We start from the raw sequence: 119,040 nt of genomic DNA on the forward strand, positions 1-119,040 counted from the left end.
TTACCAAACAAATGACTAGAACCTCCACACTGCTTTGTCAGCTATGTTCAAAGGCTTTAAATAACTTCAGAATGAGTGGATCACTGGCGATGAAGCATCTTTCACATCTACAATTCATTGTGATGACGTTTGCAGTCTTATCCTTTGAGAAATATGGAAGTAGTTCCGCCAACAAACTTTTTATCAATATAGACAAAATTGCAAGCAACCAACACAGCTATTCATATAGCCCTTCTGGAGTTAAATAAAAACTTGATTTTTCATAGATTAGCCTAACAAATAAGTTAGTGGGACATCTACTGCAGATCAAATGGTTTGATTGCAATACATCTGCAAAAAAATATAGAGGCCAGGGCCCTGTCTTATAAAAGATCTTACCACATCTCATTTCTGACAGAAAAGTCATTCAGTTTGATCCTAAAAATAACAGATTGAAGATTGAAAAGAATTGATGGAATTGCTGAAATTTATGTGCTAAAGAAGTTTATGCTTAGAGATTATAAATCTTTCAAAAGTATTTCATAGAAAATCATAATTTCAGCCTTGTTCTGGGAAAAACTGGGCTTAATGCATGTGTGCTAAGTGCCATCCCAGATTAGTCTGTGCAGCCAAACAGACATATCAGGGACACAACTTTTCTCTTAGACTTGATATTTGTTTAGAAGAGACTTCCTTTAATAAACAAATTAAAAAAAAAAGCAGAACGTGTTGTCTGCACAGGCTAATCTGGGACGACACTAAGCACATGCATTAAGCTCCATTTTGCCACAGCAAGGCTAATTTCAATTTTGTCATAAGATCTCTAATAAAATAGGCTCCAGTACTACATGGTTCGATCCTAAAATGTTGTGTTCAAGGAGCAAATGGCAATAATAGTGACTGTTTAAATAAGTTTAAATTACTAGCAATTTTGACAATGTGTTACCTGGTGGTGACAACTGTTGAGCCAGTCGGGAACTTGAACCTTTCACTAACAGAGTCGGTGCTCTATCGAGCGAGTTAAAATGTCTGCTTACATATCTTATTTAGTACTGATAAACAGATTTCCAGCTTTATAATTCAAATATATAATTCTAAATATAACAAATCTGTTATGAAGAATATTTTATTTTCACCTTAAAATCGAGCATATAAAAGTGTAGCCCATTGCAAACACATTATTTTGTCATTAAACTATGACACAAATGCCCAAGAAAGTCAATACAAATAAGAACAAATAAAATCTTGAGAAAAAAAACAGCTCCATATTAAAACGAATCTTAAAATATTAATTTTGGTGAAGTTTGGATAAAGTTGAACAGGTTTTTTTAGAAACTGCTTTAAACGTACATTCAAAATTATTATAGCAGAAATATAACATTGTTATTATAACATTAAAGTTATATGATAAAACATTTTCATAAAGTTTTGGATTAAAAACTTAAAGGCCTAAAGTGAAAAAAGGCTAAAATTTTACAAGTGCAAATTGTCTGAGGCAATTCCGATGATAATTCAGTATATATGTTGTTGATGACCCCAAAGTTGTCAAAGTATGGACGGACCGCAATTAGTTAGCCAACATATCTCTGTGTTGTCAATGGATGTTTGGACAAAAACAAATTAATAGCATATAGTTTAAGCTAAGATAGTGTACGGCTAAGATAGTGTACGGCTAAGATAGTGTCTATGCTACATACATGGATATACAACATGGTAAGCAACCTCTTCCAATTTATTTAAAGATATTTATTCATCTAAGAGATATTCATACCAAGAATCACAAAGACCCTAGGTAGCTGACCAGAGGCCCGTAGGCACTGAACTGTTTTGATAATTTTTTGTGATGTTTGAAAAACAGATGTGGCTTCTGACTGTGGGTTTTCCCCAAACCCATTTTTGAACTCTGCTGAGATGCCATTATATAGGCAAAATGTTCTGCTCAAGTTTCATGCTGATTGGGCAAAATGTGTTCATAATTAAAGTTAAATTTTGCTGAAGTGTAAAAATCATTTTCTTCAATAAGTGATCCAAATAGATTGGGGGAAAAGACAATTTCTGTTTTAACTTTTTAAGTGTTTCACTCAAGACATTTAGGGAAAACTGACCAACCCCTTGTGGCCATGTGTTTATATGTACCAAAACCATTTTCAAACTTTAACAAGATATCATTAAAAAAACGTGTTCAGAGCAAGCTTGGACAAACAAATAAAACTGCTTAAGTGTTCACTAGGTTTTAATTTTAGCCATAAAAGGAACTTCCCAGCCACCTCCAGACAATGTTTGTTTATGGACTTTGCATACATATACCATACATGCAATTACTGGCTTGTTACAAAGGCATACTTTTTGTGAATGGGATGAAAAATAGTATTAAACAACCCAAACTCAAAGCCCTTAAATACCATGTACCAAACATGCAAATGCTGTCATTTTTATAGGCTGAATTTTACTAAAAAATTACTGAAACGTTTCGAGAGAATAAACAAAAGCTATCAGAGGACAGCGCGCTCGACTATTGGAGTGCTTGACAGTACATGTATAAAGTAAGCCATCATGGTGAAATTGTTCATATTTAACAAGGTCAAGGTAATATAGTCACATTCTAAGTGGAAGAGGGCCATAATTGAGACATATTAATCGCTTGTGTTTTAAAGAAGTTGTACTTTCTAGACGATTCTGAGTTCAGGTATATTTTCCACAATCTCTTGAACATTTGTAAAGACATAAAGTTACTAAGACAAAAAAAGGGTCATAATTACGTTAAAGTGCACTCCAGAGTTATTCAACTTGCCCTGTACAGTCCCCTTACGATAGTTAGCAAGTGTTGCAAGTATGAAAGCAATAGCTTTGATACTTTAGGAATGAAGTGAACTTAAACACACAACCAAATTTTCTAAGTATAAAAAGGGAACATAATTCTTACAAAATGCTTGATACAGTTGTCTGCTCTTGTTTATAGATTGTGGTCATGTTGGTTAAGAAGTATGCAAAATATAAAAGAAAAAATTGACAAGGTACATAGAAAATATTTGAGGTGGTTAAAAGGGCCATAATTATTACAAAATGTTTGTTACAGTTGTCTGCTCCTGTTTATAGATTGGGATCATGTTGGTAAAGAAGTATGCAAAATATGAAAGCAATATGTAAAGGGATAAAGAAAATATTTGAGGTGGTACGCAAACTTTAACATAGATTTATCAATAATATGCATATTCTAAGTGAAAAAAGCGCCATAATTAATACAAAATGCGTGATACAGTAGTCTGCTCTTGTTTATAGGTTGGAGTCATGTTAGTAAAGAAGTATGCAGAATATAAAAGCAATATGTCAAGGGACAATGAAAATATTTGAGGTGGTACGCAAACATTCCAACGCTCACGGTAGCGGGAACACCGGGGTGAGTAGGATAGCTCCACTATATATATATATATATATATATATATATATATATATATATATATATATATATATATATATATATATATATATATCGAGCTAAAAACTGCAGAGCCCTTACATGTATATACTATTCATGCAAATACTAATCATAAGCCCACCTCTAGTTTTTGACCTCACATGAACCGGTTTCTCACTAGACCGAAATATGATTGGGACATTATGTTGTGAATATTGAAAATAGATGTGACCTCTACAGTGTAAAACAAGGTAAACAAGGCTAATATGGTTCCCTACCTGCTCCACCATTGTCAGAAATTCCACCATTTTCACTTTTTTTTTTGATTGCCATAGCAACCACAATTTTTGACATTGGAACAAAATGAAATGACGTGCATAATGTCCATATTGCCATCTATCCATGTTGCAAGTTTCATGAAAAAATATTAAGAACTTTTAAAGTTATCTCAGGATCCAGAAAACCACCATTTTCAGCAGTATTTCTAGTCTATTTGTTGCCATAGCAACCTGAATTTTTGACGTAGGAACAAAAGGAAATGACGTGCATAATGTCCATATTGCAATCTATCCATATTTCAAGTTTCATGAAAAAAGATTAAGAACTTTTAAAGTTATCGCAGGATCCAGAAAAGTGTGACAGACAGACTCACAGACAGAAAGACACACAGAGCGCAAACCATAAGTCCCCTCCGGTGTAAGGGACAATAAGACAGATGAAAAACAATGTACAAAAAGGGAATCAAGCAAGCTCACCATAAGCATGTTGTGTACAGGTGAGCTAACAACATGATTACAATAGATTATTACCAAACCAAACAAAAAACTGCAGATTAAGATGCTATTGCATGTAATAATATAACTTTCCTTTAAACAATACAAGTACAGAAAATATTAACAATTTAACAAGTGAACATTCAGAAATACATTTTTATGTCAAATGGTTATAAATTATAATATTCAATAATGCAATAACAACCACATAAAATAAACCTCTAATAACCAGAACATCTCATTGGATAATTCATCTATCAACACATTGTTATTGCTCACTTTCTCTAGGTTTTTTTTTTCAATCACGGCAACTAAAGTAACACAGGTGAGAAAATTTCACAATCTAGTTTCACATAAGATTTACAAACACTGCATTCTGGTGTCAGCACGTTCACTTTTTCTTCTTATTTCCCTTCCCACTCTTCTTGTTTGGTTGAGACTGTTGCTGCTTGGGGGCCTCTGGTTTTGAAGCATTTTTTTCCGCCTTCTCTTTCGCTTGTCTCTCTTTTGTCAGTTCCTTGTACTTCTCATACAGCTCTTTGTCTTCGGCCTCGGACGGATTGGCTGCCGCATAAACTGCACTCTTGATCTTCTTGGTTACTTCAGGTGTGTGTATATGACTGTGTGAATAAGATACTGTTTGTATTAAATGTATCTGCCAACCATAGATTTTATTTTAAACTTTTTTGAAAAAAAAAATCTGTCTCCCGATCACTTGTCAAATGTTAAAAAATGCTGAAAATAGTAGGATGCAAATAACATATCTGTCAAAAATTCACTATCAGTAATTGGCCTGTAAAACTAGAAATCTTACCAGCTACACACTTTATTATTAATATTAAGCCTCATTTTGGGAAAACGGGAGTTAATGCATGTGTATAAAGTGTCATCCGAGATAAGATTGTGCAGTCCACAAAGCCTCAAATCAAGGACAACTCTTTCTGTCCACCATGGATTTTTGTATCAAAGAGACATCCCATACATGAACAATTCCATAACAGCGGAAAGTGTCATCTCTGATTAGCCTGTGCGTACTGTACGTGCTATCTGGGACCACTCTTTACGCACATGCCTTAAGCCCGTTTTTCCCAGACCAAGGTTCAAGAAAAGCTTATAAACCCAGTTTCATTCACCTTGTCTACAAATTTGATAAAACATACAATATCTGTAATAAAACTCAATATCTTGAATCAAACTCTAATAAATTATTCTCAGGTACACAATTTTGCTTGAACATCATTTCATGGAATGTGACGATGTATTAAACTTTGCCACTTAACAAAGACTACTATTACCTCATGCACAGACTATACAGCTTATCTATGAGTTTCCCTCTTCTGACAACTTTCTCCACAACTTCCGGGGTCAGCTTGCTGGCCCAGTCCTCATTTTCTACTGCCCATGACTTGAATGACCTCGGCGTGAACTCAAATTCTTCTTTCAGCAGTTCAAGTTCCACCTTGGTCAGCGTCACCTTCTCGAACATCAACTGCGGGGAAAAATACAACACATGCCATTGTCAAGTTGTTCACAAGGGAAACATGTTGATTATGCATCATTTGTGGACATTAAAAATATATGTTTCGCTGAATGCTTATAAAACATATAAACACAGTGAAATTTTATATTGATAATATAAAGATGTACTTTTTCATTTGTTACACGTCAAACATCGTATTATAATTGATTTAATTTGTTACAAGTTATTTTATAATCTATCAATATATGAAATGTTCTGGCTAAGACAAGAATTTGCAAGCCGATTCATGGCCAAATTTGACCTTTGACTTCGAATGTTTACCTTGACCTTTAAGAAAGGGGTACAGTCATTACACACAACGGTTCTTTATCATAATTGTTCACATTTATAACAATGTATTTCTAAATCCATGAAAATATGGCAAAGTTATGGCTTATACTGATATTTTCATGCACTTTTATGGCAAAATTTGACCTTTTAGTGTAAGCTTGATCTGTGATGTTTGAAGACAGATGTTACACTGCGACACAATGTCTTATGATGGCGGACATTTGTGCCAAAATATCTCAAAATCCATTAATATATGGAAAAGTTATGGCGAAGACAGGAATTTTAGCACGGACTTATTTACAGACATTGTCCACTGCTTTATGCTTCCTTCTCAAAATATTTCATCTTAATATTTCATATCCCCATAATCAGTGTGCCCAGTCCCTTACTGCAATGTCCCATATTGGAGATCCATCCAACAACACGTCATATTCCCGCAGCAAACCGTGAGACGTCTCTTTCACGTTGTGCAGAACCTGTAAATAGCAAATGTTTTTAAATTGAAACAAAATTGCAATTAGTTTAGTTTAGTTGTATATGAAAAAATACATTACGCTTAAAATTTAATCAGAGCCTGTATATGTGTTGTGCAAATAATGAATAATTAAACACATCAGTGTCGGGAAACAACACTTAATTTGTTGGCTTGTATGAGTCAACAGTATAAGCCTTTTTGAATGTCTGCATTAGTCTCCCAGATTAGCATGTGCAGTCTGCACTGGGACTGGACTTCAACTTTTATTGATTTTTTTTAAAAGAAAGTCTCTTCTCAAGAAAATCCAGTCTCCAAAGTGTCCTTCCTGATTAGCCTGTGTGGATTGCACAGGCTAATCAGGGAGTTTACTTTACATACATGCATTAAGCTCGGTTTTCACAGAACCCGGCTAATATTTCTGTTATCAGCTGATTTCCTCACTTTCAATGCCAAACTTGTTTAACAAGTAGTGCTTAACTTTGTTAGATCTATCTTAAACAAGAGCTTGTCACAGTAGTGCCAAATCCCCGCCGAAATGTGTTTGCTTGTATGACAACATTTGTTTGAGAGAGTAGAATAATATTTGTAAAAACAAATAAAGGGAGATAATTCATTATGCTCCGGACAAAAAATTACTTTGAAGTTAAATAAAGGGATATAATTCAAACACTAAGGTAGATAGAGTTATGGTTCTTAGTCACTGCACTTCTCCTTCTTGCCATCTGTTTAAGTTTGAAGTTTCAAGTAAATCCCTTCAGTAGATTTAGAGTTATGCTTCGGACAAAAATTTACTTTAAAATTATATAAAAGGGGAGATAGTTAAAAAACTAAGGTAGATAGAGTTATGGTTCTTGGTCACTGCACTTCTCCTAGTTGCCATATGTTTATATTTCAAGTTTCAAGTAAATCCGAAAAAATTTTGGCAGTGATAATAAAGAGTTTAGGTGAACCCTTGAAAGAGGGTACTGTCCTTCACTGAGGTGGCTCCAAACTCACAGCCCTTATAAACTAGATATTGGCTGTGCTCTGTGAAAAGGGGGTTAAATGCATGTGCGTAAAGTGTCGTCACATATTAGCCTGTGCGTCAGCACAAGCTAATCAGAGACAACACTTTCTGCCAAAACGGGATTTTTGCTAAGAAGAGACTTTCTTTAAACTGAAAATATTATAAAAGTGGAAAGTGTCGTCTCTGATTACCCTGTGCAGACTGCGCAAGCTAATCAGGGACAACACTTTACCCACATGCATTAAACCCTCGTTTCACAGAGCGCGGCTCATATGCTTTGGTAAACCTCTCATCATAATCTTACCTTTGTAACTGACTTCGACCTCAGCACTTTAAGAACATCGCCTTCCTGAAGCAGCTCATGATTTTCATCATTCAAATGATAGATGTAAATGTTGGGTCTAGAAAATAAAGCCAGCAGTCTCAACTTTGATTCTCTGCTGCCAAACTTTTCGCCACAACACATGACAGTGATATCATTGTGATCCCCTGATTTCGAGATCACGTCATCCATAGAACACTTGGAGACCTCAACGTCGTCGATAGTTACAGGTTCCCGCCATGGTTGATCGGCCAACTTTGCAGGGGACGCTTGCACTTTTGTTGTTATGGGAACATCAGGGACAGTTTCTACATCAATAAACAACAAAACTGTGTTAGTTTTGAACGATTTTATTATCAAAAATAAAAAGAAAGGTATCATAAAAGAATAATTAACATTTAAAGTCGTAACAACATGCTTTGCACGTTAGTGCTTGATGTGTACCATTGTTTTAGACAACAATTATTAGATAGTTTAAATTCTAATTGGTTGCCCATCGATGTTAAAGCTGGCCTTCAAGAAGAGAGTGAACACATTGAAACCTATTCTAAACATACCTTTTCAAAAATATTTAAATCAAACATTAACCTCTTATCAAACAATTGAGACATACATAATCACTTGTATTAATATTTATGTATTGATTAGTTCTAATAGCAATAAATGAGAGTCAAAATAAAACACTAATTTTGACATCTAATATTTTACTGAAAAAAACAATTCTAAGAGAAATGCCATCAGAACAAAGAGTTAAGTAGGTTATATATGAGGTTGGGTCATAAATACCCAATTGTGTTGTCATTTATGTAAGACAAACATTTATTTTGTAACTCACAACAGAAAAATAACAGTTTCAAAAACTTGTTATGAACATGTAACATACGGCTCAGCGCAATGATAAACAATAAAATATAATATTTTTATATATTGATCTTCCAAAAAAATAAACATAAAATATTCAAAAACATAAAAAATTGCAATAATAAAATATGAACAAACAATTAGATAATTATATTGAAAATATGGTTGCAATAATTCTGTACTGCAAAACAGAATTCCAGGACATATGCATCATCTACAAGGATTTTTGACTGGTAATGATCATGGATATTATCATTTATAGATTAAATAGGTCGTGTGCTTTATATTTTTGTATTTTTGACTTACCAGTAAATGGTATATGAGAGTCAACATGTAATGGCCATAGTCAATAATGTGGATATTTATCTAACAAGCTGCACCTTTGGCCTAAAGTGAAATTTGCCCAAGGGTTGACATTTTCCCAACATGATAATCATTTGCATTTCTTTGTTTCAGTCTTGACAAGCTGTTTGCTAATGACTTCCAATCAGAATGACTGCAGAAACACTGTTTTCCTTTTTATAAAGTACACGAAAACAGCACTTTCCCAATTGGGAAAAAACTGCAAAATTCCAGACTCTGTCCAAAAATTTCCCCAACTGAAGGTTTAATTTTTTTTTTATAAAAAATAATAATGAAATGCAACATTTAATAAGTTTCCCTATGCAGCTCTATGGCTTAAACCTAAGTTATATAACAAAGAAAACTTGCCAAAACTTAGTTATCAATTTTGAAGTATTAATTTTTGTAAGCAAAATATCATATACACAAAATAATGTCCTAATGTGAAGATCGCACGACTCAAATGTTCCCAATTTCAAGCGTTTTCGAGCAAATTTTCCCCAAATGGGCTTGTAGCAGTACTTTTCCCAAATGGGATTTTTTCCTGGACCCCCAAACTATATGACTCCAAATCATAATGACTCCCCTGTTAATGAACTTAACAATTAGCTACATAATTGCCTATGCAAAACTACACAGTGTTTTTTTTTTAAATAGATTTTTATTTTTTTTTTTCATTCGTAAAATACTTCATAACTACATTTCAAAGGCAATATCACTGCAAAGGAAAAGAAAACATTTTTCTTTTTATGATAAACAACAAGACTATTGCCAAGCAATATAAGTCCCCTACCGGCTCCACCATTGTCAGAAATTCCACCATTTTCAGTTTTTATATATATATATTTGTTGCCATAGCAACCAGAATTTTTGACGTAGGAACAAAATTAAATGACGTGCATAATGTCCATATTGCCATCTATCCATGTTTCAAGTTTCATGAAAAAATATTAAGAACTTAAAGTTATCGCAGGATCCAGAAAACCACCATTTCAGCAGTATTTCTAGTCTATTTGTTGCCACAGCAACCAGAATTTTTTACATAGGAATGAAATGAAATGACGTGCATAATGTCCATATTGACATCTATTCATGTTCCAAGTTTCATGAAAAAATATTAAGAACTTTTAAAGTTATCGCAGGATCCAGAAAAGTGTGACAGACAGACAGACTGACTGACAGACTGACTGACAGACGGAGCGCAAACCAGAAATCCCCTCCGGTGAAACCGGTAGGGGACTAATTAAGCATATTAGACATAGTTTGGAATGATTGGTGCATTAGACATACATTGTAATGTAATGATTGGTTGAACCAAACCAATGGTTTGTGTTTTTAAACAAGAGCACCGCATAACAGGTACCAACGCTCTGCTGCCGGTGCAGTTTTGAATAAATGAAAGCTTCTCAGAATTTTTTTTTTTTTTTTTTTTTAAGAGGTCACAGTGACCTTGACCTTTGACCTAGTGACACAAAAATGAGTGTAGCGTGAAGAACTCATCGAGATGCAGCTACATATGAAGTTTCAATGTTGTAGGTGGAAGCACTATCATTTTAGAACCAATGTTCAAAAGGTTAACAAAATGTTAAAGTTTTAGCACGACGCGGTCCGCGGATGATACAACGAGCTGGCTATGACAATACCTCGGGGTTTTCTCCGAAAACGGCCGAGCTAAAAACCCAAACCTGTATTCTAAGAAAATCAATGCCAAGTATCAGTGTATATGGTTTGCTTTTAGTTGAACAAAGTTGTCTTGTAAGAAAATGAAGGCAAAGGTATCAATGTAAACAGTTTGCTTGAGTTTGACAAAGTCGTCTTGCAAGAAAATCAATGCCAAAGTAAAAATGTAAATGGTTTGCTTTATTTTGACAAAGTCCATGATTATGCAGAATTCATTCAATCAGTATAAAATTAACATATAGGGATCAAATGTAAATATTGCTGGTGTCATACATACAGTGTTTTGAATGAATGAATGCAGGAATGAGTGAGTGAATGTAATAATAAATCAATTAACATTTAATATGGATATAAACACAAATAAAATGTAAAATGAAAAATAAACTAACAAGGGCTGTTTGTAAAACATGCATGCCCCCCTATATGGGCTATAAGTTGTAGTAGCAGCCATTGTGTGAATTTTTTGTCACTGTGAATGGTGGTGGTGGTGGTAGCAGAAGAAATAGTAGTAGTAGTAGTAGTAGTAGTAGTAGTAGTAGTAGTAGTAGTAGTAGTAGTAGTAGTAGTAGTAGTAGTAGAGTAGTAGTAGAAGTAGTAGTAGTAGTAGTAGTAGTAGTAGTAGTAGTAGTAGTAGTAGTAGTAGTAGTAGTAGTAGTAATAGAGTAGTAGTAGTAGTAGGTGGTGGTAGCAGAAGAAATAGTAGTAGTAGTAGTAGTAGTAGTAGTAGTAGTAGTAGTAGTAGTAGTAGTAGTAGTAGTAGTAGTAGTAGAAGTAGTAGTAGTAGTAGTAGTAGTAGTAGTAGTAGTTGTAGTAGTAGTAGTAGTAGTAGTAGTAGAGCAGTAGTAGTAGTCAGTGATTTTTTTGCTTTAATTTGTTACAGCCTGTGCCTTTTGAATTGGGAAAATTAGCGCGATAAACCGTGAAATTGGGAAAAAGAGCGCGATAAACCATGAAATTGGGAAAAATTAAGCATTATAAATAGGATTATAAGTAACAGAAGTGATATTGTTTTTAAGTGCATGTTCAGGGAGTTTTCTAGAAAAGGAGTCTGGTCAAATTGGCATTTTTTTTAATCAATAAAAGTGGCAAGTTTGGGAATGATTTATGGACAAAAATGACTAAATTCAAGTTATATATTTTGTAAGATGTTTAAAAAATAAAGTTGAGACCTAGATTTAAGAAATCATAATTAAGTTATATGAGACTTCTTTCCAAAAAAAAAAAACAATTTTTTTTTTTTTTTTGGAAGTTGGGCTTTTTTTGGGAAATGTTGGTCTGATTTTTGGGAAAAAACGTGTATTTTTGCGATTGGGAAGCAGCCGTAAATCGGCTGTAAATTTGAGCAAAAAAAATCACTGGTAGTAGTAGTAGTAGTAGTAGTAGTAGTAGTAGTGGTAGTAGTAGTAGTAGTAGTAGTAGTAGTAGTAGAGTAGTAGTAGTAGTAGTAGTAGTAGCAGTAGAAGTAGTAGTAGTAGTAGTAGTAGTAGTAGTAGTAGTAGTAGTAGTAGTAGTAGAGTAGTAGTAGTAGTAGTAGTAGTAGCAGTAGAAGTAGTAGTAGTAGTAGTAGTAGTAGTAGTAGTAGTAGTAGTAGTAGTAGTAGTAGTAGTAGTAGTAGTAGTAGTAGAAGTAGTAGTAGTAGTAGTAGTAGTAGTAGTAGTAGTTGTAGTAGTAGTAGTAGTAGTAGTAGTAGAGCAGTAGTAGTAGTCAGTGATTTTTTTTGCTTTAATTTGTTACAGCCTGTGCCTTTTGAATTGGGAAAATTAGCGCGATAAACCGTGAAATTGGGAAAAAGAGCGCGATAAACCATGAAATTGGGAAAAATTAAGCATTATAAATAGGATTATAAGTAACAGAAGTGATATTGTTTTTAAGTGCATGTTCAGGGAGTTTTCTAGAAAAGGAGTCTGGTCAAATTGGCATTTTTTTTAATCAATAAAAGTGGCAAGTTTGGGAATGATTTATGGACAAAAATGACTAAATTCAAGTTATATATTTTGTAAGATGTTTAAAAAATAAAGTTGAGACCTAGATTTAAGAAATCATAATTAAGTTATATGAGACTTCTTTCCAAAAAAAAAAAACAATTTTTTTTTTTTTTTGGAAGTTGGGCTTTTTTTGGGAAATGTTGGTCTGATTTTTGGGAAAAAACGTGTATTTTTGCGATTGGGAAGCAGCCGTAAATCGGCTGTAAATTTGAGCAAAAAAAATCACTGGTAGTAGTAGTAGTAGTAGTAGTAGTAGTAGTAGTGGTAGTAGTAGTAGTAGTAGTAGTAGTAGTAGTAGAGTAGTAGTAGTAGTAGTAGTAGTAGCAGTAGAAGTAGTAGTAGTAGTAGTAGTAGTAGTAGTAGTAGTAGTAGTAGTAGTAGTAGTAGAAGTAGTAGTAGTAGTAGTAGTAGTAGTAGCAGCAGCAGCAGCAGCAGCAGCAGTAGCAGCAGTAGTAGTAATAGTAGTAGTAGTAGTAGTAGTAGTAGTAGTAGTAGTAGTAGTAGTAGTAGTAGTAGTATGCATTACAAAAATGCAGTTAGCCTTACATTTGGTAAAATTTAAATATATTACAAGGGAGACAAATCTGTAACAATAAATTTAAACTTATTGCATTTGTTTCCCCTGTAGTGTATTACCTCCCCTGTCCTGCTTATATTTATATTAATCAACAAAATTAAACATTAACACAATATTTAATATACTAAATATACAAAAAATCTCATATTCTGATAATATTTTTACTGATCCACTGTATTTTACTAAAAGGATGATGTTTCATTGGACTGATAATTATAGATTTAGGATTACAGACCAGTTGCTTCAGTAATATTGTTCAGAGTGTGCCCTGTTGGCCGCGTATGCATTCTTGAATTATCATTCAAAAAACCACTTTACTATTTCGAGTCACCGTGACCTTGAACTTTGACCTAGTGACCTCAAAATCAATAGGGGTCATCTGCGAGTCATGATCAATGTACCTATGAAGTTTCATGATCCTAGGCCCAAGCGTTCTTGAGTTATCGTATGACAACCACCTGGTGGACGGACAGACCGACCGACCGACCGACAGACAGACCGACATGAGCAAAGCAATATACCCCCTCTTCTTCGAAGGGGGGCATAAAAAGTATAATTTGCACGTTAACACATTCACATGCTGCATCTGTAATACATTAAAAAAACAACAACACCAAACTCTGTCGCTACTTCTCCAGTATGAAAGTCAAATTTCACATAAGGCACAACTAATTATGTGGTCAGTGAATGACAACCACTGCTATCTCACTTTAACAAATGTCAAAAATGTCAGCCGCCATTACTTTAACAGCTTTGATGCTAAATTGCCAATTGAAAATGCAATTTTTTGTCTTTTATTTTTCACTAAATCAGTTTCCTTGACATATGGAATACCTTGTGACGTTTTGGTAACTTGTTTAGGCTCGGATTCTAAGTGGCCCTTCTGTGGTGGTGATGTTGCAACAGGCTGATCTGGTGGAGCAGCCCTCTTCCTGTTAGTCACAGAATCTGCAGTTTCCTGTGGTGAGCTGCTGGGCATTTCTGTAGGAAGTTAAATACAGTCTCTTATTAGAAAATACAAGTGTACCCTGGACCTTTGAGGAAGGATGATGTTAAAATTGTCTAATTATGTTTCACATTTGAGACTGGTTAATTATAAACCCATCAATATCTGGCAAAGTTATGGCTGGGACAGGAATTTTCAAGCCGTTTTATGGCTGAAATTGGCCTTTGACATGGCAGTCAACCTTAACCTCGGCACAGAGGTGTTACTGTTATGGTGGTAAACATATGTGCCAACTAATGTAAAAATCATTTTATGTATTGCAAAATTATGGCAGGAAGTTTTGCACAGATGAATAGACCAATAGACAGACAGATGTACAGTTGGACAGCTAGTTCAGACATGACGAAAGCCAATCGGCCCGTCCGCCATTGCCAACAAACATTTAAAAAGGCCGACAGTGAATTGCAAGATCATCAGACTTACTGTCTGGTAATTTTTGCTTCCAAAGATTTTAACCCTCTTGCAGTTTTCTTAACAACATTATTTTGTGGTTCCCAGTTCCTGATAATTCCGAAATAAAAAGATAATTTTCGTAAATTTTGCAACAACTGTCCTTAGTACACTGAAGCCAAAATTAAACGGAGCATCTCAAGTCGTTTCCAAATGAAATCAGACTTAACTATTGGTTTGGGGAGTAGTGGGACATGCACATGTCGCAAACGTGATTCCAAGATGGCGGACAATCAAAAAACAACAGATGTGTTTGCCAGAAACACATGCCCCCTATTGCGCCGCTTTGAAATAAAATTTCAATATATCATTTGGCAGGTTTAGAAATTATCTCCCTTTTAAAGCTTATTACTTCCCTTGGATTGTATTTTTTTACTTTTGGCCTTGAAGGATGACCTTGACCTTTCACCACTTAAAATGTGCAGCTTCACGAGATACACATGCATGCCAAATATCAAGTTGCTATCTTCAATATTCAAAAACTTATGACCAAACTTTAACAAAGGTTAAAGTTTTGGGACACATACAATGAATGACAGACAGACAGGCCAAAAACAATATGCCCCCGATCTTTTGATCCGGGGGCATAAAAATAACGAAGCTCAGCAAAAATGACAAATAATAATGGAATTTACGACTGACATCATATAATTAGATTATACATTTTAGATATAAACAAGACCATTGCCAAGCAATAAAAGTCCCCTACCGGCTCCACCATTGCCAGAAATTTCACCATTGTCAGAATATTTTTGTCAGCACTATTTCTAGTCTATTTGTTGCCATAGCAACCACAATTTTTGACTAAGGAACAAAATGATATGACGTGCATAATGTCCATATTGCCATCTATCCATGTTGCAAGTGTCATGAAAAAATATTAGGAACTTTTAAAGTTATCGCAGGATCCAGAAAAAAACACCATTTTCAGCACTATTTCTAGTCTATTTGTTGCCATAGCAACCACAATTTTTGACGTAGGAACAAAATGAAATGACGTGCATAATGTCCATATTGCCATCTATCCATGTTGCAAGTTTCATGAAAAAATATTAAGAACTTTTAAAGTTAACGCAGGATCCAGAAAAAAACACCATTTTTAACACTATTATTTCTAGTCTATTTGTTGCCATAGCAACCACAATTTTTTATGTAGGAACAAAATGAAATGACGTGCATAATGTCCGTATTGCCATCTATCCATGTGGCAAGTTTCATGAAAAAATAGTAAGAACTTTTAAAGTTATCGCAGGATCCAGAAAAAACACATTTTCAGCACTATTTCTAGTCTATTTGTTGCCATAGCAACTACAATTTTTGACGTAGGAACAAAATGAAATGACGTGCATAATGTCCACATTGCCATCTATCCATTTTCCAAGTTTCATGAAAAAATATTAAGAACTTTTAAAGTAATCGCAGGATCCAGAAAAGTGTGACGGACGGACTGACGGACGGAGACAAAACCATAAGTCCCCTCCGGTGAAACCGGTAGGGGACTAATAAAACATGTTTATGAGGAATTTACGTATTGAATGTCACATAATGAGTGTTTGTAATTTGGAGTTCAGTCTACTCATGAAGAAAAATACATCTTACGAGATTATCAAGTGAAATTCGAAAGGACTAACATGTTTAGATTGATATTTTAGTGAATCTGTGAATATTCATTTTCTGCTTTATTCCGATTGCCACTCTATCCAGTTTACTGTAATTGCATGTAAGTGAAATAGAAGATATCAAAAGGTAAACATATTAGTTATATTTATTAATCTTAGTTAAATACATAAATAACACTCAAGTATGTAAGATTATATGTGAAAATATTTCCCCATACTGAAACAAATAGGCTTAATTCATATCCCCAAACTAGAAATGGCGCGGCAGAGGCCGACACGTATCCCCATGCCGCATGTTTGACCCAGGGGCGCCCCAGGGTTGGTAATGGGGCCATGCATAGTTGAGATTGACCGTATTGTCATAAGAGAAGTTCAGTATCAATTAGAAGTGAATTGGTGTAGAAATGAAGAAATTATAGTAAAAGGCAATTTTGGGTGGGCGTGGCCTATGTGGGCGGGGCGCCCCAGGGTTGGTAATGGGGCCATACATAGTTGAGATTGACCGTATTGTCATAAGAGAGGTTCAGTATCAATTTGAAGTAAATGGGTGTAGAAATGAAGAAATTATAGTAAAATGCAATTTTAGGTGGGCGTAGCCTATGTGGGCAGGGCGCCCCAGGGTTGGTAATGGGGCCATGCATAGTTGAGATTGACCGTATTGTCATAACAGAAGTTCAGTATCAATTAGAAGTGAATCGGTGTAGAAATGAAGAAATTATAGTAAAAGGCAATTTTGGGTGGGCGTGGCCTATGTTGGTGGGGCGCCCCAGGGTTGGTAATGGGGCCATACATAGTTGAGATTGACCGTATTGTCATAAGAGAGGTTCAGTATCAATTTTAAGTAAATGGGTGAAGAAATTATAGTAAAAGGCAATTTTGGGTGGGCATGGCCTATGTGGGCGGGGCGCCCCATGGTTGGTAATGGGGCCATACATAGTTGAGATTGACCGTATTGTCATAAGAGAGGTTCAGTATCAATTTTAAGTAAATGGGTGAAGAAATTATAGTAAAAGGCAATTTTGGGTGGGCATGGCCTATGTGGGCGGGGCGCCCCATGGTTGGTAATGGGGCCATACATAGTTGAGATTGACCGTATTGTCATAAGAGAGGTTCAGTATCAATTTGAAGTAAATGGGTGTAGAAATGATGAAATTAAAGTAAAAGGCAATTTTGGGTGGGCGTGGCCTATGTGGGCAGGGCGCCCCAGGGTTGGTAATGGGGCCATGCATAATCGAGATTAACCGTATTGTCATAAGAGAGGTTCAGTATCAATTTGAAGTGAATCGGTGTAGAAATGAAGAAATTAGAGTAAAAGGCAATTTTAGGTGGGCGTGGCCTATGTGGGTGGTGTGCCCCAGGGTTGGTAATGGGGCCATGCATAGCTGAGATTGACCATATTGTCATAAGAGCAGGTCAGTATCAATTTGAAATGAATCGGTGTAGGAATGAAGAAATTATAGTAAAATGCAATTTTGGGTGGGCGTGGCCTATGTGGGCGGGGCGCCCCAGGGTTGGTAATGGGGCCATGCATAGTTTAGATTGACCGTATTGTCATAAGAGAGGTTCAGTATCAATTTGAAGACAATCGGTGTAGAAATGAAGAAATTATAGTAAAATAACATAAAAAAATGAGTACAAATCTCTGAACCGGCCCCACCCCAACCCCCATAACTTTTGACCCAGGGGTCAGATCAAAATTCCAAATAGTGCTGGGTCCCTCATATGCTCATAGCTACCATGTTTCAAGGTTCTAGTGCTAATAGTGTATGAGGAGATAGTGGCCAGGACGGAAGGACGGATGGACAGACAGACGGCGGAAATAACCACAAAATCCCCACGCTTTTAAAAAAGCGTGGGGATAATCAGGCTTGTTGTGCTATTTTTTGCTCTTTCTTGAATCAACAACGCGTAACTATGCCATTTGATAAATTTACTGTGCAATGCCTCTATGTCTTCCTGGGTAAAAAACAATTATTGAGGCCTGTTAAATAAACAACAGGCCTGTAAGTTTCTGCGCCACACGCCACCTTCTAACTGGGATGGGGCATAAAAATGTAGGGCAAGACCAGTTTTGACCACGGCGGTTTTGTTCTAACAAGAGGGCCATGATGGCTCGAAAGTTCATCAAGGCGATCACACACTCAAATTCTAGAAGACTTGACCCGCTGATCTAGTTTTTGACCCTATTTGACCCAGATAAGTGGTAACAAGGTCTTTCAAATGCTTGACCTGGTGGCCTAGTTTGGGATGGCCTGTGACCCAGATTCGATCTGCATCGTATATATTGTCAAGATTTGCATTCTGACACAAGATTAATCAAGAGTGAGTCATAAATGTGGCCTCTAGAGTGGTCACAAGTTTTTTTATGATTTGATCTTTTGACCTAGTTTTTCAAAATATATTACCAAGATGTAAGCTTGACCAAGAAATTTAAAAAATAAACATTCTGACCAAGTATTAAAAAGGTTTTTCAAAGCGTCAAAATAGTGATCTAGTTCTTGTTTTAAACTCATCCTGTAAATTGTTTTGGTAAACATTGTGAACAAGTTTCATAAAGAAAACTCATAAAGGTTGCTTTTGAAGTAGTAACAAGGTTTTTCTAAGATTTTTACTGGTGACCTAGCTTGTGGAAACATGTGACACATCAGGGCCCTTAATCCATTTTAGGGTAAGCGGGTCACTACCCATAGCAGGGGAATTTAAGGATATGGAGGGAATTTTTATTTTTTCATTTTAGGTCAAGTATAAAGCAAAATACCACTTAAATATCAGTATGTCTTGACTTTATTGTTTATGTGTCAACTCATTAATCAATTATGTAATGTACAGCTTCCCTTATTTTGAAACATAATTGATATAGAAGCTTGCAAACACGTTGTAGGCATTTCCGCGACAAACAAATTGTTACTTTGATTGCTTATGACAATAAATTGATATTTGTCTATGAAACAATAACAGTTTCGTTCATGATGATGATTATTATTATGATGCTGACGATTATTATGATGATGATGGTGATTACGATGATGAATGATGATGATGAAATTGAACTTAATAATAAAATGAACAATTTATGTGCAGTAAATACGATACCTTATGGTATTGTTAAGACCAGAGCTCCAGATAAGGATTTAGTCTAAAGGGTATTTCACCCCCATGATATAATTGTTTAAAGCGTATTTTACTCCTTTGTTTCCGCCATAAAGGGTATTTAGGAATATTTAGGGGTATTTTCCATTTCCATAGAAAACTGACAAAGTAAAAGGTCGCTTAAAACGTCCCTTTTTGATCCACAAACATGATGGGCCACAATTTTATTGCAAGCGTATTTTGATTGAATTACTTTTGATTCAAAGGTTAACTTACACTAAAAACTCAACTGGATTATCGGTTAAACCGGTTACGCACTTTAATCGATTTAAAATACGTACCAAGATTTGTATTGTTTTTTTTTACATACTGGGCTGATTTTTAATGCGTTTTTTTATTTTTTCAATGCGTAAATACGCAGATAGGCCTCTTATCTGGAGCTCTGGTTAAGACGTGTGTATTTTTTATTGTCATCACTTTAAAGTTATCCAAATATATGTAATAGAAACAAATTTAAAGTTTGTTTTATTTTCAAAGCCGTCTCAGACTCTTGTATTTAGTCTATAATAATGCCTCATTTCGACGATGACATACCTGAAGCAACAGACAAGAGAATCTTTTTTAAAATGGAATAATCTTCAATAAAGATAATATAATACTGTAATAAACAATATTCCATAGTTCTAAAGAGTATCGACCAACATATTTTCAACGATTTATTCAAATTAAAAATGGGGCCGAAAAAGCCTGGTATTTGGGCCAAATAAGCCTGATATTGGGACCGAATGAGCCTGAAAAAAATGGGGCCGAAAGAGCTTGGGGCTGAAAGAGCCGACAACCCTTTATTCCCCTTGCGAAAGTATTACGCAAACACTGATGGATGTTGAAGTCCGAATTCGGCTAAATTATATAGTTTTTCTGATTTTTATTATGTCCCCGGGCTCCCGTATTGAAAGATCGGGGGTATATTGTTTTTGGCCTGTCTGTCTGTCATTCATTTATTGTGTGTGTCCCAAAACTTTAACCTTGGTTAAAGTTTGATAACTTTTGCAATATTGAAGATAGCAACTTCATATTTGGCATGCATGTGTTTCTCACGGAGCTGCACATTTTGAGTGGTGAAAAGTCAAGGTCATCCGTCAAGGTAAAAGGTCAAATATCATTGTATTTTTCTTTCCTAAAACTTAAACCTTTATTAAAGTTTGGTCATAACCTTTTGAATATTGAAGATAGCAACTAGATATTTGGCATGCATGTGTATCTCATTGAGCTGCACATTTTGAGTGGTGAAAAGTCAAGGTGATCCTTCAAGGTCAAATGTCAAATTTATGGCTTGAAAGCGGCGAAATAGGGGGCATTGTGTTTCTGACAAACACATCTCTTGTTTAAATTTATTTTGAGAGGGAATTTTTTTTATCTCATTTGGGGGAAAAACCATACTTTTTTTATGGGGGAATGCAGCCGAATTTCGGCAGTGAATTTTACAGATTGAGGGCCCTGCATATTGAAGCTCGGCCTAGAAAATGTCAAGATAAACATTCTTACCACGCTTCATCAAGATTGAGTCATAAAAGTGGCCTTTATAGTGGTAACAAGGTATTTATAAGATTTGACCAGGTGATCTAGTCTTTAAACAAATGTAATTTCGCCTATTATTGTCAAGATACACATTATTACCAAGTTTCTTCAAGATTGAGTAACAAATGTGGCCTCCAAAAGGTTTTTCTAAGATTTGACCTGGTGACCCATTTTAATGCATGTGACCTAGATTCAAACTCAGCCTAGATATTGTAAAGAAAAAACATTTAGGCATTGAAGAACCTTAATTTGTAACCGTCAATAGAGAACTTCCCTTATAATTACCTACATGTTTAGGTCATTCAGCTGTACAAGTTTGAGCAAAATCCAACCAGCTTTAAATATGGGACAATAACCATAAATGTCAGGATGGATATACATGCACAGACAGTCATGCTTAATGCTACATGCCCACTTCTTTGTGAGGGTAGTTATCTTACCTTCCAGAACATTTCAATTTGAAAAGTTAATTAAGTAACAGAGGATGTTTCTTCATGTCAGTGTAAGATCGTTTGTTATTTCAGGAGTGATCATAGACAGGGATCATATTTTTTTCGGTTTTGTCGGTCCTAGACTGATTGGGGTCATGAAAGACCGATTGAAAATTCCAAACAGTCGGTCCGATTTTGTTTGCTAAATTTCCCATGTCATGAAATCGATTACACAGTGTACATGCTAACACACCCTACTGACATTCTTATCTCGATTAGGTGTGATATACCACGGAGCGTATATTGACCTCATCTAGAGTCCGTGGATAAACCATTCGCTGCAGTCTCTTAACCGGTCATTGTTGTCATTATTGCACATCAGACCAAGAATCAAAAACTTGTGAACAGCAGATTAAAGTTGCATCCGAAAAGACGCGTCTGAAAGCACGCGCTGTAACTAAACAAAACATGCCGATACATTTTCCACCAGCGTAATAATCCGGTAATATAATTATGAATGAAAGTCGCGGATCTGATCGACAGAACAGCCGAAAGTTATTTTTATGGGCGGAACTTCACATAAAAAAGTACACAAGAAAAATAATATAAATTGTATGAATCTTTAGTAAAACCGTGTTAGAATCGAAATAATTCGTGAACTTTATAGTTTGTTGTTGAATAACTTAGAGTGGAAAATTAGATGCGTGGTTTCAAATGCTTGGCTTTCATGATTTAATCCCTATGCATCTAAACTATGGGCCGTTTGTTATTTGACAACAAACTATTATGTACACGAATATTTTCTTAATTATTTGGTTTATTATTGTCAGTAGCCAACCTACGCACAGACATTTGTTTGGTTCAGTGCATGTTTGTAAGCTATTATCGAGTTGACAACGATTTAAAACATCCGTATAGACTTACACGGATTAATAAAATTGACAACGATGAAAAAAAAGTCTGATAAAACAGCACACGAAACAACAATGAAATAGCAAATGATAAAACCAGTTGAGAAAACTCGAATGTTCTGTTTAAAAAAGCATACAATAAAAATATTTTTTTTTAATCGGTGGAATGTCGATCGTTATTCACTCGTGATCATAGTAAATATATATATAATTATTTCTGATAATCTTAAAATAGAAAAAGGAGTTCAGAGAATTTGTTCTTTTCACCGGTGAAAATAACAATTTCTTCTTTTCACTGCTGTTATTTTACTGCAGAAATGTCATATTTTATCATTAGGTATAAAAGAGACTGTTGTATTTGTACCATTTTTGGCCTTTTCTTCCCAGGTGTCAGGTGTTTGCTCATCATCAGATTTTTCTTCTTTTCCCTTCTTGCTCCTTTTCTTCTTTTTTTTCTTCTTTTCTGTCTGATTATCAGCCTGCTTTGCGATGGGCAGGTCAACAGCAATCTTTGCTCCTATCAACATATATACAGCACACTAGGAAACCGGGCTTAATGCATATGCGTTAGGTGTCATCCCAGATTAGCCTGTGCAGTCATCAAGGGATTATAATAGATGATACTTTCTGCCTTCACACAATTTTTTTTTAAAAGAGACTTCCTTTTGTAGACTTCCTTTTTAAACAAAAATCTAGCAAAGTGTGATGGGCCTGCACAGGTTAATCTGGAATGATACTTTACACACAGGCATTACAGCCGGTTTTCCAAGAAAGTAGCTCATATTATAAAAGCTTCTAAATTTGAGGGTCAGATAATAGTGCTGGAAAAATGTGATATAATTTTAGAAAGTAACTCAAAATAATTAAGTTTGATAATCATGACAAAGTATTGCAACAAAGCACTATCTAAATTCTACAAAGAAAACTTTCAACCACATAATAATTACATGACTACCTCAGGCATGACTACCTGAGGCAAATTAAATACATGTATCTTACCCAATTACAAATAACAGGTCAATAATGGTTTAAATTCTGTCAGTTTTTTTTATTAATGGCATAAATTAACTTTTTAAGTTGACAATAAAAAAATAATTTTTAAAACCAAACAACATTCAATTATCAAAATCATCAAAATAATAAAGACTGAGAAATCATAAATATTCTACTGTTGGGGAAGTGTTTTAAATTTTAGTCAGGTAATCTAAAAGTAGCATATTTATGAATGCCTTATTAATCATGGACCGCCTTAACTGACCTTTCTTTCTGTCCATCACTAACTCGAAGTACTTTGGAGGGATGAGTCCATCTTCATTTCCTGGGGAGAGGATCACGTTGTTGGCAGACACGAAAAACTTGATGCCATCATCCATGGCTTTCTTGAGATCAACTCTGATGGTGACTTCACACGAGGACCGCATACCTGTTGATGGAATGAGTGGAAAATACAATGCCAGTGAAACAAACACCATCAGATGTCTAGGTAAGAGTAACTTCTAAATTCCTCTATAATCATTATTATTCAAGATACATTTATTTCAGTCGATTGTATGGTTTGAGTCGGTTGACTTATCCACAAATGTAAGATCACAACGAATTATTATGCCCAATTTTTCAAAATTTAATAGGGAATGACCAAAGACATGAAAGTCATTAATATCAAATGTAATCCATGCACACATCCTGCATTTGTTTTGCAATCCAGATAAATCTAGATAGTACACTAAGGGGAATTCTTTACACTGTGTAGTGTGTACCCAGCTGACACTTGACATTTCTTGTGAATCACAAATGCAGTAAAGCTGTATCTTTACCATTAATATCATTTAGGTAGTATAGTAAGGATTACCAGCAGTGCTAATTGTTTTTGTGAAGACCCTTCCTGCCCAGTGTGTGCGTATTGTTTTTCAGGGATGCTGTGTTTTAACAACCAACAAGCGGTGGATAGAAGACAATAAATTATTCACTTATGCTTTGCTTTTCTTTTAAATCCATCCATCACTATTAAAGAATCATTTGAATATCTCCAATACTTGCAGAGTTATTGTCCATGCAAGACACAGTCTGTACAAAAAATAAGCATAGGGCAATAACTCCAAAAATACTGATCAGAGTTATGAATAATCGTGCTCTGATGTATAATATGACCTAATTTTCTCCCCTGAAGGGTCACAGGGGCAGGTCGATACATCTGTAGTCGCGAAGACGCTGGACGACCTGTAAATAAATCTCAAACACACACACAGAGTTGTGAATTGTGTTCTCTGGACTACCTCTCAATGTCCTTTATCCATGTACCAAGTTTCATTGAAATTCCTTCTATGCTAAGAAAAGTATGGCTCTGCAAAAGATCATTGAGCAAAGGGCAATAACTCTATAAATCCTGGAAATATAGTTCTGGTTCTTGACAATTTATGCAGAATTATGCTCTTCAGAAGAAGCAGGAACAACGGATGGATCGAAGGAACAACTGATGGATCGGAGGAACAATGGATGGATCGAAACAACAACTGATGGATCAAAGGAACAATTGATGGATTGAAGGAACAACTTATGGATCAAAGGAACAACTGATGGATCAAAGGAACAACGGATGGATCAAAGGAACAACTGATGGATCAAAGGAACAACTGATGGATCAAAGGAACAATTGATGGATCGAAGGAACAACTAATGGATTGAAGGAACAATTGATGGATTGAAGGAAAAACTGATGGATCAAAGGAACAACTGATGGATCAAAGGAAAAACTGATGGATTGAAGGAACAACTGATGGATTGAAGGAACAACTGATGGATTTAAGGAAAAACTGATGGATCAAAGGAACACTGAATGGATCGAAGGAACAACTGATGGATTGAAGGAACAACTTATAGATTGAAGGAACAACTGATGTATCAAAGGAAAAACTGATGGATTGAAGGAACAACTGATGGATCAAAGGAAAAACTGATGGATCGAAGGAACAACGGATGGATCAAAGGAACAACAGATGGATCGAAGGAACAAAGGATTTATCAAAGGAAAAACTGATGGATTGAAGGAACAACGGATGGATCGAAGGAACAACGGATTGATCGAAGGAACAACAGATGGATCAAAGGAACAATAGATGTACCGAAGGAACAACTGATGGATTGAAGGAAAAACTGATGGATTGAAGGAACAACGGATGGATCGAAGGAACAACAGATGGATCGAAGGAACAACAGATGGGCCGAAGGAACAACGGATTAATCAAAGGAACAACTGATGGATCGAAGGAACAACTGATGGATCGCAGGAGCAACTGGTGGATCGAAGGAACAACTGATGGATCGAAGGAACAACGGATTAATTGAAGGAACAATGGATGGATCAAAGAAACAACGGATGGACCGAAGGAACAACTGATGGATCGTAGGAAAAACTGATGGATTGAGGAACAACGGATGGATCGAAGGAACAACGGATGGATTGAAGGAACAACGGATGGACCAAAGGAACAACTGATGGATCAAAGGAACAACTGATGGATCGAAGGAACAACTGATGGATCAAAGGAACAACGGATGGATCGAAGGAACAACGGATTGACCATAAGGAAGGACGGATGTTGCCATTACTATGTGCCCCACTTTGGGGTCATAAAACAACATTTGAGACTAGTACACTGCATTAAATCTTGAGAAGAAGGTTGACATTAAGCAATTCAATCTGATTTATTCGCACATTAGACAGTGTTAATATCTCACTTATTCTCAATTAGAAACCTACAAGTGTTAAAAATAAAGAATATAGATCAGTTGTTATTTTAAATTGAAATAAATTGCAAAATATCTTTTAAGAAGAAGAATCAGCTGTCTAGATTCCGTAGCAGCATAGAGTGCAAGATTACAGGACAAAGACGATAACCAGACATGTGACTGTCACATTTAAATGTGTGTCTGTAGTGATAGTAAATACAGTCAATATTCTATAGAGATTAACTATAATTCTTCTAATAAATTTTACAAATAAAACTGGCACAGGGAGAACAGGGATAATGCATGTGAATAAAGTTTTGTCCCAAATAAGCATGTGCAGTCTTCACAGGCTAATAAGTGACAACACTTTCCGCCTAAGCTGGATTTTGGTTTAGAATAGTCTTCCATTAAGCAAACAATAGCACACAAGCAGAAAGTGTTGTCCCTGATTAGCTTGTGTGGACTGCACATGCTAATCTGGGATGACACTACACATTTCATTAAGCCCTGTTTTCCCTGATCTAGACTCCAATGTTTTGAACAAGTAGAAATTGATTGCTCACCACTGATGACCCCTTCGCGGCCTGGTTCCCCCATGGCCATGTGGATGTGATTCCTCTGCATACGGCTCAGACCCTGTCACACAAACACGTTCCATCAAAAAAATTAAGATCCCATCGTGGATAACTTCTTTCCGCTGATTCATTAAACAATAATATAAACTTTATTAATATTTAAAAGAAATGTATAGAACGAATCCTGATATCATATTTGGAAGTTTGTTCCTTTTTCGAATATATTTGAATATGCTATTGATAATATATAGTCATAATGTGAGAAAAAGTTTTGGGAATGGGTCCTTTGGATTGCAAAAAATTATGTTGTTTTCATTAAAAATTGAAACTTGAGTGTGTTTTTTGTGACTTGCAATAACACTTTTACCTATAAGGCTCAAGTTCTGATATTAAATAATTAATATTTGACTACATTTGCTGATGTATCAGTTGAACTAAGATTAATTATTTAATCATGACTAATAAGTATGCCAATAGACCTTAAAGGTGAAAAATTGATGAACGATTAAAAAAAATATTGTTCTGAGATTCGTAGAGATGAACCTGAAGATTAATTGATCATTTTTATCTAGAATTCTTTTTGACAACTTTCAATTTGGAGCATTAGACTGTTAATTGGTTAAAATAATACTTGTTGAACTTGGGAATGAGACAGAATTTCCACCCTTACTTTGATCGAAAACAAGATTCTGTGTTAAATAAACGCCAGATAAATGTCAATTCAATAAATGTCAGTAGTAATTAAAATAAGTCCATCAAAAGAAACCAAAAGAAGGTCCATGTCAAGGTCAAAGAAGGTCAGTTGATGTGTATGTGCTAATTGTTTAATTGGAGCATCCAAGCTTTCTTTTTAGTAGCAATAATATTAAACAAAGACTCAATTGAATTAACCAAGAATTTTTAACTTCTGAATTAGTCCAAAAGTAGCCTAGGTCAATGTTAAGGTCAGAATGAGGTCAAGTGGTGTGGGTGTGTTGATAGTGGTCAAGGACATCATCTGCATAAATATCAAAGGTTTGCAACAATCAGTATTGACGTTAGACCAAACCCATCAATAATTTATGGTGTACAAAAAATCTGGAATTTCTTAAATAGTTTATGTTAAAAAAATAGGTCAATGTCAAGGTCAAAATGAGGTCAGGTACCAAGGTTAGGTTGATAGTGTTCAGAAACAATATTCATTAAAGTATAAAAGCTTTGTAGGGAGAATTATTGATGTTAGACGAAACTTGTCATTCTGGGTAAGCCTTGTATGGACATATGGATGATGGAATGGATGGAGGGACTGAACGACTGAAACACCATCTGTCAGGCCAAAAGCTATATGCCTCTTGGCATAAATAGATCCGAGCACGTAAAAACACTGTTGATAAAATAAAATTAACTGTCAAATATCACTAGAAGATGAGGGATAAATCAATAATTATGTCAAAACAACAAATGAAAATTTAGTTTTAATTTAATTCATTTTTGACCCGACTGTCCCCATATGCCATCCATAGATAGGTCTTGGTGTACCTATGCATACAATTTCAGTGTAATATCTCCATCCAAATTTAAGTTTTTTATTGATGATTGTTGTACTATTTTATTCACAGTGACCCTACATGACCCAATTACAACCAATCCAAAGTTTCATAAATGTTGGTAAATGCAAACTAACGTTATTGCCCAGAAACCAGCCAGTCAGCCTTCACCCAATATAATAATAGGGATTTTGACTTTAGTTGAAAACTTGATTATTAAGTAATAAAGGAGTCAAGAATATTTGTTATAAATAGCTGATCTTTCATCTAAAGAAGGTAAATAAATAAATCAGCTTTTTCAGCAAAAGCTACATAATCTAAATGAGCAGTGCTCTGCGAAATCTCAGCTTAAAGCGAGATTATACGATTTTGTCAAATATTAATGAATTTATATAAAATGTGTAAATAACTTATTATATATATATATTTCAAAATAAATATATAAGTTCAGAAGAACATGTGTCGAAAAATGCGAAATAAGCCAGATATTTAATTCTGAAATCGAAAACGACTGTACAGTCGAATTCGCCAGCATGTATATCATGCATGTACGATGTGAATCTAAACTTAGTTTAACGGTTCAATTTAAATTCCTGCAACGATATATATTCAAACGGCACACGAACACATGATAGTATTTCTGGTTTTTATAAAAAGACGAATGCTTCGGTTATTGTAGGAAAATATGTTCGTCACAATCGGCTCGGGGCGCTAATTTGTCTTTGCTGCATTTTATGAAATTTGTATTTAATTTATAATTTTTCTTGCCTATTTTGTGTTATTGTAACATATTTTATCAATAAATTACAGTTTAATACATATGAAAAATCGTATAATCTCGCTTTAATGCATGTGTGTACCGTAAATTAATGTTCAAGATTACCCTGTAAAGTCTAAACATGCTTATCAGGGACAACACTTTCCACTTTTATGGTATTTTTTGTTTAAAGGTCGTATCTTCTTAGTGAAAATCCAGTCAAGGCAGAAAGTGTTGTGCCTGATTAGCCTGTGCAGACTGCTTTACACTTTATGCTCTTTGAGCAAGTCTAAATTATAAGTACTTTAAGAATGGAATTAGTCCTTGTTAGATACAGATCCATGGTCTACGTAATGCAGTGATTCATTTTGCCGTGCGTCCCGCGTCCCAGACGCACGTTTTTTCCTGGGGACGCATACTTTTCAAACATGTGCGTCTTCGGGACGCATTGTTAAAAAACTCCGATTTTCAACATCGTCAAAGTTTTACAAACCGATTTCGATTCGTGGAGATAACCGAAACACATGTCAACACCGTCTTGACTTATAGAACGGAAGTCATATCACTACATTCGGAATGTAAAACGCGTATTTCGATTGGTCGAAATATATAAATTATCCAATCAGTTACGGCGTTTTTTTAATAGTTCGTTGGACGGTTACTTGACTGTCCCGGATGTACAATGTGAATCTAAACTTAGTTTAACGGTTTATTTGAATTTCTGCAACGATATCTATTCATACGACACACGAACACTAACTCCAATCCTAATACAAAAACGAATGCTTTGGTTATTGTAGGAAAATATGTTTGTCACAATCGGCTCGGGCCGCTAATTTGTCTTTGCTGCATTTTATGAAATTCGGCTTTAATGCATACTTTTTCTTGTCTATTTTGTGTAATTGTAACATATTTGATCAATATATTACAAATAAACACATGTAAAAAATCGTATATACCCGCTTTAAGTATATGATTTGTAACGAATTTACAAAGACACAATCTGGGACCCATTGTTTTCAGATTGGACCCATTGTTTCAAAACATGCGAGTCCCAGGGACTCATTGATGTAGATTTCAAAATGAATCACTGGTAATATGCTGTCTAACCTACCGTACGTTTGATGGCCTCCCAGCTTTCATAGTACGTGCCATGAATTGCACAGGGAACATTGTCAGGGGACAAAAGGGGTTTAAGGTCTAAGTCATCAACCTGCAAAAAACATAAGTAATGACATAATGAAGTCATAACAACATTTTGATAAAATATTCATGGCAAAGCATAAGTTTCAATTTTATCCATAGAGAAATGTGGAAGTAGTTTGCTCACAAACCTATAACATTTTATGACAACAAACTGACAGGCTAACCACAAAACCTTTTTACATTCTGGTGCTCATTCAAATAATTACAGCCAGTCATTTAATTAAGAACAAAAAACAACAACAACCTGCATTGTGTGCCCTTGGTTAGCTCGGATCATCAGTTTTCCTTCTCTGTCTTCTTGAAGGGCAAATCGTTTTTTGTCGTTGCTTTCCACAATACGAATAAAATCCGTGTGTGTGTATCCTTTTAACTTGTGTACTTTGTCGAGAATTTCATCCACATATATAAAACCGCCTGGAAAAGAATCAAGGCAGAACACTGAAGTGTCAAGTTAACTTCATAATTTAGGCATGACACATTTGATATGTTTGTTTTTTTAACTTTTTTTACTCTGATATGGATAAAATCAATGATAATTACCAACTGACAAAGGACTTAAAACAATTTGTTAAAATTCTTTTAGTAACAAATATTGCTAAAAAATAATTACACATTTTGTGACAAAAAGATCATACTGTATGCAATTCATAAATGAATGTAAATTAATCTACTAATTTAAGCAATAATTATGTCCACACATTAAATATTTGTAATGTACCTTTAAGCAGGTTGAGTTTAAACCTGTCAGCATTGTGCCTCAGGATTGATGATAGAGTTTTCGACAAGAAGACATCTGAGTCATCTTCCCTGTAGCCTCCTGATGAATTCTGTCTGTAAGGCTGCCCACCTGGACCTCCCCAGCTGGAATTTCTACCTTGAGTTGCCCCATTTGCATTCCATTGCTGACCTGCCCTTGTTGCATTTCCTTGATATAGTTCTTGGTCTGAATTTCCTGGATAGCCTCCCCTGTGTGAATTTCTTGGATAGCCTCCCCTGTGTGAATTTCCTTGATAGCCTCCCCTTCCAGAATTTCCTTGATAGCCTCCCCTATCTGAATTTCCTTGATAACTTCCCCTGTCTGAATTTCCTTGATAGCCTCCCCTGTCTGAATTTCCTTGATTGCCTCCTCTGTATGGTGGCCTTTGTTGGCTCTCTCTTTCAGAGCTTTGTGGGTGGCGTCCCCTATTTGAATATTCCTGATGCTCATTGTAATGTCCGCCTTGAGCAAATGAATGGTCATAAGAACTGCTTGTGGATTCAATGTAATCGCAAGCATTATGATGGTTTCGTGCATTCGGCCAACTGTTCCAATTCGGATCCGTGGATTTCACCAATGCATTCTTGTCCCTGCCCATTGATTGGGATTGCCCATGTTCTTCAGCTTCTGATGCAAGCCCAGAACAGCTATTGGCATTTTCTTGTGATGAGCTTCTGCATTTGTCACTAGATGAAGATTGTTGGTTTGTAGAGCTTGCCTCGGACATTTTTTTTGATAACTGCACTGCAATTGTTAATCATTACAATAATACATATTATTGAAGTAATAGATAGGCCTATAGCATATAGATACATACTGGCCAACTCCATATTTACGTTGAAATCCGTTTACAATGAATAAACTGAATCGTTTTCTTGTCCCTTAATCATTTGTTATGCTGGATGTAACACTAATAAGACAAAAAATACATCGACAAAGTTAACATAATAAAAGAAATGGCATTTGAAATGGTCAACAAAATAAACATGTTTTAATTTGTGAAGACTTATAATGTTTGACACATACAGTTTGTCAACCAGTTCCGGATAATCAGCAGTTCCGATTACTTTGTATTTAATTTTCCATAATGCCCCAATAAAAACAAAATGATAAGTGTCTAAGGTAGATATAGCCTCAGAGTACCCATTCTCGAATGATTTTTTGCCGATTTTATTTAATTTGTCAAACTGTTTTAAGTTTTTAAAAATAATTTAAGCTGCCATTTCAGGTAAAAGACTACTCTTTCTGAAACTATAAAATGTAAAGAACACAAGCGTTCATAACTTGACCTTACCGTTGGTCAAATGAAGTGGTTCTGTTTACATTTTGCAACTGGTTTGGAACCAATTATCGAACGTTCACTCAAGCAAGCCATCAGACATTTGCAACACATACATAACTGGTAAAAAAAATTCATTAACATTGCAACTGACATGGATAATCATTACTAATATATTTTGCTCATTTAATCAAAAGACAATGCATAATATTTACAATTACGTTATAGGGAAAATACACGTTTTCGAGGGCATGATCATCTGCGGGCGCTCGAAAAATCCGTTCCTGCCCGAGTGCGCAGCACGAGGACAGGAATGGATTTTCAGAGCGCCGGCAGATGATCATGTCCGAGAAAATGTGTATTTTCGCTATTATTGCATAAACAAATCACACATACCAAAATAAATTAAAATATCATTGAAAACAATGTTTTGCTCATTCGACATGGACAAAATAATTTGATTATTTCAATACATTTCAAAGTTGTGTTTTACATATGCCTCACTCGGTCATCATCCGAAATAACGAGGCTTTACCTTCGGATAGGCAGTTTACGATTTTAAATGTGTTAAAACAGTGGATTCAGCAAAGTTGAAATGCAGCCGTGCAAATTAAGAAATGAGGAATTATTTTGGAATGTACAGCAGGATCGTTTAAGGTACATAATCACTTAAATTTACAGTATAGTCTTTTGAAAGTGTTTATTAAATAACCTTAACTTCATTGACGTTGCCAATACAATAAAGCTGTTGTCAAGAAAGTGCAGATGGTATAAGTTGAAAAGTGGATTGAAATAGTCATTGCCATGATCCCTGCATGCATGAGGAAACTGGTGCTTATTCAGTTCCCCATTTATGCTTGGAAAGTCGTCGAAGGCTGGAGAAGGGAAGTAACTGCGTGTGGACCAGATTATGGATATGAACAAGAGGGCCATGATGGCCCTGAATCGCTCACCTGACTCATTAAGATCAGATGAAAACTATGACCTCTATTGTCTACACAATGTTTTTCTATGATTTGACCTAGTGACCTAGTTCCTGACTCTAGATGACCCAAATACAATCCCAATCCAGATTTCATCAAGATAAACATTCTGACCACAGTTCATAAATATTGGATGAAAACTGTGACCTCTATTGTCAACACAAGGTTTTTCTATTTATTTGACCTAGATTTTTACCCCAGATGACCCAAATACAATCCCACCCAGATTTCATCAAGAATTCTGACCAAATTTCATAAAGGCTGGATGAAAACTGTGATCTCTAATGTCTACACAAGATTTTTCTATTATTTGACCTAGTGACCTAGTTTTTGACCCCAGATGACCCAAATAAAATCCCAACCCAGATTTCATCAAGATAAACATTCTGACCAAATTTCATAAAGATTGGATGAAAACTGTAACCTCTATTGTCTACAGAAGGTTGTTCTATTATTTGACCTAGTGACCTTGTTTTTGACCCCAGATGACCCAAATACAATCCCAAACCGGATTTCATCAAGATAAACATTTTGACCAAATTTCATCAAGATTGGATGCAAACTGTGACCTCTACTGTCTACACAAACAAATTGTTGACGGACGGACGCATGGACACACGCAGGCACGCACACCGGACACCGGACATCACACGATCACATAAGCTCACCGTGTCACTTCATGACAGGTGACCTAAAAATATGTGTCGGAGATAAACATGAACAGTTGTGGTTAAAATCCCATAGAAACAAGGGCTGTTTGTAAAACATGCATGCCCCCCTATATGGGCTATAAGTTGCAGTAGCAGCCATTGTGTGAATACGTTTTTTGTCACTGTGAATGGTGGTGGTGGTGGTGGTGGTGGTGGTGTAGTAGTAGTAGTAGTAGTAGTAGTAGTAGTAGTAGTAGTAGTAGTATAGTAGTTGTAGTAGTAGTAGTTGTAGTAGTAGTAGTAGTAGTAGTAGTAGAAGTAGTAGTAGTAGTAGTAGTAGAAGTAGAAGTAGTAGTAGTAGTAGTAGTAGAAGTAGTAGTAGTAGTAGTAGTAGTAGTAGTAGTAGTGGTAGTAGTAGTAGTAGTAGTAGTGGTAAAAGTAGTAGTAGTACTGGCAGTAGTAGTAGAAGTAGTAATAGTAGACGTGGTGGTGGTGGTGGTGGTGGTGATGGTGGTGGTGGTGGTGGTAGTAGTAGTACTAGTAGTAGTAGTACTAGTAGTAGTAGTAGAAGTAGTAGTAGTAGTAGTAGTAGTAGTAGTAGTAGTAGTAGTAGTAGTAGTAGTAGTAGTGGTAGTAGTAGTAGAAGTAGTAGTAGTGGTAGTAGTAGTAGAAGTAGTAGTAGTAGTAGTAGTAGTAGTAGTAGTAGTAGTAGTAGTAGTAGTAGTAGTAGTAGTAGTAGTAGTAGTATTAGTAGCAGTAGCAGCATTACAAGACCAATACTTAAGAATGATCAAATGGGAAAAGGTAACATAGCACTGGCAGTAAATATGGGGCTCATTTACAGGTCAGATTTGGAATCTCTGCTGTAAAATGAGATTTTGAATGAATTAAAGGGAGGCAAATCTGTAATAAAAAGAACATGCATAAACCGTAGTTGTTTCCCTTGTTTGAACCATGCTAAATCCTTACAAGTTTGGAAAGAATTGGATGAAAAATTTGGACTTTATTGCATAAACACCATTTTCTCATTTCAAGGGGAGGTTATTCTGTACTTCATGGACCAATGATCCTCATTTTTTGTAGGGTTCGTGTCCTCATTGATATAAAGACACTGTGCAAATTTGGAAAGGATCGGACAAAAAATGTGGAAGATTTTTGAAAGTTTTCACAAAATAGGCAAAAACGAATAAACATGCAAAGTTCAACGAGCTCCTGCGGCCATGTTTTTTGACGAATCAAATTTCTTTGAACAACTTTTTCAGGGGAGCCCTCAAAGGTCATCCCTGTGAAATTTTTTGAAAATCTGATGAGCGGTTTCTGACAAGAAGATTTTTTAAGGTTTTTACCATATATGGTCATGGCGGCCATCTTGGTTATGTGATCAAATTTTTTTTAACAATTCTTTTGTCCCATGACCTAGGGATGCTCCACATGAAATTTAGTTGAAATTGGCTCAATGGTTTAGTAGAAGAAGATGTTTACAAATTGTTTACAGACAGACAGACGGACGGACGGACGGACGCCGGACGCTGAGTGATCACAATAGCTCACCCCGAGCTATCGCTCAGGTGAGCTAAAAACACATAACAGGGCTTGAACGGCACGTGAATCGCCTTGTTAATGCACGATTTCTTCCGTTCAAGCCCTCCTTTTGTCAAGTTTCTGCACCCCACCAGAGGGCATTATAGATAGAGTTTATGCAATAATATAGTTTTAATCACATTGATTCAATCACGAATGTTTCTTCTACTGTCTTTCAAAGTTTATGTGTGATTATCAATGTGTAATTTCTAATCTTAATTGCAGAAACCACATGACCACTGATACCCTGTGACGATACTTAAGTCAACATGGGTCTAGTTCTCCGAGTTCAGGCATTGATAATGGAACCAGTACGAAGACAATAAAACAACTTAGTTGTTTGCAACCTTATCCATTAAAATAAAAATAGAAAACAGGGCAAGGTCAAGAATGTAATCGCTTAGTTTGACAGTTGTAAACAAAGTGAAAGGTAGTAAATTGCCTTAAAGGGGAATGAAAACATTGCTCAAATTGTTAGAATCTTATAAAACAAAACATTTTGATGACTTATAATGATCTAACTGAATTAACCACACATTTACCTGGTCAAATATTAAAATTGTACTTGGTTCAATGAATCTTCGTCTGCAGTTGCGTTTACGAAGAAGAGGTTGTCAAGTTGTAAGTTTGCAAATAGAATGTATTCATATTGGACTTACCAGAGCAGGGTTGTCATTATTAACCGATTGCCTACCGAATTCATCGGTTAAAATCGCCAGAAAATCGGTTGTTTTTCCAGAATCTTTAAAATTGCAATCGGAAGTTTTGATCATGCAAACCAACAATAATTGACGAGGAATATTAATAAACCATAGTATAGTAGAGCGACGACCGGTCATTTAGTCAGTCCATTTACTCCACCTAAGAGCTATCGTTTTCAATGAATTTCTCAGCGAGTGGGAAATATTGATTTTTCCAGCTGTCAATCAAATTCTTCTTAGTAAGCACGTCAACCAATCAGCGCTCAGGCAGCCGAATACACGCCGACCCCACGTGAAACTGTATCAAATAGCTGTACATTTCACAGATTATTACTGACCGTATCTCAGCAAATGTAGCACTGTAGAGCGTAATTAACTAGTTTTTTTGTTACAGAAAAGGTTTCAACATATTAAAAAATGCTCTTCGATTTTCTACCAATAAAAAGATATTAGCGACCTCTGCGCTACGAAGTTGTTACTCAGCATCTAAATATTAAAGTCCACGCTTTCCCCCAGGAAAAATGACGTGTTGTTATACATGAAGTCTAATTTTGGCAGGATTTTCATCTGTACATGAAAAACACGAGATATGTGTCTCTGTTGCTAGAATTTTCTTAATTTTCTGTGAATAATGAAATCTGAAAATGATTTCGGATAACACATTTAATTATACGCATTTGAAAATACTTCAATTAAATAATGCATTTTGTTATACAGATGGTCATAACACATAATGTAATAAGTAGGTAAATAACGTGTTTTTAGATTGCCAAACTATGCATACATATAGGTCTACATGCATGAATGACAGACCTGACAAGTTATATCACGATCCGGAATGAAAAGTACTCGGTAAAATTTAAAGAAAGACGCATTTTTGTCCACAGAAATTCACTTTCACTTTCGCAAACTTTTCTGAAAGGAGGTACACGTAACAGTTTATATTGAGTCGTTGATTTGTCGTAATTACTCAATATAAACGGTTCTCAATGCTCTCAAATCGCATCACGTGATTCACGCATGTTCAATGGGAATTCCCCAATCCCACAATTCAATTTGTATATGCACTTGCGTTAAATGGCGAATGACATTCATCGTCAATATTGACCGTAATTTGGTTTTGAAAAAAAAGAAATTGTAATAATACTGGATTATCTGGTAATGGATAGAATTGGAACATACAAAGATCTATCAATATAATATGTTTTAACATTGTACAGTATACTAAAAATGTGATAATCTTAAAATTTTCTATTCTTTTTAGACCTCATTTGAACTTTTTATGCTCTGAGAATAGCAGTATTTTGTCCCTAAAATGTATAAAATTCGTTTTCGGTCGGGGGGGAGGGGCTTTGCCCCCTGACCCCCTACCAAGGCCGTGCCTTGGACCTACAAGGGGGCCTAGGCGGCCCCCATGACCGCCGGCCGAAGTTACTATTCCAAAATAATCCTTTGTTTACAATCATAATGACAACCCTGCCAGAGACATAGATGTTATCTACGTCTCTGGACTTACTTAAAATAGGACCCGATTTCAAATTCAACGATTCCATCATGAGTAAATTTTATTATTTATAAAAATCGTTCGAGAATTGGTTCCGTTCGAGATTTGGTACCCTGAGGCTATACATTAGGTAAAGGAATAAATTAACAAAGTTTTAGCAAGAAAGCTTTTGTATTATGCTTACAGGGGGGATAAATGCAGCAAAAAGTTAACCAGAACTGATTGAATGAGTTATGTTTTGAAATGTTCATATGCCGCACATAATCATATGGATATAGAAGGCTTTATTATTTTTCAAATTAACTTTTTGCTGATTGAAAACAAATGCCATGACAATGTTTTCAAATACTAATTTTGTATTCATAAATTGTATATTTTTGACAAAAAACTGCATATGCCGTCTGGTCAAACCTGTTATCTGTACAAAATAATTTTTACTCTTTATTTTTACATCTTCTCACATTGACACTAAATCCCGAAATAAATTATTGTGGTTAAAAGAATTAACGTTATTTGCCGGGTGATTCGTAACAGGTTGACTGACTGTAATTAACTTTGAACAAAAAAGAAAAGTAATTGAACATCAGTGTTAACACTTACAGTCTTATTAGTCAATATAAATTGCCGCCATATAGTCTTTTGATGATTTTTGCTTTGGCAGACTCTTGGATTTATTCTGAACGCGAATTATTTCAGCTAACAGTCTTATATGCTATTTCTTTATGGACCGTAATTTAACAAAATACCTGAGAGCAATTTCGACAGTTTGAATGCAGTCCAACCTACTGCTCTGCGTGGCAAAAAAAATGATTTTCAGAAAATGTTCATTGTTTTACTTTCGATTTCGATCTTGTGCAATACTTTGACAGGTTTACAGTCAAAACGTCCCCAGGTCAAAACGTCCCATAGTCAAAACGTCCCAAAAGTTGGTCAAAACGTCCCCAAATTTGGTCAAAACGGCTCCACTTTGGTTAAAACGACCCAAAGTCAGTTTTAAAGTTGGTCACAACGACCCTAATCGAAAATCAGAAGGGGGAGAGAAGAAAACAAAATATATTAAATGAACTTCTGTTATTTTCTCTATCTTAGAATGATATTTGTGGTATTTAAAAAAAAATATTCGTTATTTCGTTAGTTTAATCTGTAACAACAACTTAACAGGATTTAGTTATGCAAGCATTGGTTGCGTCGTTTCTATAAGAATTCTTAATCGTTTTGCTATCTCACAAATATCTGATTGCGTCGGTACTTAATTTAAAATAATTTGTTTGCATGCGAGAGTAGATGAATGAGCGTAAGTTAATTATGATAATTTTGTATCTTTGAGAAATTTAATTTATTGTTATTATATTGTAATAATATCACAGTTTTATCACAATCAAAACGTATTTGATTACTTTTGATAACATTTAAAATCGTTGATGAAGTAAACGTTAAAGGAATTAAACTAAATAGCTTATTATCAATTATTTCCCGAGCATATAAATATCGGCCATAGAGCATCTAGTCCATTATCATGATTCATTTGGTACTAAACGGATTTATTAAATATATTTGAGTTTATAATTGTGCAATGGAAGATAAGTGTATCGAGTGTAAGTTAGCAGTTCGACCGCGACAACAAGAAATTTGGTAAATAACTAATTTATAACAATTCTTAACTTTTACTTAGTTTATAATTTATATATTTATTATCAATGTTTTTATCTATTAGTATAAATCATAGCAATAAAGTCTTATTTTAATTCTCTGAATATACGTTTGTCACTATTAACGTCTCTTTCACACTTGTGGTCGGTATATTTCACGGGTAATATATCTGTATGTAATAGGTGTGGAAGGTGTTATCTACCACCTATTTTAATTAATTGCCATTTATTATTCAATTAAAGTTAATTGGTATGTAAATTAATAATAAGTTTTACTTAAATGTTTGTCACGCGTAAAAGTTGTTGTATACTGCGCAGCTTAATTAATTGGATTGCAAGATTCGAATAATATATCTGGTAATTTATCATTTTTACTTTTATTACAATCATTACTTACTGCGATGTTTTTGACATTCAGGAACGAAGGAATAAAACAACCAGATGGCGCTGTTCAGTGAAGAACAAGTCCCAAGTGTGTGGTGTATAAAATATCAAACTACAATTTTGCGTTTGTTACACAAATAACAGTATTTCATTTAGCGCAATTCCGTTCGTTAACAAGAACTCGAATATTTGTGTAACTAATTCGTTCAATATAGTTTAAAGAAATGTTTCATGGGTTCAATTTTTAACTCTTATTTCAGATACAGGGCCGGGACGCTGTCGACGAGTGGGTTACTCAAGAGATGTAGTACTTTCTACAAGACAGTGGTTACAAAGAGACCAGAAGAAATATTAGTGAATTAGGATGATGTTTCAACATTGCCGGTTCTGATCAACAAACAATGGATGTGATGTCTTATGATATGTTATTTATGTACCGATATCAATACAGATATCGATTTAGATTTGCGTTTTTAATACATTTTTAGCTAGTGTAAACTATTGGAAACTAATTGATACAAAGAGAATTAACTCATTCTGATAAACACAGAAATTAATCATATTCTTACTCGTTTTTACTAGGGGACGTTTTGACCTGAGGCCGTTTTGACTAGCTCCCCTTTAACACGAGTTAGTTCCCTTGTCTCGCAATTTGGAACTGTTCGTGGATTATCGTATTTTTTCTTATTTCGTTTTCGGAAAATACTATGTAGTGAGATAATGCACGGTGCACGGGTAAAACATACTCGCTTTTATTATTTGATTAGTAATATCTTGATCATTATGTTCAGCATCCAAGTTTTTAAGAGAGCGAGATTTTGTCATTAGCAAAGAAAATTAACAGAGCTTTAATTAATTTTAATTTTAAGCCTATTAGTATTATTAAACGTTACTGTAGTGTAAACGAAAGTAGTGAGAACAACACAATAATAATGCTCCTGCGCAAATGTTATCTGTCATACTGTAAACATCAATTTGATCAAATCACTTGAGGTACTGCAATGTTTCAACATGTTTGCCATGTTATTTTGTAAATTTTTATCAAGAGTGGAAGAACATGAAATAATTCTTCGAAATAACTCGTCATTAAATTACTAGCAGGTCAATGTTGGTAGACTAGAGTAATTTTGTAAAATAATCACCAGGTTTCTCACTTTAACCAGTTTAACCACATTGAAACTATGGTTAGAATATAACATTGCATCAACATTTACATGGTACATCGCTGCAGTCAAACTTGAATATTACGCTATGGTATCATAGGTATAATAAGCAGAACATTACAAGATACTAATAAGTAGAGCGGGTGTTCATAATTCCGAACATCTAAGCGAAAAAATCTTCAGTTTGGAAACGCAACCCCACTTCCGCAAATCGATGCTATTTTTAGAAAAAACAACGCGTACGGGACCTTTTAAAAACATCGATTGCATGTATGGTCATCGTACACTATTATTTTTGGGTTAAAGGAAAGGCAGTAATGTATGCTAAATCCGAACACTGGTTTCAATTCCGAACATTGGTGGTTTTAATTCCGAACACTCGAAGTACATTCCAAAAATGTAAAATATTCAAAAAAAAGAAACAGTGAGACTAATTTATTCCACGAACAATAAAACAAAGAACATATTTCCAACAATTGGAACAGTTATGCACTTACAAATTTCAAAAATATTTGCATTCAAAAGGAAGTTCATCACAAATCAACTGATTTTCCATGTCAACACATGCAAAATGAAATCTCCGACCACAGTTAGTGCATTCAATAATAAAGTTGTCATACTTCTTCTCACACGCAAAACGTTTGCCGGCCTCAACTTCGACGTCGCTGTCTGCTAGCAAATCACTGATTTCCAGAAGAATAGCCTCCTCGTTCTCCTGTCGAGGTGACCAATTGGTTGGGTGGTGAAACAGATGGAACTTCTGACTGGTTGGTTACCATTACAGTTTGGGCGACGGACTTGTTGGGTTGGCTGTCGGACATTCCGATCAGTTGATTGGGTAGCGTGTCAGTGGGGGGCTGTTGGGTTGTATGAGAGACAGAGTTACCGATGGCCTGGCTAACATGATATTTCGGGTGTCTGTCAAATTCGGCAAGCCAACGCTGAATTTTCTCTATTGTGATGACGGCCCGTTCCTTCCCTAATTGGATAGTTGTACGGACGGACAAATACGGATTATGCTTTAAAAACCCACGGAACCATTGCCGTCCCGGTTTGTTTACTAGAAAAGGGGTTTCTAGACTGTCAGCGTCATTGAGAATCTTCTGGACCACCGTGCACAGGCCATGTCTTGTTCGACCGTAGCCAACCCTACTCATATGGACCACCCAGTTGGCAATTCGTTGCTCTTCGTCAGCACTAAGGAGGGTCTTCGCATCGATATGGTCAGTTGTGTACTTCCCACAGACACGATCATGGAGTGTTGTTTTGGGTATATTATATGTTTTGGAAGCCTGGCCAAGCGTCATTGTACCCGATTGTATTATTTCGACTGCCCGACCAACCCTTTCTGGGTTGTACTTTTGACGTTTTGCTTGTAATTGACGAATCATATATAAAATAAAACGAATTCATGTGTCAAGACATTAGCCTTTTATTTTAAGTTTTGGTAATTTATAAAACAATATTCTTGTAAGTATTTGCTTTCTAATTCTTGCAGTAAACTTCAATCATAAACACTTTTTAAAAAATTTGTTCGGAATAATGAACATCGTTTAATATATCGGTTGTAATTCCGAACACTTGCTTTTTGCCTTTTTTGTTTGTGAAAGCTATAATAAGAACATACCCACTAGTTGGGCAAAACCTTACTAACAATAGAATAGCAAAACCTGATCGGGGAAATACTTAAATGACGTCATGTAACCTTAGTAATTAGTGAGGGTGAAATTGAGATTTGCATTATGCCACTCACTTGACTGGTTGGTGAAACGACTTTCCGAGATTCTTCAAAATTTAAACATCGTTACCGCTCAAACATGGACGAAATGGAAAGAGTATAGTTATGATGTAATAAATATGATGTCATATGTCAGAGTCCATGCTTGAATTATATTGTTTTTAAATGTTTAAATTTTCGTTCGGAATTAGACGCTGTTCGGAATTATGAGCACCCGCTCTAGCTCGATCACACATAGTTGGCCAAACCCAACACCACAAAAAGTGACAAAAATGTTACTGTTTTCAGTACAGCAAAATATTGTTTGATAGAATTAAATGTTTTATAAATATTAACAGCATTCATAAGTTGTAATAGTTGATTATATGCATGGGCGTCCGCAGGAATGATCCTAGGGGGGTCCAAGGGGGGTGGTTTCTCCCCCTTTGCCACCAGAGGCGTAGAAAATTTCAAGAATAAGGCCAGATAATGGTGCATCATGAATTATATCTGGAAGTTTACGAGTTAGGATTTGGAATTGATAAATTGACTATATTGCAGTGGGTTATACCTATTTTCTCTCTCCTTTGATCATTGTGACTTTTCTCATATAGGATTGATGCATCTGTCATCACTGATCATCTGAAAACATTCATTATGTTTAACCCACAATAACTAATGCTATAGGTAAGTCGTCATAGGAATCGTTAGGCCCCGTTTCAGGACGGGACCTGTGTATTGGTCATTTCCTTGAAGATGTTTTTCATCTACTTAAAATGCCTACAGTGGGGATTTTCTTTCCATAGAGTTCCATGAATGTACCTACTTCATCATGCAAATAGTATACTATCGACGCACAATTTATATTCAGTACATGGACTCACTGATTCAGTCTCTAGGATGCCGATTTTCAGAATCTAATATACCTGCGTTCATGTTATATCAACTCCATCTGAACCACATAAACAATTTCGATCGACCATACTATAAAGATACAGTCTGAACCATGGACAAATTTTATCAAATCAATAATTTTGAAAAAGACACAATGTCGCCGTACGACATGAACAAGAAGAAATTCATCAAACAGAATAAGTCAGATTTTGTTGACTTGGTAAAAAAACGAATTAGTTTCCAGCCGTGCGTGAGGCGATGATCATAATACTGACCCTGTCCGCCACCACTTGAACGTTCGAACGATCATTTAGCGCACAGAGACGAGTCAGGACATGCTAAAATCAACCATGTCCGACGACAGACTCTCAGGATTATGCATGACGAGAGACTTTCAATAAAAACTATATAAGACTTTGAAACCAACTTGTAAATAGGACTGGTCTTGCAAGCATTGAAAGGGGCCTCCTTTCCGTAATATATAAAACCTTGCTGGGCTCGTTGCTTGTGAATGGACTTGTGTGTTTATCATCGTCTATTCGTTTTTAGAATTAGATCATCCTTTTTAGCAGAGCCCAAAGTGCAGAAGGTGAGCATTTGTGATCACCTTGTCATTGTTGTCTTGGAACGTGAGGCATGCATATTTAAACTTTAAAAGACAGCTCCCTCCCTCTAGGAAAGTATTGATGAATTTGACAGAAATGATCCTTGAATAGTGCTGTCTGCAAAAGGTATATGCATTTATTCTGATCAGTTGCATAATTATCAATTTACAAATAAGTCAATTAAATTGCACATAAAACCACATCCAATAATTGCTGGCCAAACATATTATGACCCGAGTCATGCAAAGATGTGCCATATGTTCCAAACACAATCATAACTTACATAAACATACAGCTTATTATTTAATCATAACACACATAAACATATAGCTACTAAAATGATAAGACAAATAAACATAAAGTGGCTCAATTATAACATACATAAACATAAAGCTACTCAATGATAAGACACACATGAATCTACTCAATGATCACACACATCAACATGTAGCTACTCATCGATAATGCACATAAACATGAAACTACTCAATGATAACACACATAAATATGTAGCTACTTGATGATAACACACATAAACATGTAGCTACTCAAGGATAACACACATCAACATGTAGCTACTCGATGATAATACACACAAACATGTAGTTTCTCAATGATAACAAACATAAACATAAAAGCCTCTCAATGATAACACACATAAACATAAAGCTTCTCATTGGTAACACACATACACTTAAGCTACTCAATGATAACACACATAAACATAAAACCTTTTCAGTGATATTAAACACACATAAACATAAAGCTACTCAATGATAACACACATAAACATAAAAGCTACTTAATGATTACCCAGGTAAACTTAAATGTTACTCAATGATACCACACATAAACATAAATGTACTCAATAATAACAGACATAAACATAAGGCCTCTTAATGATAACACACATTTACATAAAGCTACTCAATGACAACATATGTAAACATAAAAGCTATTAATTGATTACACATGTAAACATAAAAGCTACTCTTTGTTAACACATGTAAACATAAAAGCTATTCAATGATTACACATGTAAACATAAAAGCTACTCAATGATAATATATGTAAACTTAAAGCTACTCAATGATAACATACGTAATCATAAAGCTACTCAATGATAACACTCATTAACACATGTAAACATAACAGCTACTCAATGATAACACACATAAACATAAAGCTACTCAATGATAACATATGCAAACATAAAAGCTACTCATTGATTACACATGTAAACATAAGCTACTAAATGATAACACCCCTAAACATAAAGCTACTCAATGATAACACCCCTAAACATAAAGCTACTCAATGATAACACACCTAAACATAAAGCTACTCAATAATAACACAAATAAACATAAAGCTTCTCAATGATAACACACATAAACATAAAGCTACTCAATGATAACAGATATAAACATAAAGCTACTCAATGATAACAGATATAAACATAAAGCTACTTAATGATAACTTCATTAATTATTTTTAGGGATGCAAGAGGTTAACCGGTTTACCTACGAAACGACCAGTTAACCGGTTACATTTTCGGGAAAAGGTTAACCTGGAAAAAATATTTGATTATGTTTTTTTATGGAATAATTTGTTCGATTTTACTTTTTTCGCGTGACATGCTGCCAACTTTCGCTGTCGACTAGTTAGAACAACATGCCGCACCCTCGACTGTAATAAATAACGTGTCAAGTAATAAAGCAATTAATCAATACCGTTGTGATAACAAATAGGGGGTACGTTTTGATAACTGACACTATTGCTTTTTGACTTGCTAAAATTAAACTAGCCAACTGCGGTGAGTGGGAGCTATTAGCGAAGACATATTTGACATGTTTATTGAACTCGCGATAAAAAACAGTTGAGACATTGAACGGCTTATTTTGATGTTTGCTGATTGCTCGCAAAAATAACGTGTTTATAAGTAACAATTTTATCAAGAATTGCATTCGTAGTTAAAATCTTGACGTGTTAACGTCGTTTTGTTTATCAAAAACTAATATCATTATGATAATTTACGTCCAATGATTCCACCATTACCGCCCAATGCAAGTTTTATTTAAGAAAGAAAATTATAAACTAATTAAATAATTAAAAATCAATTAAAATTTTTTAAACAAGAAACCGTCAGAGACGGGTGATGCTCCCAACGTTTTTTTTTGTCACAATATTGAACTATATATTCAGATAAAAGGAAACGTCTTGAGGGCATAGTAGTTGGGGGACAAGAATTTTTAATATAAAATTTCAAAGGGCCATAACTCTGTGAAAAATCATCCGACCAGAACCTGCTGATAATATGCACATCTCCTCTTGGTAGTGAAGTTTTCCATAAAGTTTCATTGAATTCCGGTCATTAGTTGCTGAGAAATAGCCCGGACAAGAATTGCACTATATGTACAGTTAATGGAAAATTTAAAAGGGCCATAACTCAGTGAAAAATCATCCGAACAGAACCCGCTGATAATATGCACATCTCCTCTTGGTAGTGAAGCTTCCCATAAAGTTTCATTGAATTCTGGTCATTAGTTGCTGAGAAATAGCCCGGACAAAAAATGTGCACGGACGGACACACCGACCGACGGACAGACGAAGCGGCGACTATATGCTCCTCCATATTTTTTGGGGGGGAGCATAAAAATAAAACCGTTAAATTTAGTATTTGTGTAATTGCTTTAAATTTGTGCGCAATGGTACGTTAACAAACATACGTAACTATCAGTATTTGAGATCATAATACTTGATTACTTCGCTATTAAATGAATGTACCGATTATATTTAACATTCAACTTTCATTTCGTTCAAAATGAATTTAATTTGCATTCGTGTCTTTTATTTCACACATTTTTTAATTGTATAATGAAAATCAAACGATACTACTTCGGCTACAAACGCTAAAATGCAAACAGCAAAATATGCAATTATCGAATACGAACGTTGATTGTTATTGTTTACATTTCGATATTTCCGCGCATGCGCATTGACTGGAGGGCAAAAACACTGGTTACAGTAACGTAAAGCATGTATAAAGGGCTTTTGCTTCGTCAATATTTTGATAACAAATGCGAAATAAAAATGAATATCTTTAAAAAAAATAGTGCTAATATATTATATTTAGTACCAATAAATGTATATTCACATATATATATCGATCCCTCTTCATGAAAACAATGTAGTTATAAGCATCAGAGTAAACGGGGTGGGAATACTAAATACTGACAATCCCACAAAACAAAACAATGAAATTGCCTTATTGTTTCTGATAGTAAGACTTTAATAAATGATATTGCAAAAATAATAAAACACTTATTAATTTGATAATAATTATTAGTGGTATGGATAGGTTTTTTTTCATCAGCTTGTAAGAGGTGCATTTAATCAATTATCAAACAAAGCCAAAAACGGAATACATAAAAAATTTAAATGTTATGGTTATATACTTTTCCAATCAATAAATTTTCGTTTCGTTAACATTGAATGCCAATGTTAATAAATTTTATCATACAAACGCGGAAAAAAAAACTGCATATTATGCAAATTGAATTGTCTTTGCATGTATATTGAAATCTCTTTACTAGTGACACGGAGCGTATATTGTCATCTAGAGTCCGTGCTAGTGATAATAAGTGATAATTTAAAGTCTAGCATTCTATTATAAACACATTATAAATTTCATTTCTTTAACGCAAGTATTTTTTACCATATTGTGATAGCTTCTTTTCATGATGGTATTGTGTACACTGAAGTAACGTAAAATCTTTACACGTACTAGCGAAGTTTACATTTGCCGGATCCCTTAATTACGTAGCAGTAATACTGCACAATATGTTAAAATTATATTTATTGAACACTGTATTATAATGATTCAATTAACTGGCTAATATAATGCACTAGTTCCTGTTAATCCATTTCTGACAGATTTCGTCATTTTGTAATGTTGAAATATTTTATTGAAGCCACTTTTCTTTTTTGCTTTAAAATTTGGCTTTACTGATTTCTCAAAATGCCAAGAGATGTCATGGAGGTATCGTGAATTGTGTTTAATGAACAGACAATCGTCTGCTACATGTGGTTTATGGCATGGACCCAATGTGCCTTGGTTTATGACACCCTGTTGTATTTGTCTGGACGGTCTCCGATCATAACGAGATAATCGATTTGTGATGAACAAAGGTGCAATTTAACACCTATGCTGCAACACAGAGTGTCAAAACTGGTGTAACAATTAAATAAATCAATTACATTAATCGATAAAATTTATTTAATGTGTAACAAGGTTAGTTTTTTTAGACATATAGAGGTTACTACATGCATACAGGTATGTTGCTAAGATAAAATCTATCTATTTGTTGTTTGTCTTCATCCTCAATTGTTTTCGTTCATTAAATCTATTTTATTCTGAAAGAATTACAATTTCTGAGACTTGTTTTAACTTCAAATGGTCGCAAAGAAGTGCAAGTAGAGAAATTTTGTGGTAACCATATACCGTATGTGCTCTTAAATGGTTTTCCACTCCCGAGTTCGTTTGAAGTAAACACAAATAATAACAATATTATTCAAAAATAAAGTTCCTTGCATGCTTATGTCTTTTCAGACATCATAATTAAAATTATATTTGATATTATGCATGATTATCAACAAAAACGTTGATTTTGTCAAGGCAGTACTATGAGATAGATATTGAGATAGAGCTTCTGTATATGCGCTTTTTGCCCTCCAGTAGAAACTCGGGTCATTTAGCAGGTGCGCGTGACGTCACTCATTAGACGAGTTAATGCGTGACGTCACACGCACCTGCAAAGTTTAGACTCCGCCCACTGGTTGGCAAAAAAGGTGCAATTTATATAAGCGCATATAGAGAAGGTTGACGAAATCTTCGTTTTTAATGATAATCATGCACAATATCAAATATAATTTTACTAATTATGTCTGAATAAAACATTAGCATGCAAGGAAATGCATCTTTGGTACGATTTTATTGTTGTTATTATTATTTGTTTTTACTGACAACGAACTCGGGAGTGGAACACAATCTAAGAGCTCGGTATGTGGTTAAACAAAAATCTCTCTACTTGGCACTTCATCGCAACCTTTTATAGTTAAAAACTTCTCAGAAATTGAAATTCTTTCAGAATGAATTAAATTTAATGAACGAAAACAAATAAGGATAAAAACAAACAACGAATAGGTCAATTGTATGTACGAGACATAGGGTAACTGATTTGAACCTTTATGTGTCTGGAAAAACTTACCTTCTTACACATTCAATAAATTCTTTTATTTAATGTAATTGTTTTATTTAATTGTTCACACTAATTTTGGCACTCTTTCTTGCAGCATTTATATCCCGGTGTATAATTGCACCTTTGTTATCACAAACCGATTATCTCGTTATGATCGGATACTGTCCAGACAATTACAAAGAAAACATGGTGTCATAAACCCAGGGACCTACACTTGGACCCCTGCATAAACCACATGTTGCAGACGAGTGTCTGGTCAGTAAACATAAGTCACGATACCTCTATGTCATCTCTTGGCATATTGAGCAATCATTTAATATAAAGAAGTGAAACTCCAGCTGCTGGAGCAGTATTGAATTTTCATTAAAAACAATTCTTAAAACATAATAAAAACACAATACCGCCACCAGCCTCTGAAGGCTGAAAATATAACAACATCGAAGATATGTACGGGGATACACGCTATTGCATCCACGCAGCACACATCAAACTGTTGTAAGCCACATTTTAAAGCTAAAAATACTGATAAGTTAATTTTTTATGAAATATTTTAACATTTTAACAAAAATGAAGACATTTGTCGGAAATGTATTAACTGGAACGAGTGTATATATTTATTAGCCAGTTAAACTTAATAATACATTGTTTAATAACTATACATTTAAATATTGTGCAATTTTACTGCTATGCAATTAAGGTATTTAACGGGTACCGGCAAAAGTTAACTCCGCTATTATGTGTAAAGATTGTACATTACCGCAGGGTCCGAAACACGATCATGAACATAAGCAGTCACAAAAAGGGCCGTTAGATAAATTAAATATATGCATTTATCATAAAATGCTATATTTTTATCACTCCTTATTACTAATAGAGATTTCAATATACATGCAAAGACAGTTACATTTGCGTAATTAATATGCAGGGTTTTTCCGTTTGTATGGTAAATTGAATTTATATTCATTCGATGTAAACGAAACGTAAATTCATTCAATGTAAAAGAAAATTACCCCAATATTTAAAAAAAGTACTGCATTCCGCTTTTTAGGGCTTTTTTTTAATTGATTACATGCACCTCTGACTCTATTGATCGCTGATGAAATAACACACTATCCACACCACTTAAAATTATAATACAATTAAAATATGTTTTATTAGTGTTTAAATATAATTTATTCAAGTCTTATTATCAGAAAGAATACGGCTAATTTATTGTTTTGTTTTGTGGAATTGTCAGTATTAAGTCTTCCGATCACGTTTACTCTATGCTAATAACTACTTCGTATTTTTATGAAGAGGAAATTTTATTTGTGAATATACATTTATTTGGTACTAAATATGCTATATTTGCACTTTTTTTTAAAGAGTTTTAATGTTTATTTCGTTTTTATTATCAATTTATTGACTAAACAAAAGCCCTTTATACATGTTTTACGTTACTGTAACCAGTGTTTTTGCCAACCAGTCAGTGCGCATGCGCGGAAAATCCCGAATGTAAACAATAACAATTAACTCGTCTATAAGAAGAGATGCGGATTTGTTGAACACACATGACCCACTTTACGTCGAATTGAAAGGGGAAAAAACATTTCCATATTAAGCCAATTTGAGTTTCAAAAATTAAAAAAGAATGAACAAAGGAACACACCATTTTCGTGAGCGATACGACGCGAACGTAATATAAGCGACCCAACCAAAAAATAAGTTTATAACACGTGAAAATGAACATTGTGTAGTTTTTTAATTTTTTACTCCTATGCATTTACGAAGGAAAAATAAATAAAATATATAGCGTACACAAAATTATTTAAATAAATTGTATAATACATTTTATTACGAAACTGGCATGCTTTCAACGCAAACTATTTCAAATTTGAAATTACTTTTGTTTCTACAGAGCGGTTCGAGCGGTATGACATTTTTTACGTACCATTAATCATTTTAACAACTTAAGGCGTTTCGGTTAACCGGTTAATAACCGGATACGGAAAAAGGTTAACCGGTTAATGATTTTTGTAACCTCTTGCATCCCTAATTATTTTATTTAATTTAAATGTCTGTTTTTCAGGACTCCTCTGACTAGGAGATGTGCTGAGCCTTTATTCCGGGAGAACTAGTGAAGATTTCCACCACCATGGCTGATCAAGATGATGAACAACGAGAATCACCAAACAAATGTCCAGCATCCATTGGTATTTTTCTCATCATACTGTCCGTGGGAACGCGGTCAACCACTTCAATTCTGACCCCCATCTGGTTGGACGCTCGAAAAAACACCACAGACACTAGCAACACCACAGGTGTTTGTGATGAGAAAATCTCGTCAACATCAGACCCACAGATTGATCCTCTGTCAATCATGTGCATTGTCAACTTCTTATTCTTGGTGTTTTGGGGCCTTGTCCTGTTGATAACGAAAATCCTGTGTCCTTACCTTATCACTGATCAAGAGAAGGGCTACAGTAAAACAGATTTTGCCCTTATCGGTTTCGCGGACACAGTGTCTGGTATCTTGTTTGTGTTTGCCAGTAGTGGTTGCCGGACAGCGCCTTACCTTCAGTCATTGGCTGCTAACTTCTGCGTTCCTGTCACATTTGTAATCAGGTAGGTTTAACAGATTTCTCTATGTTTTCAATATGAACCTTTAACCACTCAGATACGCATTTTGACATGTTTGTTTTCCTTTAGAAAATCAAATTTAATTTAAGACCTTATTTTACTAGATTCAAGTTTTAAAGCCTTCATTAGGATACTGATGAGCAGCAAACAAAATAAAAAACTGAACAGAGTGAGTTACTTGCAGGCTTTTTATATGCTGGTTTCACTTTGCTTCTGAGAAGGAAAGGGTTAATATAACATGGGTCGTGTGTATATGTATTAAATCAATTTTGCTAAAGTTGATTCCATATTTTGATTGTGATACAGATGGGCCCCTGCTGTGTGTCAGTCTGTCAGTCTGTCACACTTTTCTGAATCCTGCGATAACTTAAAAAGTTCTTCATATTTTTTCACGAAACTTTAAACATGGACAGATGGCAATATGGTGATAATGCATGTCAATTCATTTATTTCCTACGTCAAAAATTGTGGTTGCTATGGCAACAACAATTTAATGTAAAAAAAATAAATAAAAAAATTACTGACAATGGTGGAGTTTCACCGGTAGGGGACCATATTGCTTGGCAATCTCTTGTTATCTCAGAACTGTTCTGCACAATATATTACGCAATACTGTATAATCAGGGCTTTAAAGCCTTTGATAGCTGTTAAAGACAGTATTCCTTAGATTAATTAATTCAAATCATGAAGTTTTCCCCGAAAACTTATCTTAATCCAGTAAGATTTTATTTCCCTACATAGAAAATCTTCCATCTTTATGCTTAAAATACATGTAAGCAGCGAAAAAAGCCCTGGTTAGCATTTCATAAGATTTCTGTTAAAATCATTGCTGTACGTGTATTAACCATTTAAATCATAATATTCAGCTGGGAGAACTTCCTTAACCCTTTACCACTTACACTGTAGATACATATTTTGATGCATTTGTAGTCCCTTAGAAATTTATATTTAATTTAAGACCTTTCTTACTAGATTCAAGTTTTAAGGCTTCATCTCCAAACCTTAGATACTGATGAGCAGCAAACAGCATAAAACCTGAACAGGCTGTTCTGGTTTTATGCTGTTTGCGCATAGCCATTTTTACTTTGCTTCTGAATGGGAAAGGGTTAAGAGATCTTTTCTGGGCATTCAGTAAGTTTGACTCAATAATTATGTTCATTCTGGCATGACAGGGCTTTTTGCCTGATTGTATAGCCATTATTGGGTCATATTTTTTTCATTTTTCCCAAATACATTCTGAAGATTCCCATTTAATTGAATGTTTTTTTAAAGGATAAGTCATAGGAATGATAAGTTTTGAACTAAAGAGTTTTGAAGTGGCAACTTATCCATTTTTCTGATATCTTTATGTTTGGAATTAACTGTTAAATGTGTGTTTAATCAACTACTAGTTCCACATGTATAATTAAAATATTTATTTTTTTCCAAATTTGAGGTAAATTGACACTAAAATTCCCAGTGACATGGTCATTGATCATATGCCAAAATTATGAGAAGAAGTCCTGCATGATATTCAACAATGCCATACAAGCTGTCTTTTTCAGGACAATTTATATTTATAGAATATCAAACATTGTTAACTGATGAAAATGATAATTCATTTTGTTGTTGATGTTAAATATATTTACATCATAGTGTTTATTATGCCCCCTTCGAAGAAGAGGGGGTATATTGTTTTGCACATGTCGGTCGGTCTGTCTGTCCGTCTGTCGGTCTGTCCAGCAAATGGTTTCCGGATGATAACTTAAGATCGCTTTGGCCTAGGATCATGAAACTTCAAAGGTATATTGTTCATGACTGGCAGATGACCCCTAATGATTTTCAGGTCACTAGGTCAAAGGTCAAGGTCACAGTGACTTGAAACAGTAAAATGGTTTCCGGATGATAACTCAAGAACACTTAGGCCTAGGATCATGAAACTTCATAGGTACATTGATCATGACTGGCAGATGACCCCTATAGATTTTCAGGTCACTAGGTCAAAGGTCAAGGTCACAGTGACTCGAAACAGTAAAATGGTTTCCGGATGATAACTCAAGAACACTTAGGCCTACGATCATGAAACTTCATAGGTACATTGATCATGACTGGCAGATGACCCCTATTGATTTTCCGGTGACTAGGTCAAAGGTGACCTGAAGCAGTAAAATGGTTTCTATGGTATTCACACAATGGCTACCACTACAAGTGATAGCCCATTTTGCGGGCATGCGTGTTTTACAAACACCCCTTGTTTGAAAAAAGTGTTGTTAAACCTTTCCTGCTCAGAAGCGAAGTGAAAATAGTTATACATGCATACACCAAGCATAAAACCAGAACAGGTTTTAAAACCTGTTCAGGTTTTATTCTGTTTGCTGCTCATCAGTATCTAAGTGTTTGAAATGAAGGCTTTAAAACTTCAAAAAAGTATTAAAAAATTACTACAATTTAATTTGATTTTCTGAGGGACTGCAAACGTGGAAAAGGGTGTATCAGTCTTAGTGGTAAAGGGATAATTACTGGTATATGGTGAAAATGTTCCAAGAACACTTCACTGACTCATTCCAGGTACCTGATGCTACAGAAGCGGCCAACATGTCGTAAGATGGTGTGCGCCATCCTGGTTCTGTTTGCAGAGTTCACTGCCCTTATTCCGGACATAGTTCCGGGTCTGGAGACGCAGCGAGCACGCCAAGACCAGGGCGGCGCTGATGGTATTGCTGGCGTCCTCTGGCCTCTCTGCTTCTTTTTTGGATATGTAAGTGAGTTAGGCGTTGGAGAAAGGGGGCTTAATGCATGTGCGTAAAGCCTAGTCCCAGATTAGCCTGTTCTTTCTGTTCAGGCTAATCAGGGACAGCTTTTTTCGTTTTTTATGGTATTTTGTTTGCTTAAAGTAAGTCTCCCCTAATCTTAAATCCAATTAAGTGTTGTCTGTGATTAGGACTGTACAGGATAATCTTGTATGACACTTAACGCACATGCATTTAGCCCAGTTTTCCCAGAACAAGACTCCTATTTAACCTCAGATTCCTCTGGCGCTGACATCGGTTGTGCTGGAGAGGGCAGTGAAGACGTCTGCACCCGTGCGCAACCGAGACACCAGCCTCAATGTGGCATACATCCTGTTCTGGTCCTACCTAGCCAGCTTCCTCTTTCACATCCTACTGTTCTGGGTCGACATCATACCTGGCTTTGGCATGGCAGATGGAATTGTGGAGTTTGCTAAAGGGTCAGTTAAGGATAGGGTCCATGACTTGTATTCACAAGCTCATGGACAAAATCTCACCAGAGACTAAAGCAAACATTTACATAAATATTTTCAAGTGAAGACCATTTGTAAAAATAATAAAATAAATGGTGTACTTTAAGAAGCATGAAACAGCTTCTCAAAATATATGGTGAATGAAACAGCCATAAATCACACTTCTGAAAATTTACTTTACTTGTGCATTCAAGCTCTTGTGTTGTAAAAGTGTATGGTTTTCACAGTAAGATTAACTAAGAATTTCCCATTATGTTTAATGTGACAATCAATAGTTTGTTAAAAATACCAAAATAAATGAGTTATCTAATGCAGTTTAGAAAATATAGGTTATCTCTGTTTTCACATGGCATGTTTTGGAGACATAATAGTTATCCCCTTGTAGCCGTGCAAGTTTCAGAATTACTGAAGTTAATTTTACTTTTAATAGAAGTCCCTGTTCGCGGAATAGATTGTTGTTTTTCATATAAATAGTATAGCGAGAAATAAACTTTACATAAATTCATTGAAATATATTTTTTATCGAGGTTGAAATCCAGGCCTTTTCTGCCCAATGCCACGGGTCCGAAATTCGGCCCCATTCCCAATGCAAATCTGGTTGTTTTTTTCGCAATTGAATTTTTTTTTCACAATTCATAAAAAAAAAAAAAAATGTTTTTTTTTTAAACCTTTAAAATTATAAGTTAACCTGATCCAGTGCAGAAAATAGAAAAATATTGCATAATTAAATTATCTGTTGCCTTGAATTTGTTTTCAAAACAGTAAAATATGTGAAATTGATTATTTAAGACTTTCCTTATTTTCCCCAAAATCTGGCGTTTGCGCGATTTTTTTCACCTCAAAAAAGGCCAGGCCCTTTCCCCGAAATCAGATTAAAAAAAACTGCACTTATCACACATGTTCATAATATTTTGTAAAATTTTAATAATATGTTATCAAAAAAGTCGTTATTTACCAGTTTACGGCTTCTTTGAAACATAAGAAACACTATTTTTACATGCGATTATTTTTTCCCAATTGAACCAGTTTTGCGATTATTTTTTTTCCCAAATTGGGGTTTTTCACGACGCGAAATTCCCAAAATTCCAGTGTGGCATTTTCCCAAAATGGAGCGGAAAAGGCCTGACATAAAAAACCTTGTCAAAATCGGTCTTTAATCGATAAAATAATATATAAATGATCATAAATACATGCAATAGGAGAAAACCATTGCAGCGTCGCGAGTTATGCAAATTATATCTATATTTAGCTTTCGCTAAACATAATTAGCATATGGAAGATAAATACATAGATTTAGCAAAAATGTAGCATTGCAACTCAGTTTCCGTCAGTAACAGATGTATTTGCATTTGTTCTTACCTTCTCACCACTAAATTCGCCCATTTCCGCAATTTTGTTTGTTTAGGTTTGAATTAATGTGTTGAATCATGAATATTAATTTGGTCGTTTTCGTACTTTACCGTACTTAACCCCAAAATAAAAATTGCTATATTGTTTGTTTTCAACCGATTTAAACCGGATTTTCAGTGATATCCTCAATAAAAAAACGTTTCCTTACTATTCTGCCCATATATCTCCGTGAACGGAGACTTTAAACAATGAGTTCTCAGAACATTTTTAGCTTGACTGTTATATATGAAATATATATAGTGGAGCTATCCTGCTCACCCCGGCGTCGGCGTGAGCATTAGCGTGAGCGTGCAAATGTTAAAGTTTTCGTACTACCCCAAATATTTCCTTGACATATTGCTTTAGTATTTTGCATACTTCTTTACCAACATGACCCCAACCTATAAACAAGAGCAGACAACTGTATCAAGCATTTTTTAAGAATTATGGCCCTTTTTTCACTTAGAATATGCATATTATTGATAAATCTATGTTAAAGTTTGCGTACCACCTCAAATATTTTCTTTGTCCCTTGACATATTGCTTTAATATTTTGCATACTTCTTTACCAACATGACCTCAACCTATAAACAAGAGCAGACAACTGTATCAAGCATTTTTGTAAGAATTATGGCTCTTTTTTCACTTAGAATATGCATATTATTGATAAATTTGTGTTAAAGTTTGCGTACCACTTCAAATATTTTCAATGTCCCTTGACATATTGCTTTCATATTTTGCAAACTTCTTTACCAACATGACCCCAATCTATAAACAAATGTATACAACTGTATCAAGCATTTTGTAAGAATTATGGCCCTTTTTCCATTATAATATGCATTTTACTTTAGTTCTTTACTTAACTTCTTTATTTATGATCAGATTTTATCAATACTTTGACAAAACATCACTTACCTGAATACCACAATGGATTCCACCCAAACAATACCCCACGCCACAACCCAGAAACCCTCCCCCCCCCAAAATAAATTTTTATTTTTCCTTTTTTTATTTTTGAAAGATCATCTAATAAATGACCACACCCCACATTATACCCCCCTCTCGACCCTCCCCTACCCCCCCCCCCCCCCAAATTTTTTTTGTGTTTTTCCTTTTTTTATTTTTGAAAGATCGTCAAATAAATTATTGAATATGAACAATTTTCCCATAATGGCTTACGTTATACAGTCAAGCACTCAAATAGTCGAGCGTGCTGTCCTCTGAAAGCTCTTGTTCAATCTTATAATCCAGTAGTGATTCTCGCAACTTTCATTTGTGCTAAAAATCTCAATGCAACAGGTTTACATTGTTAATGAGCCACGCTCAGGAAAAACAGGGTTAAATGCATGTGTGTAATGTATCCACCAAGATTAGCCTGTGCACTTAGCAATGTGTGTAATGTATCCACCAAGATAAGCCTGTCCACTTAGCAATGTGTGTAATGTATCCACCAAGATAAGCCTGTGCACTTAGCAATGTGTGTAATGTATCCACCAAGATAAGCCTGTCCACTTAGCAATGTGTGTAATGTATCCACCAAGATAAGCCTGTCCACTTAGCAATGTGTGTAATGTATCCACCAAGATAAGCCTGTCCACTTAGCAATGTGTGTAATGTATCCACCAAGATAAGCCTGTCCACTTAGCAATGTGTGTAATGTATCCACCAAGATAAGCCTGTCCACTTAGCAATGTGTGTAATGTATCCACCAAGATTAGCCTGTGCACTTAGCAATGTGTGTAATGTATCCACCAAGATAAGCCTGTCCACTTAGCAATGTGTGTAATGTATCCACCAAGATTAGCCTGTCCACTTAGCAATGTGTGTAATGTATCCACCAAGATTAGCCTGTGCACTTAGCAATGTGTGTAATGTATCCACCAAGATAAGCCTGTGCACTTAGCAATGTGTGTAATGTATCCACCAAGATTAGCCTGTCCACTTAGCAATGTGTGTAATGTATCCACCAAGATAAGCCTGTCCACTTAGCAATGTGTGTAATGTATCCACCAAGATAAGCCTGTCCACTTAGCAATGTGTGTAATGTATCCACCAAGATAAGCCTGTGCACTTAGCAATGTGTGTAATGTATCCACCAAGATAAGCCTGTCCACTTAGCAATGTGTGTAATGTATCCACCAAGATAAGCCTGTCCACTTAGCAATGTGTGTAATGTATCCACCAAGATAAGCCTGTCCACTTAGCAATGTGTGTAATGTATCCACCAAGATAAGCCTGTCCACTTAGCAATGTGTGTAATGTATCCACCAAGATAAGCCTGTCCACTTAGCAATGTGTGTAATGTATCCACCAAGATTAGCCTGTGCACTTAGCAATGTGTGTAATGTATCCACCAAGATAAGCCTGTCCACTTAGCAATGTGTGTAATGTATCCACCAAGATTAGCCTGTCCACTTAGCAATGTGTGTAATGTATCCACCAAGATTAGCCTGTGCACTTAGCAATGTGTGTAATGTATCCACCAAGATAAGCCTGTGCACTTAGCAATGTGTGTAATGTATCCACCAAGATTAGCCTGTGCACTTAGCAATGTGTGTAATGTATCCACCAAGATAAGCCTGTCCACTTAGCAATGTGTGTAATGTATCCACCAAGATTAGCCTGTGCACTTAGCAATGTGTGTAATGTATCCACCAAGATTAGCCTGTCCACTTAGCAATGTGTGTAATGTATCCACCAAGATAAGCCTGTCCACTTAGCAATGTGTGTAATGTATCCACCAAGATTAGCCTGTGCACTTAGCAATGTGTGTAATGTATCCACCAAGATAAGCCTGTCCACTTAGCAATGTGTGTAATGTATCCACCAAGATTAGCCTGTGCACTTAACAATGTGTGTAATGTATCCACCAAGATTAGCCTGTGCACTTAGCAATGTGTGTAATGTATCCACCAAGATAAGCCTGTCCACTTAGCAATGTGTGTAATGTATCCACCAAGATTAGCCTGTGCACTTAGCAATGTGTGTAATGTATCCACCAAGATAAGCCTGTCCACTTAGCAATGTGTGTAATGTATCCACCAAGATTAGCCTGTGCACTTAGCAATGTGTGTAATGTATCCACCAAGATAAGCCTGTCCACTTAGCAATGTGTGTAATGTATCCACCAAGATTAGCCTGTCCACTTAGCAATGTGTGTAATGTATCCACCAAGATAAGCCTGTCCACTTAGCAATGTGTGTAATGTATCCACCAAGATTAGCCTGTGCACTTAGCAATGTGTGTAATGTATCCACCAAGATTAGCCTGTCCACTTAGCAATGTGTGTAATGTATCCACCAAGATTAGCCTGTGCACTTAGCAATGTGTGTAATGTATCCACCAAGATTAGCCTGTCCACTTAGCAATGTGTGTAATGTATCCACCAAGATAAGCCTGTGCACTTAGCAATGTGTGTAATGTATCCACCAAGATAAGCCTGTCCACTTAGCAATGTGTGTAATGTATCCACCAAGATTAGCCTGTCCACTTAGCAATGTGTGTAATGTATCCACCAAGATAAGCCTGTCCACTTAGCAATGTGTGTAATGTATCCACCAAGATTAGCCTGTGCACTTAGCAATGTGTGTAATGTATCCACCAAGATTAGCCTGTCCACTTAGCAATGTGTGTAATGTATCCACCAAGATAAGCCTGTCCACTTAGCAATGTGTGTAATGTATCCACCAAGATTAGCCTGTGCACTTAGCAATGTGTGTAATGTATCCACCAAGATAAGCCTGTCCACTTAGCATAGGCTAATCAGGGACAACACATTTAGCTTTTCTGATATTTTTCATTTTAAGTAAGTCTCTTCTTAGCATAAATCCAGTTTAGGCGGAAAGTATCATCCCTGATTAGCCTGTGTGGATTGCACAGGCCAATCTGGGAAGACTCTAACCACATGCACTAAGCCCTGTTTTATCAGAGCGAGGCAAAAATAAAAGTTTTTTATTTATAAGAAGTCTCTAAGTATTGGAAAGACTTCAGTTTCCATGATTTTCATTCAATAATCTGGTTGTTGTAACAAAGAAGTTATCTTCCTATTTACACTACAGGTTTTGGTTCAACATCCAGTGTTTCTTCGGCCAGGCGGGTTGTAGAGGCATGATCACGGTAGTCTCCCTTGTGTGTACTGCGTGTCTGTTCCTGAACCGTTTGGTGAATGCCTACTTCCTGCGATATCTCGAGGGCGCAAACTATCTTGTCATCATTACGGTAAGCTACCAGTGTGTTTTTTCACCTTTTGGAGAAAATTTGCAATATTTTTGGAATATTACCATTATCGGTTAAATTTGGAAATTTCTTGTCCGTTTAATTTCTGAATGGTAAAAGTATTGATGTTTGGTTTATAATATGTAGGAAATTGTTGTTCCAACTTAAATAAAAGAGAAAATCGTAAGCATACACTTTTTTGCAAAATGAAAAATGGTTTGCAACTTCAACTTGTAAAATTACTGAAAAGTTACATAGTATATTTAGTTACCTTTTAAAGTAAGGAAAAGCAACTTGTTTGGCCACGACAACTGACATTTTGTACCACTAATTCGATTGGACAAGGGAATTTAAAAATAGATTTTGACCCCTAGAACCCCATGCTTGCAGAGGTTCAATCTTATTTTTAATGTCTAATTTTAAAACCCAGTACCTGTAAGTGACTGAAACACTTCAATGATTGTCACCTCATATTGAACATTAACAGGTTTTACCTTGACATTCACAAAGATTTACATTGGCCACTTTATATGAGCCTCGCTCTGGGAGAGGGCTTAATGCATGTGCTTAAAGTTTCATCCCAGATTAGCCTGTGAAGTCCGCACTGGCTAAACAGGGACAACACTTTCCACTGTTATGGTATTGTTAGTTGTGAGGAAGTCTCTTCCTACCAAAAAATTCAGTTAAGGCGGAAAGTGTCGCCCTGAGTAGCCTGTGACCCCTTCACAGGCTAATCTGGGATGACACTTTTAAGCACATGCATTAGCCCTGTTATCCCAGAACGAGGCTCATATGACAATAATTGTACATATTTCAGACAATCCAGACTCCTGTGGTGTTCTTGTTTTTCACCCTGTTCAATGAGAGCCCAGTGTACTGGCACCCACATGCATATCTCTCCACCTGGCTTAGTGTGGCTGCTCTGTGCATCATGATACCTGCAATATACATCTATGATACTGGGTAAGTTTCATGATACCTGCAATATACATCTATGATACTGGGTAAGAATTATGATACCTGCAATATACATCCATGATACTGGGTAACAATTATGAGACATGCAATATACATCTATGATACTGGGTAAGAATTATGATACCTGCAATATACATCTATAATACTGGGTAAGTTTCATGATACCTGCAATATACACCTATGATACTGAGTAAATATCATGATACCTGCAATATACATCCATGATACTGGGTAACAATAATTTTGAGACATGCAATATACATCTATGATACTGGGTAAGAATTATGATACCTGCAAAATACATCTATAATACTGGGTAAGTTTCACGATACCTGCAATATACATCTATGATACTGAGTAAATATCATGATACCTGCAATATACATCCATGATACTGGGTAACAATTATGAGACATGCAATATACATCTTTGATACTGGGTAAGAATTATGATACCTGCAATATACATCTATAATACTGGGTAAGTTTCACGATACCTGCAATATACATCTATGATACTGAGTAAATATCATGATACCTGCAATATACATCTATGATACTGGGTAAGAATTATGATACCTGCAATATACATTGTGATACTGGGTTTGTATCATGATACCTGCAATATACATCTATGATACTGAGTAAATATCATGATACCTGCAATATACATCTATGATACTGGGTAAGTATCATGATACCTGCAATATACATCTATGATACTGGGTTTGTATCATGATACCTGCAATATACATCTATAATACTGGGTAAGTTTCACGATACCTGCAATATACATCTATGATACTGGGTAAGTTTCGCGATACCTGCAATATACATCTATGATACTGGGTAAGTATCATGAAACCTGCAATATACATCTATGATACTGGGTAAGTATCATGAAACCTGCAATATACATCTATGATACTGGGTAAGTATCATGATACCTGCAATATACATCTATGATACTGGGTAAGAATTATGATACCTGCAATATACATCTATAATACTGGGTAAGTTTCACGATACCTGCAATATACATCTATGCTCAGAGCTACAGAAAAGGTGCGTATTTGCGTAAATACCCAATTTAAAATTGCCAATTACGCATTGAAAAATAAAACTCTGCGTACCGAAACCCAATTGAAAGTGCCAATTACGCATATCATATTTTTCCTCTGCGTAACGAGTAAATATGTCAAGGCTGTCAAGCGGTCATACTTTTTCCTACTATTTCCTACTTTTTCCTACTTTTTCATCAGGATCCTACTTTTTCCTATTTTTTTACCAAATCTTCCTACTATTCCTACTTTTTCATTTTCAATTGAGAATAATTTTTTTTTAACAGTTTATTTAGTAAACTTGCAGGATGAATGAATCTATGGCATGACTGTATCCCTGTTAATGTGCATTTACATGTATCTAGATGAGACCTTACAACCCATGCTGACTGTCTGCTAGCACCTCTTCAGGAAGCATAAATATTTATTTCTTATGTAACTTTTGAAAATATTGACAAGTTTTTTTTAAGTAACAATAGTGCCTTGTTTACTTCCTTAGCATTTGTACGCTGCAGACTTCACTACCTTACACAGTTCCCAGTGATGCAAGAGCTGTAGGAACCCATTGTTTATTCCAGTTTTATTTTGTTTCCATTGACAACAATTTGACCAAACCTTATGCATGTTTACATGATATTGCTGTTTGGAATGTAGAGATATAGAGATACATGTATTGTATGAGTGGTTATGTAATATGGAATTTATTACACAAGTTATTGGAAAAAGATAAAACTGATGCTTTGCCGAGTTTTCATCATTTACAAATATAATGTAATAAATTCTGTATTACATGACAATGGATATGATGATCTATTGATATCATAGGTACATCATGTTAGTAATTAAAGATAAATGCACAGAGCCTAAATGCCCTGATACATTTTTATGCTCTCGGTAGGGTGGCATATAGCAGTTGTACTGTCTGTCTGTCTGTCTGTGTGTCCGTCCGAAAACTTTAATATGGGCCATAACTTTTGCAATATTGAAGATAGCAATTTGATATTTGGCATGCATGTGTATCTCATGGAGCTGCACATTTTGAGTGGTGAAAGGTGAAGGTCATCCTTCAAGGTCAGTTAAGTGCCCGGTGTATAGCACCTAGTACACTGCACCTCTGTTTAACGTCTCATGCGAAAGACGAGTTAGTAGGTTAGGTGCAGCAGGGATCGAACCAGCGATCTCTGGATTGTGAAGCCAGTGTGTTACCACTAGACCACGGATCCGCTAATGATGCCATAGCTAGTGAGGTAACTTCAAGGTGTTACAGCGTAGTATTAAAATTATTTAACGGCATTATTACACTCCCGCGAAGTCATCAATAATGTAAAAACCATTATTTGAAACTGTAATAAATAAAATAAATAAAAAAAGTAAAAATAAATAAGTAAAAAAATACAATCCAAGGGAAGTAATAAGCTTTAAAAGGGAGATAATTTCTAAACCTGCCAAATGATATATTGAAATTTGATTTCAAAGCGGCGCAATAGTGGGCATTGTGTTGTAGCGGATCCGTGGTCTAGTGGTAACACACTGGCTTCACAATCCAGAGATCGCTGGTTCGATCCCTGCTGCACCTAACCTACTAACTCGTCTTTCGCATGAGACGTTAAACAGAGGTGCAGTGTACTAGGTGCTATACACCGGGCACTTAAAGACCCAGGGTCACCTCTGGAACGGGGTGTCTCCTGTATCTTGCACTATCCCCCGTAACCAACTAACACGTCTTTCTGGGGGCGATGGCCATATGGGAGACAATCCCGGTGCACTCGATAAAAAATAATGAAGAAGAAGAAGAAGACGGGCATTGTGTTTCTGACAAACACAATTCTTGTCTAATGATGCCATAGCTAGTGAGGTAACTTCAAGGTGTTACAGCGTAGTATTAAAATTATTTAACGGCATTATTACACTCCCGCGAAGTCATCAATAATGTAAAAACCATTATTTGAAACTGTAATAAACAATGTAGTGCAACTGTTTCATTGCCCAATCAATGATGTCATAAAAGATGTCAGGTGATAAGGTCCTATCTCCAGTTGCATAATCTGCTCTGCAATGACCAGTCATTTTGAATGTAACTTAAGTTATTATAACTTCACCCTATTGTCAATTTAAAGGTTTCACAATGTAGCTGTAGCAGAGCATTGACACTGCTTTATATACTAGTATTAATCTTGTACAACAAGTTGGTGTATCACTAAATAAATTTGATCTTCTGCTTAAGGATATAACATGCACAATATATTACCATTTTTATATCGATACACCAAAGACCTCTAACCACATATTTGATGATACACCAAAATGAACAGCATCTAATTATACTTCAGGGTAGCTTTGCTTGAAACTTTATTATCATAGATACACTAAAAGTGCTAAAATGCCTAGTGGGAAAACAAAGTTTAACCCTTCATGGATGGAGAAGTTGGACAACAGTGGAAAAACGCTTGGATCATGGTGCAAGAGAGATACCGGCAATGAGTTTGCAAGATATTGTACTGTCTGAAGGAAGTCCATCTTGTAATTCTGGTGCTAATCAAATGATAAGTCATGCAGATGGATAAAAACGCAAGGAAAACATGAAATACATGCATGATAATTCACAAAAGCGTGGAAGTGCTCCAAAGCCAAGCAGCTCTTAGGGTGGTGGGGATAAATCTATCTGTATGCAAGTACAACCATCACACAAGGAACAGATACAAAAGGCTGAAATCTTCTGGGCCCTCAAGGTAGCTTCAAGTGGGTATCCATACAGAACATGTGATGGCACTCCTGCTCTGTTTCAAGCTATGTTTCCTGGACCTGTGTCTTAAAAATTAGTATTATGTATTCCTACTTTTGAGGGAAAAGTTCCTACTTTTTCCTACTTTTTTCCTACTTTTCTTGCAAAAGTAGTTCCTATTTTTTCCTACTTTTTGAAAAAAGGTCACTTGACAGCCTGTATGTCCCGGAAATACCCGGGTCCGAAAATCCCGGATTCTTTCCGCTTCTTCCAAGCGCTTTCAGTATAACCTTCAGCACAATAATATGTACGGAAGAAAGCGTCTATGTAACTACATGTTATTGTGGTCATAATATACTAAATAGTTTCCCTATATAATTCAATGTAAAAGCGACAACTTTAAGCGAAAATAAATGCAACATTATTTTGCACATAGAGACCCCCATAACCATACCTTTTCTTAAAGGTTATTAAGCGGAATCGATTTATGCAATAAATAAAGATATGTCATGGTCAAACCTAAAAAGAACTTGACGCTTATCAAAATCGACTGTTTTTGCAACTTTTTTCCGGCCGTTTCTTAGTGGAATGTAACCTTTTTCAGTGCAATGCTTTACTCTAGTCTCTAAGTTTATCATATTTCAGGGATTCAGTGGTGAACACCTATTCATGCCCTACCACTATCGCCAATAGATAAAACCCGAGCATAAGTTTAAAGTGTAAAACATGCCTTCGAGCCAACTATGGTATTTTTTTAGAGAGTACAGCCCTACAACCTTTTTGTGAAAATGTCGAAACCGTGCAGCCGAAAAAAGAAAAACATCGTATCCCAGGCACAAACAAACTCAATTTTAAGTTATTTAACCGCGAGCAACACTAAGTCAGAAGCGGAAAATTTAGTGGAACTAATTATTGATGATATTATGTTGGAGGCAAGCGCTGACCGTGCTTACATTGTTAGAAAACTGGTGAAAAAATTGTCAAACTTTTAAATTTAAATCAAGACTTTATATTATGGATACATCTACATAATAACACAAGATCTCGGAAACTAATCAATTAAGAGTGGAACTTCAACCATCTCATTCAGGTAAGCATTTGATAATTTAAGACAATGAAAATACCCAATTTTAATACAAAAATACCCTATTGTCAATTAAAGTAGTGGGTACCGACTTTTTTGTACCCAATTGAAAATTAAAATATCCAATTGAACTCAAAAGCAGTGGGTATTTACCCAATTACTCAGAAAAGTTATCTGGAGCTCTGTCTATGCTACTAAGTAAGTATCATGATACCTACAATATACATCTATGATACTAAGTAAGTATCATGATACCTGCAATATACATCTATGCTACTAAGTAAGTATCATGATACCTACAGTATACATCTATGATACTGGGTAAGAATTATGATACCTGCAGTATACATCTATGATACTGGGTAAGTATCATGATACTGGCAAAATACAGCATGATGCCTTGTTAATTTAATAAAACACTTGATAAACAGATATGATACCAGTCTGCACACTTGATAAACAGATATGATACCAGTCTGCACACTTGATAAACAGATGTGATACCAGTCTGCACACTTGATAAACAGATATGATACCAGTCTGCATAAACAGATATGAAACCAGTCTGCACAGGCTAACCAGAGACAACTTTTTCGCCTAAACTTGACTTTAGCTAAAATATACTTCCTATTAACGAAAAATGTCTCAAAAGCAGGACGTTTTGTGCCTGATTTTTCTAGCTTATTGCACAGGCTAATCTGGGACAAAACCTTATGCACATTCATGAAGCCTGGTTTTCCCATCTGGGCTCCATGTAATCTTTAACATTAATAAGACCCAATAGTGAAATAACTTGTTTCTGATTGCAGTGAGCCAGAGAAAGTACCCCCAAAGTCCCCAAACCGTAGCCCAGTGGTATTTACCACTGTGACTTCTTCCTGCCAGACTGACCCCTCCGGTGACCCCTCTACAGACGACCTGGCCCCTCTACTGACCAATTGGACTGACAGGGAGGAAACACAGCCCCTCATGGTCAATCGGCATGGGAACCGGTTGATCTACAGCTCAGAAGCTGACACTAGGGTCGTGGGAAGATCGTATGAGGACATGAGTAACCATGGAAACCGAAACAATGAGGCCTGAAAATTTGATCCATGTGTTGACATTTTTATATTTTGTTTGAAAATTTTGTTTTTATGTTAATATTTATGTTATCTGTAATGATGCAATATTACACGTATTAGATGTATACGGTAATAAGCTTTACAAATCAATTTTTTTGTTGATTTTTTTGTTGTTATTGCATTTATTGGATCTTGTGTATTTTATTGTATTGCTATTTTTGATTTAGTATTATTGTTAATTATCAATACGCAGTCATTATTGTTACTTGATCAGTATACATTCATATGTGTTCCCCCACACATTCACTTTATGAGTATGCATTCACAAAATTGTGTTACACTGGTATACCCTGACTTCTTAACCCTTTCCCACTCAGAAGCAAAGTGAAAATGGCTGTGTGCAAAGATCATAAAACCAGAACAGCCTACGAGTAACTCGCAGTCTGTTCGGGTTTTATGCTGTTTGCTTCTAGTCACTATCTCAGGGTTGGAAATGAAGCCTTAAAAACTTGAATCTAGTATGAAAGGTCTTTAATTTAATTTAACGTTCTTAGTGACTACAAATGCGTCGAAATACGTATTTAAGTGCTAAAGGGTTAATAGGCAGTGAGCTTCATACATTCTGGGATAAAGCCAAATTCACTTTTTAGCTTACCGCGGTTAGGCCAAATATGCCAATTACAATTGGGTTGTGAGCAGCTGACAAATATGGCAAATTTGGCTGAAAGTGGAAAATAGAAACTCAGTTCAACTATTGATTTTAATATAAATAATGTCATGTTTTTTCTTATTTTAACATGTTTTTTAGGTAAGAGTGATTGTATTTTAAATGCAATGGCAATTTTGTTGGTACTCTGCCATTCGAAATATAAAAAGGAGCAAACTCTAAATGAGGGAATAAAGTCCACTCCTTAACATGGGTTACACTAACATTAATTTTTCTGCATACATTAAAATTACTATTATAGGTAAAATGTTATTTCTACATTTTGTATGTATCCTGTTTTTCTATACACACAATTTGAGAACAGTGTGTGTTTTTACGCCCCCGAAGAAGGGCATAAAGTGATCGCACTGTACGTCTGTCCGTCCATCTGTCCGTAACACTTTGTGTTTAGGTTTCGAAAAATGCTCATAACTTCTATGTCGCTTCAGATGTAACATTCATATTTCGTATGCATGTGTCTATGGACAACGCCTTTCCATACGCACACAAATTAAGACCCCTTGACCTTGAACATAGGGTCTGCATTGAGGTTTCGAAATCTGCGTAAAGGTTTGAGTAAGGTTCCGAAAAGGGTAAGCTCATAACTTCCATCAAAGCGTTTTTCGGGGCATATGTCATTCTATGGAGACAGCTCTTGTTTTTGTTTAATTTTTGGGCCGCTATTCGGCCCCATTCCCAATGTAAAAAGTTAAAAAAAAAAATGTTATTTTCCAAATGGGACCTACAAATTCCCAATTGAAGGTATAAAACAAAATGTTTTTTGTTTTTTTTAGATGTCAACATTTAGTTCCCATTCAGCTCTATAAGTTGCACCTTAGGAAATAAAATATTGTAAACACCTTTATTCTAAATTTTGAAGCATTTGTAAGCAAAACAACAACAACACTAATTTCCCAATTTTAGTCAAAACGCCTCAATTTTTTCCAAATCCAAAGGGACCCGTCCCCATTCCCAAAATGGTGAAAAAAACACTGTGGTATAAATGATTTTTTTCCTATGTAAACTAAAGTTGTTTTCATTTTACAATATGGTAAAATTAGAATAAGATGTTCATTGTTTACCAGAATACCAGCTTTAAATCAATATAGACTGTCAATGAGTCCAATTCAGATTTTTTAAGTAACATGTGGATTTGAAGATATTCAATTTCTTACTAAAAAGTATTGTGCTTATAGGGTTGGTATTATTTTGTTATTTAGGGAATTTTCGCATGAGAAAGTTTCTTACCCAAATCATTTAGGTGCACACATAGAATGTTTTTTTTTTCTTAACATCAATATTCGAAAACCTTGACTTTCTGATCTTACTACATGTACGTGTAACATGTAAATATTTCAGTATGTTTTTGTGATACCAAAGTGATATGCATATAGAAAGTAAGCCATGTAAAAAGCTAGATGTTTTCTATATTGCATTTGAGCCACGCTCTGGGGAAATGGAGTTTAGCCTATGATGTCCGGGGACGCACATGCGTTTAGCCTATACAGTCCGGGGATGCACATGAGTTTAGCCTATGCAGTCCGGGGAGGCACATGCCTTAAGTCCTGTTTTCCCAGAGCGAGTTTCATATCTGTTATTTCTTTCTAGTTTCTGCTAGTCACTTAAAAAACAGTATGCGTGCCATGTTGTAATATTTGATTTCATTGTGATGAGCTTTGTGATCTTATTAGTTTCTTTGTTTTTATTAAACATATAACCAGTTAAAACTACGGTACTCACCTCATGAAACCTGATGGGCATTCACTGTTTTGTTACTGAAACTTGCTTCAGTCAACCGTGAATACTTTTTAAACCTAGCGACATGTGAGTTTTTAAGCAGTGATTCATTCATTTAAACAAAATGTATGTTTATTCACTTTAATTTGTTGCATTTATACATGCTTCCATGTCTGTTGTATTTTATACGGTTGTTACCTATGTGAAAATATTGTATAGGGTTGTATTCCTGGTTTTATTATTTCACATAGAATTAGATTTTTTGCATACATGTTTTAACATTTTTGCTTGCTTCCTTTTGTTAATAAAAAGGTAAAATAAGTAAGGTGCTAATTTAACCAAATCATGTTCTTGATGTTTGTTTATACAAAGAATGTTTTTGGCTTATTCATCCATAATGTGGTATGACTACTTTATTGGTTGATACATTTAAGGTTTGAAATTTCTAACTTCTCAACAAGGATTGTGCTGTGATGTTTGATGACACAAAGTGCATAAAAAATTTATTGAAGTTTCTGTGAAATGACAGAAACTGAATTTTTGACGCATACTGGTTGGTTAATATATTGTGTAAAATTTTCATTAAAGTTAAACATGCTGTGTATCCACTTTATTATTATAACATGTTACGAGGTTGAAATCTCCATACATGTTATAAATCCCTTACATGACATTTATAATAGTGAGCCTCGTTCTGGGAAAACTGGGTTTAATGCATGTGAGTACAGTGTTGCCTACATGAGCCTTTTCTACCTACACAGGCTTATCAGGATGATGTCCACTTTTATGGAATTTTAAGAAAGTAAAGTATAGTAAGTCTTTTCTTAACGAAAATCCAGTTAAGTCATAAAGTTTCGTCCCAGAGTAGCCTGTGCAGAGTGCACAAATTAAACTGTGATGACACTTTTTGCACATGCATTGAGCCCACTTCTCCTAGAACGTGACTGGAATGTTACTATTGAAACACATAAACTACAAAGTAGTCAAATGAGGCGGTCTCAGAAAAAACTAGAATGACTGTATGTGTCTTCCAAACAAAACTTGAGTCTATGGGGAAGATGTTGTCTGGAAAAGTACCCAGCAGACTGTGTTTAAAGTCCGCTTTCTTTGAGACCGCTCAAATTCGCTGGTGTGTAACATGAAACTTTACTGGTTTATTGTAATTACTCATATATCCATGACAGTGATTCCATGTTGGTGCTTTAAACTGTTATGTTGTGTTTCGTTTTGTAATTATGCATAACATCTTTCAGAAATAAAAAGTAAAATATTAATCTAATTTTTTTTATAAAATGTTGTGCGATTATGTGTTAAACCTAGTGGAGTATTTACAAATGAGAACGTGGCTAAAATCTAGTCGAATAATAGAAAAAAGAAAAATTCAATATGATGAAATAATTTTATGTATTTGATTTTATTCTACACAATTTATCCCATGACAAAACTTTGTACGACAGAAACCATGTACCAAACCTTTGCACGAAAAAGTACCAAACTAATGCACACAAAACTAAAAAGTTAAGCACGAAAAAGTGCCAAAGCTATGTATGAAAGAATCAAACCTATGCACATAAAATTCCAAACATAAGCATGAAAAAGTACCTTTTTTATGCACAAAACGTTACAAACCTAGACATAAAAAAGTATTCAAGGGGCCTTTTCACGTTTGGGTAAATTGACAAAATTGAAAAAAGTTGTATTAGAATCGCAAATTTTGTTTTAGTTATGATATTTGTGAGGAAACAGTACTACTGAACATTACCGTGCTCTAAAATAACCATTATATGCATCTTGTGACAATTTAAAAACCCGAAAATTATAAAGCGTTGCAACGCGAAACGAATTAATAATTTGGAGAGTTCTGTTGTCGATAAATTCTGTGAAACTACGAGGATTGCTTATATTAAGTATAAAATACATTAGGCATTGTATCCGGAAGGATGGCTGAGTGGTCTAAATGGGTACTACTTTTACTCCAGGACTCCAGGGGTTAGTGGTTCGAGCCCTGCCGAGGGTTACCTTTTTATATATTTTTTCTAATGTTTACATTTATCAATATAAAGCATTTTATGACAAACTTCAAAACATGCAAAAATCTGTGAAAAGGCGCCTTTAAACCTACGCACAATAGGTACCAAACCTTAGCATGGAAAAGGATCAATCTTTTGCACAAAAAATTCAAAACCTAAGGAAGAAAAAAAAACAACCTACAACACAAAATGTTCTTTACCCAAGCATGAAAAAGTACCAAACCTATGCACAAAAAGTACCAAACCTAAGCACGAAAAAGTATCATACCTATGCACAAAAATGCAAAGCCTAAGCATGTAAAAGTACCAAATATATGCACAAAAATTCCAAATTTATTCACAAAAAGTATAGAAACTTAGCATGAAAAAGTTCCAAAGCTGGTATGAATAAGTACCAAAGCTGAAGTATCAATCATATTAAACAAGCCTTTGTAAGCAATACACTGACAACATTTACCGGAGTTATGTTTTTACATCTACATCTACAAAATATATTATTAACATACATGTTTACCAATGATATGCACACACATGTACCATTCATCTTCCAAACATGAAAAATGAACCAAAGCTTTGTGCATACATGTACATGTACCAAAGCTATGCATAAATATGTATTTTGGACCAAAGCTGTGACCAAATATATGTATAATCATGTATTTTGGACAAAATATTGTGTGCATACATGTACATTTACCAAAGCGATGTATAAACATGTACTTTAAACAAAAACTGTGTGCATAAATGTACATGTAACAAAGCTATGTACAAACATGTATTTTTGACCAACGCTGTGTGCATACATGTACTTGTACCAAAGCTTCATATGTACAGGTACCAGGCTGTATACCAGTTTATGCACACAACGTATGAACGAACATTTACCAAAGCTATGTAGCAACATTTTCACAGGTTTGTACCAAACCTATGTACCAACATTTATCAAAAGAGGTGTACAAAGTTCTGTACAAACATGTACCCTAGATATGAACTAATACGAACCAAAGCTCGATATCAAAATGTACAAGTGTTATTTAATAAAACTACACGAATGTTTTTTGAACATGTACCAAAGTAATGTATTATCATTCCCATCTAACAAAGCTTAAGGTTATTAGTTACTCGGCATTTTACTGATATCGTATTGATGGTGTTTAAACGGGTTAGTATATTCATATTGGGAGAGAGCGTACACATTTTTTTCTTTTTTTTTGTATTCAATATAAGGCAAACAATGTATACATGTTTATGATCATAAAACAAAGTGATACCATGTTGCAGCAATAATGTTCAAACATGTTATACAAGATATGCTCATATATACTTGTTTGACCTTGTGGTTTCCTGTTGATAAAAAAAGGTTAATATGTATTGTTTTCTTTGGTCGTTTGTGATTTTTAAGAAAAAAAAAACAAAAGAATAATTATGAATAAGGATGAGTTGCATAAAGTGGGTAGAAAGCATACTTGACTTGTTTATGAAAGTTTAATGTGTTTTCATTTTTGTTCAAATATATGAAGTGTATCATTGTTTTGGGCTATTTCTTTTTCAACGTGAATCTTCAGTTTCAATAGTTGATAAAACAGTTCATTGTAGGTTTTTGTTTTCTGTATTTTATGCTGAATATAAAATATTTCATTAATATAATTATGTAAGTCACAGCGTTATTAACCTCCTGTATTTTGAAGGTATATACCCCTAAACTGATGTCTGAGAGAGATTGTTTAACATTTAATTGTTGTTTCTCTAGAAAGGTTGTCAATTGATTCCATAGAGATTGAATATGTTTACACTCCCAGAAAAGGTGTTCTATTGTTTTAATATGTTCACTACACATATCACATAGATTTGTGTTGGATAGGTTGCACTTAAAAAGATATTTATTTGTAGCTATGATTCTCTGGATGTATTTATATTGAAACTTTCTCAGTGTGCTATCAGTAGTTGATTTATATGGCATGACAAATATTTGTTTCCAATTAAGTTCTTTTTCTCCAAGAAGGTTTTGCCTTTTAGTTTGAGCTTTTGGAGATTTCGGCAGGGTTTTTAATTTGAAGTGTGTAAAATATTTTGTTCGTTTTGTTTTGTTTTGCAGTTATGTTTTCTACGAATGTTTTTTGAGTACATGGTGTGTTATTTGTATTGGTAGCAGCTTTAATATGTATGGGTATACTTTTGATCAATGTGTAGTACATCAGGAAATTACTTGTAGGTATTCCGTATATGTAGCATAAGTTTTCAAAAGAATTGATAGAAGTCGTTTATTCTGTAGTCGTACAATTTATGTACATATTTATGTTTTGTTCAAACCAATGTTTATAGAAAAACGTTTTATTATTAGTAGTTATATCTTTATTGTTCCATAAAATGATGATTTACTGTTTATTTTAGGTTTCTAAATTATGAGTAACTTTACACCATGCCGATAGAACATTTTTGGTTAAAATTTCGTCTATGATATTATTGTCGAGATTACATTCAAAAAGTAAGCAGTCACCATATGTTTTTAGAATTTTCTGGTATAATAATTTCCATTTACCCGTATTGGTATTATCTAAATATCTTTTCATCCAACTTCATTTGATTGCATTCAGGAATGAATCGATGTCCGTTAGTCTGATACCTCCATGTTCTACTGGTTGAATTAATTGAGTTCGCTTAATTTTATCAGGTTTACCGTCTCATATGAAATTAAATATTTCTGATTTTATATCTTCAATAATATCATTTGATGGGTTATGGAGAACTGTTAGTGTGTAAATTAATTTAGGACCGGAGCGCAAACATTTTCAACACGGTGTTTTTTCCGACTAGTGTTAGTTTACGATGCTGCCATGATTTTAAACAAATTTTAAATTTTTGTAAATTAGGCAATATGTTTTTTAGAATTGTTTCATTTTCATTGTTTGTAAAGATTATTCCTAACGTTGTTGCTTCATCTTATGTCCAGTTGCATTTTATTTCTTTTTTAAGATGAATGTTAAATTGTTTAAATTTACCTACTCTTAGCACAGTGCATTTACTTTTGTTTAGGTAAAGACCTGATGCCATTCCAAAAAGCGTTAGCGATTCTATAAGGATATTGAATGAGACACTACTGTGATTTAAAAAATAAGTTACATCGTCAGCAAATAGGGACTGTTTAATTTCTCCATCAGGTTCTAGCGATATTCCCTTTTTATGTTTATTTGATTGGATATAGTGTGATATATACTTGATGCATATAATAAATAGCGAGGATGAAAGTGGACATCCTTGTCTTACCCCTCGTTTAATGTAATAACTGTTTGAGAAGAAGCCATTGTTAATAATTATGCTGTTAATATCGGTATAAGAGAACGTACAAATACAGCTTTATAATTCATGCTGTACATTATGTACATTAACATATTCGAGTAAAATTGACATTGACACGCACACGGCGCGGCCTGGCATACGGTTTTGTGATTATTGATGTTCAGTGATCAGGAATGTGTCAACGAGTAAAAACTGTAGTATGTCATCATACTGAAGTACAACACCAGCTGGTATATTCACTTTGGTTTGTAAAGACGATTGGTCTGTGTAATAGTTTATTTTTCAGCAAATTGCAACATGTTTATTCTGCTCTTTACAACAATTTTGCATTGAACCTCCAGAACTGCGGATAGTTTTTTTGATAGAGAAAGTGTTCAACACGTTATACAACATGTATTTAAAAAAATGCATAGATAATATAAAAACATAAACACAATGGTGTAATGCAATCAGAGATAAAGAAATCAGAACAAACATTAAAAATGCTAAAGTTATCTGTATGATGTTTGTATTTTTTGTTTTGAAGAAATAAGAAAAAGAAAACAAAGACATTTTCCATTGTGTATTTGTATACGACCAAGAATGTATAAATTGTACTAACATATGAAAAAAAGGCATAGTGAGAAACATTAATAGATGCATTTAATGAAATATGGACATTTTTCAGTGTGTATGGATAATCAATTATGTATAAATGATGTATAAATTGTAATAACATATCATAATCAAAGGATTGTAAATTATTTTTTTAAACTGAATTTTTTTCTCAAGTTATAACATTCATATTTTATGTATTTCTTGGCTCCTGCTATGCTTGGAATAAGTTTATTCGTTTTACACTTGTATAAGTATAGCTTTAAAAACAAAATAATATTATTTATGGTTCTAGCAGACTTTGATAAATATCCATGACAAAAAATTGTCTTATCAATGAATGGAAAAGATTTTCCTGGTTACATTTCGTCAATAACTGTTTTAATTATCCAACATTCCTAGAATAAATGTTATAAAGTTTATTTCTTTTTTTGCAAAAAGAACATAATGTATCATCAGTGATTTTTATTTTATTTAAGAGACAATTTGTTCCAAGTATTCTGTAAATTATTCTGTATTGGAACCACTGAACTTTTACATCATTGGTTATTAAAAAAGGTAGCTCAAATATGCAATTCAATTCTTGTCCATTTATTGTGGCATTAAGTTTAGCACACCATTTAGCTTTAACTGTTGGTTGTTCATTATTTTCTTTTAAAATGGTGTATAGTCTCTTTGCTCCAGATTGTTTTTTTCAGTAGAAGTTGTAATAAAGGGGGCAAAAAGGGTTTCATAATTTGTTGGGTGGGACAAGATCTAGAACATTTTTTTCATAAACTCATCTATTGCTCTTTTCACCCCTGCATAATGAATGAAATTTATGTTCACATCATACATTTTATTTATTTTATGTACAGAATTAAAGGTTCCATTTTTAATTAAATCCCCTATACAATGAATTCCAGCATCAATCCATGACTTTAAGAAAAACTGTTATTTCCTATCAATATGTTTGGATTATAGAAAAGTGTATAAAACATAAATTTTTCTGTGTTTAATTCTTATTTATTACAGTAAAGTGAGAAGCTTTTTAAAACATCTATACAAAAAAGATTGGAAATTCTATTAGATATAGTTAAAGCGTAATGATAAATGCAATTAAAGAGTTCATAAGTATCAAAATACAGTTTTGTGATATCTATCCTAGTTCCCCTAAAGGATTTAAGTATTTGTAACCAGGTAAGTTTCAATGCTGGAATAAATGCATCCAAATTGATCATTTTTAAACCTCCTTCATTATGTTCCTTAACTATTTTTGTGAACTTTATTTTACTATGCCCTCCCAAATAAAACTGAGAATAGAAGATTTTATTGAATTCAAAATGGTACTGGATGGGTTGGGCAATGATATGAACAGGTGATTGAATAATGACACAATAAGTGTTTTTACAATAACAATCTTTCCAATTGGTGTTAAAATTCTTCTCTTCCAATTTTTCAGAATGTTTTGCATTTTAACAACTTTTTCATCGTTATTATTTTTAACATTTTTGACAGGAAATTTCTTCCAAGCATTTTTTTAAAAGCTTTATTGCATCCAATTTAGTTTCATTTAGGGCTTGTTCGGTGCCGTCTAATAAAATAGTAGTATTATCAACAAAATGGGACAATTTATGTTCAATGCCCTGAATGGTTATACCTTTATATTCTTGTTATCTCTCAATACAAGTGACAAAACTTCGGCACATAGGATAAAAATGTAACATGATAGGGGATCTCCTTGCCTGCAGCCCCTTTTAATAGGGAAAAAGTTAGATAAGTAACCACACTGAGAAACGGCTGATTTAGAATCTTTATATAAAACCTCAAATCAACGTTTTATGTCTGGATCGAAAATTAAAGAGGGGAAGTGTATTTTGTACAAAGGCCCATGCCAATGAATCGTATGCCTTTCCAAAGTCAATTAGGAGAAGTAAGCCTGGGATCTCATTTTCTTCAGTATAGTGCATAATGTCATAAATTAACCTAGTATTTTCTCCTTTAGATGTATCTCCCTTTTATAAAACCCGTCTGGTCGTTATGAATTAACTTGTCAATCAATAATTTAAATCTATTAGCTATTACTCCAGAGTCAATTTTATAAACAGTATTTAGAAGAGTAATAAGACGCCAGTTGTTTTTTTATATTAAGTCTAGATTTATCACCCTTTGGAATACAGAATATGCTACCTTGAGTTTGTGTTACAGATACATGTCCGCAATTAAAAGCTTCATTTAAGGATCTTACAACAAAAATACCGATTTTTTTCCAGAACATTTTATAAAATTCTGCACTGAAGCCAGAAAATGCGAATATTACTATTTTAAAAGTATCGATTATTGTTCCCGCGATCTCTTCGTTATTTTCCTACAAGTCGTTTGAATCTAAATCATTGACAGCGATTCATAGCGGAATATGATTCGTTATGATCAAACTTATCGACGCAATTAACTATTTAAAATGATCTACATTTTTGAAGCCATCGGGTTGAATAGACCGAAAACGCTAAGTATATACAGGGAATTTCACGGCCATACATGGTTGTCTGTGACCATAGTGATTCAAGCTTTTCTCTCCTGTTCGAAATGCTTCATCGCAAATAACGAATTATTAACAGACGTAATAACACACCAAAGCAAAAAGTTCACAAGCCAGTGAAAGTTTAAAGAATCCTTTCATTTGCATGAGCATACCTTCTCCTCTGCGTTGGTTGTCGCTGTCAATATTGACGATTAAGCACACGGGCATGTAAGCGTATTGAGAATATATGACAACTTTTTTAAAATTGCAAATTAGATTTTGACATTGTCATTTAAATAAGGATTTAAATAACTGTAAATTATCAGATTTCCATAAACATATTTGCCAGACTGACTCTTCATATTCGGGATTGTTGTAAGAAAGTAATTTGCCTGTACAATATTTACATGGTCTATTTTTAACCAGATTTTCCGAAGGAAAAAAAATGGTACTCAGATTGGCGAATGTCGGCGGGCGGGCTGGTGGGCGGGCTGGCGGGCGGGCGGAACAACCTTGTCCGGGCCATAACTTTGTCGTTCATTGTGAGATTCAAAAACCATTTGGCACATTTGTTCACCATCGTTAGACGGTGTGTCGCGCTAAAGAATTACGTCTATATCTCCAAGGTCAAGGTCACACTTTGAGTTCAAAGGTCAAACATCGCCATAAATGAGCTTGTCCGGGCCATAACTATGTCATTCTTTGTGAGATTTTAAAATCATTTGGCACATTTGTTCACCGTCCTGTCGCGCGAAAGAATTACGTCAATATCTCAAAGGTCAAGGTCGCCACGACTAAAATAGATTGATTTTGAAACAAGGGGTGTAACTATGAACAATCAGTTACAATGCACATTTTGAGTTGTCTCCCTTTATCAGACTTTTTTCAAATTGAAAACCTGGTTTTGTGACATTTTTGTCCCTTGTTAGTTGTGTAACTGTGGGTATTCATTGATTTAATTTGCAATATGTGTACTTTATGACTTTTTTTATATATCACAAAAATGACACAGAAAACAGATAGCAGCTGATACACTGTTATGACGCCGTCTCCTGTCGTCCTGGTTAGAGAGCAAGTACATCAGTGATACAGACAATCACTCGTAAAACTGTATCGCAACTTTTGAAATTGCCTAAGAAACATTCAAACCATACAACTAAAATTTAAATATTAATATATTTTTGGTGAAATAGTTGCTTATATTTAAGGACAATAATATACAATCATATGTTGACATTTGAAATCTTTATATCTACTAGTATTTATTATGGGTATTCTCAAAACGGCCCTTGGAAGAGCAAAAGCCTTTGATAAACAATGTGCAGCATTCTAGCATGACCGTTCGGAACGTTAAACAAATGATGTGTTTATTTATTAAATGATTTTGTTTGAAAAGATAAATAATCAAAACGCTGATAGCGTAGAAAGGCAGATTGCAAGCAGTGAAATTACATTAAGGTAACAATGAACTTTCATTCAAACTTTGCCCAAACCCGTCGTTTTATTAAATACACTTTATTTTATGCTTTCCGGTGGTTTATAGAGAAATAGCAGTGAATTAAAACTGATAATTTCACTGTTTCAAACAGTGAAAATTAACAGTGAAAATTATCCATAATTGTCACTGTTTACTGTGAAATGACGTCATTGTTTTGGACGAAATGACGTCATTATCCCGTGGAAAATCGGTTTTAATTCACTCGTGATCATAGAAAATATTATTTTCTATCATCGGTCGTGAATTAAAATCGATAATCCACCGAATCCAACAAATATCCTCTATATAACCATACATGCTCTTTTTGACATACGTACAATTAAGGTAGTAATTAACGTCCATTTTAATATTGGAGCGAAGATTCACTGGATGGTTTAAAACTCACTCAAGGAGATCCTTCTTTTGATAAATCATTAATGTTGAGACGGCAGGCCTTTTTAAGTAAAAGTGAGTTTGCTTGTTTCGTTTGTTTTGCTTGTTACCGCTTAAAATACTGTTACATTTGATCGCTTTATCAGATTAGTTGACGTGAACCATACTGGTACGTATTCTGAAAATTATTTATTTATTTACCCCGTGTTACACCATTACCTATCTGCAATAATTAATTTAATTCAATTAAAGTTATACGCAAGTTGTTAAAGTCGTATATCTTTGAAGGTTTGGTATTAGAACTTTAAATGTATTCATAAACTCATTATAATTGTGGCATGAAGCGCAACATTGAGCCTTATAGCCACATTTCACATTTTCAGTTCGAACATATTATTGTATGAAGATGTTATTACGTGTGTTGTTGATTTATTGAAACAAAGTAAGAAATTCCTGTTTTATCGTGATATGTCATTCTGATATTGACATGATAAAGATATAATGCATTCTGATTGATTGCGGGCATTATTTTGATTGTGATGTTCATTTACTAAAAGTTCAACTATAACGAAGAAGAAAATAAGTATTCATCATCATTATTACATTAAGGACCTATAATAAAACCGCAGATTTTGACAAACTACGGATAGCATATACATGTATTTGTAATCTCAAGATAACTTGTTTTCAAAACACAATATTTCCAATCATAAATAATACTACACAAGAAAAAGTGTTGTTAATAACTATACTAACCGCTCACTTCAATACCTGAAATACTAACTTCTTTCAGCTTTTTTCAGGGGGATTGCTTGTTGGGTTTAGATAATTGATTTTTAAAATTATATTTATATAGGAACATGTGTGGATCACATCTTTTATGTGTCAGAAACAATCAAGTCATTATTAACAAGTAAAAAATGAAATCCATATATTGCAATAACCATGAATTTATTAAAGCATCACCTGTTACCTAATGTGATACTAATACCATATTTAAAAAAAGCTTCCATTAAGGTATATCTCGCTAGTATAATTGTTTAGGAAAGTTTGGATTCAAGTGCCAAATCTTGATCAGTCGAAAACAGGGGGAAGTTTAAAACATTTTTTTTCGCGTATTATGATTGAATATATTATTCTCCTTATGATTGGATTCATTTATTAGGTTGAGCTAGTCACTACAATGGATTTCATTATAATTAAGTTGTTTGCTTTTTAACAAGAGTCAAACGTTCACTGCTTGAATTGCATAAATACGTTGCTGAACAAGGCGTTCAATAAATTGATTCATGCCTGCTTAGATACTCGAAGAATGACCCAAATCACTAACGTGACAATCATTTAATCTACCATTGTAAATATGTGCTGTTTTGATTAATTATTTGTTCGTTTGTAAAGCCATTTCAAGTCTATGATAAAGAACATTTCCAACATGTTGTACTATTTTCAGTCGAGCATTTAAACAAGCAGAAACAACTCTGCCACTATTATCTGTTTTAAGGTAATATGTATCATTAAGCATCACTATTTGTTACATAAATTTCTGGATAATTGTCGTGCATATCGTAGCCACACGTATTGAAAAACGTTAATACAAAAGCATACATCGCGTCAGTTTAGCAGGATGTATCGGACCGCGTGCACAAGAAGGCTCGTGAACCAATAACGACATTACCGTAACAAGCAATTAGAAGCAAAATAAAGCTCGTAAAGATGTCGACATGGTAAATAAATCTTGCAACCATGCGTTATATATATATAAATGTTTATTGATCTTGGACAGGCCTACCTTTGATCATGAACAGGCCTACCTTAAAGCTTGCAGCTCTTTCTGACGAGGTCATCACCTTGATATATTATATCAAATTACGATTTAGACGATTTGTCTACTCAAAAGGAATATTTGCTGTTTCGGTAGATTGTCGAAATCTACTCACTTGTATCAAGATAAATATTTTTTTATTTTGGTACATTCTCGAATAAAATACTTTTGAAGTACTAAATCACTTAAATTCGCGGGGTTCACATTTCGCGCATCTTGCTTCGCAGACATACTCACGCGGTCTTACACTCGCTCAAAGCCAATTTTGAAACAAAATTCAACCTAAAGTATGCACATTTAGAAAAAACACGCAAATGGAATAACGCCATATTATTGTTTAATGTAATAAACGTGTGTTCTCGCCAGGATTGGATTAGGCAATGCTGGAAAAATATTACGCCCTGTTTTGTATGATACATTTAATCAGGAATAAGGATGTAGCAGTTACATTATAACAATAATATTTTAATTTATTTTCCGATTAATATATTTCTCAGCTCGAAGTACACTGAACTATCAATACAAAATGATAACTATTTAACTGAAACTATATAACATTAACATTAACAATATACCTATATTAAAAAAAATCTTCACATATTCGTTTCAGGATACGCGAATAACTAAAACTGCTTCATTATTTTAATATTTTATTGAGTTGTCATATATTTTTTTGATAATTAAAACAATGTTTAGTCTGTGGTATCAATATTAGATGATAGATAGACGAAATGTTCTGCATCTGTGTTTTCAGTAATAGTCTAAAACGGACCATATCAATCGTGAAATTCCTTACCTAAACTCATTTGGTTATGAATTTGCAATTAAAACAATACTGAAGAATGATATGATAAACTTGAACCAAACACATCTAAACTCAATTTTAAAGTCACTTTGTCAATCATACTTATTAATTGTATTACATCTTCCTTTTTGGCAAGCAGTGTGCAAAATATGCAGAATTGGCCATTTGGCAAACTATGAACGGGTCCTTTATTGGTTTAAAATGCGTTTAATTCTTGGCAGTGTTAAATCATAATTAGACTTTTGGCTGCATAGGTTATCGATGATAATAAAATTTGATGTAAAGACTATGCACTAAAGAAAATGTTCAAACACATATTAATGATGTGTGTATAATGCATATATACAATTAATTACCCTTCAATAGTGACAAATAAAAGGTTGCTATATGTCTGAAGACCGCCTCATGTGGATCCTGTTCGGAGTGAATCAGTTGCTGATGGTTCTGTTTGTGCCGTCGAAGGTGATGCTCTGTTCCAAGCTGCCCTTGTATAAGGCGACATTTACCTAAACAAGAGATGTGTTTGTCAGAAACATAATACCCCCTTCTGCGCCGCTTTGAAGCCATATTTTTGACCTTTGACATTGAAGGATGACCTTGACCTTTCACCACTAAAAATGTGCAGATCCATGAAATACACATGCATGCCAAATACCAAGTTGCTATCTTCAATATTGCAAAAGTTATGACCAATGTTAAAGTTTTCCGACGGACGGACAGACGCCATATATTTGACCTTTGACCTTGAAGGATGATGTTGACCATGACCTTTCACCACTCAAAATATGCAGCTCCATGAGATACACATGCATGCCAAATATCAAGTTGCTTCATTCAATATTGCAAAAGTTATGTCCAATGTTAAAGTTTTCGGACGGACGGACAGACTGACTGACGGACAGTTCAAAAACAATATGCCACACTTCGGGGGCATAAAAATTGACATGCATTACAATATTTAACCGTCTATTTAACATTAACTATGATATAGTTTGTAGGTCGGAAAAAAAGTATCCTAAATATAAAATAATTTTTTTTCTCTACTTAAGAAGTTAAACCTTGAAATGATCACATGCTCCCAATCCGCAAAAATATTATGCCTGAAGGCCCTTCCCCTTGGATGTTTCAGTTCGTTTCTCGTCTGGGGCTCATGTCTTCTTAGTTGTTGATGGTTCCGGTTGAGGACCAATCGGATTGTCTGGAAAACCGCATCAATACAATATTGAGAATACTAGTTTATGTTTAACAAAGATGAGCTTCGCTCTGGGAAAACATGGGTTTAATGCATGTGCGTAAAGTGTTATCCCAGATTAGCCTGTGTAGTCCACACAGGCTGAACAGGGACGACACAATCTGCCTTAACTGGATTTTCACTAAGAAAAGACTTCATTGAAACCAAAAAAAAAAGTTAGAAGGGGAAGGTTTCCTCCCTGTTTTTCCTTTGCAGAATGCACAGGTTAATTGGGGACGATAGCTTATATAAAAAATAATATATATATATATATATATACATATATATATATATATATATATATAGGACTTTCACCAATTTACTTTCAAAATACCAATACAATAAAATCAATGTGATCAACAGTTGGAGCATCTTTTCACAAATTTGTAAAATTGTACATTTATCCAAGGGACACACTATGCACCAATTGTTTTTGATTTGATTATGCTTTTTCATGAAATACACGATAGTGACACCCTATTGGCGAGTTGACTGTACGTGTAATGTTGAATCGTCTGCGTAAAGATCAATTGTTGAGTTTTGAACGAAGGATGGGATGTCATTAATGTAAACAAGAAATAAAATAGGCCCAAGTATAGAGCCTTGTGGGACACCGGTTTTGATATACTGAAACGACGATGTTTTGGAACCTATTTTTATACACTGTCTTCTATTAGAAAGACAAGATTTCATCAAAGCAAGAGCATTGTCAGAAAAATGGTACATTCTGAGTTTTTCAAGTAAAGGGTCATGATCTACTAAATCGAATGCTTTCCGGAGATCCAGGAAAATTGATGCGACCAGAATCGATATACTGTAACCAAGAATCTTCAAGGCGAATCATGGATGTTTGACAGGAATGATTTGGGCGGAAACCAGATTGGTAACTGTGGAGTAGTTCATTCTTTTCAAGATATGATTTAAGTTGATTTGTAATGTGTCTCTCAAATATCTTCGAAATTGTTGGGAGAATAGAAATTGGTCTATAATTGTTAAGATCACTTTTATCTGCACCTTTGTATTGGCAAAACATATGCATCTTTAAGCTGGTCAGGAAAAATTCCAGCATTTATACAATTATTAATAGAATAATAGAAGTAATCGGACCTACAATGGTTTCCTTAACAATATTTGAGAGTTTTAGCGCCAATATTGTCTATAGCGGCAGCTTAAGATATTTTGAGAGAGTCTATTATTTTCCGAACGTAAAATATCGTAATCTGAGGAATGTCAAATACATTCATTGCTAATTTTTTGGTCTAAAAATGTTTAAAAAGTTTATAAATGTTTGGGTCATATTTTCTTTTCGAAACTAAAAAAAGAGTGAGTGAAGTTTGTGGCTTTGTTAAGGCATTAAAGGCTCATAAAAGAGGACGATCCGTAATGATTACCGAAATTTAAATATTTTTTTCATATTTTATTTATAAAGGTTATCAAAAATATATATATATAGGCTATTGGACATTACCATAAACACATGAGCAATACAACTTGTTTTGAGCTCAAAATACAGTGTCCTCTAAGTCAATTGTGTTTACAAACAGTTTATTTACATCGCTGTTTACTCGTGATGGAGCAACGCTCCGGTGACTCATGTCACCAAAAATATATCGTTGATTTTCATCGTTTTCCGGTATCACTAACGAAGTAGGTCTCTTCAAAATGGTTAAAACGTTTATAGTGATCTAAAAAGTTACTTTCTGCTGGTAAAAAGTTGTTAAAAATAGAATTAAAATTGAATTTTCTTTCGGCTATTTTTAGCATGCGTCACAGCTTTGAGGCTACACACCACGTTAGTTGCAAAGTTGTCAACATTTATGCCAATTATGAAACGGGTATATCTTCCATAATTCTTGACAACGTTGCACCTTAGCTGTGTTATCATTTTTTATGCAAGAGTAACTGAAATCCGGTAAAAATTAGACAAGTTTATATGCATAATAATTGGATTAGTCACCTTTTATGAGCCTTTAAGAGTATCCCATAGATGCTGAACTGATGCATTTTCCTTCACTGATTGGTTATAAAACTGCCTTTTACTTTTTCTTTTTAGGAATGTTACATGATTTCGCTGTTTCTTGTATTCATCTATTTTATGATGCTTTTTTAACCAATCGCGAATTTTGATTTCGTGTCTAATTTCCGCTGTAAACCAACTGGGTAGACGATCAGATTTTATTCTTTTTGTTTCTAATGGTGCGTTAACGTTAAGCGCTTCATTAACTTTATTTATTAAATAACTAAGGGAAGTATTTGGATCTGCTATTGTTTCAACATGTTCTACATTTGACATTAACAAATAATTTTGCAAGTTTGATTCATTGGCATTTTTTGAATTGCCTATATTCCTTTGTTAAATGCGTGTTTTAAGATAGTTTATAACGTATCTTTCGCGTGAAACACACTGGAAAGTGGTCACTTATACTATAGGACGATACAAACATTTCGATGATTCGATCCGGACGATTAGTATACAAACGATCAATTATGGTGTTTGATGTTTTTGTTATTCGTGTTGGTTGCCTGACCATTTGTTGGAATCACAAAAGAAGACCATTTATTATTACTAAACACATCTTTGTCAGAAAGAAAATGTATTTTAAAATCTCCTAATATATAAAATTCTTTATTCAATAAGTTTTTAAAATTAGATTCATATGTCGATATCCATTCAATTGTAGAATCCGGTGGTCTATATACACAGTTTATTAAGAATGATTTTGTTTGAGGAAACATGATGAACTGATAAAATCATCAACAACTTTCTGTTCCGTGTCTCTTTTCCTTTGCCAGTAACATGCGTATCTTTAAATCGAGTAGCTGCTTCTGAAACATAATATTGCATCAATGACTGATTCTTAATGAATAATCAAAACTGAAAGTAAAACTGAATTCATAATTTTGATTTTTTTACGCCATAATAATATGATGATTAGATATTATACAAACAAATTAAGGCCAGTATTGTTGATTTTCTGTAGATATAGATGCATATTGTATTCTGAATTCATTTATATAGAAAATGTCTAATTAATACATTTTAATTTTCAATAACAGATTTTCAAAGCTTGTGTTTGAACATAATGCTTGAAATGCTACATAATTATATGAAAACAATGTTTATTAAAGCGTTACAAACATATGTATTTCTTATTATTGTATAAAACAAAGCAAATGTTTTTGCACATTTGTAATAAATATTAATTACTTATTATTTTTCAATAAATAGTATTTATGTTTTTTTGTTATTATCTTATAATTCAAGTGGTTGATTAATTATAAATAATTTTAATAAGTTTTAATTTGATGCTCGTGTCATTTTATAACTTTGTAAATGAAGATTTCCTTAAATGATTGCATTTTTATACGCAAATATTATTGTTGATGAATTGAGCTGTAAATATGATAATTGAATAATAGTATGCAATACATTATGTCGGATTGTTTTTACATTCTTACCTCCCGTTCCTGTTTCTCCACCTTCCCCTTGAAATATTGTATCTGCCAGTACTGAAGTTCTTCTGATTTGGTAGAGAACTTCTCGTCTACCTTTACTGGCCTCTTATTCGAACAATCACTAAAGTTAAAACATGTATGTAATATACACTAGCAATATAAAGGAGTGAAACAAAGCCATTTGTAAGATGAATCATATGTAGTTACAGATATTTTAAATAAAGCATTCTCATCAGCACTTGATCGTTTAATAATAGCTAATATAATAATCACAAACAATATTATAATTGATAGAAGTAGTGAGGTGGGTGTGACAACGACGATGAAAACTTAAGTTGCAAGTTGTTGTATTAGTAAACTACTTTTGGTAGCTGTAACTACAAGTAGTTAAAATAAAACTACACAGTTTACAAAGTAGTAGCAACTTCGTTTAGTATTAGTATTAGTAAATACTAGAATTATTAGTAACTACTACTAGCAGTTGTAGTGGTAGATATTACAAGTAGAAGTAGAAGAAATAGTTGTTTGTTGTAGTAGATGTAGAAGTTTTAGTTGTAGTGATAGATATATTCATGTACGTAGCATCTTTGTTTTTGTGCTTTTCGTAGAAACTACTATATTTTTTAACTAGTTTAGTGGTAGAAGTAGTGTTTAAAATGTATTTAAATTATTTTCACTATTATTAGTAATTTTATTATTTTATAATAAAAAAATCCTTACCTTAAATGCTCACTTGATATTTGTATACATGTATTTTATTATTATATTATTAATATTATTTTATATACCTTGACTGCTCCGTTGATTGCACTGATCCCACAGCGGACGCAACTGGCATGTTTGAAAGAAGGTGAAGACCAGCTGTAAAAAAAACAATCAGTATTGTGTGTAACCTTTTTGCTGCTTCTCTCCTTGGAAATTTAACAGTTGTATAGTGATGAGTAACTTAAGGGCGGAGCTAGTAAAAGTTGCATGATAATTAGATTTTGGAAAGGGAAAGTGCGAGGAGATGAAGTGTGGACAAGTTGGACATTAGCTAGAATATTAAAGATGGATTACCAAAATATTGTTCAACAGGTTAAACTGTTTTCTGATAGCGAATTGAAATTGAGTCACCAATTGTAATGTGTAAACGGCACTTTGGGGGCGCCATTGAAATACTGCGTAAATAGCGATACCGCGAGAATACCAATAGCAGCTATAAATAACTCTCTATTAAGGCCTAGACCGTTAACAGATTATTGTTAACTGATTAAATAAATATTACTTGTTTCAATTTGTTTTTTTTAATGAAATAACACATTAATTGTAACAACAAACCAGCTTCATCGCTATCCATTCCTCCTATTATCCCAAGAAATGAAGCCGTATGTTTATCAAGTTCCGATATTGAAACATTCTGGTCATCGGCCATAGCTGCATCGAGCATGATTTCCCATCAGCTTTTCTCGTTTGAAGGTTTTCATATGTTCATTTTTTACTGCATTCCTCTGCAGTTCTCTGCATTTCTACCTCTGGTGCAGAAATATCTTCTGCAATTCTCTGCCATGTTTACTTTTTCATTTTGTTGTTTAAGGTGTTCAAAAAATAATAAGTAAATACTGCAAAACTTTTTTCTTCCTTTTCAAGTTTTTTCCAACTTAAGAATTTCTAAATTACTTAACAGTTCTCGTCTTTCTCTTTACTTCGCGAGAATTATCTGCTGTGTTGAAAGCCATTTGGATAACAGGAACAAGAATTGGATATTTTGATGGATTGTGGGATTTAACACTGACGTACAAGTCTTAATGCTGCATTAATTAACGCTAGCATTAAAGGTGTTTGAGCAACGGGAAAGTATTTGCTGATTGAATTAAGCTGCGTTAGGATACTTCACGGATGTAAATATTAATGGTAAGGTTATTTTAACAATGCTTTTAACAACTGGGCCAAATATATATGTTGCAATATATGTTGTGGAGAGTAAAGTTCAAGCAAACCATGCCAGTCGGGAGAGAGGCACTTGCAAACATAGAAACAACCAATACTTTCAAACCAAACACTTTTTATCATCAAGTATAGATCATTTTTCTGCACTTGACATTTTGTTTGTGACCCTGACCTTTGAAGGTCAAACATGGGTTATGCACGCAAAGTAATGCCCATTTGAGAAAAGGTTCAACTATCTGACATTTGACCTTGAATTGCAACCTTAATTTCGTGCGATACACTCACTCTGTTCACTTTTTCTGACTGCATTTTCTGGGCATCATTAAAAGTTAAAAAAATAATTTCACTTAAGTTACTGTTGTTGCTAAACTTTAATCGGATTCAAGTAATAGGGAGAAAATATGTTCTCCTAAGCAGATCTTAACAATTTTAAAATCAAAGACTAGGAACGAGAAAAAAAATATTCTTACCATTTTTGTCCTCCTCTTCCCAATTTTCAGGCAATGGCTCATCTTCTTTCTCCTTCTTGTCCTCCCTCTTCTTGTTTTCTTTCTTCTTATCATTCTCCTTTTCAGTTGGCGAGTGGATTGTAATCTTTGCCCCTTTTACAATTTTGTCAGAGAAGAAAACAGTAAGTGCTTTTAACGCTGCACTGAATTATTCAATATGTAACTAAGAGTCTGAGAAGATAGTATCCTGAAGACTTCTACATAAGGAGAAACACTTTCTCGAAATAAAATGCACTTGTTACACAAATACACTTTAAAAATTAAATTGCATTTTATCTGCATTTTTTTACATATGTCTTTAAATGCATTATTGTTAAAAAAGGGTTCAGTGAATAAATTGTGCATTTCAGAATCAAAGTGAGCTTTTTCATAATCTTTTGAATTTGGGAGTGCATTTTCTTTGACTTGTTCATGAACGAGTGCTTTTTGTATAAGAGAGTGGATTTCAAAGTGCATACTTGTTTCAAAGTAAGTGTATTATTAAGCATATCATTTCTAGGCCAGAACATATTTTTTATTTGAGAACTAAGGTTACTTTATTTAAAACAAAAGTTGATTTTAGCACATTTTGAGAGCTGTATCATAAAGTTTCCTCAAAATTGAGTGATAAATGTGGCATATAGAGTGGTAAAGAGTTTAAAGTTGACAAAACAAGACACACAACAGACTACGCCACGCATAGGGTGATCACGATAGCTCACCATTAGCACTTTGTGATCAGGTGAGATTAAAACAGAACATCATTAATGTTTATTGATGTTTATTAATCTAAACTAAGCTTTATCAAAGATGTGCTGGCTTGTCAGTCGCAACCTTTAAGTTTTTGAAGCCTCCATCGTTCTCATTTGTTGATCAGAAAAAAATGTTGGTTATTGAGGTAATAACCTACCGTTTGGTGTTCTGATGCGTGGGAATAAAACCACGAGGGCGAAACAACAACCCATTGGTTACTGTATGAAATAAGAATTATTTAAATCTATACTCAGACCTTTTTCAGAGAAAAAAATACCCACATGTGTGTCTGTGACAGCAGTACAACAAACGGATGTACAATGATGTTGGCTTCATTCATAAACATTGAGTGATCGTAGAAATGACGTCGTAGGTATTTTTAAACACTGAGTTTCGTTGAGATGGAGTAATAAATGTGGCCTCCAGAAGGTTTTTCTAAGATATGACCTGGTGACCTATTTTGATGCATGTGACCTCGATTCAAACTAAGCCTAGATTTTGTCATGAAACAACATTGAGGCACTGAAGAACCTTCCTTTGTTACCGTCAATAGAGAACTTGCTTTATGATCACCTACACGTTCAGGTCATTCAGCTGTAAAAGTTTTAGCAAAATCCATCCAGCTTTAAATATGGGACAATAACCATAAATGTCAGGATGGACATACAGACAGTCATGCTTAATGCTACATGCCCACTCCTTTGTGAGGGCAGTTATCTCACCTTTCAGAAAACATTTTAAGTTGAAAAAGTTATTAAGTAACTGTTGTATTTGTACCATTTTTGGCCTGATCTTCCCAGGTGTTAGGTGTTTGTTCATCATCAGATTTTTCTTCTTTTCCCTTCTTGTCCTTCTTCTTCTCTTTTTTCTTCTTTTCTGTCTGATCATCAGCCTGCTTTGCAATGGGCAGGTCAACAGCAATCCTTGCTCCTATCAACATATATGTAGAACACTAGGAAACTGGGCTTAATGCATATTCGTAAGATGTCATCCCAGATTGGCCTGTGCAGTCCACAAGGGCGTATCATAGACGATACTTTCTGCCTTCAAACAATTTTTGTTTAAAAGGGACTTCCTTTTTAAACAAAAATCTTGCAAAGTGGAAAGTGTAAGCCCTAATGAGCTTATTGGGCCTGCACAGGTAAATCTGGAACGATACTTTAAGCACAGGCATTAAGCCCGGTTTTCCAAGAGAGTGGCTCATATTATAAAAGGTTCCAAATTTGAGGGTAATAAAATGGTGCTGGAAAAATGTGAAATAACTTTAGAAAGCAACTCAAAATAATTCCCCTTTAAAAAATTAAGTTTGATAATCATGACAAAGTATGGTAACAAAGCACTATCTAAATTCTACAAAGAAAACTTTCAACCACATAATAATTACATGAATACTTCAGTCATGACTACCTCAGGCAAATCAAAAACATGTATCTTACCCAGTTACAAATAACAATTTTTAATTTGATAATACAGGTCACATGGTGAATATGTATTTTGCTACATTAGGTCAATAATGGTTTAAATTCTGTCATTTGTTTTTAATTTTTTTTTATGAAAGGCAGAAATAAACTTTTTGATTTGACAATAAAAAATTAATTTTTAAAACAAAACAACATTCAATTATCAACATCATTAAAATTATAAACACTGAGAAATCCAAAATACTATTGGGGAAGTGCTTTAAATGTTAGTCAGGTAATCTGCAAGTAGCATATTTATAAACGCCTTATTGTCATGAACCGCCTTAACTTACCTTTCTTACGGTCCATTACTAACTCGAAGTACTTTGGTGGGATGAGTCCATCCTCATTGCCTGGGGAGAGGATCACGTTGTTGGCAGAAACAAAAAACTTGATGCCATCCTCCATGGCTTTCTTGAGATCAATTCTGATGGTGACTTCACACGAGGACCGCATACCTGTTGGTATAATGTGGAAAATGGAATCATAACATATAATGCCAGGAAAACAAACACACTTATAAGAGATAATTAGTGCATGATTGACTCAGAAGATACAGATACATGTATCAGCTACATTGTTCCATGAAAGAATTGATATATTATGAGCTGCGTTCTAAGAAAACGGCTTCATGCATAAGCATATAAGGTCAAGCACAGTATGTACAGGCTAATCAGTTAAAGCGCTTGCCGCTTACATGGAATTTTTCTTTTAAAGTCAGTCTCTTCTAAACAAAAATCTAGTCTAAGCGGAAAGTGTCATCGCTGATAAGCCTGTGCAGTCCGCACAATCTGGGACGACTATTTGCTCAAATGCATTAAATCCATTTTTTTCCATTTTTCAGTAAACCCAGTTTACAAGGCTCAAATATGAGATATCCTCTGGGTAAGATGAACTTCTTAATTATTCAACAAAAGAAAGCTTCATAACATAAAGGTTAAAACAAATCTATGATCACATTATTGCTTATAACAATTGCTTTCAGGGAACGTACTGAATGCCCCTGCTGTTTTGAACTAAATGTGTTATCTTGACCTTAAAAGTTGGAGACAACAGACAAGTTTTTTTAATTTAGCGAACAACAGAAATCTCAAGTGTCCCCTAGTGTGTCACGTAAAGCAAATGAAAGCATGTTGTAACGGAATTTATCATTCAGATTAAAATGTCCGTTACAACATGCTTTCATATGTTTTACAAATTGTAATACCTTCAATACTTATGAATTTATGCTCTGCACATGAAATTAACAAATGAATATCTTCGATTCTTGAAAAGTTATGCTCCATGCAAGAAACTAACTATACACATAAGCAGTAACTCGTAGTCTGTTCAGGTTTTATGCTGTTTGCTGCTCATCAGTATCTAAGGGTTGAAATAAAGCCTTTAAAACTTGAATCTAGCAAGAAAGGCCTTTCATTTAAAGTAACTTTCTAGGGTCTACAAACACGTAAAAATATGTATCTAAGTTGTAAAGGGTTAAATCTCTTCAAATATTGCAGAGTAAATCTTTTCCCAAGAAGCAAGACAGACAGACGATGGGTAAGTCAAACGATGCATTTACTATGTGCCTCCCATCGGGGGAATAAAACAACATTTGAGACGAGTAAACTGTAATTACCCTTTACCACTTAGATACGAATTTTGACGCATTTGTAGTCACTTAAAAAGTAAAATGTAATTAAAGACTTTTCTTACTGGATTCAAGTTTGCAATGCTTCATTTCTGACCCTTACATATTGATGAGCAGCAAACAGCATAAAACCTGGACGAACTGCGAGTTACTCACATGATGTTCTGGTTTTATGCGGTTTGCACATAGACATTTGTGTTTAGGTGGGAAAGGGTTAATCTTGAGAAGGGGCATGGCATTGGCGATATTTTTCCTTTTTTATAAAGTACGCATAACAGGTGCTTTCCCAGTTGAGGAAAAACTACAAAATTCATAATCGCCATTAGAAAAATTCCCAAACAGACGGCTTTTTTTGTGTTAAGTTCATTCCGAAAGAGCATTATCGGCAAGTGAACAAATAAAATGAGCACTGAAACTGAACATTTTTAACCAAAACGCATGTCAATTAATATTTAAATTGGTTTGTGTAATGTATACCATGCAATTAAAAAGACCCATAATTCCCAATCTGATGATTTGACGACCCAAAATTTCCCACTTTCAGGGTTTTGTTTGCAAAAAAAAAACGCTGAGCATAGAATGCAAGATCATTGGACCAAGTTGATTACCAGACATGTGACTGTCATGTTAAAATATGTGTCAATAGCGATAGTAAATACAGTCAATATTCTATAGAGATTTAAAAAAAGCATAACTTTTACAAACCAGCCTTACTCTGGGAAAACATGGCATATGTAAAATGTCGTCAAATGTTAGCCCGTGCAGTCCGCACAGGCTAATGAGGGACCTAACTTTACTCCTTAACTGTATTTTTGAAAATAAGAGACTTTCTTTGTACAATAAACAACATAAAAACCGAAAGTGTCGTCCCTGATTAGCATGTGCAGACTGCAGATATGTTTCAAACAAGTAGAAATTGCTCACCACTGGTGACGCAATTATCGCCTGGTTCTCCCATAGCCATGTGGATGTGATTCCTCTTCATACGGCTCAGGCCCTGTCAGATTAAACAAGAGTGCCAAGTTGTCACAAAAGACAGCTGTTTGAAGGTCTGTGTAACATTATCTGTGAAGGATGTATTAATTTGTTGTTAAAATGTAAGCACAGAACATAATTCAAGAGCAATAATTATGAACCTCCTTCAAAACAAATTGGTTTGATGGTTACTTCTGAGGAGAGCAAGACGACTATTGACTTTAAGGTCAACACGTATAATGTCAAATTTAAAGTCTACATATAACTTGAGAGCTTTTTCACAGACGTGACGAATATCCCCACATGCCGCATTGACACAGAATATTTTTTCATGTTGTCTTCACAAAAAAGAGACACCATGCTTAATGTTTTAAACGCACTAAGTGATCCCGTGACCTAGTTTTTGATCCGGCATGGCCCATGTTCGAACTTGACCTACACATCATCAAGATACAACTTCTGACCAAGTTTGGTGAAGCTCTGATGAAAACTACTTGAATTAGAGAGCGGACACTTAATACGGACCGACCGACCGACCAACAAGCTCACTCCTATATACATAAAATCGTTTTATCAGTTCAAGTCCGTTCTTATCCGTTTAATGTCCGTTTCAATTCCGGTGAATCCGTTCCTTGTTCGGAGATGTCCAGTGACATCCGTTCCGTCCGTTGAGAAGTTTTGAGCATGTTCAAAATTTTGCACCGGATAAAACGGACAGAGACCTCCGTTTAATGTGCGGTCTTCATACGTTAGTTTGCGGTTTGTTCGGAACCCGTGCGTTATATCTCCTGTAGGTATCCGGTTTATGTCCGTTTATGTCCGGTTGTCCTGGTCCACCACCAGACAACTACCGGACTAATACCAGACTTGCAACGGATAAACTGCACCGTTCCGGACACCTAACGCATGTTCAACAGATAATAACGGACAGCTAACGTATACAAAAGTGCGAGAAGTGTGGCGGAACAAAACTGTTGACATACATTTAACCGTAATTAGCCTGTGGCTTGAAGTATCATTCCATTTTGGAACGCTTTTGAGAAGGACATGTGCGATTGAGTGTCGTGCTCGCATTCAATTAGAGTGTCAAGCCACCCTCGTGCAGGCTCAGATTGGCCTTTTGGATGCTTATCTGGTCATGCTCCAAGATCGGCCTTTTGGATGCTAATCTAGCTGGCCATGCATCGTCTTGATCAAAAGAGAGCAAGGAGACGGAGGCAGCGCAGATGGTGGATCAGGGCTTGGCTGGACCCCGAGCGGAGGCGTCAGTTCGGTCTGTATGACCAACTTATGGTCGAACTACGACGAGAGGACCAACGCGCATTCATCAACTTCACGAGAATGCCACCCGAGATTTTTTATGAGATTCTCGCACGAGTGGGCCACGGATAACAAAACAGCGCAACAACTACAGACTTCCAATTGAACCAGGGATGAGGCTAGCAATTGCGCTGCAGCATATTGTGTCTGGTTCATAGTACCGTGATATGCGATTCGGCTGGAGGGTACCCTACAACACTATTTCTCTTCTCGTGCCAGAATTAAGTACCACTTAATTTACTATAGTGTTAAAATTAATTTTAAAAGGCTTCTGTTAGTCATTTTAATATATTTATATATTTTAATGTCTACTTCTATCATCATTTTATATGAATTGCATTGTGTTTAGTTATTGGTAAAGGATAAAAGGCAAATAGATGAGTGCGCGCACCACTACAATAACCTCCTATATTGTTTATTAGTACGGTCTTGTGTGCATATCTTGAAATGCACACAGTTATTACCACTGTTTATCAAGTAGTATATTTTTACCTAATCATCCACTCACTATAAGTCATGGATTATCTACTGTGTCATACACTTATAATCCACGCTAGCTTATCATATTGTTATCTGTTACACGTAATGTTTGTAGAGTAGTCATAGATGAGTATGCTGAGGAGGTGATGCCGTGGCAAACAACAGCTGCCGATTGGATGCGAATAGCGGACGGCTTCAGGGACAGCTGGAATTTCCCCCATACTCTTGGTGTTATTAATAAAATCAAATATATATTTCCTGCAAATGTCCACCAAGATCCGGGTCTACGTATTTTAACTACAAGTAGTACTTCTCCGTTGTCCTGCTAGCTCTGGTGGATTCTGACTACACGTTCGTCTGGGCTGACATTGGAGGCCTTGGTGCTGCATCCAATGCACAGTTGTGGAACGAGTCTGACCTGAAGGCAGCAGCTGAGAACGGAGAACTTGACCTTCCAGAACCTGAAGCTTTTCCACATGATACTGAGGATGTACCCTAATTTTTCATCGGTAAGAAAATATAAAATTGTTCGACCAGCCAAGATTGATTAATTTATTTATTAAATTTTTGGCACAAGTGTACAAATACATTCATGATAAAGAAACAAACAAGCATATGCATTAAAAACAAAGCAAATAAAATATATTATACTTTAAAATATAAATAAAGCATGACATAATATCAAAAAGTCATAAGATTAACAAGGCTATTGTCAAGCAATATGGTCCCTTACCGGTGAAACTCCAACATTTTCAGCAATATTTCTAGTCTATTTGTTGCCATAGCAACCAGAATTCTTGACGTAGGAACAAAATAAAATGACGTGTATAATCTCCATATTGCCATCTGTCTATGTCTCAAGTTTAATGAAAAAATATAAAGAACTTTTAAAGTTATCGCAGGATCCACCATTTTCAGGAATATTTCTAATCTATTTGTTGCCATAGCAATCAGAATTCTTGACGTAGGAACAAAATGAAATGACGTGTATAATCTCCATATTGCCATCTGTCCATGTTTCAAGTTTTATGAAAAAATATAAAGAACTTTTAAAGCCATCTCATGATCCAGAAAAGTGTGACAGACAGACTCAAAGACAGACACACAGAGCGCAAACCATAAGTCCACTCCGGTTTCACCGGTAGGGGGCGATAAATAGCATGTAGTGCGCACTTTTACCACGGATAACACAAACAAGAGATGTGTTCGTCAGAAACACAATGCCCCGTTCTGCGCCGCTTTGAAATAAAATTTCTATTTACGAGTTGGCAGGTATAGAAATCAACTCCCTTTTAAGCTTATAACTTCCCTTGGATTTTGTCCAATCAATCCGGGGGGGGGAGGTTGGGGGTTGGGGGTGGGTCTGTAGACAGTCAAAATTTATAATTATATAAATTACTTCCCTTGAGAATAATTGTCTCTAACAAATATCTATTTTTCATAGCAAATAATTAAAAGCCACTACCGTGACTGTAGATTCTCCACTCAAAATGTGCAGCTCCATGAGATACACGTGCATGCCAAATATCAAGTTGCTATGTTCAATATTGAATAAGTATCTCTCTTTAAAGCTTATTACTTCCCTTGGATTTGTATTTTTAACCTTATTCCTTGAAGAATGACCTTGACCTTTTACCACGATGTGTTTGTCAGAAACACAATGCCGCCTTCTGCGCCGCTTTGATTTATTTAACAAAATATATAATTTGGCAGGTCAGATAATTATGTCCATTTAAAGCTTATTACTTCCCTTGGATTTGTTTTTTCGACCCCGTGACATAGTTTTTGACCCGGCATGACCCATATTCGAACTTGACCTAGATATTGTCTATATACAACTTCTTACCAAGTTTCGTAAAGATCGGATGAAAACTATTTGAATTAGAGAGCGGACACGAAAAGTGTGACAGACTGACAAACGGACAGTGCGAAAACTATATACCACCCTTTCTTCAAAAGGAGGCATAAACAGATGAAAAGATTCATCTTTTTTCAATTAAGGTCCCAAGTTTATACCGATTTATAAAGATTAATATCAACTCGCCCAGTCTTAGGTTATTGTTTAATTCTAGGAGGGTTGTTTTGTGTTGCGAGGCATCTCCATAATGAGTTAATACACAAACTAAAATTAACGGATTCAGCTATATTATATTATGTATGTTTGGATGAATAGATACATGCACGCATTTATGCGTGTGTGCGAGCTTGCATGCGTATATGCATGTATGTATGTGTGTCCATCCGTCTATCTGTGTGTATGTGTTTGAATGTACATTATTATGTGTATGTATATTATATGATCAAACATTATGAAGAGACTTGTGTGTTTTTCGTACGGTGGTGTTCGGTACTTTTCCGTTTCCCTCACGTTGGGAGAACGTTTTGTCCGGTACTAATACGTTACATTAAAGATTATCCGGTAGAAGTCCGTTACTCGCATTGTAATATCCGTTAGCCGACCGCTAATTATCCGGTAAATATCCGTTAAACGTACGTTTTTCCCGTTACATCACCGGTACTTGTGCGGTCATTGTGTGTTTCTTACGCTTTGCACACCGATTGTGAGAGTCTTGAGCCGCAGAGCAGGTCAATTTTATCACCTGATAACCAAAAGCAGCATATTTTGTCCGTTTTCTCTCCGTTACATATTCGTTAGTCGGTCTGACCGGGCCTTAACAAGATGATCCTGAAGACATGTGTGAAGTCTAAATTGAATAACTGATAGTTACAGAGAAACCTGCATATTGCATGCAAAGTGAAATTCCAAAATTAACTTGTTTTCAAACCTTAAAGGGGCCTTTTCACGTTTTGGTGAATTGACAAAATTTAAAAAAGTTGTTTCAGATTCGCAAATTTTCGTTTTAGTTATTTGTGAGGAAACAGTGATACTGAACATTTACCATGCTCTAAAATAGCCATTATATGCATCTTTTGACGATTTAAAAACCTGAAAATTATAAAGCTTTGCAACGCGAAACAATTAAATTATGTGGAGAGTTCTGTTGTTGTCGTTATATTTTGTGAAACTACGAGGATTGCTCGTATAAAAGTATAAAGTACACCTTTCACTGTATAAGCACGGATAGCCGAGTGGTCTAAGTGGTAAACTTTTACTCCTGGACTCCAGGGGTCAGTGGTTCGAGCCCTGTTGAGGGTTACTTTATTTTTCCTTTTTTTATATTGTTCTTGACTGTTTACTGGAGCTTTTGAGATCCAATGTTTACATTTATCAATAAAAAGCATTTACTGAAAAACTTCAATTCATGCCAAAATCTGTCAAAAGGCCCCTTTAACCTGACTTTTTCAAGTACATAAGGGGCAATGATGTTTAAAGGGACCTTTTGTCAGATTTTGGCATGTATTAAAGTTTCTTATTAAATGCTTTAAATTGATAAATGCAAACATTGGAATTAATTGCTCCATTAAAAACAAAAATACAATTAAAGAAAGGGAAAAAGGCTAATTTTCAAGAGTGCTGGAACCACTTACTCTTAGAGTTAAAGTGTAACACTTAATTAAACCACTCGCCAGCTGTGCTCATGTAGTCAGAGGCGTTTTTTATATTTTACATGAGCAATCATCGTAATGTCACAAAATATAACAATACCAACAGAACTATCCAAATATTTAATCGTTTCGAGTTTTTATAATTTTCAGAATTAAGGAAATATGCATCAAAGGATGCATATAATTGATATTTTCTTGCATAGTAAATGTTCAATATTACTGTTTCTTCGCAAATATCATAAGTACATCGAAAATGTGCAAATCTGAATTATTATTTTTAAATTTTGTCAACCAAAATTTGAAAAGGTCCCTTTAAAGGCTGGTAAAAGAAATAAATCTTGGTCAGTGACTGTTTATACAGACCCTGAACATGTATGACAAGTTTTATTCCAATATCACAGAGATATGGAGTTGTTCCACACAAACGTTAACCTCACATTTTTAAGTATGAAAGGGGCATCATTCTTTTTAATTGCATGTCAGAGTTTAGGGCCTTGATCACTGATCTCGCAGATATGTAGCTGTCGAATGCAAGTTTCAACTTGCACGCAAACGACACCTTAACCAGACTTTTATAAGAACAAAAGGAAACCTAATACCGCTAATCATGGTAGTGGTCCTACATTTGTGCTTGATTTACTCAACAAGCCTGAAAGAAACCGATTTGCATGTTTAAATGAATGGACTTTTCCCTATTGTTTCCCGAATGTAGTCTGACATTTAAAATTGTATGTTGATTTGCATATATGTCACATATGTCAAGATGGCGGATAATGGCGAAAAGAGGGTTTAGAAACCAAGTTTGGATGTCATTGCTCATGATTCATCTGATAGGAGAATAAAATTTCTACGGATAAGTTTTATTCCTATAAATTTTCAGAGGAAATGGAGCCGATATTCTGCTAGTTATAGAATGAAGAGTGGCCTCAGTAAAGTGCTCTGTATAGCCTACCGTAAGTTTGATGGCGTCCCAGCTTTCATAGTACGTGCCATGAATGGCGCACGGCACATCGTCAGGGGAGGAAAGGGGTTTAAGGTCCAAGTCATCAACCTACAATTTTTTTTATCATGTATTTAAACAATAATGCAAGCTAAACAAGCAAACAAAATGTTGTTTTGTGTGTTTTTTTGGAAATGGTTTATTTATATCTCTGGTTGCTTTTTTGTGCAGAGGACAAGAACCATTTTAACAATTGAGGTTTTAATTTAATACCTTGAGTAAAGTGGTAGTATTTTGCTCCAAAAACATAACTTAAATGCATGCAGATATACCGATCAACAGTTAGAGTAGAATATAAACTACCTGCACATACAAATTCATCGCAGTGCCGCCATTAAGAGAAACTTTATCTATTTTGAATATCTGAAAATACTTGAACTTTTGTTGAAAATCGGGCAAAAAAACAAAAAACAACACTAACAGAGACCATGCGTAAATTCTTTCTTGGAACATAATTCATGACTATTCTACAATTTTTCCATGAAACCATCTGTATACTCAACTTAAAATAGCGCCCTGAATCTATTCAGTTTTTGTCATACTGTGCAAGCAAGCTGAAGAAGAAATATTGAAACCAGAAAATGTAATCTTTCATTTATATGTTTTGTACCCTAGACTAATTTGCAACCTGTGTAATAGACTATAATTTCTTGTTGCACTGAATTAGATGATTAGATGTCTGACAACATTGATATATCTACATGTAAGTTGTTTTGATTTATTGCATTTTCATGGCTTTGACAATGTATATGCTCTATCATGCGTACCCAAGGATACTTTTCACAACTACAATAATAAAATCAAAAATATTCCGATTCCATGACATGTTGAGACAACGTGCACTTTCAATTCTTTGGATGCCCTCATTTTCACTAAGGGTTGGGTGGAGGACATTTAGGTTGGCAATTGTCAGTCCGCCTATCTGTCCGTCAGTCACATTTTTGAGTTGGGCATAACTCAAAATGCACTGCTGATAGAGTACTGAAACTTTACAAGAACATTATCCAGCAATTGAACTCACACCTCCATCGTTTGGTTCTAATAATCTGAGTACTCAGTAATGGCCCCATTGTATGATAACATGTTTTAAACTTGTGTCATGTATTACCGGTACTCGAAAAGTGTGGCTACCAGAGAGCTGAAACTTTTCAAACATGTTATAAAGAATATACTTCAATAATTTTGTACACAACCGTTTAACATAACAAACAATTGAACTTCAGAAATTATTTCAGGAGATATATTTGCTAAAATCAAATGTTCCCAATGTAAGTGTCCAAGTGCTGTATGAGAAATCTATTTAAATGATTAGCAGGCAGTTTTTAAGTTAATAATATACAATGAACTATGGTCCAAAATAAAAGATATTAAACCATCAAGTGACCAATGTATCTATATAAATTTGTCACACAAACAAGGTGCAACAAAGATAATAAATATATTTCATCGTCATCACAAAAAAAGGTTGATTGCTTTTTAAGACTGAAATATGACCATGTTTAAGAGTTTACTATGTGAACAGGGATCCACACAACACAACTCAAACTGTTGTAGTAAGTTATCGCATCTCTTAAACTTGTGTCACAGGTGGCCCAACGTGTTTTGGGTGCTTGAGGGTTGAAATTTAACAAAACCATAATGGGATCTAGCAAACCTTCATATTTTGATTTTGATAATTTGACATAACCAGAGGTATGGTACTTACTTTTCTTATTGTGCTGTGTGTAACTCAAAAAGTATTCCCACTAGAGGGATGAAACTTTAGAAACATATAAGCTGTCCTATGAACTAGTTTACCACAATATTTTGTTCAGTGCACCTCCATATTTTGTTCAAAATTTGTGACATTAACCGAGTATTGAGACAAAATAGGAATGTGGGGCATATGTGCCCTACTGACATGATTTAGGTTCCAGATCTATTAATGACCTGACAAGAATAAATATTGGTTTAGGATTCTGATTTTGTAACGTACAAAAACAGCCCCGATTTAAACTAAAAATAAAACTCAACCTGCATGGTGTGCCCTTGGTTTGCTCGTATCATCAGTCGGCCACTTTCGCGGTGAGGTTGCAAGGCGAAACGCTGTTTGTCATTGCTATCCACAACACGCTTAACATCTTCTTGTGTATAGTTTCGTAACTTGGGAACTTTATGGAGAATTTCATCCACATATATAAAACCGCCTGGAACGTACAACAATGAATAAACCTCAACCTACAATTCTTAGCCGTGTCTTTTAGAAAATATTACAATGTATAAATTTTACATGCTTATAACATTAGTTTTTATGTGTTTGGGTGTGGCTGATTGTGTGTTTCTGATTTAAATCTTTTTAAATCTGATATGAATTAAAATGAATGGTACTGGTTATTCTCATCTTTTTGCATAACAAACATGTACTGTTATTAGGAGTGTAAACAATATTTTTATGAAAATAAGTGGGCAATCAAAATTGATGCCACATATCCATTAAAAAAAAGTATTTATCCAGTGTTCTCATTATTAAGTTGCATTATTGAAATCTTGAAGACACAATTATTAATGATACACAACAATTTTTTTGTTTTACCTTGGAGCAAATTGAGGTTAAACTTATCCGCATTGTGCCGCAGGATTGATGACAGAGTTTTCGACAAGACGACATCTGGGGGATCATTCCTGTAGCCTCCTGAAGAGTTCTGTCTGTAAGGCGGTCCACCCTGACCTCTCCAGTTGTAATATCCACCTTGATCATCCCATTGAGAATTCCCTTGTTCTTCCCAGCTCTCATTTCTCCAGTCTGTACTCCCATGTTGATTTTCCCAGGTTTTACCCCTCTGTTGACCTCCTCTGTGACCACCCCTATATTCAGCCCTACCGTAGGACTTCTGTCCATAACTGTTTGCATTGCCATACTGATCATGTGCACCATATTGTCCATCCCTAGGATACCTGAAGTACTGACCTTGGCTCTGTCCATTGTTGGATCCACGTCCTTGATTTGATCCACTGTTAGGATAACCAACACCAGTTGAACCATTGCCATTTTGTTGTCTGCCATGTGAAGAGCTTCCACTAGACTCATTTCTCCCTCCAGATGAAGATCTTTCACTTGTTGTTACTGTGCATGGATATGCCATTTTTGTTTTATTCCTGATGGTATAACTGATGCCTGTGATCAAAAATATTATTCGTTTTGTTTATTATTATTTATTATTAATCATAATTGCAGTATTAATTATAATGAAAGCAAACATTTAATTTTGCATAAATATTTTAATCTTGTGTTCATGGCGTGGTTTGATGTTTGGAATATAAACATAAGAGTGTTATACATGCTGTGGTTTAATACCAAAATATTATTCATCTCACATCCTGTAACAAGTATATTTATTTGACTTGTTAATATTGAATGATAATCTTGTTTGACTGCTCGTCCAATAACTAAATACAGCACGAACCTTGCAAATACACCTGAACACTCTTAAAAAATAGGAAAACAAGATATGTGTTTGTCAGAAACACTATATATGTCCCCTTCTGCGCCGCTTTGAAGCTATATATTTGACCTTTGACCTTGAAGTATGACCTTGACCTTTCACCACTCAAAAAATTGCAGCTCAATCAGCCTCCATGAGATACACATGCATGCCAAATATGAAGTTGCTATCTCCAATAATGCAAAAGTTATGGCAAAATGTTAAAGTTGGAGCAAACAAACAAACAAACCAACCAACCAACAGGAAGGGCAAAAACAATATGTCCCCTTCTATAGTGGTGGGGGACATATTGCTCAGTATGTCAGGGAAACGAGTCGAGTGTTTATTAACTTGTAAACTGGAATTCATTTTAATCATGAAGATTTTTTTTACAAGAGTATTGTTAGAAAATGGAAAAAGACATACATGGTATGATGGTTTCATTTAAATGTTAGTGGATCTGTGTATAATCAGATTTGTTTGATATTCAGATTGTGTGTGTGTGTCACTATACAGTTTTCTGTTAAAGCATGTAAGTGAAATGGAATTTATGGATTGAAACATAAACTTATTAAATACATTATTGTGATTTTTATCTCAAAAACACAACAACTAGACTTAAGATGTTTAGTATATAGTTGTTGATATTTCCCCCCCCCCAAACTTAAACTAAGGTGCTTACATTTGTCCCCCCCCCCCAATCTGACTTTTTGCACTATATTTTGCCCTTTTTCGTTGAAACGCCCCATTTGAATTATTTGTTCCATGTCCTTTTGCAATCCTGTGTAAAACATTCATTGAGGCCTGTAAGATTGTTCCCCTTTGGAGGACTGTCTGAACTGTTAATTGTAACAGTCTTTTGTCTGATGATACTCAATAGATATTATAGTTGCTTTTTAAATATTAGTCGGTGAAATTGATTGTTTGCATATCTAAATTTCTTTAAAAAATAAATAATTAGAAACCAGTCTGTTCATTCTTTTCAGTAATATTGTGAGCTATGGATTTTTTTTGCAAATATTGATTCAATTTTTGAAACATGTATCAATTAATGATCTAGATTTAAACATTTTCACAATATTAATGATGTCTGATAAATTAAACACTTTCGATTTGGTTTTCTGAAAATATTCAGATTGATCACCATTAAAATGCGTACGTATGTACTCATAAAAGCTCAAAGCATTCAAGAAGAACTAGGTACACGGATAAACTCAATATAGTTGTTAATTGACAGTTCATTTGATGAGTATTATGTTTTGCAATTTTCCGTAGAATGTTACATGATCGAGATTTTGTGTCGTTTTTCTTTGAAACTTGTCGCTACACTTTAACAGTGTTTAATTTAGTACTGCCTACTGGCTCCCTTGACTACCTTATCGTCTACAAAAATATATTTCACTAATCTTGAAATTTAAAACAATGAAAAACACATACAGATTGTTCTAAATGAATTCTTTCAACATCTTAATAATGTACAATGTGACATAAGTCACAAAATTGTCATCAAACAAACCAGACAGGGGTTTAATTATAACTAGGTTAGTTTGTTGCACCTATTGGTATCCCGCGTACAGCGGATAGTATTGCATAAACTGTCTTGATAATAAGTTATGTACCAGCGCAATGTTTTTACTGATAGATGTTCATGACTATCTGTCTGTGCTTTATTATACCGGTACACCTATAAAACGGGTATCAAAAGCAAGCAACGTTTATGTATTAGGGCATTAAGAAGTTCAGAGAATTTATGGGTCAAAATAAATATGAATACGTCCAAACGCCTGTATGATGCTGCCTATTACAGACCAAACTAAAATGATCTTCAGAGTATCATTGAGTTTGGCAGGTCACTTAAACTCACAATGCCCCTTAAAGGAAGCAAATGGATCTTTGGTGACTTTGACACCCCCAAATTATCATGGGACTGTGATCACATCCCAAATAACCAAACCTAACTGTAGCCTTCCCCAGTCTTATGACAAGCTACTTGAATACGTCAATGATCACAGCCTCACACAAATGGTCAACAAGCCCACCCATAATGATAACACTCTGGACCAGTTCCTAACTTCCAACCCAACATTAGTCAGCCATGTTAATGTCCAAGCAGGTATCTCCGACCATGACTTAGTTATTGCTCAGGCCAGATTAAACCCCCAAATAAATAGGCAAGCCCCAAGGGAAATCCCATTATTCAAGAAAGCCAAATCGGATGACTTCAAATCCTTCATCAATACTTCCAAAGTCAACATCCTCCAAAATGCAAAGACCTCATCAGTGGATGAACTCTGGAACCAATTTAAGGCCCTAATCCAGGAAGGTATCTCAAAATGTGTCCCCATCAAAAAAGTGGACTCTAAAAGACTTCTCCCCTGGGTTACCCAAGACATAAAAAGATTAATCAGAAGAAGGGACTCCCTATTCCAAAAGGTAAAAAACACAAAGGTCATAACTCCCACACTAGGAAATTCAGAACCATCAAACACCTCATTTAATCCAAAATAAAAAGGTCATGTGAACTATACATTGAACACATCCTAGATATAGAACATGCAGCCATTCACTCCAATAAATTCAACACTAAAAAGCTGTATTCCATCATAAAGAATGCCAAACAAGACACTCAAGGTCTTTCCCCACTCAAATATCAGACAAGCGGAAACCTTAACTCAGAAAGCCTTGGTAAAGCTAATATCCTGAACCGTCAATTCCAATCTTCTCAGGAGTCTCCCCTCTGTCTCTATCCAAGCTATGGCGAAATACCCTGGGAAATTCACCCTAACCAGGCTTTCCAGCGTTCCTAGTATTTCCTAGTATTTGCTAGTTTTCCTAGTTTTTTTTAATGTGCTCCTAGTTTTTCCTAGTTTTGTCTAAAACCTATTAGTATTCCTAGTTTTTCATTAATTTGGCACTTTTTTGGATAAGATAAAAATGTCGTTTAATGTGCTTAAGAGATTTTGTTTCAAAATAGGACCTTCAGGTTGTTGAGCTGACAATATTTGGTAGTCTTTGAGGGGTCTGGTGTCACTGGTCACATAGTGTAGCCTTCATAGGTGATACCTGAAAGTTGGACTGAGCTCTGTGATGACTACACATGAAAACTTGTGGCTATATTCTGAAACGTTCCTCCACTTAACCCAACCTCAGTTAAATCTGATCAGTATAATTACACACACACAAACGTAAGGACAGCTCGAGGTTCCTCGCCTGAGGGAGGATATGTTGAGCTAGTGAAGTTGTTCCTCGAGCCTCACTCAACGTGTTTTTTATGAATACCGAAACAGAAGCTCGTACAACTTTATGGTTATTTTGTTAGTTTTAGTTATTTCAAAGTGTGGGTAACCTGAAAAATACGCTGTGTTGCGGATTTGGAACCACAAAATATTGTGCTAATGGATATAATATTTACTCTAGAGCACTTTGGTGATGGCATTTTTTTTAACTTTTATATACCACTTGAATCTTGTGCGCATGAAGTACAAGATGGTAAACAACATTTAATTTGAGGAAACCCACTTATGCCAGTACTAACAATCGCTTTTTGTGACATTTTTTCAGGTGAGATGTTTAATTATTGTTTCGTAATATTTTAATGCGAGGATTGTTGCCTATCAATTAGTGTCGTTTAAAGTTAATTGCGTTGAATGTTATATAGCCTCTCATTTACTTATAATAATAAAATGATGCATATTAACAACAATGGTCATGTTTTCGACAACGTTCACAATAAAAGCGGATATGCACGATCTTGATAAATGTTTGTTCAACAAAAATAAACTTCTTAAAACTTGATATACATGCAGTTCATTATTAATATGGAGACCCTTTCAGAAGAACATGTGACCGAAAATGTGAATTTAGGAGGAAATTTAATTCAGAAATTACACTCAACTGTACAGACAGTTATTGCATCATGTAAATAATAATAATAATAATAATAATAATAATAATAATAATAATAATAATTCCATACATAAACCATTTTGTTGGTATATAACTTTTATTTGCATTTTTCAATTTTTATATTGATATTTAAAATAAAATTACTATAATCTGTAACTTGTTGAAGTAAATATGCTTTATAACAACGTTCAATTAAGGATATTAAAGATGTGTTTCTCAATTCCTGTCTTAATTTGTTTAATACGATAATACAATAATATGCAAATGTATCACTATAGTATTTTGTGCGTGGTTTGTTTGTCAAAACAAGATCTTTTTGCAAAGCTGATCTAAGACAGTGGGATTCATTAATTGAAAATGTTACTAGATCATTCATATATGGAGGTGCTAAGTGGAAAATAGTTTTATATTTTTGTATCACAGTGTGATAATTTACCCTGTCATGAAATGGCATCCAAATCAATGTTTTAAAAAGTTTTATGTAGATAATGCATGTACACTGTAATACTAAATTTATATTTATTGACTAAGCCGCTCATTAATGCTCATAATGATAACCCGTCGCCATTTACGAATATTTACAATTCAGACCAAAATCATTCGTTATGCTCTGATTTTACCAAGACACAAATGCAATGGTTGCTGTTTGAAAATATTTATGTATAAACTTTTTCCAATGAAGTGCATAATTGTTCTAGCTGCATTAAATGAAATGTTTCGCCACTCTGTTTATTTGTTCTTGAATATTTGGTGTTCTTTCAACATATTGTGATAAAACTATTACAGATAGATATATGTTAAAATCACTTTAATGAAAATGATAATAGTACACGTTCATGCCGAAAAATCAATCGGTAATATTAACATTTGAAGCCATTCATATTGTTGCATTGAAATATCATAAATCAAAGTGGAAATGTTTCGGGTTATTCAAAACAAACATTTGTTCACACCTATGAATATGTAATTTACTTACACATGTATATTGTAATATTGATACCTGCAATATACATCTATGATACTGGGTAAGTATCCTGAAACCCGCAATATACATCTATGATACTGGGTAAGTATCACGAAACCCGCAATATACATCTATGATACTGGGTAAGTATCATGAAACCCGCAATATACATCTATGATACTGGGTAAGTATCATGAAACCCGCAATATACATCTACGATACTGGGTAAGTATCATGAAACCCTCAATATACATCTATGATACTGGGTAAGTATCATGAAACCCGCAATATTCATCTATGATACTGGGTAAGTATCATGAAACCCGCAATATTCATCTATGATACCGGGTAAGTATCATGAAACCCGCAATATTCATCTACAATACTGGGTAAGTATCATGATACCCGCAATATACATCTTTGATACTGGGTAAATATTATGATAACTGCAATATACATCTATAATACTGGGTAAGTATCATGAAACCCGCAATATGCATCTATGATACTGGGTAAGTATCATGATACCTGCAATATACATCTCTGATACTGGGTAAGTATTATGAAACCCGCAATATACATCTATGATACTGGGTAAGTATCATGATACCTGCAATATACATCTCTGATACTGGGTAAGTATTATGAAACCCGCAATATGCATCTATGATACTGGGTAAGTATCATGATACCTGCAATATACATCTCTGATACTGGGTAAGTATCATGAAACCCGCAATATACATCTATGATACTGGGTAAGTATCATGATACCTGCAATATACATCTATGATACTGGGTAAGTATCATGATACCTGCAATAAACATCTCTGATACTGGGTAAGTATTATGATAACTGCAATATTCATCTATAATACTGGGTAAGTATCATGATACCTGCAATATACATCTATGATACTGGGTAAGTAACTTGCAGTCTGTTCAGGTTTTATGCTGTTTGCTTCTTTCAGTATCTCAGGGTTGGAAATGAAGCCTTAAAAACTTGAATCTAGTAAGAAAGGTCTTTAATTAAATTTAATGTTCTTAGTGACTACAAATGCGTCGAAATACGTATTTTCTTAATTGGGCTGTGAGCAGCTGACAAATATTGCAAATTTGGCTGAAAGTGGCGATTAGAAAGTCAGTTCAACGATTGATTTGAATATAAATAATGTCATGTTTTTTCGTATTTTAACATGTTTTTTAGGTAAGAGTGATTTTATTTTAAATGCAATGGCAATTGTGTTGGTACTCTGCCATTCGAAATATAAAAAGGAGCAAACTCTAAATGAGGAAATAAAGTCCACTCCTTAATATGGGTAACACTAAAATTTAATTTTCTGCATACATTAAATTTACTTTTACAGTTAAAATGTTATTTCTACATTTTGTATGTATCCTGTTTTTCTATACACTCAATTCTAGTACAGTGCGTGTTTGTATGCCCCCGAAGGAGGGCATATAGTGATCGCACTGTCCGTCTGTCCGTCCATCTGTCCGTCACACTTTGCGTTTAGGTTTCGAAAACTGCTCATAACTTCTATGTCGCTTCAGATGTAACCTTCATATTTGGTATGCATGTGTATATGAACAAGGCCTTTCCATACGCACACAAATTAAGACCCCTTTGACCTTGACCTTGAAATTAGGGTCCGCGTTGAGGTTTCCAAATCTGTATTTAGGTTTGAGTACGGTTTCAAAAATGGTATGCTCATAACTTCTATCAAAGCGTTTTTCGGCGCCTATGTCATCCTATGGAGACAGCTCTTGTTTTTGTTAAATTTTGACGCCGCTATTTGGCCCCATTCCTAATGTAAAAAGTAAAAAAAAAAAAAATTCCAAATGGGACCTTCGAATGTATAAACAAATGTGTTTTTTTTTAGATGTCATGTCATTTAGTTCCCATTCAGCTCTATAAGTTGCATCTTAGTAAATAAAATATTGTAAACACCTTTATTCTAAAGTTTGCATTTTTTAGCAAAACAACAACAACACTAATTTCCCAATTTTAGTCTAATAGCCACAATTTTTTTCCAAATCCAAAGGGACCCGTCCCCATTCCCAAAATGGTGAAAAAAACACTGTGGTATAAATGATTTTTTTCCTATGTAAACTCAAGTTGTTTTCATTTTACAATATGGTAAAATTAGAATAAGATGGTCATTGTTTACCAGAATACCAGCTTTTAATCAATATAGAGATGAGTCCAATTCAGATTTTGTAAGTAACATGTGGATTTGAAGATATTCAATTTCTTACTAAAAAGTATTGTGCTTATAGGGTTGGGATTATTTTGTTATTTAGGGAATTTTTGCATGAGAAAGTTTTTTACCCAAATCATTTAGGTGCACACATAAATGTGTTTTTTTTTCTAAACATGAATATTCGAAAACCTTGACTTTCTGATCTTACTACATGTACATGTAACATGTAAATATTTCAGTATGTTTTGTGATACCAAAGTGATATGCATATAGAAAGTAAGCCATGTGAAAAGCTAGATGTTTTCTATATTGCATATGAGCCACGCTCTGGGGAAATGGAGTTTAGCCTATGCAGTCCGGGGACGCACATGAGTTTAGCCTATACAGTCCGGGGACGCACATGCGTTTAGCCTATCCAGTCCGGGGACGCACATGAGTTTAGCCTATACAGTCCGGGGACGCACATGAGTTTAGCCTATACAGTCCGGGGACGCACATGAGTTTAGCCTGTACAGTCCGGGGACGCACATGAGTTTAGCCTACACAGTCCGGGGACGCACATAAGTTTAGCCTATACAGTCCGGGGACGCACATGAGTTTAGCCTATGCAGTCCGGGGACGCACATGAGTTTAGCCTATGCAGTCCGGGGACGCACATGAGTTTAGCATATACAGTCCGGGGACGCATATGAGTTTAGCCTATGCAGTCCGGGGACGCACATGAGTTTAGCCTATGCAGTCCGGGGACGCACATGAGTTTAGCCTATACAGTCCGGGGACGCACATGCGTTAAGTCCTGTTTTCCCAGAACAAGGTTCATATCTGTTATTTCTTTTTAGTGTCTGCTAGTCACTTAAAAAACAGTATGCGTGCCATGTTGTAATATTTGATTTCATTGTGATGAGCTTTGTGATCTTATTAGTTTCTTTGTTTTTGTTAAACATATAACCAGTTAAAATTACGGTACTCACCTCATGAAACCTGATGGGCATTCACTGTTTTGTTACTGAAACTTGCTTCAGTCAACCGTGAATACTTTTTAAACCTAGCGACATGTAAGTTTTTAAGCAGTGATTCAATCATTTAAACAAAATGTGGGTTTATTCACTTTAATTGGTTTCATTTATACATGCTTCCATGTCTGTTGTATTTTATACGGTTGTTAACTATGTGAAAATATTGTATAGGGTTGTATTCTTGGTTTTATTATTTCACATAGAATTAGATTTTTTGCATACATGTTTTAACATTTTTGCTTGCTTCCTTTTTTTAATGAAAAAGTAAAATAAGTAAGGTGCTAATTTAACCAAATCATGTTCTTAATGTTTGTTTATACAAAGAATGTTTCTGGCTTATTCATCCATAATGTGGTATGACTACTTTATTGGTTGATACATTTAAGGTTTGAAATTTCTAACTTCTCAACAAGGATTGTGCTGTGATGTTTGATGACACAAAGCGCATAAACACTTTATTGAAGTTTCTGTGAAATGACAGAGACTGAATTTTTGACGCATACTGGTTGGTTAATATATTGTGTAAAATTTTCATGAAAGTTAAACATGCTGTGTATCCACTTCATTATTATAACATGTTACGTGGTTGAAATCTCCATACATGTTATAAATCCCTTACATGACATTTATAATAGTGAGCCTCGTTCTGGGAAAACTGGGTTTAATGCATGTGAGTAAAGTGTTGCCTATATGAGCCTTTTCTGTCTACACAGGCTTATCAGGATGATGTCTACTTTTATGGAATTGTATGTATATAGTAAGTCTTTTCTTAACGAAAATCCAGTTAAGGAATAAAGTTTCACCCCAGAGTAGCCTGTGCAGACTGCACAAATTAAACTGTGATGACACTTTTTGCACATGCATTGAGCCCACTACTCATGGAACGTGACTGGAATGTTACTATTGAAATACATAAACTACAAAGTAGTCAAATGAGGCGGTCTCAGAAAAAACTAGAATGACTGTATGTGTCTTCCAAACAAAACTTGAGTCTATGGGAAAAATGTTGTCTGGAAAATTACCCACCAGACTGTGTTTAAAGACCGCTCAAATTCGCTGGTGTGTAACATGAAACTTTACTGGTTTATTGTAGTTACTCATATATCCATGACAGTGATTCCATGTCGGTGCTTTAAACTGTTATGTTGTGTTTCGTTTTGTAATTATGCATAACATCTTTCAGAAATTAAAAGTAAAATATTAATCTATTTTTTTATATTAAATGTTGTTCGATTATGTGTTAAACCTAGTGGAGTATTTACAAATGAGAACGTGGCTAAAATCTAGTCGAATAATAGAAAAAAGAACAATTCAATATGATGAAATATTTTTATATATAGGATTTTTTTCTACACAATTTATCCAATGACAAAACTTTGTACGACAGAAACCATGTACCAAACCTTTGCACGAAAAAGTACCTAACTAATGCGCACAAAACTAAAAAGCTAAGCACGAAAAAGTGCCAAAGCTATGTATGAAAAAGTATCAAACCTATGCACTTAAATTCCAAACATAAGCATGAAAAAGTACCTTTTTATGCACAAAACGTTACAAACCTAGACATAAAAAAGTATTAAAGGGGCCTTTTCACGTTAGGGTAAATTGACAAAATTGAAAAAAGTTGTTTCCAGAATCTCAAATTTCGTTTTAGTTATGATATTTGTGAGGAAACAGTAATACTGAACATTACCGTGCTCTAAAATAACCATTATAATTATGCATCTTGTGACGATTTAAAAAAAACCCCGAAAATTATAAAGCGTTGCAACGCGAAACGAATTAATATTTTGGAGAGTTCTGTTGTTGTCGTTAAATTCTGTGAAACTACGAGGATTGCTTATATTGAATATAAAATACATCAGGCATTGTATCCGGAAGGATGGCCGAGTGGTCTAAATGGGTACTACTTTTATTCCAGGACTCAAGGGGTTAGTGGTTCGAGCCCTGCCGAGGGTTACTTTTTACATCTACGATACTGGGTAAGTATAATGATACCCGTAATATACATCTACGATACTGGGTAAGTATCATGATACCTGCAATATACATCTATGATACTGGGTACGAATCATGATACCTGCAATATACATCCATGATACTAGGTAAGTATCATGATACCTGCAATATACATCTATGATACTGGGTAAGAATCATGATACCTGCAATATACATCTATGATACTGGGTAAGTATCATGATACCTGCAATATACATTGATACTGGGTAAGAATCATGATACCTGCAATATACATCTATGATACTGGGTAAGAATCATGATACCTGCAATATACATCTATGATACTGGGTAAGTATCATGATACCTGCAATATACATCTATGATACTGGGTAACAATCATGATACCTGCAATATACATCTATGATACTGGGTAAGAATCATGATACCTGCAATATACATTGATACTGGGTAAGAATCATGATACCTGCAATATACATCTATGATACAGGGTAAGAATCATGATACCTGCAATATACATCTATGATACTGGGTAATGATCATGATACCTGCAATATACATCTATGATACTGGGTAAGAATCATGATACCTGCAATATACATCTATGATACTGGGTAAGAATCATGATACCTGCAATATACATCTATGATACTGGGTAAGAATCATGATACCTGCAATATACATCCATGATACTGGGTAAGAATCATGATACCTGCAATATACATCCATGATACTGGGTAAGTATCATGATACCTGCAATATACATCTATGATACTGGGTAAGAATCATGATACCTGCAATATACATCTATGATACTGGGTAATGATCATGATACCTGCAATATACATCTATGATACTGGGTAAGAATCATGATACCTGCAATATACATCTATGATACTGGGTAAGAATCATGATACCTGCAATTTACATCTATGATACTGGGTAAGAATCATGATACCTGCAATATACATCTATGATACTGGGTAAGAATCATGATACCCGCAATATACATCTACGATGCTGGGTAAGTTTCATGATACCTGCAATATACATCTATGATACTGGGTAAGTATCATGGTACCTGCAATATACATCTATGATACTGGGTAAGTATCATGTTACCTGCAATATACATCTATGATACTGGGTAAGTTTCATGATACCTGCAATATACATCTATGATACTGAGTAAGTATCATGATACCCTACAATATACATCTATGATACTGGGTAAGTATCATGATACCTGCAATATACATCTATGATACTGGGTAAGTATCACGATACCTGCAATATACATTTATGATACTGAGTAAGTATCATGATACCCTACAATATACATCTATGATACTGGGTAAGATAATGAAACTGGCAATCATCATAATGATACGGCTTATATCCTAAGACAGCATGATGCATGTAAGTATAATAAAACCTGTGATGAACAGATATGATATCAGTCATCACAGTCTTAGAAGAGACAATGTTGTCTGCCTAAACTGGATTTTAGCTAACAATATTCTTCTTATTAAGGAAAAAAAGCAGAAAGTGTTGTCTCTGATTTCCCTCTGCGGATTGCACAATCTGGGACAACACTTTAGACACATGCATGAAGCCCAGTTGTCCCAGAAAGAGGCTCCATGTTACATTTAGTTTAACATTAATAAGGCCCAATAGTGAAATTACTTGTTTCTGATTTCAGTGAGCCAGAGAAAGTACCACCAAAGTCCTCAGACCGTACACCAGTGGTGTTCACCACTGTGTCCTCCTCCTGCCAGACTGACCCCTTCGGTGACCCTAGGACAGATGACCTGGCCCCTCTGCTGACCAATTGGACTGACCCGGAGGAGACACAGCCCTTCATAGTCAATCGGCATGGGAACCGGTTGATCTACAGCTCAGAGGCTGACACTAGGGTCGTGGGAAGATCGTATGAGGACATGAGTAACCATGGAAACCAAAACACCGAGGCCTGAAAATTGTATTGATGTGTTGGCATTTTTATGTTATGTGTTTTGTAAATTTTGTTTTTATGTCAAAATTTATGTTATCTGTTATAATGCAATATAGCAAGTATTAGATGTTTAGTAAGCTTGTCAAATCATTTTTCATTGATGTTTTGTTTTGTTATTTCATTTATTGGATCTTGTATTTTATTGTATTGCTATTTTTTAATTTAGTATTATTGTTAATTATTAATGAGCAGTCCTTATTGTTACTTGATCAGTATATATTCATATGTGCACCCCCACACATATACTTTATGCGTATGTCATTTGCAAAACTGTGTAACGCTGGTATACCCTGACTACTTAATAGGCAGTGAGCTTCATACATTCTGGGATAAAGCCAAATTCACTTTTTGGCGTAGGCCAAATATGCCAGTTACAATTGGGGTGTGAGCAGCTGACAAATATTGTAAATATGGCTGAAAGTGGCAAAAATTGATTTTAATATCAAGAATTTCATTTTGTTTTTACATATTTTAACATGTTTTTGAGGTAAGAGTGATTTATTAGTCCCCTACCGGTGAAACCAGAGTGGACTTATGGTTGGCGCTCTGTGTGTGTGTGAGTCTGTCACACTTTTCTGGATCCTGCAATTAATTTAAAAGTTCTTCATATTTTTTTATGAAACTTGAAACATGGACAGATGGCAATATGGAGATTATGCACGTCATTTCATTTTGTTCCTATGTCAAGAATTCTGGTTGTTATGGCAACAAATAGACTAGAAATATTGCTGAAAATGGTAGAGTTTCACCAGTAGGGGACTTTTGTTGCTTGGCAATAGTCTTAATTCTTTCTAGTATCTTCTGGTCAACAGTATGCGTGCCATGTAATATTTGATTTCACTGTGATGAGCTTTGCGATCTTATTAGTTCATTTGTTTTTGTTAAACATTTAACCAGTTAAAACTACGGTATTCACCTCATGAAACCTGATGAACATTCGCTGTTTTGTTACTAAAACTTGCTTCAGTCAGTCGTGAAGACTTTAAACCTAGCTACATGTGAGTTGTTAAGCAGTGATTATTCATTCTTTAAAAAAAAATGTATGTTTATTCACTTTTATTGGTTGCATTTATACATGCTTCCATGTCTGTTGTATTTTATACAGTTGTTAACTATGTGAAAATATTGTATAGGGTTGTATTCCTGGTTTTATTTTTCACATAGAATTATTTTATTTTCTTAATGAAAAAGTAAATATTAAAAATTAAGGTGCTAATATTACCAAATCATGTTCTTAATATTTGTTTATACACAGAATGTTTTTGGTATGACTACTTTATTGATTGATAATGTTTGAACATTTAAGGTTTGACATTTTTAACTTCTCAACAAGGATTGTGCTGTGATGTTTGATGACACAAAGTGCATAAACACTTTATTGAAGTTTCTGTAATACTGTGAAATGACAGAAACTGAATGTTTGACACATACTGGTTGTCCATTATATTCTGTAGAATTTTCCTTAAAGCCATATGTGCTGTGTATCGACTTCAACAATCTAACATGTTACGTGGTTGAAATCTCCATACATGTGATTAATCCCTCATGTGACATTTATAAAAGTGAGCTTCTGAGGAAAACTGTGCTTAATGCGCGTGTGTAAAGTGTTACCTAGATTAGCCTTTACAGTCAACACAGGCTAACGATTTCCGCTTTTATGGAATTTTTTGTTTATATGAAGTTTTTTCTAAACAAAAATCCAGTTTAAGTAGAAAGTATCGTCCGAGATAAGCCTGTGCAGACTGCACAGATTAATCTGTGATGACACTTTTTGAACATGCATTTTTGAGTCCACTTCTCCTAGAACGAGACTCAAATATTACTATCAAAACACACAAACTACAAGGTAGTCAAATGAGGCGTCCTCTGAACAAACTAGACTGACCGTATGTGTCTTCAAAACAAAACTCGAGTCTATGGGGAAAATGTTGTCTGGAAAAGTACCCAGACTGTGTTTTAAGTCTGCTTTTCTGTGCGACCAGATCAAATTCGCTGGTGTGTTACGTAAGCTTCCAAAGTATGATGGAAACTTTACTGGTGTATTGTAGTTACTCATATACATGTATCCATGACAATGATTCCATGTCGGTGCTTTATACTGTAATGTTATGTTTCATTTTGTAATTATTCTTAACATCTTTCAAAAATAAAGGGTAAAATAATAATCTGTTTTTTCCTTTGAAAATAACATATTGTGCTAGTATGTGTTGAACCTAGTACAGTATTTAAAAATGAGAACATGGCTTAAATCAAGTCGAACAACAATGTTTTAAACACAATATTAATTACCAATTTAATATGATGACAT

The 119,040-nt window shown here is 34.8% G+C and overlaps 3 protein-coding genes across 9 annotated transcripts; 1 reads left to right on the forward strand and 2 right to left on the reverse strand.

Annotated features, from left to right (window-relative positions):
• Positions 1–1,710: 1,710 nt before the first annotated feature.
• Positions 1,711–104,341, reverse strand: LOC127871281 (uncharacterized). 6 transcript variants are annotated; one of them, XM_052414045.1, is made up of 13 exons: positions 38,302–38,443; positions 31,179–31,601; positions 30,819–31,007; positions 30,345–30,514; positions 30,009–30,107; positions 26,600–26,672; positions 23,569–23,733; positions 22,675–22,827; positions 14,060–14,206; positions 7,763–8,088; positions 6,367–6,453; positions 5,463–5,656; positions 1,711–4,787 (listed from the first exon to the last, which is right to left on the reverse strand). In XM_052414045.1, exons 2-13 carry the CDS (start codon positions 31,582–31,584, stop codon positions 4,559–4,561), a joined length of 2,238 nt encoding a protein of 745 aa, XP_052270005.1. In that variant the 5' UTR covers positions 31,585–31,601; positions 38,302–38,443; the 3' UTR covers positions 1,711–4,558. The 6 variants fall into 6 exon arrangements, with proteins under 6 accessions (XP_052270005.1, XP_052270004.1, XP_052270003.1 ...); XM_052414044.1 differs by having other exon boundaries at positions 30,819–31,009; positions 31,127–31,601; XM_052414043.1 differs by having other exon boundaries at positions 30,819–31,008; positions 31,099–31,601.
• LOC127871282 (uncharacterized) lies at positions 40,235–71,317 on the forward strand. Of its 2 annotated transcripts, XM_052414049.1 has the most exons (8): positions 40,235–40,323; positions 51,297–51,832; positions 54,395–54,584; positions 54,853–55,055; positions 60,536–60,695; positions 61,510–61,655; positions 67,346–67,483; positions 67,518–71,317. In XM_052414049.1, exons 2-8 carry the CDS (start codon positions 51,363–51,365, stop codon positions 67,531–67,533), a joined length of 1,323 nt encoding a protein of 440 aa, XP_052270009.1. In that variant the 5' UTR covers positions 40,235–40,323; positions 51,297–51,362; the 3' UTR covers positions 67,534–71,317. The 2 variants fall into 2 exon arrangements, with proteins under 2 accessions (XP_052270009.1, XP_052270007.1); XM_052414047.1 differs by having other exon boundaries at positions 67,346–71,317.
• On the reverse strand, positions 82,703–97,116 carry LOC127871283 (pre-mRNA-splicing factor CWC22 homolog). The gene is made up of 10 exons (XM_052414050.1): positions 96,994–97,116; positions 94,833–94,905; positions 92,572–92,736; positions 91,596–91,748; positions 90,048–90,179; positions 88,437–88,509; positions 87,652–87,769; positions 86,955–87,018; positions 84,020–84,159; positions 82,703–83,467 (listed from the first exon to the last, which is right to left on the reverse strand). The coding sequence occupies exons 2-9, from the start codon at positions 94,891–94,893 to the stop codon at positions 84,110–84,112; spliced, it is 816 nt and encodes a 271-aa protein (XP_052270010.1). The 5' UTR covers positions 94,894–94,905; positions 96,994–97,116; the 3' UTR covers positions 82,703–83,467; positions 84,020–84,109.
• Positions 104,342–119,040: the final 14,699 nt, after the last annotated feature.

The sequence above is a fragment of the Dreissena polymorpha genome, chromosome 3 (genome assembly GCF_020536995.1).
Source record: "Dreissena polymorpha isolate Duluth1 chromosome 3, UMN_Dpol_1.0, whole genome shotgun sequence".
In the NCBI taxonomy this organism is placed as follows: domain Eukaryota; kingdom Metazoa; phylum Mollusca; class Bivalvia; order Myida; family Dreissenidae; genus Dreissena; species Dreissena polymorpha.

Coding starts and splice junctions, on each gene's coding strand:
- LOC127871281 (XM_052414041.1), bottom strand. CDS start 31,584: ATGTCCGAGGCAAGCTCTACAAACCAACAATCTTCATCTAGTGACAAA. Junction 30,108..30,344: donor ACCAAGGGCACACAATGCAG/GTTGTTGTTGTT, acceptor TGTTTTTTGCAG/GTTGATGACTTAGACCTTAA. Junction 6,454..7,762: donor GGTCGAAGTCAGTTACAAAG/GTAAGATTATGA, acceptor TGCTATTTACAG/GTTCTGCACAACGTGAAAGA.
- LOC127871282 (XM_052414047.1), top strand. CDS start 51,363: ATGGCTGATCAAGATGATGAACAACGAGAATCACCAAACAAATGTCCA. Junction 55,056..60,535: donor ATTGTGGAGTTTGCTAAAGG/GTCAGTTAAGGA, acceptor TTTACACTACAG/GTTTTGGTTCAACATCCAGT. Junction 60,696..61,509: donor ACTATCTTGTCATCATTACG/GTAAGCTACCAG, acceptor TACATATTTCAG/ACAATCCAGACTCCTGTGGT.
- LOC127871283 (XM_052414050.1), bottom strand. CDS start 94,893: ATGAAGAGGAATCACATCCACATGGCTATGGGAGAACCAGGCGATAAT. Junction 88,510..90,047: donor GGAAGAGGAGGACAAAAATG/GTAAGAATATTT, acceptor TTTTTTTTACAG/CTGGTCTTCACCTTCTTTCA. Junction 84,160..86,954: donor AAAGAGACACGGAACAGAAA/GTTGTTGATGAT, acceptor GCGGTTTTCCAG/ACAATCCGATTGGTCCTCAA.